Source organism: Danio aesculapii, chromosome 23, assembly GCF_903798145.1.
Source record: "Danio aesculapii chromosome 23, fDanAes4.1, whole genome shotgun sequence".
NCBI classification, from domain to species: domain Eukaryota; kingdom Metazoa; phylum Chordata; class Actinopteri; order Cypriniformes; family Danionidae; genus Danio; species Danio aesculapii.
The window spans coordinates 15,790,524-15,934,702 of record NC_079457.1 but is presented as its reverse complement, the minus strand read 5'-3'; the positions used below and the strand labels follow the sequence as shown (position 1 = coordinate 15,934,702).

At 35.4% G+C, this 144,179-nt stretch overlaps 6 protein-coding genes across 6 annotated transcripts in view; 3 read left to right on the top strand and 3 right to left on the bottom strand.

The window, feature by feature from the left end:
- Positions 1-24,869, bottom strand: part of rnf41 (ring finger protein 41) — a 25,074-nt gene extending 205 nt beyond the window's left edge. The window contains exons 1-7 of the mRNA XM_056449238.1: positions 24,719-24,869; positions 16,871-16,969; positions 10,636-10,751; positions 8,460-8,731; positions 8,090-8,225; positions 5,810-5,913; positions 1-2,401 (exon numbers count right to left, since the gene is read on the bottom strand). The exon at positions 1-2,401 is cut by the window's left edge and continues 205 nt beyond it. Coding sequence (XP_056305213.1) covers positions 2,047-2,401; positions 5,810-5,913; positions 8,090-8,225; positions 8,460-8,731; positions 10,636-10,725 — 957 coding nt within the window. The 5' untranslated portion in view covers positions 10,726-10,751; positions 16,871-16,969; positions 24,719-24,869 and the 3' untranslated portion in view covers positions 1-2,046. The remainder of the gene's footprint in view (positions 2,402-5,809; positions 5,914-8,089; positions 8,226-8,459; positions 8,732-10,635; positions 10,752-16,870; positions 16,970-24,718) is intronic.
- Positions 24,870-26,907: 2,038 nt separating this feature from the next.
- On the top strand, positions 26,908-41,073 carry slc39a5 (solute carrier family 39 member 5). Its single transcript, XM_056449236.1, has 12 exons — positions 26,908-26,981; positions 28,091-28,259; positions 28,615-28,838; positions 29,740-29,890; positions 31,508-31,685; positions 31,780-31,949; positions 36,207-36,326; positions 36,461-36,518; positions 36,640-36,786; positions 37,445-37,525; positions 37,623-37,813; positions 40,903-41,073. The coding sequence occupies exons 1-12, from the start codon at positions 26,962-26,964 to the stop codon at positions 41,065-41,067; spliced, it is 1,674 nt and encodes a 557-aa protein (XP_056305211.1). The 5' UTR covers positions 26,908-26,961; the 3' UTR covers positions 41,068-41,073.
- Positions 41,074-43,628: 2,555 nt separating this feature from the next.
- Positions 43,629-82,314, bottom strand: ankrd52a (ankyrin repeat domain 52a). Its single transcript, XM_056449788.1, has 28 exons — positions 82,149-82,314; positions 81,432-81,515; positions 81,176-81,254; positions 76,716-76,786; positions 76,398-76,598; positions 73,945-74,032; positions 73,674-73,816; positions 71,105-71,317; positions 70,903-70,981; positions 70,704-70,818; positions 69,256-69,338; positions 68,922-69,039; positions 68,647-68,715; positions 67,727-67,867; positions 67,573-67,635; positions 67,032-67,143; positions 66,877-66,948; positions 63,522-63,723; positions 63,345-63,432; positions 60,828-60,945; positions 60,527-60,746; positions 59,553-59,640; positions 57,841-57,927; positions 57,575-57,720; positions 55,832-55,914; positions 55,652-55,734; positions 55,467-55,558; positions 43,629-52,522 (listed from the first exon to the last, which is right to left on the bottom strand). The coding sequence occupies exons 1-28, from the start codon at positions 82,173-82,175 to the stop codon at positions 52,272-52,274; spliced, it is 3,216 nt and encodes a 1,071-aa protein (XP_056305763.1). The 5' UTR covers positions 82,176-82,314; the 3' UTR covers positions 43,629-52,271.
- A 2,111-nt stretch (positions 82,315-84,425) lies between these two features.
- On the top strand, positions 84,426-93,289 carry taf8 (TAF8 RNA polymerase II, TATA box binding protein (TBP)-associated factor). Its single transcript, XM_056449679.1, has 8 exons — positions 84,426-84,621; positions 86,215-86,374; positions 88,187-88,285; positions 88,406-88,468; positions 88,556-88,680; positions 90,119-90,266; positions 90,361-90,503; positions 92,520-93,289. Exons 1-8 carry the CDS (start codon positions 84,574-84,576, stop codon positions 92,658-92,660), a joined length of 927 nt encoding a protein of 308 aa, XP_056305654.1. The 5' UTR covers positions 84,426-84,573; the 3' UTR covers positions 92,661-93,289.
- si:ch211-66i15.4 (uncharacterized protein LOC560315 homolog) lies at positions 93,205-96,236 on the bottom strand (the record flags this gene model as incomplete). Its single annotated transcript, XM_056449602.1, has 6 exons — positions 93,205-93,329; positions 93,448-93,565; positions 94,538-94,665; positions 95,729-95,827; positions 95,935-96,071; positions 96,161-96,236. Coding segments are annotated over 6 exons (624 nt in total), but the record flags the coding sequence as incomplete, so codon positions are not given.
- Positions 96,237-97,410: 1,174 nt separating this feature from the next.
- On the top strand, positions 97,411-113,413 carry si:ch211-66i15.5 (L-rhamnose-binding lectin CSL1). Its single transcript, XM_056449601.1, has 17 exons — positions 97,411-97,520; positions 97,601-97,624; positions 97,947-98,003; positions 98,153-98,288; positions 99,084-99,193; positions 99,317-99,361; positions 100,926-101,046; positions 101,300-101,397; positions 104,136-104,198; positions 105,487-105,510; positions 105,906-105,962; positions 106,054-106,189; positions 106,280-106,389; positions 108,763-108,807; positions 110,116-110,236; positions 111,467-111,576; positions 113,298-113,413. The coding sequence occupies exons 1-16, from the start codon at positions 97,490-97,492 to the stop codon at positions 111,570-111,572; spliced, it is 1,284 nt and encodes a 427-aa protein (XP_056305576.1). The 5' UTR covers positions 97,411-97,489; the 3' UTR covers positions 111,573-111,576; positions 113,298-113,413.
- The last annotated feature ends 30,766 nt before the right edge of the window (positions 113,414-144,179 follow it).

Sequence of the window (144,179 nt, the reverse complement as noted above, 5' to 3'; positions counted from 1 at the left end):
CAATAAGAGATGATGCAGCGAGCATGAACGAAAAAACAAAAGCCTTATTTCATGAATGGCATTTCCTAGCAGAAAGTGATCCCATCCGTCAACACCCGAGAAGTGAAAAACCACTGTGCCTCGTCTTTGTGAGATGATGTGCGGAGAAGCCGTGTGACACATTATAGAGCGATCATGCAGTCGAGTGTCGAATGAAGTGTGATAAGGCAAAGTTCACAGACATCTCTCCTTAGTTCACATAGACCTGGCTGAATATTGCAGAGTAAAACATTCTGGGTCCTTAAGTTTTTCAGCTCTTATTAAGCAACATTTGCAGAAAAAGCTACTGTAAACAACGCACTTAGCATTCAGGTCTATGTAACACTGAAGCAGAAGACACACACACGCACAAAAGCTCTGAAGATACATTTTAAAAATCGCAGAACTTACATTTTCGGTGTTCGCGAACATCATCATCAACAACGAAACGAAAAAGCAAGCACGATGTGCATACAACACAATAAAACACTTTGGTTGCAGAGACAACTGTCGTACAACACAAAACAAACCGATTCTGAAATCAACTATGTACAACGAAAGAATGTGAAATACGCAAAATAAAAACTCTTAAACCACTTATCCAGGAATCAATTGCACAATATACACAAACATACAACCGTCCCATCTCTCTTTATTTAGTCACTTTGAAAATGTGTGTCACGTGATGGATGTTAACCACAGCAAACAGGTCCAGATATGGTCGAGACATTGTGTGTTTTAACGTCGAACATTTTTCATATTCGATTCATTTATGGTTTTGATAAATCTTGAAAATAAGCTTCGAGTTCACACTAAAACTAAATATTATGGTTCAATTGATAGCCAGTAGAAAATAATACAAAATAATAATAATAATAAAAACATTATTTCTGGAGAAATATTACATTGAAATTAGAGGGTTTCTAGTTGCACATAGTCGATTGGAAACTTTTCAGACCATTTAAAAAAAGTCACTATTATTTCTGATCGATAATAGTGGGATAGCTTGTAATTTTAGCAGAAAAGTAAAAAAAATATTTTATAAAAAATTGATTTTGGAGGGAAAAAAAGCAAAAGAAATGAATTTTGTAGTTGCACATAGTGGAATAAAAGGGATCTTAAAAAATATTAAGATTCTAATCAATATTAGTGTGAAAGCCAGTGATACCAGAATAAAAAAATAAAATGTTTTGGAAGAAAAAAAACGGAATAAATGGTTCTGACCAATAATAAAAATAAAAGCCAGCGATCCCAGCAGACTACAATAAAATAACACAAATAAATAAAAACATTTCTGGAGAAATAAACTTGATTTGAAACAAACTAAACAATAGTTAACTGATTTCCATCAAAGAGATTTCTTTCTTTCAAACATCTTCACCAAACGAGATGTATGACATCATCTTGCTTTTCCAATCACCACACAGTGCAAACACCGAGCAGATGTTTCATCTAGCATACTTTAATTATAGCTCTCTTTAAAAATGAAATGAAAAAAACAACGAGATCCATGGCAGCTAAAACACTCTACACTAAACAGCAAACCGAGATGAAGACAGCAAAAAGGTCCACTACTCTATTAGAACAAGAACAGATAGTATATTTGTCTATATTTCTTTATCATCTGTATTTACAAGAATCTTAACTGCTCTTTTATGCCGTCCAAAGCTGCGAATAACGTCTACTTGCTCTCAAGAGGGAAATAAACATTAAAGGGGAAATTAGAGATCACTTCAAATCCTTCTGATCGCTAAAGTTAAAACGTGTACCATCGTCCCTGATAATGCTTCAAGTTGTTTTTTTAGGGTCCACTTTTTGAAAAATGTCCTTTTAAGGCAAAGAGAATGGGAATGCTGGAAGTCCTCAAATAAGCAGAGAGCGTGTCTTTCTTTCTTAAAATTTGAGGTAACGACTGTCGAAGAGGTCTTGATATTTTTAGTGGAATAAATTGATCTTTTTTTTTAGAAGGGGGGAATCGTTCAGTCTCTGTAAACCCCTTGTTATTATTGGCACCCACCTATGTACAGACTACAAGATCTCCTCCACGCCATGAGCGAAGATCATAACCAAACCTGGCTCCAGAATCATATCCTCCCCCATGTGCTGGTTCTCGCAGGCCATCACCACCACCGCTTGTTTCCCCGGGATGCGTTTGGCTACATAGTTTTCATAGTAACGGCGGTTCATCTGCCGCGTCTCCAGCGTGGCCAAACCTTGAGGCCAGTTCCGCTCGTGGGCATTTTCGATGAGGTCATTGACGATGGACAGCGGACATCCACTGTCGATTAGCGAGCGCTTGATGACTGCCTGCAGGACGGCATCAGGTGTGGAGATCATTCCTCCCCAGCGGGTCACGCGTGCGGGCTGGAGAGAATTCACCCACCTGTGGGTCAAACAGTAGAGTCAGATTAACTCATGAACCCCTAGTGCTGGGGAACACCCATACACAATCTCTCATTCACACGCAACACTACAGTCAATTTAGTTTATCCAATTCACCTTAACTGTATGTCTTTAGTTTGAACCGTGGTGGTCCAGTCTGTTTATTTGCTTAAGTAAATATATAGTTGAAATCAGAATTATTATCCCCCCTTTGAATTATTTTTTCTTTTTTTAAATATTTCCCAAATGATGTTTAACAGAGCAAGGAAATTTTCACAGTATGTCTGATAATATTTTTTCTTCTGGGGAAAGTCTTATTTGTTTTATTTCAGCTAGAATGAAAGCAGTTTTTAATTTTTTAAAAATCATTTTAAGGTAATTATTAGCCCCTTTAAGCTATTTTTTTCGATAGTCTACAGAACAAACCATCCTTATACAATAACATGTCTAATTACCCTAACCTGCCTAGTTAACCTAATTAACATAGTTAAGCCTTTAAATGTCACTTGAAGCTGTATAGAAGTGTCTTAAAAATATCTAGTCAAATATTATTTACTGTCATCATGGCAAAGATAAAATAAATCAGTTATTAGAGATGAGTTATTAAAACTAATACAGTTAAAAATGTGCTAAAAAAATCTCTCCGTTAAACTGAAATTGGGGGGAAAAATAAACGGGGGGATAATACTTCTGACTTCAACTGTATATTTGTTCTGTTTTTATATTAATTTCAGTCATTTTATTGACTAATATTTAAATACCTCCCCCTGCATCCCACGCCTTCGTATGCTTATCACATATATCGGACTATCTCCACATTCCGTTCTTATCCCCTGTTGCAATGTTATGTCTATGTGTTTATGTGCCTAGGGCTTTTTTTCTCCCTGATCTCACACTGTCCTACTTTAAGAACAGTCAAGTGCAAAATTCTATCTACTCCCTTTTCCGCAATGTATCTTATTTCCTATTTCCTATGCTACCTCTCGTCTGACCTGTCTTCCTCTTAAATGTGTGATGTTTGTGTATGGTCAGAGGGGTGCAATTTCGCTGCATGTAAAAGTGTATGTGACAAATAAAGGCTTTCTTTATCATCATCATCATCATGTTTGTATGATTTATTTACAATACAGTTTGTAAAGTACCATTTTCTGTTATTTAGTACAGTGTTTCTCAACCACGTTCCTGGAGGACCACCAACACTGCATGTATTGGATATCTCCTTTGTCACACCCATTACAGGTCTTTCAGTCTGTGCTAATAAGCTGATGATCTAAATCAGGTGTGTTTGGTTAAGGACACATGGATATGCGCAAAGCTGGTGGTCCTCCAGGATGGTGGTTAAGAAACACTGCTTTAGTAGATACATTATATGAGAGACTTGTTTTGCTGACCAAACAAATTGATTCATTCATTAATTTTCCTTTGGCTTAGTCCTTTATTTATCAGGGGTTGCCACAGCAGAATGAACCGCCAACTTATCCAGCATATGTTTTACACAGCGGATGCCCTTCCAGCTGCAACCCAGTACTGGGAAACACCCATACACTCTTACATGCACACCTATACACTATGGACAATTTAGCTTACCCAATTCACCTATACCGCATGTCTTTGGACTGTGGGGGAAAGCGGAGCATTGAGTCTATTTATTTACTTATGTAAATGTGTGTAAATATATATTTGTTCCATATTTATAATAATTTCAGTAATTTTATTGATTAATATTCTGATGTTTGTATGATTTATGTACAATACATTTTAAAGTAACATTTTCTGTATTTTAGTACAGTATTTCTCAACCACATTCCTGGAGGACCACCAACACTGCATGTTTTGAAGGTCTCCTTTGTCTGTCACACCCATTACAGGTCTTTCAGTCTCTTCTAATGAGCTAATGATTGAATCAGGTGTGTTTGGTTAAGGAGATATGGAATATGTGCAGAGCTGGTGGTCCTTCAGGAACGTGGTTGAGACACTGTTTTAGTAGATATACGAGACAAACAAATGGATCTAATTGTATTTGCATGGTAAACAAACTAAATGATTTTTTTTAGTTACTATATTCACAAAATGCTTGTGCACAAGTTCTGAACAGAAATAGCAATTCATGTCTGCAGAGTCTGTTTGGCCGTGCTTATAAGCCAAATACTTAAACGTCTTCAGGTCTAACAAAGCAAATTAATTGCTCTGTGCAACAAACTGAATGTTGTTTATAACTTTATTACCTGCTATTCAAAGACTAGGCAAACGATTCTGACCAAATACACTAAAGTAGGCTTTATTTGTTGACTTTTTATCAAAAACTCTGTATCAGTTCATGTGTGATTTCACAGGAGTGAATAGATCAATATGCAGAGTAGTACTTCAACACAATTGACAATACAGTAAGCTGACTCTTTTATTGCCACTGAAAGATCAAAGATAATGCGTAGAAATACTGAATTGTGATTATGTGTGTGTGTGTTGGGGGGGGGGGTCATTTGTGATACGCAACATAAAAATGTAATTATCAAATGATTAAATATGGAGTTATCCGTTTTAAAAATAAACTCTTATATTTGCTCATATTTATATTTGCTCCATCTCTCACGCTCACATTGACAAACTTAATGAAAGGTTCAACAATCTGCAGAAATCTGCTGAGTTTTCAGCGGGCGCATATTCCATGTGGGCCTACTCATAAGTTATTTATGTGCTCATTGTGTACATAGTAAACTGATGTTTTTATCCACAGCAGAATACAACCAACTTATAAATACTAATACAATTCATTATAGGGCAATATTTGCACAGTAAAATCGATTTCCAGGGAAATGTTTTCCCTTTATATAGGCAAATTTTTAATTACCTCATGTCAAACACAATCAGTCAGAATTTTATAAACTGTTACAAAAAATATTTAAGACTACATGCAACTTAAATTATAATTGACAAAAAAAAGATCTAATTTCAAGATAGGGCTGCAATATTATAACAAACTATGTATTATTGTTGACTAGTGCTCTTGAAATTTTAATAATGATTATTAAAGTCAATTAAAAGATAACAAAGCATCTGGAAAAACAGCATACCATGAGCAAGACAGTCTGGAAACAAACAAAACATCCAAACCTAGTCTAGTAAGTCTAGTCCAATGTCCATGTAAAAACTCCTGTTATGATCACTGAAGTTACAAAATTAAATGTTTAAATTGTTTCAGAACATTTTTGTTTGTAATGACAAGTCACAAGAAAGGTGACTTATACAAAAAAAACCGTGGACAGGTTGAGCAAGCTTACATTTTTACATTTCACTGTAATTACTGGAATTGTTTAGTTGCATTAAGCTTTTATTAATAATCTAAAATGGCCTTTCTTTTTTCTAAATACAGAACAGAACAGAACAGAACAGAACAGAAGAGAAGACTTACTCCAGGATCTCATTGTACTCTATGCTCTCCTCCAGGTTCTGTAAATTTGGGTTAGCGCTGCGTATTGCTCGCATGTACGCTTTCAGGAGCTGGATGTCACGTTTCTGAAAAACAGACATCAAAGCATGGTGTGTGCGTGCCAGGTTTCTCACTCTTTCATGAACAGCAGATTTAAGGACTTTTTAAAGCACCATCATTTTCAAAGAAGCACCTTTTTAGCTCCCCTAGCATATGTAGCACCATGAAAGTCCTTACTGTACTTAACATTTCACTTACACTTAATATTTACATTAAAAGTCAGAGTAATGATTCAGAGTAATGTTCTGAATGTGTCATTTTCAAAAATGTAATTTTCAAAGAACTAGTCAGACTTTACGATAAGGTTTTATTAGTTCATGTATTTACTGCATGAACTAAGTGTGAACAATACATGTACATCATTTACTAATCAAAGGTCAATATTTACTAATGCATTATTAACATCTAAAGTCATGTTTGTTAACATTAGTTAATGCACCATAAGCTAACAAGTACCAACAATGAACAACGAATGTATTTTCATTAAAGAATGTTAATGATCATAAACAAATACTATTATAAATGCATAGGTCATTGTTTGTTCATATCAGTAAAAGCATTAACAAGCATTAACTAACATTAACTAATACAATCTTATTGTAAAGTGTTACCAAAGAACTGCTAGTATTGAAATGTGGTCTCTGAAATATTAATAAAATGTGTATTATGTCATATTTCTTGTACAAAATTTGAATTTAAGATTTTTAAATGAAGCATTGATGTGTTTTTTAGTTCTGTTTTTGACAGAAGCACAATACAACTGCTGAAATAACACCCTAAATTAATTTAATTTAAAATTGAATTCAAGCACTTTCGAGGACCTATGTTTCTTTAATGGCCCGTTTCCACTCAGTGGTACAGTACGCTTTTATGGTCGTTTCCACTGTCAAAAGATATCAAAAAGCGAACCGTACCATACCACTTTTTGGGTAGCCTTTTGAAAGGGTACCTAGCACGACAAGGGTACCAATAGGCAGAGTTAGAAGCGGAGCTGAACGCTATTGGTTTACAGAGAAGCATCACTGGCGCGTACACAAGCCAGGACAATGAAAACATAGGAACCACCATTTTAATATAATAATTTATACATATAATAACAAGCCATGGTCGACCTGAGCTCAAACAAACCTTGTCGTCGTCTTGATGAACATCCACAAAGCCAAGAAGAACAAGAATCTGCCGTGTCCTGTTTTTGTTTTACAAGGCTGCCTAAAAGTGCGAGTGGTTTCACTTTCTCCAGAGAGCTGGCATGCACTCACCGCATGTATACATTTGAAATAACGAATTTCTTGAGCTGATGATAATAACGTGCGCATGATTATTGGCGTACTTCTGACATCCGATCCTTTCAGAAACGGACAAACGCGAGAGTGAAGCGCGAAAAAACAAAGGAGAACCCAAAAAAACAAAAACAAAGGAGCAAATGATGTTTTCAGCAACCTAAAACATGAACAAACTGCCATGTTTAACTATTATCATCACCTTTTGGACTATTATCAACTCTGAATGACGGAATTACTCTCTAACAGAGGCTACATGTGCTGCTGAAGATTGAAGATAAAGAAGAGAGGTTTGCTCTGACTGTGGGCTATATTTTGTGTTGTTTTTGAACCCAAATAAGGACTAAATGTATGCTGTGTGTAGTTTTTCTATAAGTGGTAACTATCAGAGACTCTAAGGGTCTGTATGTGTTCATACATGTTGCATTTATTCATTTATTTTCTATAATTGCAGACGTTAATCATTGATCTGCAGTTATAATCAAATCCTGTTCATAGAAAAGTTAGTAATGAACATTTCTACACAAGTATTTATGTGTGTAAAGCATCTGTTTTGTGAGAAGTGCTTCTTATATGATATGTAAACAACCTGTACAGCTTTACTTTGACATTTCCTTGAGCAGGAATGACATCTATTGAAACTTTCTGTGGTACACCACGCCCACCAAACTGGTACCCTTTTGGCAGTGGAAACGCAAGCCTAATAAAGGTGACCCGTACCGACCTGTACAGTAATGTACCACTCAGTGGAAACAGCCATAAGTACTTTCTAGGCCTTGAATCCACATGTTTGAAATTCAAGTACTTTAAAGACATGTGAGAACTCTAATGTTTGCTGAACAGAAGTGAGGATCCTAGATAAATGCCATGACAGTGACACTCAGGCAGCTTTGTGATAAGGTATAAAACACAAAGGTCAGACCTGTTCTGCAAGTTGGTGCTTGTGCTCCGCTGCAGTTTTCTCCAGATCTGCAATTTTGGTCTGCTGTTGCTGCACCACACTGCGAAGGTGCTTAATACAGTTATGATTGGGCATCTCATCTTTGGGCATTTCTAGCCTGCAGAGCAATAAAAGAAAAAAAGTAGGTGTGATTAATATGTCAAACAAACCCTAAAGACAATTATCTGCCATTGACACATTAAAAAAACTGTGAACAGAGCTGAAACCCCCCACTCTGGTGCAGCACATTTTGGCATAGAAAACGATTCAAAAGCAACACATTCTTCTCCTAAAGATCGCTGTGCGTTAGTAAGTGAGAACACAAAGATGAAGATAGTGGTTCATGACCTACCCGCAGCCTTCCTCACACGTGACGGGCCGTTTGGGGTTGTGCTCGCAGTCTTTGAGGTGCGACTGTAGCTGGTCGAGGCGAAGGGTGGCCGTGCAGCCGAAGCCGGCGTTATCACACGAGATCTGCAGCTTGGAGAGCATGTTGCGCATGATGCGGGGGACGGGGCGAAGGTGTGCGAGAGTCACCACGGTGCGGTCCACAGGGCAGATCTGCTGCTGCGCAAACCACTGCGTGATGCAGGCGTTACAGAAGGCATGCTCACAGTGCGGGGCCTGAGACAACACACAACACACAGATTGATCAGGATGTAACTGGAACTCAGTGTGCATTGACTTTTGCAGCCAACTGATGTGCCTTTTTTAGACACTTTAGCTGTGTAAACGTATTCATATTACATATACAGCTGAAGTCCCTTATTATTAGCCCCTATGTATATTTTTTCCCCCAATTTCTGTTTAACGGAAAGATTTTTTTCAACACATTTAATAACTCATTAATTAATGTAACTCGTTAATAACACAATCATAGCCGATTTTTTAAATCTTTGCGATGATGACAGCACATAATAATTACTAGATATTTTTCAAGACACTAGAAATCAGCTTAAAGTGCAATTTAAAGGCTTTACTAGGTTAATTGGATTAATTAGGTAAATCCTTGTATAACAGTGGTTTGTTCTGTAAACAATTATATATATATATATATATATATATATATATATATATATATATATATATATATATATATATATATATATTAATATTGCTTGGGGGCTAATAATATTGACCTTAAAATGGCTTTAAAAAAATTCTAAACTGCTTTTATTGTAGCCAAAATAAAACAAAGACTTTCTCCAGAAGAAAAATATTATCAGACATACTGTGAAAATTTCCTTGCTCTGTTAAACATCATTTGTGAAATCTTTAAAAAAAAAAAAGTCTGTATATAAAAAACTGTATATGCATGCATTACTATTATTATTACTACTAAAAATAGCAAGAACAATAATAAGCTAATCAGTGATAAAGGCATTCCACCATTTACTTTATTATCAGGGAAATTATAAGACAAACAACTCCGATAAACCACATATTGTTGTACTCCACATATTGGAGTTTATTAGCTCCACTGAATCAATGAAAGCAATTAAATCTTCTGTTTATTCAGCAACCACTACAGGGATTTCCTGGGTTTGTTCTTTAGGATGTGTTTGGAGTTTGCCTGCAAGAGCGCCCTTTGAGATTTTGGAGTTTTACTACTGATCACAGAACTGTGCATCCCTGACAAGATGTGCATGACATTCGCAGCTTTTGCTAGACTGTGATTTTATTTTGATTAATTTCATTTGATTTTTATTGTCGTAATGTATAAACATTGTTATGACATAAAAATATATACTATATAAAACACACACAGACTTAAAGTTGAAATCCAAATTATTAATCGGAATTCTTTTCTTTTTTAAATATTTCCCAAATGATGTTTAACAGAGCAAGGAAATTTTTACAGTATGTCTGATAATATTTTTTCTTCTGGGGAAAGTCTTATTTGTTTTATTTCAGTTAGAATAAAAGCAGTTTTCATTTTTTAAAAAAACATTTTAAGGTCAAAATTAATAGCTCCTTTAAGCTATATTTTTTTCAATAGTCTACAGAACAAACCATCGTTATACAATAACTTGCCTAATTACCCTAACCTGCCTAGTTAACCTAATTAACCTAGTTAAGTTTTTAAATGTCATTTTAAGATGTATAGAAGTGTTTTGAAAGATATCTAGTCAAATATTATGTGCTGTCATCATGGCAAAGATAAAAGAAATCAGTTATTAGAAATGAGTTCATCGGAAGTGCTTGACCCAGGGTACTGAAAAATTAAAAGTCCTTCCACATACTTCTGCATATACCCTATTGCCTCTTATTACGAAATTCATCCAAATAGCTTTTTAAATATACAATGTGTGTGAACAAAAGTATCTATCTGGTATAGCCCACATTTGGCCACTTCCCCACCACCAGCTGGTTTTACAGAAAGACAACTCCCTTGTGAAACTCATTTGCTCAATGGTCTCAGAGAAACGATACACGATAACCACAAACCCATAATGTCACGACAGAGGTCGAGCCTCTGACACTCTTCTCAAGGTGTTCTAAGATGTTGAATGAAAATAAGCGCAGACCTGCACTGGCTCCTCCAGCACCCCGCTGCAGATGGGACATAACAGATCCTCGTCCACCTCTCCTTGGAACCTGGTGACGTCGTACCCCATGGCACATTACCAGAACCCTTTGATATCTGAAATGAAACAAGCAAGAGGAGTGTGTCATGAGAACGATACGCTCAGCTGCCCACCAGATCCCCTGCCGCAGAAATGCATGAGAAGAACTGGATGTACAACAAAATGAAATTGAAAACTTCTAGCCTTTGTGGGCTATTTTTCAGCCAACACCAAAAATAGCACAAGAACTGCAACAAAGTGGGCCTTAAAAACATTAAATCCAAAGCAGCATCATTTATTATTTAATAGAAATGTAAAGATTTAAGGCAAGACCATGCAGGCAAGAATACAGTTGTTTTCTTGCACCTGTCATTCATCTCACTTTATCAATTTGGGTCTGTAGATTTCAATTGCAATGTATATTTTAAAAGGTGGTTTTCACAAAATGAGTTTTTATTTCTCCTGCACTGAAACATAAATCTACACATCAGTATTATTTACATAAACCAGTCTGTTTTATTTGTACCTATATTCTGAAGATTCCTACAGAGATATGTTCATACATCATGTGCCCAAATATATACACACTTAAGGCTGGGCAATAAAAACAGTATCAGTATTTATTGACCGAACAACATTTTCAATAACGATTAAAAAAAAAAGTTTGTTATGAAGTTTAGGTATGAAGTGATATAATTTTATTCAAATGTGGCTGCTTAGCGTGTGCCTTGGAAGGAACGCCAATAAGCTTAGGGTGTGAGTTTGTCATTTCCAATGCAGTCATGCGACTTGCAGTGAAAATAGGGAGCGATGCACACATGGTGTGCGCATTTTCCAGGCGCACCTAGTTAATGTACTAGAACTACTAGACTAGCGTACTAGTAGCCTAGTAGAACTTACCAATCTGCTTCACACTTTATGTGGAACATACACATTTCAGTAATAATGGCAGACTAATTACCACAGACATAGTGCATCCAAACAATGCAGTGCTTTTTACTTTGCTCTATAAACTTCTAGCGAAGCTGCAGCAATGGTCTGTCCATTTGTCATCCTCTGAGAAAACGGTTGATGGTCGCCTAGTTGCATGGAGGGGAGCACGAGCGCAGAGCACAAAGCCCATTGAAAATGGCCAAGGAAACTACACGCTCACACTTTTTTTTACATGCGAGTTTTGGGTTTCCACTTCAGGTCAGAATAACAACACATGCAAATATGAGTGCTGTACAGCAGCAGTGAGGAGATGATAAATAAAAAAAGATGTGAGGATGTCTCCAGAGTGGCTTTTTGATTTCTTTTCTTGTGCATCCCAACCACCAGCACCCCGTCAGAAAGTTTAGTTTAGCATAGGGAGTTATGTAGTCATCCAACTTTACTATTTTTAATGTTGTATTATGTATTTGAATAATGATGGTTAGTCCATTTACTTAAAAACTCATATTTGATTATTATAATTAGTTTTCTTTACAGAGTTTGGGGTTTGTTCTTTGATTATTCTGTATTTACACTTTACCATTGCACACACTTTTTATTTATCAAGTTTAAGAGTCTCTTTAACACTTTTGTTTATTTTATTATGAAGAGATCACATATTTTGGATTACATTTTTTTTTTGTTTTTGACTATAAAAACTATTTGCCTTAGTAATGTTGGTAAATTAATATAAAATGGTTAAAGAAAATCCTATTATTTCTAAATAAACTGGTTAAAATATTCAATAATTACCGATACCGATAATATCCTGATAATTTTTGCTGTATCTCTCAGCCCTAATACACACAATACTGTTTTCCAACCAAAAAATGTGAATAAGCATGTTTTTTATGACTGTTTTTCTGAATTTCTTTGCAAAGATAAAAAGACCCAACCAAGCCAAAATCACTCTTACAACACTGATTCTAATGTAAAATCTTTACATTGCTTTATTAAATGTTCAAATATTCATATTTTGCTCAATATGCAAACAAAATAGTGCATGTTTAATTAAACAATGCCTAATTTGCATAAAATATAAAACAGTTGTAATTTGTACGGTGATGACTAGTAGTTATTTTGTATTTAGTATCTTGCTCCTAACATATCTCCTAACATATCTCCTGGGTTAAACATAAAATAAATGTGATATCAGATTTACCACAGGACATAACTTCCATAAATGTTCTGTTGAGGGATAAATGTGAAAAATTGTAATAAAAAAAGTTTCGCAGATTTCCCTAGCTTTGTATAGCAACTTAATTAAATAAAACCAAACAGTTTAATATGGATCTATTCCAAAACTAGACTCTAATTATTTTTTCTACAAAATTTTTAAAGGTGGTTTTCACAAAGTGAGGTGTTTTTTCCTACTGCACTGAGACATACATTTCAGTAGTATTTACATCAAGCAACCATAATCTGTTTTATTCTTATCAATATTCTGAAGGTTTCTACAGAGAGATATGTTCAAACATCATGCGTCTGACTATATACAGACACAAAATACTTTTTTACACAAAAAAATGTGAAGATGCATATTTTCTTTCGGCTGTTTTGGCTATTTTCTGAATTGTTAAAATGACATAGCCAAGCCAAAGTCACTGTAAAAAAAAATAAAAGCAAAATCAAAAAAGAATTTTAAACCTCACTTCATTGAATGTCAAAAATGTATGCAAAATAGTGCATATTTAATTAAATAATTCCTAATTTGCATACCTAAAAATGTAGAGCAATTGTAATACAAAAAATGTTTGCATTTGTTTTTATGGTGATGACTAGTTATTTTGTATTTAGTATCTTGCTTTAAAACGAATGAGGAACAACTAACATATCTCCTGGGTTAAACATAAAATAAATGTGGTATCAGATTTACCACAGGAGATAACTTCCATAAATGTTCTGTTGAGGGATAAATGTGAAACTTTTAATGAAAAAAGTTTTGTGATTTTCATTTTAGCCATAATCGTGCAGCCCGACTGTCCAATATGGAGCTATTCCAAAACCATACTCTAATTACTTACAAAATTACAGCTGACCACACAGAAAGACACTTAATAGTCATTACTTCATCAACTAGCTAATTAAATGAATCCTTTTAACAGTATCTTAAGTTTGTGAAGGATACTAATGATGCAAAATGGCAAAAAAAAAATGTGTGGAGACATGCCAATAGCGCTTTCTGATGTAGGTTTCGGGACAAATATCACAGAACCCCTTCGAAGCACTAAAAGTAAACTGATAGAGGTTTAATGAGCATGGCATTTTGAGCTGAACATGGAAGCACTCAAAGTCCTGCTACAATACAGATGTAACACGATCATACTTCCTGTACAAAGGTGACCTTCTTTTTGTTCTTTGAAGAGACGCTAGGTCTGCGCAGCTCTTTCAAATGAAAAAATGCAATGGCTGCGTGTTTGTGTGTGTGCTGGTATGAGATTACTAATGTGCCGTCAAGAAATATGGGTCCACTGTGGAGTGTGGCGGCGCACTCAGTACTGCTGCATAATGGGAAATCATTTTAAGAGGCCTAGAGATTGCATTAAGATAAAGGATGGAAATTTCATCTCTTTTCTGACTTTGTTTTTTAAAACAGCAAAATGGAAGGTAACGATTAATCAGTGAGACATAGCAGTCTCCTAAACTGATGTAACACAGTAAAAACAAAAGGGTTTAAAATTCTACCCAAAAATTGTACTTTATGTCTGTTTTTACAGTGCCTCTACTACACTAGTAAGTATAGTATAGTAGTGGTGTAACGGATCACAAATCTCACAGTTCAGATCACGTTATGGTTTAAGCCACGGATCAGACCATTTTTCGAATTAGCCAAAAAGAGGAGGGGACAAATGTAATTTGCTTTCCATTTATTAAAAAAAAAACAGTACTACAAGATACTTTTGGTTTCATAAAGTAAAATGAAGAAATAATCAGCTGAATAAAAATAAATAGTAAAATATTCAGTACTGTGAAAAATTCACTGTCACTACTACTGTTGCTGACAACGCTAAATGTATAAATCTAACATTATAATTTCTACAACCAATAAATGATTTAGTTATTCGCTCATAAAACTTCATGTTTCATTGCTAGATTATACAGTGGCATATTTTTGATGGCTGGTTGTCGCCACCTACTGGTTAAATGACATAATTGCTGCCTACAACTTTCATTTTTGAGCACATGATGGTGATTTCAATCTTTACCATAAACATTAGTGGTTTTATCTAAATTATAAACTGTTATCCCAGCACTGCTGTGTTATTTGACTGTTTGTAACTTAACTTTGTAACATAACTTACTCAAGAATAGACTGAATTGCTTTCTTGATTTGCCTTTCAAACGCAGATTTGAATGCAGCGCTTCGAAGGATTAATGAAAATATGCAAATCACCATCATTTATAATTTATGTTGCGTGGGTGTTGAGATCCCGATCTTTTAATGATTAATCGTGCAGTATACACTGAATGCATTAATGCAGGCTAAACAAGTAGTCACAGAAAACATCTTTAATAACCTAGAAACCCACCACATCCCGAATATCCTACCACAACTTCTTCCATCATCTTTATATTTCACAGGAAAGCCTAAATGCTTTCATACATGTTATTTGATAGACACGAGAGGCAATCTCACATGGAATCTTTACATTCCATTATTTGTCTTGCACTTTGGTGTTAAAACTTTAGGCTTTTCACGTTCTCAACCATTACACACTGCAGAAATAATCATATTTTAATAGAGGAGGTAAAAACGTAGAATAGAGGTTGATATTTCCAAGCGGAGTATCTGAAATAAACTTAAATTGAGGATATATATATACGGTTGTGTGCGACCGTTTTACACTTATGTCTTTTGCAGCACTGCGTTTTTAGACGCTGTCGTGTGAAGATAAAAAGATTAAAAATTTCACCCACAGCAGCGCTTATTTGTCATACTGTCAGTTCCAGAGCAGTGGACCAATCAGAAGTACTCGGAGGTGGGACTAGTGTTGCGCACTTCTGTTTATGGAGTTGCTATTTGGCATGACAACAGCAACATGGCAGAACCACTCCTGAACGTTGCGTTTTGCTTTTCAGACCCCTCAGTTGTTGCACTGCTGTGACTTTTCAGTCTAACAGTGACTGCACATCTGGACTGACTGTATTCATCATGGTACTGTGTGAAAGGAACTGCAAGATTAAATCTGTTTATTTTAAATGATGTAATTCCTTAATGCTTAACATACCGATATAGATTATTAATATCCATTACTTTAAATAGGAATTTATAAAAAAAATTTTATTGTTATAAGTTTGGGTTATCTGGACTTTCAATAATAAAAGAAACCTTTTATGATTCATTAAAAAAGTTAAAGATTATCCACAGTCTTATAGGTTTGGAATGGCATTAATGACTTATGGACATTTTTTTTAAATGCCGGGGAAAAGCTTTTCAATTTTTGTTGTCAAGTAAAAGTAGCCAAAGGTAAGTAAATGATGACAGATTTGTGGTTAAACTATCCCTTTAATTGAGTAATTTAATTTAGTATTTGTTAGAGCCATTTCTTTCTTCTATTATTATGTTTGGCCTGAAAAGATTAATTGGATGATTTGGCTATTATAAAGTTTACGTTTGATAATTATCGTATATTATTCAGGTTTGAGTATTTGCTTTTTGTATATTATTCATGTTTGATTATTTGCTTTATTGGGCAAATAATGAGAAGAGAAAACAATTTTTTTAGAATGTGAGTTCGTATGTAGGGACTTGTGCTAGTGATTAGCATTGAAGCAATATCACTGATTTGACGGCACAAGCTGTGATAAAATTAAACGATAAAAAAGGTTTCACAACCGATTCAAGCATCATTGTTTGTCCTTACTGAGAAAGGAACTCAGAGCTAAATGCCGCAACAGTATTACATTTTTATTTATGTGTGTTTCCAGTGCCAGATGGATCAACTCACCCCTAAACTACAAAATAAAACAAATACCATTCAAGAGAATAAAACATAAAAGTAAGCTATTGTTAGAAAGAATAATTTTCTATAGTGGATTGGATTTTATGCTGTAGATCAAAAACTCTTTACACCCATCCATACATGTAGAACAACATCTGTGCTAAAACAAACTAAAGAGAACAAAAGCTACACTGTACAAAATGATGTTCAGAGCAATGCACCGTGGTATTAATAGAGTACAAGTCAATTTTCTGTCAATAATTCAGGTAAAACATTCATACCTCACTAAAGCACAGCCCTCATGATCCCTGTACAACGAGACGTCCTCATGTGTCAGGTGGACACGGCGATCTTCCTACAGCGCAAGACCGACCATCCCCCTTAAGAAAGAGAGCAAAAACAAGACAATCATTACAATGCAATCAATACACTGCTATTTATTTCAAAGCAATTTAATTAAGTCCAAAAATGTCTGTTTGAAACATTTCCTTGCAGCTTCAGACCACTTTGGCATATTTACTGTCAGTTAGTCAAGAGGTTTTGTATAGTGCGGACGTCATCATTTAAGCTTATGGAGATGCTTTTTCCTTCCACTTTGTCTCTTGAGTGAAAATCCAAACCCATTAATGCCTTGATGCACTGCAATCGAATTAAGAGCAGCTCATTTAAGAGGGTGATGACGTAAAAGCACAACAAGCAAATACATACACACCTAATGACAGAGCTGGATGGTGTGATGCAATGTATTTGGGTGGCCATTAGTAGGCGATGCTATGAAAAGCGATTAACAATTAATGACTCAAAAGAGACTCATCCAATTAGAAATTAGAATTGCAAGTCAAAGAAATTTCACAGACTCGGGGTGTGTTCTGAACTGGAAAACTAAAATTATACATTTTATCCTGTACTGATTCATTTAGAATTTACACTATTGTTTTTATGGATGAACCTAAAGCTAAAAAAAATTGTTTTCACAAATTACATACTTTGACATATTTTATTACAGACACATGCAAAATAATGCTGTGTATGGACAAGGGTTGCTGCGATACCATTAATTAATTTTACAATAGTATACCAGCTGAAGTATCCCGATACATATTTCGATACTGTAATTCATAACTCAAATTATAAAGAAAATTGTCAGAAATACTATAGTTTATATGTTATAATAGGCCTATTTGAAGTTAATCCATAATTACATTATTATTGAAAAAAAGTGTTATTTGCACATCACTCCAACTAAAATTATTATATTTTTAAATATTTTGTAGACAACAATGAAATCTGTCACAAAAAGAGCATTTTTCCAACACAATTAGGCTATATGAAGTAGTCAAAAATTGTTTCAATGTTTCCTGTATCTATTTTGGGTTTTTCCATCTACTCAGTTTTATCAGGTAACAATCCAAAGTAATCAAAAATTTTACTTTGAGTCGTTCTTTTTAGGAGATTTTTGTGGTTTTTGTAGCTACTAAATTATATTGACAGGAACAGAAATAAACAGATTCAGATGTGCGTTCGAAACGTCAGAAAACATGCAACCTTAAAGGGCTCCAGAGACTATTAGAATAAAATGGTCTATTGTTGCACAAAAAGTGAGCATTTTAGTGACTTTCCCACATGCATTATTTATTGTAGATAGACCTTTAATGACGATACTACCGTTTATAAACTACAGCAGCACCACTAGTATTTTGGAGTCACAATGTCGCGATAATACCATAGTACCAGTAAACCGTGCAACCCTAGTATGGGCTGAATGCTTAAATGTGAGTAAATGTGATGGTATTTTTATTAGTAGAGAACTTATGAATAGCTAATAACTCTATAAAGCAGTAAAAGTGCTTAGGATTCATGTCACACAGAAGGACTTGAATTGTAATGGGCAACAACATGATTTGCAACTTTGAAGAGAAAAAAGTAATTGGACTCTTTGGGTTGTACTCCTAAAACTGGTGGCCAAATTCTTAAAAAAAAAAAAAAAACAAAGCCACAAAACGTCACTGGCCAACATTACAGAATGGCTAGTTTTGTTTGTTTAAAACCTAAGCCGCCCAACCTCATTGAAACAATTAACACTAAATAACAGTTACTACTAATAACACCAAAGTTCATATTTGCGTTCTTTTAGGGCTGGGTTGATAGACAATATCAAACTGAATCGCAAGTTGATGTCGATAACGATGGTAAGCTCTGGACATTTTTACTCGATATTGATCCTAAGAGCCAATCACACAGCAGCAATATGCGACAACTAAGTCTGTGACGCTAGCTGATTTTTTAAGGCAAGAAATCAAGCTGTATGATGGTTAACAGAATATATATATACACAGACATAGGCCTATATATTAGGGATTTTAACGTTTACTCAATCAATTGATTGTCGATAACCCTTTCAATAGATAGACCTTATCAATGACCGATTAGGCATGGACATTTAAAAGAAAAGTTATGCTTTGCACTGTGACGCGTCCACGACTTTACACATTAAAATATTAGTAATCAAGCGTGTGTAGTTCACATTACCTTATGGAGTCACTCTCTTGATATTGGGGATGCATAAAACCCTGTTATGCGCAGATCTCTGTTGTATCCACTGGTGCTGCTACCCGTTAATAGATCTCAGTTATATCCGCTGGTGCAGCGGGTCAGGTAATCAAAAAGTATGCTAAATGATGTTTAATTATGGGTGGGTCATGGGTGGATACGATCAATCATTGGTTATGCAAACTTTTAACTTTGTCTAAAATATTTAAATGTTCAAACTTTTTAATTAAACGCCAGATCTATGAATGGTTTTGTCATCTACAGTAAAAACAGTTTAACATAGGCTACTCTTTTGTTTTTGATCATACAGTTAACAAAAATACATTATTCGAAACTGAATATTTCACTTTAATTTTATTTATATATTGTTCAATAAAGAATATAATTATTGAGATTGTGTTTTTGCCATATCGCCCAGCCCTACTTTCTTTTACTTATGTCAAATAGCATTTAAATAGCACCAAAGAGAGACCCTGAAATCGGTGTTCAGGTTCAGTCCAGTAATGCTGGTCATATAGGTAACTTTAGAGTACCCATCGCCTTTTACTTGCATCTTGTGACTAGGGATGCATTTACACTGCATGGTTCAAGTGACTCAATTCCGATTCTTTTCTCCCATGTGGCACAGATCGGACATAGCCCATGTACGTGTATGCAAAAAAAAAAATCACGTGAATTTCAATTTACTCAAATCAGATTCAGCCCTTGTTCATATGTGGAAATTTATCTGATATGAATCGGATGTATGCAGTGTAAGCAGGTAGAGCTGATTTTCACCTGTCAATGCGAGTCGCATGTCATTAAAAACCGTAGCAAATGACGTCAAGTCTGACGCTTTTCAGAACAGACTTCAGCAGAGTCCCAAACCTTAAATCTCATACATGAGGACTAAAAAAGCTTTTATATTGTCATGTAGCACAAGTATTTGAGCATGTTAACGAGAGCAAGAGAGCACAATATACGCCACGTAACCAAAAACTAATATAAAACTGTTACATACATCACGTGTATAAATCACGCCATGGAGATCACATTAAAACGGCTAAAAATAAAGCCTAAGAATATGGTCAAATGAGAACTTTTCTGTCATAAACTATAGTAAAACAACTTGTCAAAAAGAATTATAAAAAAAATAAAACCCTGTGAAAATATCAAATACAGGGATGGAGAAAAGAGTGTTTTTTTATTATTAGCTGTCAGTCAGCGCATGCTATATATTTATATGTATTTTTTTTCCTGCGCCTTTGCCGTTTGTTGTGTAAATGCAGACAATCGAATACGAGTCACTTTTAAAAGATGATGTTAGCCGGTCATCCAAAAAAACGGATAGTCACAAAATCAGAATTGACCATCAAGACCTGCAGTGTTAATGCAGTCATTTTGTGTTGTTTATGGTTTATTTTAATGTGTTTGGTCTGTGCTGCATACATATTTCAGTCGAACCACGCCATGTTTGTTTGAAGCAGACTGACTCAAATTTCTTCAGTAAAAATCTAAATTCTGTTATTAATTCCCCACTCTCATGTCTTTCCCAACCCCTGAGACCTTCATTTATCTTCGACACATGTTAATGAAAATGCGAGAGCTCTCTTATCGTCCAGTGACAGCAAAGGTCCTAAAACGTTTTAAGTCCCGAAAAAGAACCAAAATCATTGTCAAAATGTTCCATGTGACTTCAGTGGTTCAACTGTAATCATACAAAGCTCTAAAAACACTTTTGTACCCCCCCCCCCCCCCCCCTCTTAAAAAAACAACATTGTAAATACAACAGCAGAAAACACACCTTGATCTGACACAGAAGACACTGGTGAACAGTTGTTTTTACAGTTTTGGTGGTGCACAAAAGTGTTCTTGCAGCTTCATATGATTACAGTTGAAGCACTAAAGTCACAGTGAATGTTTTGACAATGTTTTTGATTCTTTTTCTTCGAATGTCTCATGACCATTTCGGTATATAGAGGTTGAGAGAGCTAAAATATATTAATTTGAACAAAGGTCTCAGGGGACTGGACTGAGGGTGAGTAATTAACAACAGAATTTTCATTTTTGGGTGATTAACCATTTAATCAAATGAGCTGCAAAGTAATTCGGTTATGTAGTTAATTATTTTTAATCAAACCTGCCAAATGTGAAAACACCATAAAATGAGCCATAAAAAAAGAGCAAATCATCATACAGGCTTCTGTCTGCACAGCACATCCCTAGAAACTGCTCAGCAACACCCTTGTATCCAATCATTACACTCTAGCATTATGGCAATGAGTTTTTCACTCAGTGTTTTTAGACACCCATCACTTTTCCACAGCCTACTGAAACAAAGCAGATGTTGTCAGCAAGGATTAGACATATTTGATGGATCCGTGTTAAAACAACTTTAATCTAGAAGCCCTGCATTTTGCTTTGGATTCTGATAAGACATAAAACAGCAAAACCCAAAAAGCACACAGATCAATTCTCATTATTTGTGAAAAGACAAAAGCAAAGCAAAAAATTGGCTGTGTTTTGTAGTCGCAGCATCTCTGCCTATTCATAACAGTTCTGAGGGGTGGTGTTGTGTCCCGGTAGGCTGGTGGTGACCTAATTTTAGCTTGTCTAAGCAGACAGAGGGGGAGAGCGTGGGTGGTTCAGAACGTTCTCCCCTCAACCCCCATTTCTGCAATGGCGTTCCTCGCTTTTATTCAATAAACATCTAGCCGACTGGCACGCATGCATGATAGTAAAAAAAAGCATTTATGAGCGAACCGCTGTATAACATGTTTACCTTTAAAGAGGTGTTAATTGTCTGATATTTGATGACAGACTTGAGTCTGACAAACCCCGAAACCAAAAGTATGAAACCTTTGAATGTCATCACGAGAGTCACAGTCATCACTATAGGGCACAATGAGTATTTATAAATGAATTTATTTATATATATTTTTTAAATAATTAATTCAAGCATTCATTCATTTTCTTTTCGGCTTAGTCCCTTTATTAATCAGTGGACGCCACAGTGGAATCAACCTCCAACTTATCCAGCATATGCTTTACGCAGCGGATGCCCTTCCAGCTGCAACCCATCACTGTGAAACTTTTTAAATAATATATATTTAATAAATTATTATAAGGACTTACATTTTTATTCTTGATCTTATTTCTTAATCATCTATTATGATTTCTTTCTTTGTTGCTTTTATTTCATTTTACAATAGATGCTTTAAAAATAAACTTGACCTGCCTATAATATCTAACGCACAGAAACAAATAGAGAGATAACTTTAAAAGTTATTATCAGTTCTTTGGATTTATCATTATTAATAGTTGAGTGTTTGAATTTAAATGTTAGTTTGATGTTTATTTTACAACATACTAGCAACTGGTGATGTACATTTTATGAGTTTAACAAGTAATTGCTTTAAATGACATTAGGTCAATATAAAATACTCCATGTTATTAAAACTCATTGTTCATATATATTTTAGATATTAAGCCACTATTATGATTTATCATTTCCATGTGTTTTTGATGCCTGAAATTGTATAATGATTTTAAAAGCATTCATGTATAAGAAATTGAACAATTCTACGATTCATTTTATTGAATTGTTTTTATTTTTATCATTCAGTTACTGTACTTAAAGACTCGGGAAACGATAACCACTTTTTCAATGGTATCTTTTTCTTGATTGCAATTATAGATTGTTATGCATGAAAATACAACACATGCAAATACAGAAATGCATCGCAAATAGTGCAGTCCACAGCGAAAATGTTTTATAGATTATTTATTTGATTTAGGGATGCAACAATTAACTGATTTCACTCTTAACCACGCTTTAATTCGTCATGGTTAATTAATCGTTAAGGTTTCTCAACGCCGCGTTTCTGCACGCAACAAAACTGCAGCAACTAAACATAGTTATGCCAACTCTGCGCTAGTTTAAAGTTTGTACACGAGGCGAATACCCATATTATTTTCAGTGTGTAATTATTACTTATGTTTAAATGCCAAAACCTTTCTCACTTATTTATAAGTCCAAAGAGAAATGGAATATTGTTTGTTTTTATTATTATTATTATTATGTGCTGCATTATTTGGTTACCGGGCATCAATAAATAACACTTTAAAACATAAGGAGTTGTCATGCGATTTTCTAAACTAGTAGTGTTTTGAAATTAACGAATGCATAATAATCGTGATAACCATGATTATTTTTCAGACTATAATCGTACAACCAAAATCTATAATCATTGCACCCATAATTCGATTTTATGGAGATGCAAATAGTAAACATTAATTCATCAATCTCTGACTAAACGCGTGCATGAAAATACAATACATGCAAATACAGAAATGCACTGCAAATAGGACAGACAGCAACGAAAACATGTAGGGGAACCCCAAAATGTTTATAGATTGTCTATTAGATTTTATGGAGATGCAAATAGTAAACTATAATTCATCAATCTCTGACTAAACATGTGCATCAAAATACTCACAACACATGCAAATACAGAAAAGCAAATAGCACAGACAGACCACAACAAAAATGTGTCGGGGGACCCCTAAAATTATATAGATTGTTTATTAGATTTTGGGAGATGCACTTCCACTGCAGAATCGTCCTAATCAAACTAACATCATAAATTCTATCCAAATAGACAAAGTCATCTGGTGAAATTGTATTCACATCGTAACTTATAATATATATATATATATATATATATATATATATATATATATATATATATATATATATCGCAATGTTACATTTTCCTATAGTCCGAATATATGTATCAAAATCTGTCTGTAAACACGATCCTGTTCTGACTTACTAAGCATAACAAGGGGACTGAGGGGTTAATGTTAAATGGACAGGCGAAGCCATTTAAACCAGAGATGCATATTGATCATTAATATCTGTCTGAACATTACAGTCATGCATGAATATAATACGTCATCATGTTGGAGTCAGACTGACGGGCTAACTGTACTTCTGCCAATATTCATACACATATACAGTAATGAGCCAGACCGCTGCAAACATCTGTACAACTATTAAAGCTCCTGGCGATGAAAATGAGCGTCTACGCGTCTGCCAACCTGAAACACGTTTGCTGATGTGTTTGAGCGACTGAATGAGGAGCTTAGCATTAGCCAACTCGCTAACACTATCACACAAAAACAGGCAGCATCACAATTACAACCACATGACTTACTTCGTATATTCAGGTATTTTTACATGCTAATAAACGGATGTCTCCGAGTGTAATTTGTTCGGTATAAAATTACATTTAAAGCTTATGCGCTGCTGCTAAGGAGCTAGCGTGGCTAACTAGCATGAAATCCAACTAGCTGACGCATGCCGAAAGAGCAGCCTTCGTCAAAACATTGCACCATACATCCTTAAATATCAAATTACAAGTTCCATCCATTTCTAAAACCTCATATAAATCTCATTTATATACTGCACCGGTCAATTAACGCCTTGTCGCGTTCATGTTTCGTGACTGTATTTGCTTTCAGTTTGTGCTACTATCCGGTATTTTACAAATCAACACACAAAAACGCTTTAAAAATCTCTCCGCAGGCTGTAATACCTTTTCCTGTAGATCGCAGGATTCCCCCCGAAGCTTAATGTGATTTCTGGATTTGGATGCTGTGGTGTTTGCAGGGATCTGACTGAGAGATGGCTGATTTCTCTTCCTGAGCCGAGCGGATGAAGTCTGACTGAATCTGCTGCTGCGCCTACAGGACACACTGTGTGTGGAGGAGCAATTATGCCAGATTTAGGCTACACATTACATATATACTAATCCCAAAGCTCATATTGCATTCTTCAAGAGTTATAAGTTGAAATTTGAGTCTGTCTGTCTGTCTCTGTCTGTCTGTCTGTCTGACTGTCTGTCTGTCTGTCTGTCTGTCTGTCTGTCTGTCTATCTATCTATCTATCTATCTATCTATCTATCCATCCATCCATCCATCCATCCATCCATCCATCCATCCATCCATCCATCCATCCATCCATCCATCCATCTCAGGCCTGTCATCAGCCTGGTGAAAGGGTGGTTCTTTTTTCCAAAAAGTGGACCTTTTTGCAATTATACGCCTTATTTTTTGTAATTAATTATGAAATTAATACTGCATTTTAGTGAGAATTTAAGCACTTTTCTGAATTAGCATGTCGGATGGTCATCATGACCACACTTTTTGACAATTTTAGACAAAACAGTATTCAAATCCATTTAAATATGGTCCACTTTTGGTGCTTCAAGAATAAGGTCCAAGAAGGTTTTTTTCCATTTAAAAACAATATAGTTGCAAAAGAAAATTTCTCTTACGTCAGATTGTGTTTTCTTGCACAACTGGATGTTGGACTCATAAAAAATATTTGTTAGCACTGGCCAAGCTGATTAGTAGAAGTGACACCAAAGTGACAGCCAACAGAGGATTCTGCTTAGTCTTCAAGCCTTTTTCGATGGATTATTTTCACCACAATAGAACTTCACCAGTCAAAATAGGACAAATGAGGTCATGTATAGGACAAATTCTGGACCTTTATCAGTGGCTACGGGCCTGCATCCATCCATCCATCTCTCTATCCATCTCTCCATCCATCCATCCATCCATCCATCCATCCATCCATCCATCCATCCATCTATCTATCTATCCGTCTGTCTATCTGTCTGTCTGTCTGTCTGTCTGTCCATTCAATATAAACAGATGAACTTAATATTAAAGCTATTTGTTATGGAATTATATGTTTTAAAACTCCCCACATAGAAATATGACATATATATATTAATATATTCATGACATATGTACAACTTTATATTCACTTATAGGCCTGTAAAATGTCATATATGCAACATACAGTGTATTCCAAAATATTAAAAACATTGCATTTTCTTAAATAATTTTTTTCAATGTTCGGAATTACAAATATGTACAGATATGGGGTAGATAAAGTAGATGAATCATCTATTGAATTGCATCACAATCATAACAATATTGCTGAAGACCTATTGGAATCCACGTGGACACAAGATTCTCATAAAAATCAGTCAAGTTTGGTGAAGGAAAAATCATGGTTTGGGGTTACATTCAGTATGGGGACGTGCGAGAGATCTGCAGTGGATGGCAACGGAGATGAATCCAAAGAATCTTGATGAACTCTGGGAGTCCTGCAACGCTTGCTTTGCCATTCCAGATAACTTTTTTTAATAAGTTATTTGAGTCATTGCAGAGATGTATGGATGCAGTCGTCCAAGCTCATGGGAGTCACACACAATATTAACTCTTTTTTCACTGCACCATGACTTTATATTCTATACTGTACAAAGTGACAAGACTTTTGTCTCAGCAAAGTCAGACCTTACTGTCCTATTTAAATAATTAAAAATCAAGGCATGATCATATTTTATTTAGATAAAATAAGCTTAATCTAGAAGCCTTTGCCTTTCATATAAGTCACTTCTGATACCAAATGATCAACTAGAAGTCAAGTTATTATTTGTTGTTCCTAAATATGAACTTGTATCATATATGTCATTTGCATATATATCCATGTATCAGATTTCATCATAGGTCTGCTTTTGAGTATTCAATATTTGACAGGATGGGAGTGAGAATGTGCTGCATTTACATCACATAGTCATGAGGTAAACCAAGCTGATCAATGCCATTCCGTCCCGTGATTCCCGATAGGCTGAAAAAAGCTCCCCGCTTGTCAATCATTAACCTCGGCTTCATTAAAACAATGCGCCATCTCTCATGCTTAAACACTAGGATACTACGAGGATACTGAAGATCATGTAACAGGCTTAAAAGACTGCAAAAAATCATGGGTGGACAGACAGTCTGGTAATGAGTTTATCAGTTAAAGCATTATTGTTTTACTGTGTGTTTAATAGACTTTGCATGGTATTGTTTTGCAATGTGCTTCCTGCAAGCTTTGGATTTGAGTGTCTTATAATGCTAAATGTAATCTTTAAACTTATATTTTTAAATAAATACCCAAAGAAAAACTGTATTTCTTAAATGTTATCCTTAATGTTTCCTATACAATTTTCTAAGCAATATGATGCAATATACTGAGCTTTGATGGTAGACTCTGGTGCCTGGTGTTATCTGAGGACAGTGTGAGATTTTTTCTAAGATGTCAAAAAGAAATATGTGACCCTGGACAACAAAAGTCTCATGTTGCACATGTATATATTTTTTTATCAATAACCAAAATTACATTGTATGTCAAAATTCTATTTTTTTGTTTATGCCAAAAGTCATTGTTCCATTAAGATATTTTGTAAATTTGTACTTTAAATATATCAAAACTAAACTAAATTTAGTAATTGGCATTGCTAAGCACTTCATTAGACTCATTTAACGGCAAATTTCCCAATATTTCGATTTTTTAAACCCTCAAATTCGAGATAGTTTTATCTCAGCCAAATATTGTCCTATTCTAAAAAAGTTTACATCAATATGAATGTTATTTGTTATTTATTTAGCATATAAATCTCAAAAAGTTGACACTTATGACTGGTTCTGTGGTCCAGGGTCACATGTGAGGAGTCTTCATGAAATCCTACCACCCACTTACATAATATTATATATAATTTGAACAAATTTTAAATATTATAATAATAATAAAAACCTGTTATACTGATCTCATCCCACATGCTAAAATGAGTAATATTTCTGGTAACACTTTATTTTGATGGTCCATTTGAGTATTAGTAGACTGTCTGCTTAATATATGTTGATACTGCTCCTTCAACAGATGTTTAACTGACTATAAGAAACTTTGCAAGTACATGTCAACTTACACTACCGTAGCCCTAACCCCAACCTCACAGTCTACTTATAATCTAATGAGAATTAGTTGGTATGTAGATGCAGTGTAACTTAAATTCAACAAACGGACCATCAAAATAAAGTGTGACCATATTATTGTTATTTTTTCCCCTTAGGATGACTTTAAGCTTCAAGCTTCTGCTCTACTACTGTATGATATCTGTGTTAATGCCAGCCACCCTCATACTGGCTACACGTGCCCGGGTCGACAAGTTCAGAAAGTTTAATGAGAGTACACAAGTCAAATCTACACAGGAACACTTTGAGGAAGCATTTGAAGAGCAGGTATGATTATGTCAGAAACCTAGACTTAAGGTAATCAATGTTTGTTTGAGAAACCACAGCAGCCATTTTCTTTAACTCCAACACGTCTGGTAAAGTAGATTAACTACATTCCTTGAGGGGATATTACAAAGAGATCAAGTGGTTTTTGGCTTGGGGTTGACGCTGAGTTCAAAAATCTTATCAACTATTCTGATTCAATCAATCAAATTGAGCTAAGTTAGAGCTGCAGTTTCAGTGTCTGTGTTGGGATGGATTTATAGTTGCAGACTGTTTATGAAACTAATTCACTATGCTAAAACAGCCACGAGGACTTTAAATGTTAATAAAACATAGTTCTAATTTTTCTTCTCTCAAGGGGTACTACTTGCAACGTCTGTTCCTTCAGTATGGAGACAATGGGACTTTAACATATGAGGGTCTACAGAAGCTGCTTGGCAGTTTGGGTTTGGGTGAAGTCAGTATTCTGGAGATTCGACATGGTGAAGCAAAACATTCTTCTCAGCCTATATCCCATTCCCACTCACATGAAGACCATCATCATCCTCAAGAGACCACAAACTCACCTCCACTCAGAGAAAGGTATATTGACTAAAGCAATAGTGTCACTTTGGCTGAAGCCTATAAAGATAACTTTATGAATATCCCACATGATATATGGTAATATATGCAAATTAGATAAATGACATGCAAGTTCATATTTGGATTTTACATACATTTTATATAAAACATATATACAACATATTTCCCAGTACTGGGTAATGGCTAGAAGGGCATCCACTGCGTAAAACATATGCTGGAATAGTTGGTGGTTCATTCCACTGTGGTGAGTAAGCCAAAGGAAAATGTGTGAATAAATATACAACATTTTAAAATATATGAATATTTTAAATTCTTCAATATGTATCTTTACATTATACATATTTTTTCAACCACTGGAATTAAAAATATATACACATATTTTCTTCGATATAAAAATTCATTATAATATTAAGAAGATTATGTTTCCATGAAGAGGTTTGTAAACTTTCTTCTTTAAATATATCAAAACTTAATAATATGTAATATTAATAGTAATATGCATCGCTAATCACTTCATTTAGACAGTTTTAAAGACGTTTACTCAATATTTTAACTTTTATGAACCATCATATTCCAGATATTCAAATAGTGGTATCTTGACCTAATATTATCCTACCCTAAGACACCATACATTAGCAGAAAGCTTACTCTCAAATACTGTTAAATGTCAATTGTTCCAAAAATAAACCTTTATTACTGGTGCTATTATGCCTATTTTGAAATATATGTTGCATCTACGACACATATTCGATATATTTAATATTCAAATATGAACCTTTATGTCATACATGTAATTTGCATATAATTACATGTTTTATATTTCTACTTTGGTATGTAAAGAGTTTTTATTCCCACTAACATACTGTAGATATAATCTTGATGATTTTTCATGCATATTCAGTTCTAGACCAAACATTAAATCAGAGCTCGGTGGATCTCCGGCAGAATTGGGTCGCTCAGACTATTTTCTACACCCTGGTCTAAGAAACAAACAGGAGGAAAGTGTGTCACTGCTATCTGACCACCCGACAGAGAAACACCTTCATGGCAATGTGAGTATCTACTTCCACTGAAGTGTTACAAATGGACAAAGTCTGCTATTGAATCCTCTTTACTATCATTTGACCAAAGGTCTGTTGATATCCTGAGGTGCGCAGACAGTAAAATTCAATGCATTTCCCTTTCCTGTTCAGTGTGAGAAACAATGAGAGTTTATGATGAGAGATCATCATGTGAGAGAAGAGGAGTCAGCTGTATAGAATTGAACACTGGTCTCATATTTTATAGGGCCATACAGCTGTGATATTGGCAAACTCAGCAGGCAATGCTGGTATTGTGCCAAATCCTTCTGGTTAAACTAGTCAAGATGCCACCAGTATACAAGTATATTATACTGCATGCTAACATCAAAAACATATGTGCAATGTGAAAATACATGCAGAAGGTTGACCAGCTTCGAAGACTGTTTTTACCTGTTACAGTATTCAGATGGCAGACAGACGCCACATTGTGTTGCCAACTGTAATTAAAACAAGTGAAAGAAGAAGAATTGTTTGGAGACATGGGTCGTCAGTGTTATTTATGAATCTGCTGCAGTGAAGGTTTTATTTCCATTTTCCTGCAATGAGAGCACTGATGCATGTGGGCCCACATTTGATTGCGGATTACAGTGGTCTGCTAACATGGGACAAAAATATGTTTGCAAGGAACATTTTTTACCTGAGAGCTTTTCACATCTGGAAATGGTGAAATCCGGATTTGCAACTTGTCTCCTTTTGGAAAAAAAAAAAAAAAAAAAAAATCGGTTCCAGTTCACGTTGATTGTCCTGCCTATGATTTAGTTACTGAGTTTGCAACACATTAATATCACTACAATATTATGGCCTGATATATCCGCTGTAAATGCTGCTCTCTAAATATAAACATGCAAACACCTTAATCAAACTATTTTCGTCGTATAGGATTTTTGCTGCATTTTGCGACAGGATAGTCTATACACACACGGCTGTTTGATGCGTCTCTGCATCTACAGAGAAACGATGAGGATTTTTTTTTGACGTGCAGTATCAAAAATTCCATTAAACTACACTCTTCCAGCAGTTCCTCGTATCCAATATCTCGTTTGTCACGGAAGAAATGTGGATAGCGTGGCAATTATGCAATGATGTTAGTCGTATTATGAGGTATAACATGTAAAATGGGATCATGAAAGGAACATTCAAAAAGCAACTCATGTAAACACCTTAATCATATTACTGTTTTATTCAGATTAAGGCAAATAATTGGATGATTGATTAAATGTAGTCACTGTTTATCTCCCCTGAGTGTTGCCGCTGTAAAATCAGCTTGTGCATGCACTGAAACTCCCCTTTTCATGCAAACCCTTCCCTCTTTCGCCACTCACCACTCCCATCTAAACAAAGCTTGACTCACCCACTTTTTTTCAAACGAGAGACACCCTCCTGAAACAGGGGGTTTTTGTGGCCCTTAAAAGCAGAGTGACTTCCAGCATCCCTGAAACACTGATATCAGAGTAATAAACACTGGCAGCTATCCAAAAATATCTCCCAGCTAAATGCCACATTTTGTCCAATCAGAATCAAGTATGCCAGAATTTAAGCCTTGTAATGTTGAATCTGAACCTTACATTTCTTATTACCTCATGGCAGTGTCTAAATGTGACCCAGCTCCTCTGGAACTTCGGGCTTGGCCAGGCTTCCCATATCACTCCAGCCCACTTCACCTTCCTGTGCCCTGCCCTCCTGTACCAGATCGAGAGTGGAGTGTGTCTGCGGCACACAGAAGATCATTCACAGACCAGCAAAACCAGCGAGGGCTTCCTCATAGGTGTGTGTGTGTGTGTGTGTGTGTGTGTGTATAAACAGTGTTATCAGAATCAATTGATCACAGCACAGGTTAAAACAAGGTCACTGTGTCTCAGCTCTAGGATGGGCATCATTGGCACTCCTGGTCATCAGCCTGCCCTCTCTGGTCGCTCTGGGACTGGCACCGCTGCTTCAGCCTTCTGTGCTTCAAGTGTTTCTCTGCCCGATGGCTGGCATGGCAGTGGGCACGCTCTGTGGAGATGCCCTCCTGCACCTCATGCCTCATGTAAGTTACAAAATACAAATGTAAATGCATTCAGCTAGGTAGATCATTGAATTCTTCAAAGATGCTATTAAAAGAAACACTCCAATTTTTGGGAAATAGAGTTAAACAACTAAGTTTCACCATTTTTTTATTTTAGTTATTATTATTATTATTATTATTATTATTAACAAAGCATGCAAGCTGAATTAACAATATAATGACTCCACACAATTCCCCATAAGGACAATGTGAAAAAAGAGTTTTTGAAATTGTTGTAAATTTATTCAAAATAAAAACCTGAAAAGTCACATGTACGTAAGTATTCACAGCCTTTGCCGTGAAGCTCTAAACTGAGCTCAGGTATATTCTGTTTCCACTGATCATTCTTGAGATGTTTCAGCAGCTTATTGGAGTTCACCTGTGGTAAATTCAGTTGATTAGACATGATTTGAAAAGTCATACAGCTGTCTATATAAGGTCTCAGGGTTGACAGTGCATGTCAAAGCACAAACCAAGCATGAAGACAAAGGAATTGACTGTAGACCTCCGAGACAGGATTGTCTCGAGGCACAAGACTGGGGAAGGTTACAGAAAAATTCCTACTGCTGCTTCTATGAGCACAGTGGCCTCCATCATCCATAAGTGGAAGATGTTTGGAACCACCAGGACTAGAGCTGGCCGGCCATCTAAGCTGAGTGATCGAGGGAGAAGGGCCTTAGTCAGGGAGGTGATCCATAACCCATTGGTCACTCTATCTAAGCTCCAGCGTTCTTCTGTGTAGAGAGGAGAAACTTACAGAAGGACAACTATCTGTGCAGCAATCCACCAATCAGGCCTGTGTGGTACAGTAGCCAGACAGAAGCCACTCCATGCCTGGAATTTGCCAAAAGGCATCTGAAGGACTCTCAGACCATAAGAAACAAAATTCTCTGGTCTGATGAGACTAAGATTGAACTCTTTGAAGTGAATGCCAGGTGTTACATTTGCACAAAACCAGGCACCGCTCATCACCAAGCTAATACCATCCCTACAGTGAAGCATGGTGGTGGCAGCATCATGCTGTGGGGATGTTTTTCAGCAGCAGGAACTGGAAGACTAGTCAAATATCAATGGAGTGGCTTCACAACAACTAGGTAAATGTCCTTGAGTGGCCCTGCCAGAGTCCAGACCTAAATCCTATTGAACATCTCTGGAGAGATCTAAAAATGGCTGTACACAGTCGCTTCTGTTTGAGAGCTTGGGAGGTACTGCAAGGAGGAATGGGCAAAAATTCCCAAAGATAGGTGTGCCAAGCTTGTGGCATCATATTCAAAAAGACTTGAGGCTGTAATTGCTGCCAAAGGTGCATCAACAAAGTATTGAGCAAAGGCTGTGAATACTTATGTACATGTGATTTTTCAGTGTTTTTATTTTTAATAAATTTGCAACAATAAAAAAATGTTTTTTCACCTTGTCATTATGGGGTATTGTGTGTAGAATTTTGAGGAAATAAATTAATTTAATCCACTTTGGAATAAGGCTGTAACATAAAAAAAGTGGAAAAAGTGAAGCGCTATGAAAACTTTCCGGATGCACTGTACAATGAATTGAAGTTTACAGAAAAACAAAAGTACGTTATCAAGAATGAGAGATCAATAGAATACCATTATACAAAATAAGACAATCATTCTGGGTCCTGATTATTGCTTTGTGCAATAAACATGGAGACTTTGTCAGCAACTGTAGTCCAGATCTTTAATGTACATATTTGTACCAAGTTCCCTCGAGCCTTGGACAATTCCAGCATTATAATGTCCTGAAGTTCTACCAACCACTTGCATGTGTCCAAAATATGTGGAGGAAGCCAATGTTTTGCTAATAGTTTTTTTTTTTTTTTTTTTTGGAGAAGTTAAGCCAGCCAGACAAACAGATTTTTGTAGCTAAAAATTCAATGTAGAATAATCACACAGTAATAAAATGGAAGGAATATCGGTACAGGATATTCAATAATTTTAGATAGCAACCCGGTACGACTTGGCCAGTGGGAGGGAGAGACAGAGGCTGGTGCAGGAGGAAGTGCGTGCTTTAATTGAGGAGGAGAACCAGCAGAGCAGTGGCCATGCAGGATGGCTGAAGTGGGTGCAGGCGATGGAGTGGAATGTCATCTGGAAGGACATGGATCAGGTTCTTGATCCAAGGGGTCTACGTCATTCTTCCCAGCCTATCTAACCTGTACATATGGGGCACAGTAGAGACGCCCGCATGCCCATTGTGTTTCAAGCCAGGGACACTAGAACACATCTTGAGCGGTTGCTACAAGGCACTAGGCGAGGGTTGGTATCAATGGAGACACGATCAGGTCCTTAAATCCATTGCTGAGGCAATCAGCAAGGGGATCAAGAACAGCCGATACCGCCAAGCCACAGCCAAATCCATTCAGTTCATCAAGGAAGGACAAAGGCCAGAGAGAACATCAAAGAGCTGCCCTGCTGGATTGGTCTCCACGGCCCGAGACTGGTTGATGTCAGTTGATCTAGAGAGGCAACTGAAGATTCCACCACACATCACCCAGTCCACATTGAGACCTGATATAATCTTGGTCTCTGAGGCCACAAGACAATAAATCCTGCTTGAGCTAACTGGGCCCTGGGAGGAAAGGATGGAGGAGGCTCAGGAGAGAAAGAAGCGAAAATACCAAGAGCTAGTGGAGCAGTGTCGAACAAATGGATGGAGGACCAGGTGTATGCCAGTGGAAGTAGGAAGTAGGGGATTTGGCGCCTGTTATTCCCAGTGTACCATAGGTCTTGCTCAGGGTGTAGCCATAAGTAACAATGTTGAGGCTGCGGAGAAAGCATCCAGATGGCTCTGGTTGAAGAGGGGGAACGGTGGGGGCAGTAGTATGCCACTTGGACACAGGCCGGGGTCTGATCAGCCTCAGTCGGGTCAACAACACTGATGATGTGTCCAAGGTTGTGCATCAGAAGATGTTTCTGTAACTAGATAACTAGATAACACACACCTCATTCCAAAATTTTTGATCTCCAGGTCTGGTCACTTTTAGCTTAGCTTAGCATAAATCATTGAATGGGATTAGGCAATTAGCATTGTACTCAAAAATGACCAAAGAGTTTTGATAATTGTCAGTTTAAGCTTGTTTCTTCTGTAGTTATACTCGATATAGCTAGGAATGGGTGGCTTGGTGGCGCAGTGGTTAGCACAGTCACCTCACAGCAAGAAGGTTGCTGGTTTGAGCCCCAGCTGGGCCACCAAGCCCAGGTCCACTCCTTTGTGTGGAGTTTGCATGTTCTCCAAGTACTCCAATTTCCCCCACAGTCCAAAGACATGCAGTACAAGTGAATTGAATAAACTAAATTGGACGTAGTGTATGTTTGTGAATGGGTGTTTCCAGGTGCTGGGTTGCAGGTACTTTGCTTTTGTACTGTGGCTGCAGCAGGTGCAATGATATTATGCAGCACCTGAAAATAGTCCACGGCTAGGTAACTTTCAACATAACCATCAGCTTTCAGTGAGCATGTCCAGGTCACGCTGCATATTATGTTGTGCCTCTTTGTTAATTTTTGAGCGCTATGCTAATGGTCTAATCTGTATCAATGATTTATGCTAAGATAAGATAAAAGTCCACACGCCAGACACATACATTGGCTGAATGGATTCAAAAATGGTTTACTCGAAAATAATTTTTAACTCTAAGGGAGTTTTATAGTTTTTGAACTGTAAAATGAGCCTATTTCTAAAATATAGTGGAGTGTCCCTTTAATGATTTTTAAAATTCTAAAATTATTTAGTGTATATTTTTATATTAAATAAAATAAAATAATATATCTATAAATAGGAATAATATGGCAGATGACTGTTTAATTATTAGTAAATATAATGGCGTCATACTTTAAGTGTGCATTTTACTTAAATGAATTAATTAGCGCTGTATCTGTGTGAGTGTTTGTATGAAGAAGGAACTGGGACAATAAAAATACAATTTTTGTGAACACCTGATTTTTTTTGTCTTATTGCTTGGAAAAAAAATGTCAGTTAACATTTTTTGATTTATGGGTGGTCAAATAGATTATTTGACCATGATCTCTGTTCTGCTTTGTTATGGAAAATGTAACTGCAATTGACATTTTAGTTATTTGAAACAATATATTGTATAAGAAAAATAAATATCTATAAATCAATTGAATGATACATCAAATAAATATAAAAAGTATAATCTTATAATAAATAAAATATATAGGTTTTAGTTGAGGTGCTATAGATGTGAGTTGTTTGTGATTTCAGGCCATCTTCAGTCAACACACTGATCACAGGAATGCTGTTTTCAAAGGTCTCAGTGTTCTGGGAGGACTTTACCTTCTCTTCATCTTTGAGAGTCTTCTGGGACTTAAGCAGCATTTCAAGGTGAGCTTCAGCCAGTGCAAAACATCATGTTTTTACTCAATTATTATGACCTGACGACTTAAATAGAACCTTTAGTTTGACAAAATAGTAATTTAATTTTATGTATATATATATATTTTCCACTTTTTAACCAGAATGTAAAGAAAAGAAAGCATGATGCTGAGTCTGGAAGGGAGCTGGATGCACTGCAGGGTTTGTTAATTTTCAGACATAAACACACGCACACACACACACACACACGCACACACACACACACACACACACACGTATGAATTAAAATGCAAATTGTAAAGTCACCTGCACTCTGTCATAGGAACCTCATCAGCCAATCAGAACGAGAGTTCAGGGCATGGCCATTCTCATGGACAGGTTGAACCAGGGCAGACGGGCATCAGAAGCATGGCATGGATGGTGGTGATGGGTGATGGCATACATAACCTGACAGATGGACTTGCCATTGGTATACAAACAATTACTCATAGAAGGCAACATGAATCTGTATTGTGACTTAAACAAGAATCAGAAAGCTGCCTGCTTTGAAAATGGCTGCATAAGTGAGATGTGTTGCTAGATATATTTTTCTTTACAGGTAAATTTTGTAGAAATTACACTAATATGCCAATACCTAAATAAGCACTGCAGTATTTCAGAAAAAAATGGGGGCTGTTTATTCAACACTGTTTTCAGCTACAAATGGAAAACATTGTATGCAGTTTGACTATTTATTTTTATGAATGTGGTGTTTTGGGTCTTAAAGCATTAAAAAAAGTGTGTGGGCTAAATGTCTAAATATGTCTATTTTAGATCATTGTTAAATAAAATAAAAAATATTTATTCAAATATTCAAATATTTTCTTGGCAACTTGCTGAATTAACTTAAGATTATGCTACATGTCATATATTTTTAATTTAATATATGTAATAATTTATTTAATAGATTTAGTGCATCTTAATTTTAGTAAATATAATAACCCTATAATTTTGATAAATTAAACCTTTATATTATAAAGTTGAAATTGGCTATCTATGAAATTGCCTATAAGTAGTCTAGCAAAAGTAGTCAATATTGAAAATACATTAGTCCTGATGAAGTTGTAAATGCTGTTGTTGTCCTCTAGGTGTCGCATTTTCTCAGAGTTTGACCGGCGGCTTTAGCACCGCGATCGCCGTTTTCTGTCACGAGCTTCCTCATGAACTAGGTTTGACCGAGTCCTTTACAGTTTAGATGTGCATTATGAATCATCAGTGGTTTATATATGTATATTTATATATATATGTGTGTGTGTGTGTGTGCAGGTGATCTGGCAGTATTGTTGTCTGCGGGCTGGCCTGTGCGCAGGCTGCTGGTGTTCAGCGGGCTCTCTGCTCTGCTGGGTTTTGTGGGTGTTTTGACCGGATCTGTGCTGGGGAGCCGCTGGGCTTCACACTCACCCTGGATCCTCACACTCACTGCCGGCGTCTTCCTATATGTGGCTCTTGCTGACATGGTAATCATCTGACTGTTTAAAACATCATATCAACTACAAAGTCAAGGTTACTGGAGTGTTAACAATATCATCTAGTTAAAAAAGTCTACTCTAAATTTCATTTTGAGTTTGTTTACTTAGTTTCTGTCATTATATATTGGCAATTTTAGCAGTTGGAGTAAAATTGATTCAAAGAAATAGTTCAGCCAAAAAACCAAACAAGCTCACAGACACACAAAAACTCTGCCATCATTTACTTGCCCTATACTTTCAAACCTTTATGAGTTTGAATTCTGTTGAACAAAAGAAGGTATTTTGAAGAAATGTTGGAATGGTGTAACCACTGACTTCTATAGTATTTGTTGAAATAGGTTTCCAAAAATCTTACAGGTTTCCAAAAAATTTCAATTTTTTTATTGAACAGAATAAAGAAACTCATAAAAAAAAACCCACCTTTGGAACCACTTGACGGGCGGTAAATAGTTAGTTTTTTTTAGTTTTTTTTTTAGGTGAATTATTCATTTTAAAAGATATAATTAAAGAAACTGAGAAAAAAGTACACTGTAAGAAGCAATTAGTTGACGTTAAATAAAAGACTAAACTCCTTGCCTTAAAATGATTAAGTAAATGAACTCGAGGGTTTCTTGAACCTTAATACTCAAATAGACTTAATTGAACATGCATTATACACATAGACATCCCAAATTAACTTAAGCGTTTATACACACGAAAATGCACTGAACATAAAACAATTGAGTTGTTCCCCAAATAACCTTAAGAGTTGTGTTGTTTTATTTTAAATAAGTAGTTTGAACAAACAACAAGTCATTTTTGAGTGTGTACACAACTCCTTAACCTTTCTGATTCTGACAAATTTTTGGATGGATGGACACTATATGCAGTGTATAACCGCAGTTTAACTATGTTCTTTTGTGCATAATAAGTCAACAGAAGTTAAAATAAAATACTTACATTTTTTAAGTAAAATCAACTTCAATGTCGTTTTTAAGGCAATGGGTTTACTCAATATTTTAAGTAATCACTTACATTGAAATAAAATTACAAACTAGCTATTTAAAATAAACTAAAACAAAAATTATTGCGATTTTGTTTTGGGACAACTTATTTTTTTATGTTCAGACCACTTAGATTTGTAAAAACAAGTAGGTTAAATTAATCCATTTGTGTTGGAACAATGTGAAAATATCTGCTTTCACAGGGAGCATATTATATTTTTTAATAGTAAAATGTACTCCAATATTTTCTTTGTGTGTTATTTTTTAGAATAGTTTAGATCATGGGTCTCAAACTCAATTCCTGGATGGCCACAGCTCTGCACAGTTTTGCTCCAACCCTAATCAAACACAGCTGATCTAGTTGTGTCTAGTAATCTTGAACACCTTGATTAGTTGGATCAGCTGTGTTTGATAGAGCTGGAGAAAAGCTGTGCAGAGCTGCGGCCCTCCGGGAATTGAGATTGAGACCTATCTTTTAGATGCTATTTTAGTTTTAGGTTTAATTTATTATATTATCATTATAGAAATTGTATTGTTTTATTTCGTCAGTCTTATTACTAATTTGTTTGGTTTTAAATTGGTCTATTTAGTTTATGATTATTTTAGGACACTGTTAAATTAAAACAGTAAAATATTTACTTTGCAACTAGCTGAAAGAAAATACATTTAAGTTTTGTCGTTGAACATTGCTATTTATGGCATATATGTTAGGCTAGGGGAGCGCGGGGCACAAAGTAACGCGGGGTAAAATGTAGCACAGAGTTTTAAGGTATTTGCTCAGGGTTAACCATGGCATGCTTCCGAGGTTTTCACTACAGTATCAGCAGACGTCTTGCCAATTATTAAAAAATTCGGGGAAATTTGGATGAGAATCCATTTTTGCAGCATAAAATATTTTTTATTATAGTCGATTTTATTTTTATATTTTAAAGAAATCTGTGAAAGTATGTACAGTATGTAAAATCTTGTGTTGTTGCGATTACCGTCTTCTAGGCTAAAAGATGGAACCATTTTGAAAGGTGTAAAAAAACACGTTGACTGCTAGTCAGTTTTGAGGAAAACAGGACACAGCGGGGTTAGTGGTAACAAGGTGTTACAATTAAGCCACACACTGTTGGACACCAAATAAATTAACAAAATAAGTTTTGAATTTTGAGTGTATGGTTTAATTATTTTTTAATAAAATGTTTTTTAATAGAAAATATTTTTTAATAGACAATTTTTTTATTGCTATGGTAAAATAATGGATAAAAATGCTAATAAATCCAAATGTGTTTATCCAACAGTAAACTGGATTTAAATTAATTGTGTAAAATCTGCCTTTTTAAGCATGTGTTACAACTAACCCTCTGTCTGTTACAACTTGCCCCACAGGTGGGGTAAATAGTAACATTTATACTCCTGACATTTTTGGCAATACTGCGCAGAAACCATAGGTCCGGTGATCATACAACCAGTGCTCATTTGTAGGAGAGGTTTGGGTGTTGTTGGTAAAAAAACAAATGGTTTGTCTAACCCAGGCATGGGCAAACTTGATCCTCGAGGGCCGGTGTCCCTGCAGAGTTTTGCTCCAACACTAATCAAACACACCTGAACACCCTAATTAGTGTCTTTAAGATCACTAGAAAGCTACAAGCAGGTGTGTTTGATTAGGGTTGGAGCAAAACTATGCAGAGACACCGACCCTCCAGGATCGAGTTTGCCCATCCCTGGTCTAACCCCATTACTATGTTCATTATTTGGCCCAAACCAAAAATTGTTACTTTGTGCCCCGCTCTCCCCTATAGTTATGGTAACTAGTAACCTTAACTTTTTCTAGTTTGATAGTAATGCAACAATGTGCACCTTTTATAATGCTGCTGAGAAGCAATAATTATTGTGAAAATTTGAATTGAATCTAAATGAGCTAAATCATTAAAATACACTTTCTATAAATAAAATGGTTTGAAAACTATCTAGAAGCTGTAAATAACAGGGTTATTAAGTATAACTAACTACCAGATCAAAAAATCGTTTCCTTCGAGTTTAGTTAATGCTTAAGAATTCGCTCCATCTTCTCAATATTAATTAGCGAGTGTGTATTACTTTGAGCAGATGCCGGAGATGCTGCACGGAGTCTGTGGATCAGTGAGTCCGCTGAAGCGCTTCCTCCTGCAGGCTCTTGGTCTGCTGACAGGGGGCGCCATCATGCTGTGCATCGCCCTCTTCGAGGATCACATCGCTGTTAGTCTGGGAGAAAGCAGTCTGGGAGAAAACTAACAATATGATGAAGAGCATCTAAATCAAAGACACAAGCATTATCGAGTACCTCATCCATTATATCAACTACTGTGTAGATGTGGATATTCTGAAGTTCCCCAGATGATGGATTTGCTATTGAAACTGCAACAGAAGATTTATGGGTAGTCATTATATTTGAACATCCACTTCCTAAAGCATTTTTTCTCAATTTTATATAGAAGAAAAAAAAAAATAGATGACATCTGCAGTTTATTCCTTTGGCCTATAAGGTGAATGATGTGTTGTCAGTATGTCTTTCATTTATCATATAAATGTTTCTCAACTTAAACATTAGCTTATTTATGATGTGTTGAAGACGGTTGTTAAATGATAACATCTCCAATGTTTACATTTGTACAATTAATATATAATGCCCTTCCCTTGTTTGTTTGTAGAATGTGTCTATAAATGTATTTTATAGTATCAAAAATACCATAATTAGCCATTCAGCTATTCTAAATCAAAACTTTGTACAGTAAAAAAATACAGAAAAATACTTTCCTGGCTTTTCCTATTTGATTTTATTTGCACATAGAGCATTTCTTTAAATAACACATCAAAATATGAATGATGAAATATTTATTTTGGGGCAGCACGGTGGCGCAGTGAGTAGCACAATCGCCTCACAGCAAGGTCGCTGGTTAGAGCCCCGTCTGGGTCAGTTGGCATTTCTGTGTGGAGTTTGCATGTTCTCCCAGTGTTTGCGTGGGGTTCCTCCACAATCCAAAGACATGTGGTATAGGTGAATTTAATATGCTAAACTGGCCGTAGTGTATTTGAGGGTGTGCAAGAGTGTGTGGGTTTTTCCCAGTGTTGAATGAAAATATGTATTTTTATATACATTTATTAAAGTTAAGGGACTAAGCCGAAAAGAAAATGAGTGAATGAATAAAGTCACATCTCAAGCTTATAGCAGTCGAATCGGTAAAATTGGTCGAATCTTGTGTGCTGTTGGGATGTTTTCATCCACTCTGGGGTGATTTTGTGTCTTAATTTGGCCATAACTTTTGCTGTTTAAGCTAGCAGAATGATTTTTTTTTAGGGACAAATCTTACCTTGACACATATTTTGAGAAAATGCTTTGAAAAAAAAACCCCAAAACAACAACCCCTCATAGATACACTCTGGGCAAATTTACTTTTGTTATGTTCTGAATGAAAACATCCACTAAATTAAACCGCTTTTAAAATACATCAGATAAATATATATATTTTTAATTTGTTTCGCATAAATCTGTTAATCAACCTCAGTCCTGATCAAAACTACTAAATTGCTAAGAAAATTACAGGATTTGAACCAAATTCATAAAGGATGTCACTGATTTGGTGAACAAAACACAAAATGACTCATTTATAATATAAAAAGTAATTGTGCACTGGATTTCAAGTTTTTTTTTTAATTGAAGTCTTGGACATGTGAAACAACATTGCCTTTGATGCATTGTTTCTGATTGATTTTCATCTTTTCCCCCTACTTTTTATATTGAAAATATGTCATTTTGTGTTTTTGTGTTTTTTTCTTTACCAAATCAGTGACATTTATAATTTATGGCAACTAAAGAGTTCAAATCCTGTAATTTTTCTAAACAATTTAGTAGTTTTGTTCGAGACTGAGGTTGATTAACAGATTTAACAGATTAACAGACTTGTGGTTCCATCCCTAAGAGGGAAGAAATCACTTTCCCGAACTCTCGCATTCAATCTGCCCAGTTGGTGGAATGAACTCCCTAACTACATCAGAACGGCAGAGTCACTTGCTGTCTTCAAGAAACAACTAAAAACTCAACTATTTAGTTTCCACTTTCCTTCCTAATCTTAACTGCCTCTCTGGCTATACCACTAACTGTACTCTCTCAAAAAAACAAAAAACAAAAAAAAAAATTACTAATGCTTTGCTTCTTAGACTTTACACACCTGAAACCTGCCTATAGCACTTATTCACTGTTGCTCTTATAGTTGTGTAAACTGCTTCCTTGTCCTCATTTGTCTGCTAAATGACTAAATGTAAATTTAAATTTATGAAAAAAATAATAATAATAATATTTGATGCATTTTTAGTGGATGGTTTCATCCCGAACATAACAAAAGGGTAGGAAATTTGAACAGTGCACAAGTGTTAAATTTAAAGTTTAAAGAATTGAAATGAAAGAATAATCCTTAAATAGTCTTAGTTTCATCAAGTAAATCTTGTTTTTTATATGCATGACAAATATTTTAGTACATCATTACATTCTTCTGAAAATACTGAACAGCATCTTCCAATTCACATCCAATGTAATGCTCTGTTAGATTAGATACTCATGACAAGAAATGTTTGTTACATTAACTTAATTTAGAAAGTTAATCAGATTTCAACCTTATTATTTTAAGTTATTCATGTTTGTTTGTAGTCATCTGAAGCGGATGAAAAACGGCCATTTAATGATTACATGACACAACCAGTTTTTAGTTTACATTTAGTACAAGGTGCCATTATGTTTGGTAGCGCTCAGAGAAAGCCAAAAAGACACACAACAACAACAACAACAACAACAACTAGTATATGTAGCAATAGCATTTTATTTCAACATTACCAATTCTAAGCCACGATACTGAATGACAAGACCTACTGGCTGCAGCAGTTCATGAACCTGACTAACAAAAACATATGGGATTTTTATTTAGTTTTTGTAGCTTTTTTTTTGTCTTTAAAGTCAGAGAGACCAATTCGTTTTTAATAAGCTCAAATTAAAAATGATTATGTTCTTCCTTACTTAAATACACGTACAGAGTTTCACATCTGTTAGTAACAAGTAACCATTCACAAGCTCATACTATGAATTAACAAGGCAAAGTGCTTTCAGGATTGCATTGTCACATAAGGAAATGAATGGCTTGAGGTCTTTTCGTGGGGTTGAAAGGGTGAGGGTTCTCCTTCCTCGGGTCTAGGAGGGGGAGAGGTCACGGGGGGACCGTCCTGACTGATTCAGGCAGAATCCACCGAATTCGCCCCCCAGGTCCAAAATGGATATGTACAGAGGTACAAAGTTGGCAGGGTGGTGGATAGCTAACGCACATTAGCCAGTGGCCGGCGTAGTGTATTCGGAAGGGCGTAAGGCTAGGGAACTCAACAGACCCCATATATACACACGTTTTAGTACAGAATGAAGGTGCATAAACTCAAAACCAAACCGACCCCCTTTCAAACCCCCACCACCAGTAGAAAATTGAGTTGTTGCTTCAGTACCAAAGTCATACAACCATCCACGCACTCTACTGAACTCGACCAGATGCACGTACATACCATGAAGAGCTGTAAACTTGAGTTCAGAGCGCTCACAGTGAACATTTAGAAGTGAACGTGAAAGAGACAAAGGGAAAAGGAGAGTACAAATGTAAATGCCAGCTAGTATAGGCTGATATTTTGTCCCTGTTTTGTCAACAACAACAAAAAAAAAAAAGACCAAAAGAAGCGATAGAGGCAAGACACATATGACATCATTTGAAATCTAATTGGAGAAAGTTGGAGAAATGGAAAACAACGCGCGCACACACACACACAAAATATCATAATACAGTCTGGCTTCACATTCCAGTGGTAGTCTGTTGTGTATACACTCACAAATATCATGTTACACACAGACCGACACACAGTCAAGTATGCTAACTGCTGTCTTATATCACCGATTGTTGGTTATAAGTTATATATATATATATTTATCTGTTCCATATACATATAGATTTCCATTTGTCAACAACTGGTGGAGATTTCAATGCATCAAGCTGTAACAGAGGTAGGATAATGCTACTTAAAATGCCTCACGTTTTTCGCTAATTCTAAACCATTGTGTGGGGTATGGGACAGGCTAAAAAAAAGCGGCGTTTCTAGCGCAAGCAAGTGCTGATCTTATTGGTTGATGTATGGGATCGGTGTGATGTGGTAGACCCTGCAATGGTCCCAGGCTTCTGCTGGTGATGGTATATCTCCTACACTTCAACTTAAAGACAGGATAAGAATATTTGCAGATATGTCGATGAGGTATACAGGGTTGATATGACCCCTGCTTGTCGCAATCAGACGCATAACACACACACACTGGGTGCTGTCCTACACGATTGTGGCCATTTCCATCGTCGAAACGAGCAACGCTGGAGTAAATAGTGCAGATTTGTGGCTTTTTTTTTTTCTTTTTTTTTTTAAACAAACCAGGGTCACATTTCCTTCATCGTGATGAGTCAAATACTTGGCATGCTTGGAAGCAGTGACCGTAACCCTGTTTTATCAGAAACTAATGCAACCGTTTGGTTCTGCGTTTCGCCAATGGAAACAGTCACCGTGTAGTATTTATTTATTCATTTCTTTTTTTGTAACAGCAATCTTTTGGAAAGTCTTAAAGACGGTGGGTCCTAGTGAAACTGGATTCAAACGAAGAACACAGGAAGTCTGTTCGATTAAAGCCAGTCGCTTCGAAATGGCCAAATCCTGCACGCATCCAATTCACATTCAGTTTGACTGAAATAAGGCTCTCTCAGCACTGAAATCTCTTTATGTTGGTTTCAGTTACAAGAAGAGGGTGTTAACCTAAGGTGCCACAGATTACATAGCCAGGCCAAAAGCAGCCAGAGCCAACAAATCTTTAGAAATATACAATTGTCTCTTGATACTTGTATTGCTTGTTCTTGAGTGAAAATCAAGTGGCCATCTCAAACAGAGACAAACATTGGTCCTACGTTGTGAATTACTTTATTCGGTGTGCTCCCTGTGATATCAAATATGAAATCATTGATTGCTTGAGGCCAAAATCATGGACCTTAAAAGATTACGATGACTTCTGGTATTGGCTGCCAACTTTTGTACAATGAAATTCTAAAGGAATGTTTCATTATGTTTTACAAAAGACATTAAACAACGATTACTGGGATCTGGATGACGAATAATTCCAAAAAAAGAAATTGGAAACGATCTTTGGTACCGCATAACATATGGCCCAAAGTTCAAATGCTGTGTGGGGAGAAATAAAACCCTGCATATATATTTAACTGACGACATTCAAGATACCGTTTCCAAATCATCTACTCTCGCATCTCTAATCTGAAAATCACTTGAAATCTATGCGATTGCTTTTGGTATCAAATCAATTGATTCGAGGTAAATGAACGGCCCCCCCCCCACACACATATACACAAATGCTTAACATGCCACAAAAGCAGACACGGACTTTAAAGTGGCGCTGAAGAAGGTACACAGAAAACGGCACTCTCTGACCTATCGAACAAACAGAAATGCCATCTTTCCAGTGAGCAAAGTATCGATAAGGCTTTGACACCTATCACAGTTTCCACCAAGTCCATTGTACATTCTACAAGAAAGTGCCACTTATGGAGGCAAAGCAGGAAGGAGTTCAAATTTGTACAATCCAAAAAGAAAGTGAAATTACATACCCTGCTTAAAAAAAACAAACAAAAAACAAAAAAATGATGACAACAATGACAGAAAAAAAAAGATGGATGACATAAGAGGGCATTTTCCTCCATTAAGGATACTATGGCGCACAAAAAAAAAAGTTTATTGCACTTCAGTCCATTTCAGGTGGATACTTTGACGTCAATACAACATACAGAAAAGGAGTCATGCCAACATTCTACAAGACACTGGGTTACAACTAATCTCCAATGCATTACCACACGAAAACGACACGGCACACGTCTACTTCACTAAAGAGTTCACACTTTGTAAAAACTAAACACGTTTTTATTCCATACAGGTCACTAGCTAGAACCGATCAAATGTTTTTTTTTTTTTGAAGGTTATGTTATTTATCAGCGGTGTTGCGACAAATTTTAAATCGCGGCTCAAAACGACAAACCACGTAGATGGTGGCTATTTCGGAAAACGTACAACAGTTGTTCATTCATAAGGCTCACTAAAGGTGTTAATGGAAGACCATACCCTGTGGCATGTACTTGATAACAAAAGGCACAATCCCACATATACTCATCACAAAGTGTAGTACTTTAAAGAGATGATGAAGAGATGCTTACAGACTCCAAAGAAATAGCAGCATGCCACGCAAAGCAGTCATGTTTTCTCTCAACCCAAGCCAACAAGCAAGTAAGGTCGGTGTTAAGATTTACAGATGAACTTCTGAAGGTCCGTGATCGATCGGTCGGTCAATGGGCCATCTCTGATGGCACTATGCAACTCCGTGAGATAAAAAGAAAGAAAACTCCTGCATAGCTTTTACAATTTTTTTTTTTTAAATATGAAAATGTATTTTAAAGGGATCCCTATGTGCCCTGTCAGATCAGCCATTCAGTCAGGCTCCGGTGGTCTTCTAACTAGCCTTATGAAAACAAGCTGCTGGCGAGAACAACAAAAAGCAGCTTTTTTTTTTCTTTGTGATTAGATCATTCGCTTACAGATTTACAATTTGAACTATTAGCGCTTACCAAGTGAAAACATGAAGTAACACTAAGCCAAGGTGAAGGACATCATCTAAGTTCAAGAGCACCCCTTTGAAAATGCTGACGTTTTCCATTTTAAGGCCTCGAACGTGACCTTGGGATTCCAGTTGCATGGTGCATGCGGAACTAAAAGCCCCCCAAATGTCATGTACCAGTATATGGAGCACGATAGATTTTAAGGACAGCTAGTTGATGAGGTAAGACTGCCACGTCTAGGCAATTCAAACCACACGTTTTGAAGAATTACATACAGCACATCTTGTGCTCTTACCTTGTTAGAAAGATTTGCATTAACATCACATACATTATTACTCACTAAATGTTTCAATCAATAGACAGAAAAATGGGGATAAAATATACCGTCTATAAAAGAATTCATCATTGGATGATTATATTTACTTTTTTTTCCTCCAATGTATTTCCAAATCTTATCAAGTGTTTCAAAACTGATTTTAAATTATTTAAGTAATGATCAGTTTGGACACTTCATTTAAAACTTCTAAATCCAACATTATCTAGCTATTTTCCCTCAAAGATTTTCTTTTGTTATTGTACTGTCAAATTTGATCCTCTCCAAATATTTGACACACACGTATTAAACAAAAAGACACTCAATTTTATCTATGCTCTAGTGCAAAAACGTCTAAATTCCATGAAAAATGATTATTTTGAGGCCGGAAGCCATAATGGTACATCTTTCAGCAAAACAACCTATAGAACAGTGTGCTTCTTTTGAATCTCACCCAAATGAGATCCCAGGTTAACGACAAAATCTCTCAAGTGCTGCGACTGCTGAACTATACCGTTTCCTCTTAAGGCAAAAAGTTGGGAGATAGGTTAAATGAAACGGGTGTTTTGAGTATTGCCTTAAATGGATGTGTCTTCAAGTAGTAGGGACGCCGAGGTCCGCTGAGGTAAATCAGACATTCTATCAGCCATTAATACCTTTGCGAAAAGAAAACAAAATTATATATCAATACAAAAATGCAAGGATGGACATACAATAAGGACACTGAATTAGCTACAATTAATCTGCTTTCCAACAAAATGGTTACAATTATTAGACGACTCTAGTTTCCAACTGCCTGCAAGTAACTGCAACCATTATAGCTTGGTCAACAGGCAATGAAAGCTGGCCCTTCATAGCAAAGTTGCGTAAAAAACAAAACAAAAACAAGAGCTCTTTAAAACTGCACAATTTGTTGATCCAGAATAAAAGGAGAAAAGCTAGGTAAACGCATCATTTTGGTTCAAATTTGCCCTTCGTTTTTATTAATGAAATTAAGGCGTTTCATAATTCCACTGTGTAGAAATAAACCACAAATTATCAATGGTATGATCGAGTACAATGGAATATTCATAAAATATTAGATTAGAAAGAGCCGTTGACAAGATGATTCAATCCGGCTTTTTAATTGATGAGGGCAAATGCTAAATCACAGCTTAGCCATGAAAGCTTTCACTTCAACAGATGGAGATGAACTCCACCAAGGGCTAACCAGCCCTTCATTATAGCTTAGTTATGAATAAACTGGCAATTTGAGACAGTCTGATTGTGAACGTACTGGCATTATACAATAATCAGCACACCAAATGAGGATCTCCAAAAATATATGTAATGGGCACGATAGCTTATGTTAGCTTGCAATTTTTGTCTTTTTTTATTTTTTGGTAATGGTCTTGACGCACACTCAAAAACTGAACCCAAGGAATCACTCACTCACATTTTACAAACGTATCAAAATGAGAAAGGAAAATGAAGTTATGGCACTAAATGATTTATTTTCGGGAGGAAACTCCCCTTATCAGTTATTTTCTACCCTAAAAAAGAAGTCTTGCCACTTTGTGACCAGTTCCCTTATTGTTCACACACAGAACACCAAAGTCTATTAAAAGTTCTAAAAGGGTTCAGTTCCAAAGTTGTCAAGTGAATTATTTAATTGCTATCTACTGCATACAAGATTTTTACCAACATCGAAACAAGCTGCTACCATCACGGCGTACATTCGACGACGAAACAATTTTAGTGCAATGCCAATAAGACGATTAGAAATTTGAGGAATTAAAACAAGTACGTTTTAGTTTGTTTTGGCTGGATAAGAATTATCGCTAATAAATAGAAAAAAAGAGCTCCAAAATACAATCGAAAGCAGCAGTTTTCTTGCACCAAATGAAATGTACTAAATCACAGGCTCAATGGGCACTTGTTTTCCGACTCAACTACATGTGGTATGACTGGCTAGACTAAAATTGATAAATAACCATTTTTTTGTACTACAACTACAAGCAGTATAACTGACAGTGCAAATAACTTCAAGCTCATCATCAACTTGCACTTCATTATCGTACCCTGTGCTGTCTACACACACGCGTTACCTCTCCTACACCAAACCGCAGCAAAAGTCATTGTACTTGATGAGGTAAATAAGCTTGAACTAAACTCCCACATCTTGCCCATTTCTCAGGCAAAAACACTGCGGTATAATTCCACTAATCTAATTTGCAGACATGCATGTTTGTACTCTTGCAAGTAGAGGTCAGATATTAGCCCATTTACAGCTTGTGACAGATGCAAAAGCGCATTTTTTTATTTTGTTTTATTCATTTTTTTTTTGTTCCTTAACAAGCAAGTGCTTTAAATCAGGCCTGCGTGGAGCGGAGAAACTCGTTTAAGCAGCCAAAACTTGTCATTATCATGACGAAGAGGTCATAAATCAGTATAAATACGCTCTCCACACAGCCTTTAAACATCTAACGTTACCATTTTGTTTGTCTACGCAACTTCATTCACCAATAAAACATCAGGTAATGTTACAATACTTCGAAGCTACTCTACATCACTAAGCGCCTGATATAATGTAATGAAAAATAACTGAGAACCACACATTTCATGCCTGAATATGCATCAGTTTGTAGATGTCTTGAATTTAAGGGGGTATAGATTTATACAGCTGTCTAATTCGGGGGGAAAATGTAATTTTAAAAAATTATTGGCAAAATTAAAAGCCCTTTCAACTGATTGTCTCATTACTGACTGAGCATATATTGCCTGTTTGTTGTGTACAAACAAAAAAAAGGGATGTTTCAAACACTCACTCACATGTTCTTATTTTGTGTTTAGGTGCAAAAACCTAATGGAAGCACAATCTTAACTTTAATTAATCTACCTTTGGCAATAAGGAAGCATTTTGTAAAGAGCAAGGGTGAATATTATTATTTTTTGGATATCTATTAGTTCCTAATAAATGGTATTTAGAAATCGTTCAACTTTGGTCATACGCATGACTGCTCCCCAACAACATAAACAAACATAAAAAAACACCCGATCAGCTTCAACACTTCAAGTCAACCTATACACTCCCCCAGAGTCTAAAACAACCCAAGTGGGTTCTGATATAAGAATCACATGTTCATCAGAAATTAGTTCATAACGGATTATAGTGAAATACTCAACCCAAGTTTCTCTGGTCAAAGCACCATTTTGATGACTCAGAGGGAGCGCATATTGTGTTGTTGAACTGATCGGATCCTAGATAGACAAAACTAAATTCAGTAGGCACCGTGAAAGCAACTCCACGCTAAATATTAGAAACTTCAACTAACAAAGCAGGAGATTTAAATGAAGATATACGATGATCCAAAAAAAATAAAAAATTCAAAAATAAATTAAAGCGAAAGTCCTAAGGAGCAAGTACTGTGTATGACGATTGCATCTGTGATGACGTTTGTGCTTTCTATACTTCCTTAGTGTAATATCATCATAATGTTTTAAAACACCCCCAAATAATGACACTTATACTCCTCTTTCTTCTGCCCACCTACAAACAGTGATCAGGACTACCTAATACCTTCATTGTAAACCTAATTTCAATTTAACCACCTCAAAGCCCATCCGAACGCGATCCCTTTTCTCTCTAACAGTAAACAAACATTATATATAATCAGACCTCTCGAATCCAGGAGGTCATTGGTCTTTTGGCTTAAGGTAGTATGGTTTCCCTTCTGTCAAAAAGATTCTGTTAGGTTGTTTGTTTAGTTTTTTTTCCTGATCTGTGCTAAATCAGATTGCACCTCACATAAAAACCTCGAAACGCATGAATCAAGTATGGGATGAAAAACTTGGACTGCTGCGCAAAAGTGGATGTCACACATACACAAACGCGCGCACACATTCGTACACACTTTCACTCAACCACACACACAAACAAGACCACTATCAAATACATGGTCCCGCAAATTCATGCAAATCTAGTGTAACCCGTTTAAATTGTTCCTCAGGGCAGGCTGTAAATTCCTATGCAAGGCCACAGCGTCACGCAAATAGGAGGCATGATATGAAAACCCATCTATTATCACTGTTACCATGAAGACACACAGCTGCATAACTCTAACATGAGTCCATTCAAGCGAAATGGAGAAAGAAAGAAAAGGACTGACTCGCCAGTGATGGATACTGGTTCGAATAGATGGCTTAGATTCAGATTTTTAGACTTATTAGACTTGTATTGAATGGACAGTATCTAAGATGAGGGGGTGGAACGGGAAAGTAGGGGAAAATAAATACAAAATAAATAGCTAAACTCGTCCTCTCATGTTCGCTCTCTATGGAGACGTTAAGAAAAGCTTCGATACTGGCACAGGAGGGATGTGTGGCTGTAATTGCATATAGGTTTATCTAGGTGTGTAGAGAGGACCAAACCAAGCGACCACGCGATTTTTTTTTTAGCGAGTAAGAACGCCTCACTCGGTCAAGCAGCCATCCAAGCCGATGGTAGCACCATGGCGATCTTTGCCGTAACCATGGCGAAGGCCTCCATTGGGCAGAGGGGGGCAGGCGGCGGTGATGCCACAGTGCTTGAGCAGGTTGAGGCTGGGCGAAGAGGGCGAGGATGAAGAGGCTGTGGAGGAGGAAGGCTTCATGGTTGACAGAATGAGAGCTAGGCAGTCAGCAACAGCTTTATTGGATGCACAGGCCAGGGCTGGCGTATGACCTGCAACATTAGAGGAAAACAAAACAAAGAGATAGGATTTGTGAAGCAGGTATTATCAATTGGGGCTTTTGCACCAGGTAGTTATAAGAACTCTGTTATAGGAACTATCCACCAGGGCAATGTTCTCCCAAACCATATTCTTTGTTGCATGCTCACAATCATTAAAGGGGTGGTCCACTACGATATCATATTTGAAACTTTAGCTGATGTGTAATGTAGCTGTGTGAACATAAACAACATCTCTGAATGTAATATGCTCAAAGTTCAATGCAAAGGGAGACTCACAGAGTTAGCTTAGCAAAACCTACAGTGAACGAAGTTTGGGGACTACAAAAAAATACATCCGGGATAGTGCGATCACAATAGGTTCAGGTTACATGCATTCACCACGCGCACACACCCTGCGCAGCGAAGAGGCATGGCCAGAGGCGCTGTAATGTTATAGCAGAGAAAGCTAAAATGCTGTCCAAACGCTGCTATTTCCACAGAGCTTATTCTGTTTCTGTATTTGGGCTTCCAAAGGACACGACACAAAGAGAGAAGTGTTAACAGTTTAATTTGAATTATGTTCCAGAGAATTATAAAAAATTTATAGCTAGCATTTGACAAAGGAGAACTTCCAGAATCTCTCCCAGTTCAGTGCTGGATTCGGTTAAAACTCCTCAAACTGACAAAGCAGTGGATTGTGAGCCACAACCTGAAAGTATTTTTATTTGTTAAAAAAATTATTACAGGCACAGTTTCTAGCGTTAACGGTATGTTGTAGCAAGGACGTAAACAAAGATGCAAACAATGGAAAAAGCTGTTTGGCACTGTTAATTATTTAGCTACAGATTCATATTTATAAGGCAAAGTGCTGTAAACACCCAAAATCTTCAGCAGCGTGTTCAGTCTCTCTCCAAGCGTCCGCTTTCAGTGTCTCTGCACAAACTGATTCGGCTAACAGCTACTGTTTACACAGCGCAAGAAGTGTGCTTGTAGGGGCGTGATGTGGTGATTTACAGCACATTATGTTAGCTGACCAATCAGAGCCTCTTGAGGACGGACCTTTCAGAGGAACTAGGAAATATGACAGTCGTTTTCATGTTAGCTGAGTAGCTATATATAATCAAAGGTATATGGAAAAAAAACTGTGTGGTTTTCTACAAATGAAGCATGAGCACACATTGCTTTGCATCTTATAAATACAACCAAGCCTTAAAAATACACACTAGAGGGGTGTGGACCACCCTTTTAAAAACTCCAAATTACTGCAGTAAACTGGAGGATGAGGGAAGCTGTATTGTCATTTTGCGTTGTGTGATAGAGAATGAAAGCTTTTTCTTTTAGTGTTCTGCATATACTTTTAATTTTTTGAGGGGAACTAAAATACTTGTTTACTAAAATAGAATTGTTAAAGCAGAGCAGTAGTTGGAAAAGCAAACCAGCAAAAAAAGACTTATGCCTATAGTGTGCTGTATACAAAACATTTTTTACTAAAAATAGTGTTCTTTCATTGAAATGTGGAATTTGTTTGACATTTAATAGACCTCTATAAATGTTCATGTATTTGGTCAATTATGTATTTTTTATCTTAATATATACAGTTTCTGAACATATAGGATACATGCAAGAAATTATTTTAAATTATTATTATTCATTAATTTTCTTTTCAGCTTAGTCCCTTTATGAAGCGGCAACTTATCCACCATATGTTTTACGCAGCGGATGCCCTTCCACCCGCAACCCATCACTGGGAAACACCCATAAACTATGGACAATTTAGCTTAACAAATTCACCTATAGCGCATGTCTTTGGACTTTTGCGGTAAACCCGAGCACCCAGAGGAAACCAACGCCAACATGAGCATAACATGCAACTCCACACAGAAATGCCAACTGACCCAGCTGAGACTCGAACCAGCGACCTTCTTGCTGCGAGGCAACATCGTTACCCAATGCGCTACTGTGCAGGCCATTATTATAAATTCCTAATTATAAATTATTTGTTTGACATTATCATCTGGGTTTCCCGGTACTGGGTTGCGGCTGGAAGGGCATCCACTGTGTAAAACATTTGCCAGAATAGTTGGTGGTTCTTTCCGCTGTGGCGACCCCTGATAAATAAGGGACTAAGCTAAAGGAAAACGAAATTAATTTAAAACGAATCTAGTTAAATCATAACATGTAAACTGGTGAGGGTGATGCAAGTAAGATTAAGGTTAGTTCACCTAAAATTATAATTCTGTTAACTTTTCATCCTCTTCTTAAATCGGAATTTAAATTAAGATATTTTAGATCAAATTCAAGTCCCTCAACCTGCATAGGTAGCAACAGTCTCAGGATGTCCAGAAAAGGAACAGTCAAAACATTTCATGTGACTTCAGTGATTCAACTGTAAGCATTTGAAGCTAACAAACTGTAAACACAACTCGGCTTTATCTTGTCTACCGCGCCAGATTGGGTGTTGACTACAGGCATTATGACATACTGCTATTAGAATCAGCAGCGCAACACACAACACACACCCTGATCTGATAAGGAAGATATTGGCAAACTGATTTGATTACAGTTGAACCACTGAAGTCACATGAAATGTTTTGTCAAAGTATTTGGGTCCTTTACTAAACCTCATATTCTACTACTGTCTATGGAGGATGAGAGAGCTCCTGGATTTCATCTAAATTTGTGTTCCAAGGATAAACAAAGATCTCAGGACATTGGAACAACATGAGGATAAGAAATTAACAGAATTTTTATTTTTGGGTGAACTAACACTAATTACATATCCCAAAAAATAAAAAAAATAAAAAATAAATAAATAAATAAAAATAAATCACAAAATTAGTTTGTTTTAGCCCTGGATATTAGTCCCTGTTGTCATTACTACCATAAACAACGGACACAAACTTTATCTATAAATTAATTAGCAATTTTTTAGGCAAAGCAGAAAAGCCTGTCCTACCTTCTTCATCCACTGCCAGCACGGTGGCACCACGATTCAGCAAAGCCTGAACCACAGTGGCCAAACCATTCCTGGCGGCAATGTGAAGGGGCCTGAAATACAGGAACAATTAAAGTTACAATGCTTTCAAAAGGTTTGTCCACAGAAGCTAATAGTTGTATTAGCAAACTGAGACAGAAACTCACATCTGAAGCATACTGTTGGTTGCATTAATGAGGATAGGGTTGTGGATCTCCTTCAAGATCAGCATGGCACACATTTCATGAGCCTTCAAATGAAAACAGAGTTAGCAATATGGACAACGTCTGGGAAATAGAATCAAGAGACAGTGAGATTTGAGTTTAAATAAAGTGCTGTGTTTGTACCTTGCTGCAGGCCAGGTGCAGGGCAGTGTTCTTATTCACATCCAGGAGGGACAGATCAGCTTTGGCTCTGTGCAGCAGCAGGGCTATAAAAATGGAAACACCACAAAAACCTAGTATTAAACTGTTAAGGATTCAGATATTTACAATGTCTAATTGTTTCTTTGTTTGTTCATTTGTTTATTTATTGCCACACCAGCAACTGGCTATTTCATGGCAAGATTAATAAAGGTATAAAACATATTTCATAATAACAACAACTTCATAAAACAACAGACGATACATAAAAAACCAAACAATTTTACATTGAAATATAAAATACTTATGTGATTTCTCAATCTGAGATATGATAAATAACTCAACAGTCAACTTTATCAATTTAAATGAGTGTAGTTAACTCAAAATTGACTGAAAGTTAATTGAGTTCAAAACTCTTTTCAAATGAGTACAGTGTTGAAGGTAATGAGTTAATTCAATATCTCATTACTTCAACTTAAATGGAGTAAGTTCACAGTACTCATATAGATTAGCTTAACTCAAATGGTTTGTAGAAATCGGTTTCCTCAAATGGTTTGAGTTGCCTTAACTTATTGGATTTTACAGTACTCAGTTGGTTTCATTTATTGGGTTTTACGGTGCTCAAATTGCTTCTTTTAATCAAATGGATTAAGTTCATTAGGATTAGTTTTTGAACTTAAATGATTGGTTGCAATCGGTTTCCTCAAATGGTTTGAGTTACCTTAAATATTTAGGTTTTACAGTGTACCCCCTAGGGCTGTGCGATTAATCGAAATTGAATCGCAATCGTGATTTGAAATGTTACGTTTAGCTATATTAGCTAAATATATGCATTACGTAATTTTCCCCACCCAGAGCAAATGTGTGATTGCCGTCTTACTAGCCATTTGAGTGTGCTCACTTTCGTTCTGCCCAATCACAATTGCGCAACCAAACTATGCGGAACACCCACAATAAAACAGGAAAGTGCAGGGAAAGTGAGATAATGGCATCTGCTGCTTCAGAAGCATTAATAGACTATTATAAAAAAAAAACAGCATGTCAGTAATATTGAAATATTTTGGTTTCAAAGTCAGACACCGAACAAAAACTGCTCATTTGTAAAAGCTGTCGCTGAATTTATGCTACAGCACGAGGAAATACAACAACCAGCACCTAAAAAGCCCAACAAGCAGCTATATGAGGAGTGTCTTGCTAAAAAGTTAACTGAAAGCATTGCCAGTGACACTAAATCTAATAGCAAGCAACAGCAAAGTACAGTTTCAGAGCCGTTTTCAGCTGTTACACTATATAAAAAAAACCCATCACAAAGGCACCAGGAGATAATTAAAGTAGTGTTTAATTTCTGAATGTTTATAAACAAATTTGAATAAAAGTTGGAGTTTAATATCTTTTTAGTTCTTTTTTTGACTAACAATCACTGCATTTTAGCAGTAAGAAGCAACGATACAGAATATTGAGCTGAAGCTTGACTACAAAATTAAATCACAAACTAAATCAAAATCGCAATATCTGTTGGAAAAAAAATATTAATAAAAAAATGAAGACTGCCAAATTAAGACTTAAAGTCACCCACAGTGGATGAAAACATCCCCAACAGCACACAAGGGTTAACTAACATCGTTTAAACCAACATCCATTAAAGTGCTTTCAGTACAGACATCTAATAGTCTGCTGTTGAGATCTGAGAGATTCAGTCTTTTTCATGGCACATGATGCAACTCTTACCCACGGCACCACTTTGGCCATAGTCGGCAGCCACCATCAGTGCAGAACGGCCTGAGTGGTCCACGGCATCGATGTCTGCTCCTTGCCGCAGAACCAGCTGCAGCCCAGCCACGTCCTCCGCAACTGCGGCCGCGTGAAGTGGGGTCCTAGAGGAAAGATGTTTATGCACTTTCATAGGAGATTATTTAACGAATGCTTTTCAATGTGTAAACATGTGACAGCAGCTACTACACAGCAACTGTATTACAATAAAAGCTTGAACCAACCTTCCTTTGGCATCCCTGATGTTTACCAGCGAATTACAAACACTGGATTCCAACAGCAGCTCTGCAGAACCACTATGGCCATTAATGCTGCAATGGGATGACAAGACAGTTATTATGAAACACATGGTTTAAGTTTAACCTTAATGCTCAGTGCATATCATAACTTCATAGGTTTACTACACAAAAGACAATATTTGTGACTGACAAAATAAATATAACAACAAAACTCAAAAGTATATTTCTACAAAAATATTTTCCTAGCACATTTTCCTTGGTTTTTAATTGTGTTAAAGTCTCACTATTTATTTTGAACAAAAATACGATGAGAACAGAATTATTCTATGTTCACATCAGACGCGGCACGTGTGCATAAATAGACAGGTGAACATGTCATGGTATCCGCTACATTCATTCTTCTATGGCGGGGTGCCACACTAAAATTCATCCTGCCATGGTCACATTACAGCTTCTTATTCAAAACATTGTCCTTTTTTTTAAATAGCGGGTTATAATCGCACCAAAACTTATTAAAAAGTAAGTGAATTTTAACCGCACAAACTTTTCCTTAACTATAGTAGTGTTGCGCGTTATTTGTTTAACCTTCTAAGGTGACATGCTGACTGACTGACTGACACACACACGACGTAGCTTTCAGTTAGGATGAACACAGTTTCCATAATTATACTTTATAGATAAAGGTCTATGGTTCTGCCTACAACAAACAAAGACTTTATCTTGCTGGAGTTTACAGGCGTTTCACTTTACTTCAGGACTCATCAAGCCGTTCTGTAGGTCTATTGGAGACACTCATAAATATTCCTAGCGAATCAAGTAAATGTTGGAGACATTCTCGTTACATAAACGCACTAAATCACACTTCAGTAGCGTTTATTTGAGAATGCAAAAGAAAATCTGCACTTGAGCAGCGTATATTTGAAGTGGCACGCAAGAAGTTTTGTGCACGAACAGAGGAAATCTGCGTGCAAGCAAAGAGATTTGCATGGTCGTATTACATATATGCGATCTCGACTTGTAAGACTGCGCTCACAACAATTGTTTTTGAATTAACACCATAAGTAGTTGGTAGATCTGTGTAAAAAGCCTGCTGCCACAGCTGGAAAAAATCCTAGAGGAAACAATGCATTTTGAGTTCACTCGCTTCATTTGAGCGTCAAATTCACTTCACAATAGATGCAGATTCGCATCAAGCGACTGTTATCCCAGCGACTGTAGCTTCGTTGCTAAATGACTTTCAGAGGTGCACTCAGCTTTGCGAGTTCAACAACTCCTCCAGAAACTGTACCTGGATGATGGAAGCTTTCAGTGGTTGCTCAGACTGAGCCCAGGCCATTTTGATGAGCTGTTGTCTAGTGTCGGCAATAGGATTTCGCCCCGGGACACCAACAACAGGCACTATTTCATAAGCACACCCGAATGAGCGCAAGCTCCTGATTGGTTAACGCGGTTCGAATGTCTGCTGAAGTTCAGATTTTCCAACTCGAGCAATTTGCATGATTCGTTAAACGTGAAATGCGCAAAATGCTCAACTTGCGTAGCGTCATTCGCAAGAATCATGTCGCAGGATGTCTAGCTATTCGCGTCTTTGCATTGTATTAACATGTAAATCACTCATGCTTGACAATTTCTCATCTTGTTCAAAACAAAGAAACTCTAATTTGAAGTAAAAAAAACTACAACTCTTGAATACTCACAGAGCACAGTGCAGTGGGGTGAAGGGGTTTCCCTCCTGGATACTACATGGTTTAAGTTCAAGTAAAACTTCCAAACAGTCTTCATGACCTGTTTCACAAAACATTGCGAATCAATAAAGGTCTCATCAGACTTTAAGAAATTACACAAGGCTAAGCACTAAGGATTTTTGTCTAATTGCCCAGTCAAAACATTTAAAAAAAAAAAAAAACATTGTTATTGTAATGAAGATAATTAAACCATATTGGTAAATAAAGTTATAAATAGAGTTTTGTTAAAACTTTTATTGAAATGGATTGTTGGTGATTGGATGGATGTTAGCCCGATTGGGTAGCTTTACATAAACAGAGGAAAATTAAGGTCTGTTAAAAATCACTTAAGACCTACAACACAATATTTCAGTGAATTCAAGACCTAAAATTTTAGTTTTTGAAATTTAAAGACATTTTAAGACCCCGCAGATACCCTGTAACAAAATAAAGTAGGGCTGAACAATATCGTTTGAGCGTCGATATCGCAATGTGTGTATCTGCAATAGTCACATTGCAGTTTATTATTATTTATTAAAGATTTTAAAAAGATAAGATAATTTTATGATAAAAACAAAGATATTATTAAATACATTTATATTTTTAAATATTTATATATAATCAATGATTACAACGTCATTTTACATTTGATTGTTAAATTTCTCTACTTGAATACTGTTAGACTCCCTGAAAACTCTAAAGCCTTATTTATTGATTTTGCATGTAATTTATTCAGATCTTATAAATATATAAAAAAAGACTTCCCCTCAGTCGATCTAAATGAATGCAATCTTTCAAAATAGAGTTATTAAAATAATCTGGTGAAGTGTTATTTATATCGCAATGAATGTTGTGGTAAAACAAAATATCGCAATGTCAGATTTTTCTAATATCGTGCAATCCAATTATGAAGGTGCTACTGAGGCTGAAAGGGTGGAGAGTGGTACCGTGATAGGCTGCCCAGTGAGCGGGTGTGTAGCCGTGGCGGTCAGTGAGTGGGTCTTGGGGTTGGGAGTGATCAGCAGCAGAAAGAAGGTTGGAGAGGATGTCGGCATGACCGCAAGAGGCAGCCAGATGGAGCGCGCTTCGCCCCTGGAAATCTCTGCTAAGGACTGAGACGTTGTGGGACAGCAGGGCGGTTAAACAGTCCTCTCGACCCATCACCGCCTGCTGAGACGCAGCTGGTTAGTGACACTTCACATGACGAGACCAAAAATGCTCAAATGACCGACAGTTTCAGGGTCTCACCCCTCTGTGTAAGGCTGTTCTTCCTCTCCTGTCTTTCATGTCAGGACAAGCTCCTCTCTCCAGCAGCAGATGCACACAGTCAGTGTGTCCCCCCAGCACCGCCAGCATTAGTGGAGTTCTGACAGGAGAAAAGGGGAAATGGATAAACAATAAGCTAAAAATGCATTTTTTCACAGTTTAAAAGGCTTTTGGGATTTAAAAAAAAAAAATGGAGAATTCTAGTTAAAAAAAAAATAAATAAAAAAATTGTTTAATCATAATGGTTTGCACTGTCAATGACTTTTGACACTTGCTAATTGTCATGCAATAAACTAACAAAATTTTACTTGTTTTTTCTGCAAACACATGTAAAAATATTCAGTAAAGTATATAAATAGTATTTAACTACATGATTTACAAATCTCGATTTAAATATCTATTTCGAAAGTAGATTTTTGGAACAAAGACAACCCAAATGTAGTATGATTTCATTTATTTCTAATCATTATTATTTTAATGATATTATGGGGGAAAATAATTGCTAAAATAGTTGCTAAGTGAGCCAATAAAATCCTCATATCATACAAACATCCTTTTTGTTTAGTCTGTACTTCTCAACATCAAAAGCCAGCCGGTGCATCAATACACAGTCTTTGTTTTTGTTTACTTCACAAAGTTCTAAGAGCTGATGTGCATTTTTAGATTTTTTTCAGACACATCAAGATAAGTGCAGAAAGGTCACTCTGACACATTCAGACACTTTACAGGGCTCGCAAAATTCAGTAGTTCAGCATCCCAGGGCTATTGTATTTTGAGTCGGGCTACTAACATCCATCTACACGCTGCCCAGTGGGCCAGTGGGAGGAAAATTATATTTCAATGCCTTTTACATTCTCTCACAAAGTGGATAATTATGGATGTGCTGTGCTGCTGATATGGCAGCAATAAATCCACTTGTTGATAAAGGAGAAAAGCCACAATATTATCAACTAAACCTCAAATAAAGCAGTGTTTCCGTCAGTTTAATCGCTTGTTCTGTACTGAAATGCGCGATATTGAAGCACACAAAAACCCGTCACTCACTCAGAGATCGTGCTGACATAAGTTTCACATACAGAAATAGCCCGAGATAAGTTTTAAATGTAATGCGTCTCCATGAAAAGTACTTGCAGAACAGACGCACGTGCTTAAGAAAGATAGAATACACGTTATAAGTTAATAAGGATAAGTTAATGTTATCTGTCTACTTTTCACGGATATTCAACAGGATCAGTAAACAATTGACAGACAGCTTGTAAAAAGAAATGTTTATTTTTTTTGACATGCACTTAAAGGAATAGTTATGGGGCAGTTACCCAAAAATGAAAATAAACCCACTATTTACTCCTTTCCCTTGTTTCAAACCTGTTTGAGTTCTTATTCTTTCTGTTAAACACAGGTAAAGATAGTTTGAAGAAAATGTTTTATGTTTAAAAAAGAAAGAAACACTGAAACGAGTAAACTACTCTGTAACATATTTAAATGTCTTTATAGATGCAAAAATTAACCAGAAACAATGTTCACTTTTTTTTTGGTTGATTTAAAAAAAAAAATTACACAAAAACTTTAAAAAGTTAAATTTTTGGTTAATTCAAAAATGAATATATAACCCATAACAAATGCAATTATATCTTTTTTCTTTAGTAATTTTATGTTTTTTTTTTATGTATTTTCTGTTTGGGCTACTTAAGTTTATATTCAGGCTACCAAAACTGAAGGGCCATCCCAAAGGACTACCAGGAATTTAGAAATTTTGCGAGCCCTGCTTTAATTTGCTGTTGAACTCCATATAAATGTTGTTGTCCTCCTTTTTTGCACAGGCCTAAGGTAATGGTGCCAACTGATGATCAGTAAAACAGTAAAAATTACAAATTTGACCTCTTTCCAACAGGGAAAACCACCAACAATCAAAAATGCATGATTATATAGTGTCATGGTTTGCAATCAAAATATGTGGTTATAATGGAAGTCAATAGGGCAAAAACAGTCACCAACAGTAAATTATGGAGAAAAAATAAATCTTCTGCTGCACAAAAACTAACAACGCATCAAAGGCAATGTTGTTACTAATCATTCACACGTCCAAGACTGTAGATCCAGTCCACAATTACCTTTTATATTATATATTTTTATATCATATATTTTATATTGTCATTTTATGTATTTTTCACCAAATCAGTGACATCACTTATGAATTTGGCAATTAAAGAGTTAAATTCCTGTAATTTGTAAAAACATTTATTAGTTTTGATCAGGACTGAGGTAGAATAACAGATTTATGCAGAAAAAATTATATATACATCTGATGCCTTTTTTACAGAAGTTTAATTCAGTGGATGTTTTCATCCCTAATATAACTAAATGGTAGTATAGTACATTTAAACAGTGCACATTGGTTAAAACGGAATTGCATGTATTAATAAAATGTTACTTGCATGTGAACAAACAAAACATTAGAAATAAAACCACACTGTAAATGAGCCATAAGCTGATACGTACTGCCCCTCCGCATCTGTAACATTAACCAGGTCGGCTCCCCCTTCACTACACAACAGCAACCGCAGACATTCAGAGTGGCCGTTGGCAGCTGTCAACAAAAAGCACAGCGATCCGTCAAAAACTCCATATACAAAGACACACCTCACAAGCCCAATCACACATACACACTCAGTGTACCTGCAACATGAAGAGGGCCCCATTTGCTGCGGTGCTCTGCAAGGAGGCAGGAAGCTGATTGGCTGAGCAGGAGCTCAACGCAGCGGCTGTGTCCTCTTTGGGAAGCCAAATACAGCACAGAGCGGCCCACCGGGTCACACACATCCACACACACTCCAGACTCTATTAACACCGTCACACACTCCCAGTGACCCGACTCCACCTGACAGAAAAAAAAGAGCATTACAGTGATTATTAGCTGCTCTAAACTCCTGCTGATTTATGCTGTGAATAAGATGCTGAAGAGTCACATTAATCAAACCTTTTCTCTCAATGATGTGTTTGTATTTTTGGATGTGGCGGTCTGTGATTTTGACAGATTGCACTGAGGGTTGGCCCACAGTGGTTTTGTTTTTAGTAATATTCTTACCGTACGTTCACATCGAAAGCGGCGAGAGCGTCAAAGTAGCCGGAAGTCATTCATTTTCAATGAGAGCCAGCGGCAATAAGCGGCGAGGAGCAGCGCGGCGTGTCTTCACCGGTGTGAGTGTCGAAGAGAGTTGAAATCATGTCAACAGTATGGTAAAGAGCTATGACGTGGTTCAGCGGCAAGCAATCAGAATGAAGAAGTCCACCGCTTGAGAGAAGTTCAGAGAACACAAACCTGTGAACTTTGGTTCCAACCAAGGGTTTGATTATTGCGGTCCCCAGTTTTTTAATTATTTACAATGTTTTCTTACAGGAACATGCATTAAATAAGTTACTGATGTGCTTTAGTGTTGTAACGTTATATATTTATCTTTAAAAAAGCAGGAATCTCATGCGACAGTACAAAACAGTGTTGCTGCTTCAGAATATTTCAGACATATGGACACATATTGGATAATTAAGAGGAGCAAAGCCACACCACATGCAACTTGATCTACCATTGTTAAATCAATTTAAGAAGTGCGCAACATTTTCATGCTAGAAAGCAGGTTTTATGTAGGAATGTAACTGATATGCTGCAACGGCCCCTTTAAATACGAGATCAATGTAGTGAATTTTGACGCTCTCGCCGCCGGAGCTAAAGGCAGACAGCGTTGTCGCCAGAGCGGCCTGAGCGACCTTGGATGCTCTCACCGCTTTTGGTGTGTACGCACAGTTATACTGATTACAAAAATAGTCGAGTCGGATAATGTTCAATAATGCAAAACTAAACCTAAAGCCACTGTCAAGGGCTACACAGTAAACCTGAAAAGACATAACCTTTCTGAATAGTTCGCTTTTACCAAAAGTGACATGCCAGCTCTGCTTCAGTCTCAGGCTAGGACACTTTTGAATTGCATGTGTATATGAGCAATATCACACGAGTAGCAGTGCGATGCGGCTGTATATCGGCACTGGTGGCGGGCGTGCGTTGTTGGAGGTGCATCTTAGTGACGATATACAGCCGTTTATACAACAGGTCGACAGCATAATCATGTATATAAAAAAGAAAATCAAACACAGAGTCTCTCAAAACCCTTTTGTAAGAGGAACTACTTTCTTCCGCCATTCCTTCGCATCTGCAGCTGACATCAGAACAGCAGAAACCATTACTAATTCACTAACATAACTTTAGAGCTAGTAATTGAATGATTCTCTAGCATAATGTCTAAGGTGATGACAAAACAGGTGATTTTTGCTGACATTTTAAGATTATAAGGCTGAACGGCATGAAATGCCATCAGTCTACAGAGATTTCCCAGTATTGCTCTGTTGCAATCAGGAGATCACAATATTACTATGGTATAAATACAGCAAGCACTACCACATACAAAAGAGAGAGAGAGAGAGATTGACTTAGAAAGTCATTTACCAGTTTAATACTGATTTGACCAGCTGTAGTTTGAAATTACGTCGTTTTCTCTTAGGGCTTATTATGCTGTCTCTGTCGCCATCTTGTGGCTTAACCTCGTCAACCGTCTTTGCTCAAAGACAGGCTAATGGCCACTGACGCGCTGTCTCTAAAAAATTATAAATATTTTAAAAGGCACTATCCTTACAAATAAACTGCATAGTTGCAATCTAAACAACTACATTCTCAGTTAAAAAAGGCTCAAAACTACATTGTGTTGTCCAACAGCAGCAGTATTTGTCAAACTGCAGTGTCCTCTGCTTGTCGCTGTATGTGGGCGGAGTAATACACAAGGGTGAAGAGGCTGGACGAGTGTTGTTTATTTGCAGAATATCGAACCGCGATCAGTCATTCAGATTCAAGAACTAGACAGAACTATTGTACAAACATTAATATATACATGATGAAAAAGTTAGTAGTTAGGCTTAAACTGCTTCTCAATAAAGAATATTATTCCAGCCCATGTCTAAAAGGGAACAATTTATTTTTTCATCAAACACAGCCTCAATTATTGACTCTTACAGAGAGCAACTATAAAGGGTAACTAAATTAAGAAGTTATTATATTTTCAGTTATTATTATTTGATCAGTCTGCAATGCTATAAATTAAACATTTTGTATGCATCTATGTCTACAATCTAAAACAGAAGCAGGTCATACAGATACAAGACAGTCATCATTCAAACTTGCACTTTTTTGGTCTCAGTCTCTGTGAAATTTATAATTGTTGATGCGGCTATTTCTTTGGTTTTTGAATTATGCATTTATGATGCTCTGTTTTTCAAGCTGCTGCTATTTTGACATGAATTTACACTCTTGAAAAGATTTAATGGGCCAAAGACATTTACGCATTCTAATTTAAATGAATGCAATTTAAATCTTTTTCATAACAGTAAAATAATTAACAAGCATGGTTTATAAGCTAGGAAAACTGACTGAAATGACCATCTCTGAAGTGTTTTGTTCAGATTTTAATCTTACTGTATTTCGCAATATCGTTTTGCTCATATCTGAAAGTTAAAGCACAGATGTTGTGTTTTTAGCTCTCTCTGCTAGTACTTTATGAGCTGTCGAAGATGAAGAGTGACACTCTTCTCTTCATAAATGAATGCATAATCGATTCTATGCTGCAAAATATGCTTCTCTTACTTGCATTTGTCTTCTTTTATGGAAAAACTTAATTTTGGCATATTATTTCTTAAAACAAGACAATATTTTTGCATGTCTAGAAAATGCTTCTTGATTTAGGATTGTTTTGATATTTAGACTAGAAACAAGACTCAAAAAAAATCTAAGAAAAGTCTTTTTTGCAGCATATAGAGTACTCCTCCTGTAAGCACGTAAATAATAATGAAAATGTAAATGACAACAAACTTTATAAACTGTCCTATCACTTTAAAACAAACCATAAAATAGATTAAAGTAACAATAGATGGATCATTTTTACAATCAGCTCCAAGTAACGACAATGAGAAAATCAAGATGTTCTGGACATACCGCCAAGTGTAGTGGGCTGATGGACCCATTGCTCTCTTTGTCTCCTAGTGTGTTGAAGCACATCTCCAAAAGCTGCAGAATCAAGAGCAAAATGTGATGAGTGCATCAAGTGCTTTGTGATAACTATTTATTTATATATTTTTAAATAATCTCACCAGCTCCAGGTTTTGCTTGTTTCCGTGGGCCGCAGCATAATGCACAGCACTGTACCCTTTAGTGTTGCACAAACATGGATCAGCACCATTGTCCAACAAATGCTCCACACACCTACAAATATTCAAACACAAAGATTCAAAGCATGAAATAACCTATAATAACAACAATAATAAAGTTGTTCTTATGCTAACAAAGGCTATGCTTAACAAAAACAGGAAATACTTTACAATTCTTTAATGAACAGAAAGAACAAAATACCTTTCATTTGAAACTGGAAGTGTTCATATGCAAAATTAAATTAAACTTTTCTGAATACAAGTATTTACAGTATTGAAAAAAGATGTTACTGATCCCAAAAATTGTGTATAAGAGTTGTAATGTTAATGTAAATGACATCATCAAAATTCTGTCATCATTTACTCTCCATAATATCATTTCAAACCCATAAGTCCATCTAAAAATATTCTAATTTGTGTTTTACAGAAGACAAACTAAATTTTAAGCGTGTCTGGAAACAATTTGGTGGTGTTGTGGACTTACAGAAAGGATTCCTTCTCCCCATCCTCTTGGTTCTGATGAGTGCTGGCATGGGGTCTGTCCGTTCTGAGAAACACATCAGAGATCAGTAATGCTGATGCGCCATTATATTTAATAGATGCAAGAAGATTTGTGGAGCAATGTAAGCAGATTTCACCTGCAGAATGCAGTTGATGCAGCAGAGTAGTGTAGAGGTGTACAGCCGGAGCGGTCCCGCTCATTGACCTCCGCCCCTGCTCCAACCAGAACCACCACACACTGATACCTGCCATTAGCAGCCGCATAGTGCAAAGGAGTCCTGGTAGAGAGACAAAGACATCCAAACAATCAGCATACAGGTGAATCTTAAAAATATCATGACAAAAAGATAAGAATTTATGCATTACATTAGAAACACCTTGAAATTTGACTCCAAAATGTTCAACCAATTGTGACAAAACATTTATATAAACTTACATAACATATAGAATATAAAAAAAGTTTATACACACCTTTGAGTCAAAGGTTAAAATGTAAAATTATGTAAACCTTTAAAACAAAACCTCCATAATTAATTTTAGTCTTCCTAAGAGTTTTAAATGATAAACAGAACTCATTTTAGCTTTCCTGTAGATTTATTCTTTGATCTGCCATTGCAAGTATGCTTGAGCATGAATTCTGTAAAGGCAATTGCTGATCATTGTTTATAGGTGATAAAAAGCTAAATGTAATCTGTTCATCATAAAAAGTGCTGATAAATCTACAAAACACTTGGGTTAACCTACCTCTGCATATGGATTTATTTTTTGTAATTTATGCGAGTTACATATCTTGTGTATTTTACAGTTTTTGATTTTAGTTTTAGCAACAACAAAAAAAAAATGGTTCAATCAGTACTTGATGCAAGAAATGATTTCAACATGCAGATTCATATATGCTCATAGCAATTTTTCTAGTCCAAACTTTTTTTTTTTATTATGCAAAGAGATACACAAATGACAAGAAATCACATACAAATGGAAAACAGAACAGTACCAGAAAAAAATAGCAAACTTTGTTTTTTGAGTTTCATTTGAACGAAAACAAGGAGATTTGTACCTTCCGAACTTGTCCTTCTTATTCATGTCAGCTCCACTGCTTAAGAGCAGGTTGAGACATTCAATATTTCTGAAAAGAGAAAATTTAAGAGGCATAAATAAATCTTTTAAACATCCTTTTCAATCATTTTTAGATGCAGGCTGTCGAGTCGCATCAACATAATGACCTTGGTTGGCATTTGGGCGCATAAAGCATTTGTTATTGGGGACACCTGACATAAAGTGGGCCAGTGGCGTTTTTTAAATAGCCCATTCTAAGTAGAGCCGCAGTCTCACCCTCCAGAGGCAGCAGCGTGTAGACAGGTCCTCCCAAAGTTGTCTGGGGTGTTGATGTCAAATCCGGCCGAGAGCACGTGTTCCTTACTCATTGACAACACAATGCTATAGAGCTGACCTGCAAACACACACATTCATTTTAGCTGGAAACAAATCAGTCATGTGTGAAGCTGTTCATGGAAACTACCCATCAGTTTAATATAACTCTAAATAGTATACATGAAACACTGTGTAAATACAGTTGTACATATAAATTACAGTTGCAAAATGGTATTTAATATAGTCAAGACACAAAATCAATGGTCATTGTATAGGAAAGAAGAAGTGTGTGTACCTGAGGAAAGTAGCTTACGACAACAGTCAGAGGACCCGTAGAGCACAGCTAAGTGTAGAGGGAACATCCCATGAATCCCTTGTCTATAGGAAGAGGACGAACATATAAATTATTTATACATGCAATTGAAGCAGATTACATGCAAACTTGCCAGAGATAAGATCTAATTTCTTTGTAAATGCAAATTTCTGAACATGTGTATGCAAAGACAGGAAAGTTACAGCACTTTTAAATATATTATGAGCAGGAATAATAGAAATGTAAAACAAACACACTGAAATATACATCATGAGGTCTGTTATTAAACTAATTTTTACTATAATTTCACATACACACCCAGTATTGATATAAAATATCTCTAAATTTGTTAGAGTACTAAAATAATAATTTAAAATAAATAAATTTAATACAAATAAAACTAATAAATCTTAAAAACAAATAAATCAAATAAAAACTTGAAATGAACAAGGAAAATTATAAACAAATATAAAAAAAAACATTAATAAAAAGTAATATAATACAGTAGAAATGTATAGAAATACTGGTTTATAAAGCTTATAAATGCTTCTCTAAGAAAATTATGAATTTTATAACATGCAAAAAAAAAATATATATATATATATAGAAAAATTAGGAGCTTTCACACCAGGTATTTCTAGGAACTAAACAAAACAAACCCTACCATGAAGTATGAGTTAAACCAGTTTCCCAATAAGCAGTTCATTGAGAAACAATTGTTGCTAGATCCTGCGGTTCAAACACGCCAAAAGAAAATAAAAAAATAAAAAAAGTATTTCTTTGAATAGTTCTAAGAACTATTAAAAAAAAGTTCCACTGGTGAAAAAGCCCCTTTTAGGATATGACAATAACCCTTCTCACTACAAACAACAAAAATAGCAAGAACATTTCAATAATAAACATACAATTAAAAATCAACAAACAAATGAATACATAAACTAAATCAGTTTTGTAGCACTAATACATGATAAAAATTGTAAAATTTTTCCTGGTGTAACTTTGCTAAAAATGTCTTTAAGAGAGTTTATTTTCTAAAAAAAAAACTCTTCTGGAATCATTAAAACCAGGACAGTCCAGTAGAATATATTTTACTGTAAGAGGAATTGTGCAGTACAAACATCGAGTAGGGTTTTTACCTTTGAGCAAAAAAACATGGGTTATTCTTGTATGTCCAATACGACATCTAGTAAAATCACTTGATCAAATGTAGTCTTAAAACTCTGTTTAAGATTTCAGGTTATATTTTATACAATGTATTATTTTTCAATGCATCCCACTCCTCTTGCCACATGTTTAAAATGTAAACATTGATAAAAGGTCTCATCTCTGAAGGAGGAGTTTGGCATTTGTTCACAACTTGTTCCAAAGCTTACAAACACACAAAAAAGCAAACAAACAAATCATGTTCTACAAATGCATGTATTTTTTACCTGGCTGTATCAGCACCGTTTGTCATTAAGGTGCTAATAAGCAGCTCATGGCCGTACTTAGCAGCAACATGAAGAGGAGTATTGCCATATCTGTCCACACAGTCTATCTCCCCACCTGAGGAGACAACAGCAGGAGTCAGAGTTAGTTATAGATCATAAAAACAATTGAAAATCATCTGGAAATAGAAAAAAAACAAACCATTTTGAATGAGGATCTGAGAGCGAGTGAAACGTCCATGAATGGCTGCCATGTGCAAAGGGCTTTTCCCTTCTTTACTCTGCAGAAAAAAAAACATGCAAGCCAAATATATTCATAGCTGATTATTCATATTATTGCTTTAAACTAGAAAGCCTGTGATCATTATATATATATAAAAAAGTCAACTAAACTCCATATTTACCTGCATGTTGACATCAGCACCGTTGTTGACCAGCAGCTCCAGGCAAAGAGCCCCATTGGTGGACACGGCAGCAAGGTGCAGGGGGGTGTAGCCACGGTGGTTGGGCTGGTTGACATTGGCCCCACGGTTGACCAACTCGTTGGCTACGGCCTCCTGTCCCGTGTAACAGGCCACATGGAGAGCAGTGTTTCCAAAGGCATTAGGCTCATCGATCTGAGAAAGACAATAATACATGCTGTAAATAAAATATCCTGTAAACCAATTATCTTCTCCAGGAAAAAAAGCCCCAAAATACTAATGACATCTTGCTCTGCTCTGTTTTTGCAAGTCGCTATGAAGCAGCATAGGTTAATTGAAACGTATCCTTTTAACTGACAAGCTGTTCAAACAATCAAAGTATACATGCAGTGCTTCCCACACAAAGACTTTACTTGGGCTGTTTTTTTGTATCCGCCCAATTCAACCAAACATCCCCGATCGATTAAGTAGTGGAAAATCTTCTCTCATTTACCCGTTGCGTTCCGTGTGCGTGAGACCTGTCAACACTCCCAGACAGTCTCACATGCACTTCAGACCCACTGAGACGCGCCTTTTTGGGACTGGTTAGGGTTTCTAAATCTCCTAAAATGTCCGGGATTTAACTTTTGCTTTTGCTTTCTAAACCTTGTATGCGTTTTTGCATTACCTTTTTACCGTTTTGCATTACTTTCGCTTGGCTTTGCAGCTGACTGCGCACGAACTGTCACTAGAGCGAGAGAAACATTTAATAGTTAATTTTTTTTAAAACTTCACTATATACTGAAAGAGGACGAAATGACTGGTCTAAACTGGCTTCAAAATAGATGTGCACCATTAGTAATGGTAAATCAATGCATTTGCCTTATTAAAATAATTTACAGGTTTTAATCTTGTAATGATGATCATTTTTAGAAATATTGTTTGTTTTTATGCCCTTTTCTGTCATTCGTTTCTCATTTACTGATTATTCTATTAATTTGACGATGTTAATATATTAAATACTATTTGATATACATTTCTAAAATGCTTTGGAGCAATTCCAGCATTATGGATGTGACATTTGCAGTAAAACTCAAAATATAAATTTACATAGAAAGTATGTTAACATTATATTGAAACATCTTTTTATATTTTCCAGAACAACTGACCACAGAGTTATGGCATCAGAAAAATATCAATCTGTAAACATGTTTTGTCATTTAAATGAGGAAAACAAACATGTGTTATGGATGTGACCAAAACAATCTGCGAGTTTACAGTGAACTAAATTTGCAAAAATTCTGTGAATTAAACTGCACAACCCAAAACAAATAATGCTAATCAAAAGGATAAGAGTTGAATAACGATAGAGCAAAAATGATTAATTTTATTTAATATTTTTGCATTTATGAAAAAAAAAAAAAATTGTCGCCATGGATCTGACATCTCTCCGTTATGGACGTGACAGAAAGTAAAGATATGTATATGTATTTAGAAATTGCCACTTGTGTGACTTTAGTAAATCAAATAATAATAAAAAAAATAATAATAATAAAAAAAAAAACGCAGAAACTTTTTCCGTATTTTTTAATGGCAAAGTTGACATTTGCATGGAATTGCTCTTTGGCATTCACGTTTGCTTTGAACTTGAAAAAAGAGAGAGAAGCAGATATAACCTGTCAGTGGGTGCACATGGCTCTTGAATAGCATAAGAGTACAAGAAAAAGTCTGATTTCTGTCTTTTTTTATTTTTTTACTTTAACCCATTGAAAGAAACAATGTATAACAGTCTCATAACAAATAAAATTATTTGTTAAAAATTGAATTATGTTTTGTTTGTTGCATATAGTCAACTATTTATGTGATGTGGGCAAATGGTGTGTTTCAAGCCGGCTACCACCGCAAGTATATTTCCAACCTGTGGGAAGCACTGACATATTATAAATTATAATATCCATCGTTAAGAAACTGCAGTATTTTGGCATGGTACAAGTTTTATTTGTATATTTTCCTTTGAAACTCTACTGTTTTCATTAAGTCAATTTTTTTCCAATATTTTTCCCTCTTCATTTTAATAGATTGGTTTATTTATTGATTGATTAATGATTTATATTGGATTTTAAGTGTTTAGAAAGATGTTGGTCTTCCTGTCTATTAATTTAAATATACCCAATACGAATCTGTAATAGGAACAAGATACTTAAAGGGGTAATTCATTCAAAAATGATAATTACCTCATCATTTATAGTCCCTCATGTGGTTTTAAACCTTTATAAATTTCTTTACTCTGTTGAACACAAAAGAAGATATTTTGAAGAATGCTGATTGCTGGACCCACAGACTTCCATAGTCTTTTTGTTTTCCTATTATGAAATTCAATGTGCATTCTTCAAAATATCTTCTTTTGTAACTCAAATAGGTTTTGAACAACCAAACAGTGAGTAAATGACCAAGTAATTTTCATTTTTTGGGGGGGGGGGAACTATCCCTTTAATCTTTGGCTAAATAAACAATAGGTTTTACTTGTCCACTTGACAAGCGGAAAAGCTTAATGTCAAGGCCTGGTGCTGACCTCGGCTCCATTGCGTAACAGGTATTTGACCACATCGACGTGGCCACTGGCAGCAGCAGCGTGAAGAGGGGTGTATCCTCGCTTATCCTTACAGCTCTTATCTGAGCCCTGAGACACCAGCAACTTAACCACCTCCAGATGTCCTGAGAGAAACAAACAGGTTTACATTACTACAACTTCCAGCAATTACCACAAAGTAGCTAAAGATGATCAAACGATCTAATGCAAGGGAAGTAGCTATTTAGCTACAGAAAACATGGAAAGCACGTACCAAGGTAAGCTGCCCAATGAATGGGCTGCCTGTCCTTCTTGTCACTGGCACTCAGATTGGCTCCCTTGTTCAGCAGCAATTTAACCATCTAGTTGGCAGCAAAAGCACAAAGTCACATTGTATGGATTTATCAGGACCATCTGGACATTAGAGGCAACCATAAGAAACTAATAATAACCAAACAAGTGAAGCCACAATTTTAACCTTTAAATACAAACACACTAGAGAAGTCAAAGGTCATTTTTGCAGTACTAAACAGTAAATAAAAGCACTAAAAACTAAATACTGATGACTGATTGTTAATATTGAATAAATAAATGGAAATATCTATATAATGCAGTAACCGTTTTCATATTGTTTCCACAAACTATTTAAAAAGTTTGTAAATCTTGACCATTATATTTAAATTATATTAAGTGTATATTTAATAACTATAAAAATGTACATACATACAAATAATTCAAACCAAGGATTTTCATTAATATTATTATAAACAGTATATGCGATTCTCAAACGTTAAATATAATAAATATTTAGTCATTTTGTCAAAACAAATTGACAGCAAAGGCAGTATTTACTGTGACGTCATTAGATAGCATTACAGTTAACATTATGGCATTAATATATTGCTATAAACTAAAATGTGTCGTTACATGCATTCAGATGAGCAGATTAGAAGAATGTGCTTGCAGCTAAATTATAAAATTTTCAATTATTGTAACTGTGCATATGTAAATCTCAAATAATTTATAATATCAAATTGTTGCTACTCTTAAGCTTGAAAGAATTAATTTTGCTGGGGCAGATGCACTTATAAGGCTTGAAAAAAATCTGGGGTCTCTTCCTGGGGTCTTGTCTTTTAAGAGCACGGCACTTATGATTCATAGAGAATTTTACTCTTACGCCTGTTTCACACCGCAACCGAGAGCAGAGGATGTTTTTTCAGCATCCATGTTAACAAGTTAGAGCTTTCATACTGCACACAGAAGCAGCGTGCCAGCTCGGAGCGTGAGCAGCACTAAAGCAGATAGTTTCAGAGCTGTGTCTATTTTTGCTGCACTGCTCACACTCAATTAAAGTGACAGTGCATTGATAAGGACCAAATACACATTGAATGACAGTAAAAAGCAGCAATTTTACCCAATAAATGAATCTATAAGATCCACTGATTTTTATATAGTCAATCAAATGAACTTAAACGATTAAAAACGGCAACAAATATTTATTTGGGCTTGAACTACAAAACAATTTTAGCATTAGTTTTGCTTAAGTTGCACACTAGTTTGAGCATGTATAAATATCATTATAACTATATTGTATAAATATTATTATGAAGTATAGGCCTACGTCATCCTGAGAATCTAAAACAAAATTACATGATTTCACAGGCGATTGTCTTCTGACCGAGTGCACCTTAAAAGACATGAATGACACTCCTCAGAGAGCTTGAGAAGCATGCAGTTCTTTAGGATCTATAGAATTTGTAAAATAAATACTTGGAGGATAAGAAAACAGCATAGGAGGAAGTTGCTGCCGTCCTTGGTGCAGTTGAAAAGTTTTTTTAAAAAAAGTGTATTTATTTATTTAGATAGATAGATAGATAGACAGACAGACAGATCTGTGCAAAGGCTGTCGATTCACTGCGCGCCGTGATGCAGCTGGTATGAAAGGCAAATGCCTGTGTGCTGCTTCTGCTCTATATGCACTGCGCATGCGCTGCTCGCATTTGCGGGGTGAAACAGGCATTACTTTTCCAGTCCATTTTCAATGTCTTGAGGTTGATCAAGTAAAACTTGATGGTGAATATTATTTACTCTATATGATGCATGTTTGGATGGGCTGGTGTTTTTATTATTATTATTATTATTATTTTCTGTCTTGTTTAATTAATGAATTTATTTAAATAGTTTTTTTGTATTTGTTATTTGTATAAATAAATATTATAGATTGCATTTTTTTTCCTGTTTTGTGCTTATTAAAAACTTATGAATGAAATATTTCATAAAAATTAATATCTCAATCTGAAATAAATGAAAACAAATTAAAATATTCAATTAAATTATATTGCATTATTTTTGTTCTATTTATGATACGTTTTAAATTAAAAAAAATAATTGTTTTGATTGTGCCTGAATTCACAATTATATTGACAAATAGTCTAGACATTAATAATTGTGACCTGTCTAAAAAACTAATTTACATGTAAAAAACTAATTTATTATAAAGTAACTATAACTGAAAATAGGTAGTCAACCACATTTCCAAAGAAATCTAAAAATCTACATGAAAATATCAACAAAGGGACATGTCAACATGAAGGTATAAGTATCTGCTCTAATAGCAGTTTGCACTTTCGAGTGTGCAGAGTGCAGAAATAAAGATGTTGAGGGCTGAAGTGGCCCACCCTGCCTTTTAATTCACCCGAGTGCATTAGATGACTAATTCCACCCTACCTCCTGGTATCCACTTTGAGCAGCATGATGCAGTGGAGCTCTGCCCGTGCGGTCGGCCATATTCAGGCTGCTCACATGGGGCAGCAGGGTCTCGACGCAACGCGTGGCTCGGTTCGCTGCTGCAATGTGCAGTGGTGTCTGCCAGTACTTATCCCGTGCCGTCACGTCAGCTCCCTTTCTCAGCAGCAGCCCCACAGCCCTCTGGGTAAAAGAAAAACACAATGCATGAATCATATTAAAATGCTAAACAATGGCATGAGTAAGCCGTTGCTCAGATTGAGCCTCCACTCAGGCGTATAAATCACATGGGCTGCTCACCTCGTTTCTGGAAGCAGCTGCTCTGTGCAATGGTGTTAGCCACACGTGGTCCTTTGCATTGACATTCGCACCTATCCAGTGAGGTTACATAAAGGAGAAAAAAAATTATTATGTGCAAATAATAAGTCTTTCTACACTGTAAATGCATTCATGGATGAATGGCATTGTTAGGCATGACAAGAAGCAGACATGACAATGCTCATAATAAAGGAAAGTCTCTTATGCCTCAATATGACAGTTATATTTGTATTTTATATCATAATTAGACCTTGTATAAACAATGAGTTTCTAATCACTGTAATATGTTCTTTAATATCAATTTACTACAGAAATAGTCATTTAAGCTTGTTTCACAAAGCTACAATTGTGACCAGTCTGACATTCAACACATCAAGCTAAACCTTCTGCCCCATATGCAGAATGCAGATCTACCAAGTATACTAAAGGCACAATCAAGGAGACCAATTTTGCTTCATGAGATATATATATATATATATATATATATATATATATATATATATATATATATATATATATATATATATATATATATATATATATATATATATATATATATATATATATATATATATATATATATATATAAGATATATATATATATATATATATATATATATATATATATATATATATATATATATATATATATATATATATATATATGCGTGTGCAATATATTTCAGTGTCCCCAGAATGTACAGTTACAGCTCAAATTATGCAACAGATCGTTTAATTATTATGTCATGCTGCAAAAAAAATGACCAAAAAAATGTGCATCTCTTTAAATGCAAATTAACCATTTCCAGAAGAGGGTGGGGCCTTTACAGGTTATCTCTCAGATATTCTCGAGACAAGACATTTATTTGGTTTTACCCTGTCTACTGCACTCATGTGACGTTGCTGTTAATAATCATTATGAAAGTTTATTATCTGCCAACGTTTTAAAGCCTTGTCAGTTTAAATAAATGTTAGGGACCTGTTAGGGACCATTAACATGGTAAATTTGATTGTCTACTCATTTCAAAGCACTTGTGGTGTCTGTCTTTGCTAAGCAACCATCATCTGTGCTCTCCTATGAAATTTCAGCAACAGACGAACCAAATCAAAACAGAGCTTCCGCAATCAAGCGCCAATGGTTCTGCATTTGTCTGAGGTATTTAGGTACGGTTTACACTAACATGTTTTTATTTATTTATTTTATTTAAGTTTTATTACAGGTATGCCTGGTGTCCACTACTCTGGTATCTTCGACCTGCAAAAACAGAGCATTCTGAAAAAGCTAAAAACCCAGTTATAATTTGGAAATGCTGGTGTTCTCTTTCAGTATCAATGGATCAAAATGCAGACTTTTGAAAACGGAGACATTCAAAATCCCTCGCTGTTCAAAAATCATTCAATTGGTCTTCTGGGTAGGGTTGCACCAGCTGTTCGTAAGCTCTTTCTTAAACTGGAACGTAAAGTCCTCATAAGGGGCTTAGTAACTACTAGCTAGTTTGTAACTAAATTTGTTCACAGTTCGGTTGCACCACATGTTCTCAGGGTAAACGGTAGTTAGTAGGTCGTAAGTTCTACGTAAAGTCATGCGTCGTTGCATTGAATGACGTAATATCTAATAAAAAGCATTTAAATCATTAAATTGCTTTAAAATTCTGCAACTTATGCGTCTATATATAACTCTCCTATGAAAATGAAATGCCAAATTACATTTTTTTTTAGTACATTAAATTACAGTGAGTCACTAATAACAGACGACGCACACACCTGCATCGTGAGGTGTGAATGCACGCGAAATACACATGAAGTTATCAAAACATACTTCCTTTATTATATCCTACATATGAAAGAGAGAAGAGCAGGAAGAAAAACTCAGTGATTAATAAATTCTCATTTTAATAACAATTAACACAAAACATTCCTTGAAAGAAAATTAAACTCTTTTACAAACCGAAACAAATGCAAGATTAGATGGATATGAAGGCTGTTAGATCATTTTTCATTATCATTGTTAACTCCTCAATGTAAACTAATCTCGCTGTCATGTCTTTTCTACAGTTATACATGGGGGGAGGCTGCCATAAATATCTAGATGGAACGTAGCGTTACGTTACTTGTCTAGACTAGAAGCGTTTTCATTCTAAACAACACAACTGAAAAGTGTATACAGGCATACAAGGGGTCAAGCTGATTTTTTTTGGTTTGCCAGTGTGATTGAGGCATTCAGAAAAGTTGACATGCTTTTAATCACACTGTAGGTCAGTGTTTCTCAACCACGTTCTTGGAGGACCCCCAACATTGCATGTTTTGGATGCCTCCTTTGTCTGTCACAACCATTACAGGTCTTTTAGTCTCTGCTAATGAGCTGATGATCTGAATCATACGTGCTTGTTTAAAGATGTTTTGATATGTGTTTGGTTAAAGAGACATAGAAAATGTGCAAAGCTGGTGGTCCTCCAGGAACTTGGTTAAGAAATACTGGTGTAGGTGACCTGGATAATGGGCACATCACACTATATGAAGTTCAGGAGGAGCCTAATTATTCAAAAGTGTCTGTCAATCACATGCGTATACAAGTAGCAGCCACAGCACTGTTCCAATTGAATTTTTGTTCTGGCATCCCTCCACCTTGTTTTCACCTAATACAAATATAGGAATGGCCCATGTGTTATAAAATTGGAAAATTTTGCATTAAGTTATTGCCCTATTTAAAAGGCACCTTTTCAGAACTGTGTAGACTCTGACATGATCTGCTTCCGTTAAATCAACAATTAATGAACTGAATGAATCTTTGAGATTCCTTGACAAAGTCCTCTCAGTTTTTCTCAATAACCCAACAAAGTTTTATACCCTACAGTTTTTTTTAAAACATCAACCAAAAATTCTTGTTCTGAATATTCCTGAAAGACTTCATGGTATACAATTGTTAACAGTATGACATTTTAGATTGTGTCTTGCACATAGGTTGTTTTCAGTCACGTGGTTCTGGTGGCGCACGAAATTCAGATGGAGAGCAGAAAGTAAAAAATTGAATGGGAGACATAGGAAAGTCCGTATTTTTGCAATTTATACCTTATCTCAAAGGAGATATAAACAAAAGATAACTACATTTGCTGGGCTTCAGTTTTCTATGCTATAATTATACACCATCACAACGCACCATAGTTTACACCAATGTTACAGTATTTATTACAGTTTACTATGCTGCAGTATTCTGTAGCATTCATTAACAAAGTTGTACACATTATACACCTGACTATGTGGTTCAAAAACATTGCTTATTATAAATACAGGGTTTTTTTTTTCTTCGTCATGCAGATACCAGACATCATAAAATAACAGAAGCATACAAAAGTGTGGACGCATTGTCTACATGATCATTTATTTATTTATTTTTGCAAGGGGGAAAAGTGCTCCACAATAATAACAGTCTAGTTGTCGCAAGAGTTGTATTTCTTTTTTGTTCTGTTGATGAATTTACTATCAACAAACATTCACCGGTGCTGCACATCTCAATGTTAACGTTAGGGTTGCTTATTCCACCAAAACGCCAGTGAAGACTTGGATTATTACAAAACAAGATGGAGATTTTATTACAGTGATTACATGGCAGGGTACGTTACTTATATTCTCTTGGATCTTGTGTAAGTGTGTGGTGGTGTTTGTATCTGATTTTTATACAACACATTAACATATTTATACACATAGCTAGGCCTGTATATAATCTTTATTGGTGCTGTCAAACGAATTATCACATTGAAAAACGTTTGTACACATGGATGTATTGAATAAATGTTTATTACACGTCACCTTTTCTTCTGTTTTTCAATCAGTTTTTTGAACTTTCCCCCCCTTTATGAGCAAAAACATTTGGAAGTCTATAAAAGCTGTTTGGCATTTCTTATTTTGGCCGATTTAAACAACAGAAACATTTAGACGTTCTGATAGCGATTCCCATGTAGAAGGACACTTCCTGCCCTGCATCTGAATTTCGTGCATCACCATTTGTTTGTTTTATTAAACAAGGCACATGATAGAGAAAGGTAGGGGCAACAGCAAATTAATACAGCATCAAACTTTTACTGTTATAATGCATGAAGTCACAGTGCTGCTATTCACCCTGAAACAAGCAGCACTGCAGACTACATACCTAAATTTCAACCTTTGATTTAATAATCACAACTTAACAAGAGACAGTTTACGCAGTTAATCACATTTAAATTAATTAATTATTATCTTGTCATCAATTCTCAAACCCTTGCTCTGGAAACCTACTTAAAGACTGCATTTGGGCAACTGGGTGTGACAAACCACTACATGTCACAATTTGTAAACCAAAGCAATGCTTGAACGTTACATTGACCGGCATTCGAGACCAGCTCTACCTGTTTTATAAAAACAAAAACATAACTGCAGGTAACATTAGTGGCTGTTGAACCTCATACCTGCACTGATGAGAAGATCCATTATATGTACATCCCCCAGCCAGGCAGCAGCATGAAGAGGTGTGCGGCGCTCTTGGTCCTACACACACAGAAAATTGAGGAAAACAGATTTTTTTTTTAGGCTTTCTTTCCACACCGACATTTTTAAAGGCCCACACACCCCATATGTACAGTCATCTGTCCATTCGTAGTGATTGCTATGCAAATGACACACATTATTCATGCGCACACGAACACAAAGCATTCACCAACATACCAGTGCATTGACTTCATCTTTCTTGTGCAAAAATAACTTCACTTCATCTGCATTTCGGTTAAATATGGCCTGGACCAGAGGCGGCTGGAGGAGGAAAAAAGGGTGGATGTTATAATACTGTTATGAAACATGACAACATATGTAAAGCTTTTGATTGAACAACAGCTGTTAAACTTGAAGTGTCCATTTTAACATGCATAACTGCGCGATTACAAACAAACATGATGATTATTGGGGATTGTCATTAACTAGCTGCAAAAACAACACACATTGCTAACGCATCTACGTTGATAAAATAAATATGCGTTCAATGTTGTTATACAAAGCCAGTTCTTAAGAAAAAAGCAATGATATTCGAAACATATTAATATATGTGTGCATTTTAAAAAGATAAACACACAATTTTTGTTTTCCAATGCGGCTGGCTGACACCCAGCTCATTAGGCTAGCAAGCTGGCTAACGTCTGGGCGTGATAAAAAGCCTGGTTTTGCATTTAAACGCCTTTTTGATATCCCTACCATCAATAAACTGTATAAAAACATATTTTCACCACAAATGCATTACAAAAAGCATGTATTGGTGCGAGGAATTGTGTGGAAAATTGGATAATCCACCGTCAGGCAGCTAGCTAACATGTCAGGCTCTGCATAGAAGCGCAAACAGCGAACACCAAACTGCTTGATTTACGCCATTCGTGGGATTTTACCATGGCTCACCTGGTCTGAAATGTTGAGTACCCCCATCTCCCTGCGTCAGTCGGGCCGAAAGTCCCTCATCAGTAAGGAATTGAGGCTGGGAAACCAAGACGACAATCTTGTGTTGCGATTATAGACGTGATGAGTGAGTCTTTAGCTGGTGAGGCAGTTGAAAATAGCGACACCAGCGTGATGGCCGCCCGCTGAAACGACTTTCAAAATAAATGCCCGTCAACTAAACCTTGCTGTGGAAAACACAATTTGCAAATGTCAAGGCGCCCAAACACACCCCTCCCTCTTTCTCTCTCACACACACAATTATAAAAATAACAACAGTTTTTCTGTTTAAAAAAAACTTTAAAATGTAATATATTCAGTCATATTATCATACAGAAGTACAGATAGAGCTGTTTTTACAGACAAAAAACATAAAATCAGCTGCTATTAACACCTCAGAATTACGTATTATTGTTATATTTGTTTAGTTTATTTATTTTCCTAAATCTAAAATATTAATATACCTGTAGAAATGTTTCACATTTTTCACAACCCACACCTACACAACTTTATCTACACCTGTTTTTATTTCCTACATCTAAAACAATCGCTGCAATAAAATGAAATATTATTTGAATTACTATTATGATTTTTAATCTTAAGAAAGTAGAACAGCACACTATTTATTTACATAAAGAAATATACATTTACTACAGAAATATTGTCATTTGAGTTTGCTTCACAAAGATACATTTTGATTGTCTGACATTCAACACATTAAGCTAAACCTTCTGCCCCATATGCTGAATGCAGATCTACCGAGTATACTAAAGGAGACCAATTTTGCTTCATAATATATAGATGCAATATATTTTAGTGTCTCCAAAATGTGCAGTTACGGTTCAATATATGCTACAGATCATTTATTCATTTTGTCATGCTGCAAAAAAAGAAAAAAAAAAGTGCATCTCTTTAAATGCAAATAAGCTATTTCCAGAAGAGGGTGGGGCCATTGATTGGTTTGATCATGTCTACTGCACTCATGTGACACTGCGGTTCATTGTCATGAACGTTTTAAAGCCTTGTTGGTTGTCAGTCTCGCTTCGTCCACTCTTTTCAAAGAACTTGTGGTGTCTGCCATTGCTAAGCAACCATCATCTGTGCTCTCCAAGGAATTTTTATTTATTTATTTATTTATTTATTTATTTATTTATTTATTTATTTATTTATAATTTTTTAAACAGGAAAAGATTCAAAGATAATAGGGCCTGATAATGAATGCTGTTTTTATCTATCAACACATGAGAACAGTACAATCAGTCACCAAACATACAAAATAAAGAGAAACCGGCTACTATATCAGTGGCTACAGCGATAGTTGACCATCAGATGACGAGTATGGGATTTTTAAAAAAAGTCTCAAGTGTTGGTATTGTTTTTAGATGTTGTGGGATCTCATTCCAGGCTTTTGTGAATACATAAAAGAGAGATTTCTGTCCATAACGGTTTTTAAAAGCCGGTATCGGCAAACAGCTATTTGTTGCAGATCTGGTGGAACGATCAGTCCTTGTGTTAAGTTTTGGTACCAAAGCACAAAGGGCTGCTGAGGAAGCACTATTTAAAATTTGATAGTACAGTTTAATCCGTGTTCATAATGTAATTTTGAAATGATAAAGCATTAGAGAGTGATAGAGCAAAGCAGTGATGTGTATATCCGGAAAGTCCATTTTGCATCTTATAGGCCCTATTGTACAGTCTAACTATTGGCTCCAAGATATTATTTACTGTGGGTGACCAAACGAGAGGCAAACAGTATAAAAAGGTGGACAAGATTATCAATTTCTGAGGTGCTTGTAACTACTCCCACAATTCAAGTATTATAATCAAATTAGGATTAAAACTGATTTACCTAGCTTTTGCAACTCATTTTTCAGGTCAGGAATTATAAATTAAATCTTCTTCTGTCTCAGTTTATTGTTTGCTCAAGAATCATGTAGAAAGCAAAGATGTGAACACTTTGTTAACTAAAAGACTGACATTTCTGTAAGGTGTTCGACATTTAACAAACAGCTAGTTCGTGTGTGATGCTTTTCTGTTTAAATCATTAAAAAATAAAGACAGCAGATTTAGAAGTCTTTAGAATAACTTAATAAAAAGTTTTAAGAGCATGCTACAATACCGTATTGACGATCACTTCAAAGATAACCAGTTTCTACTTTTGCTTTCATTTTTATGAGAAAGCTTTGCAACAGCTATTTCATTGTTTGACTTTTATTTTGGAATTGCACAGAAAACAACAACCTTCCGGTCGCCCTGTTGGAAATGTTGAGAGGGTTGCCATTTTCGCCCAATATAAAAACCCCAAATACAGTTTTTAGCAAATGCAGAACGCACAATGAGTTTATTTGCGAGTGCTAAACACCAGAGGAAAAACCACTAGAGTTCTAAAATGGCAGACTCGGTAATGATGGGGAGCGGATCTTTAAACTCCGGAAGCGTACGTTAAATATCTCCTTTCATTAACGTTACTCTTTCCTCCACCCTGCTAGCTTAGCCAAACAATACCAACTTTAGTTTGTTCAACAAAATAAGACCAAATTAAAGGCACATGTGTAATATGTTCTAAGTAGACACCGTATTGTATGTAAACACGTTGATCTTTTGTACTGTTATGCAAAATATATATAGGACTTATTGCAGTGAGCTATGTAATTGCGGATCAGTGTCGTCAAACAATGTTTTATAAAACTGGTAAACTTGTTTCTGCCAACAAACTTTACTGCAACCGTACTAACTCGATTTTCTTCCAGCAGGAGTTTTCTATGAAACAATGCTAATGTCACTCATAATGACAAGTCATTGTGCATGGAGAATTGGGTTGGCATACGATATTAACAGTAAACTAGATTATTCACAGGAATGGGCAGTTATACACTTACCATAATTTAATATCACACGATTAATGCAATCCACAGTGGGTTAATAATCTTAACCAGATTCTCAGATGCAAAAATGAATGCAATAGATTGCATTTTTGCCTCAATAAATATAAGTACAGCCTTACAAAATCCCTTTTGTAATCACGTTTTGTAAATGGTCCATCCATTTAAAAAAATTATTAACAAAGATTGAGGTAAAGTTGGTTTTATATTCGCACATCCAGACTTCTCCTTAATAATATAATTTCAGAAAAATATTGTTTGCAAATTATGAATAGGGAAATCACATTAGCAGCCAATGACTATCAAAGTGATAATGTTGTTTTGAAGTCATTACCTTGCTAAAATTTGACCCAATACTGTGTCATGCTATTATCGTTGGTCACGTAAATAAGCAAGATTGGTAAAATAAGAAGTCTTCTATTTGCTGAACAAATGGTAGATAAAGTTTAAAGCTTTTCATCTGATTCAGTCTGACTCAATTGAGTTGAATCAAGTGCTTTAAATCTTTATTTAGATGAAAATCCTTTAAATGAGCTAATAAATCCCTGATCGATCTTTTAACGTAGGTTGATCCCCTACACTTGCTTGCAATTTCAGACCGAATATTCAAAGTAGCATTGTAAACAATAAAGGGACTGTGTCACAAGTTGTCACTGAACGAATGTGTGAATATAAAACCAACTTTACCTCAAAGCAAAACTTAATGTCAAATACAATCCTCGATGTGAGTTATACCTAATTGTACATCTCAACAAAGCATTTGGACATTAACTTCTAAATGTTATTTCCAGTAAAGTAAATCTAACACAAAATCTTTTGTTTTTCATAAAAACAAAATGACATGACTAACTTTTCCATTATTTTATCAAAGTCTTATATATTACAAGTCATAACCACTAAATACAATTCCTCTTTCTTCAACACTAATCTTAGAATATACTTTGAAACCTTTTAAAAACTCAGAAGCTTATAGCATAGAAACCATACTAATTGTAAAACATTTTAAATAAATGCAGTTCATTTAACCCTAACCTAATCTCTTTTTATTGTATTTTCAAAGAAATGCCTTGCTGTTTTAAATGCAGATATATTTTAAAACTTCCTGGTCTGTAAAACCTTCTTATCATTTTCTATTTTATTATTTCCAGCGCTCGGGGAGCAGTAAGACCTGCACCAGTCCCACAGAGAACTATCAGCTGGCTCGGAGACGCACGCTGCAGGTGGTGGTCAGTGCTCTGCTGACCGAGTGTGGCTTTGATAGCGCTGAGAAAGCTGTTGTGGAGACGCTCACTGAGATGATGCAGAGCTGTGAGTCCTTCATTTACCTTAAACAGCTCATCTTGCATACCACTATCAGAAATCATCAACTTTTTTCCCACTTTTTACTATGGTGTGTGTATCTGTATGTAATTTAGGCATCTTCTAATTTAACCATAGTTTGGAAACCAGAATTGAGTTATACCTGAATAAAAAAGCTCACAAACGTTCCTTTTTCTAAGTATAAAAATAAAGTAATACAAGTAAATAAAAAAATATTACTTTACATTTAGAATGTGTCCTTTTAAAATAAATATTCTGAGCAAATAAATCATCTCTAAAACGCCACAGGATGTGATAATATTTTATATTCCATTTCTTTTGCAGTGCAGCCCCCAAAATTCAAATTCCTATAGATCACTTGTTTACTCATTTGTCAGCTAGGTTTTAATTTATTTATGGAATATAAATGGATAACTAAATGTATTTATTTGTTTAGTATGACCATTTATTCTTAAATATATCCTAATTAGTGCAGTATTTAATATGTTGTTTTATTTTTTTACATGTATATATATGTTACACAGAATAACATATGAGTTTTTTTTATAATAAAATAGACTCTATTATGAAAATCCTCTTTTGTAAGCTGTTTGGACAGAACTGTGTGTAGGTATAGTGTGTTCACTGTCATATAAGGGTGGTACAAAGACAATAAGCCTCTTTTAAAAAATTTCCTGACGTTAAAATAGGATTCAAATCCCTCCCATTTTGAGGCCCACCACAACGTGACGTAAAAGTGCGGTTTCTCCGCCTACTGAATTGATTGACAGCCGCGTATTAACATGTCTCTGTAGTAACGCGTATAATCATATCAACAAGACGGGACATGTGCAGACCAACTGTGATTAAAAGATCTGTTCAGCTCTCTGTGATCATCAATCATCATCAAATGTGATCAAGAATGAGTTTGATAAGTTTAAAATGTTTTTAAAAGAGTGCATGTTTGTAATAAAGACTGTAAAATCGCTATGTAATTCATCACCACATCCACTCGCCAGTACAGATATAAAAGAAGATGCTTCAATCCCCATTTGTGGACGTTAAATTAGGTTTATTTTCTACATTAACATAATGGATATCCATACAGCAGTGGATATTAATGTGTATCCTGTCACATTTGCAGTGCAAAACACACGTGCTGTGTGTGTGTGTGTGTGTGTGCTTGCGTGCGTGCGTGCATACTTTGTAACGACATTGTGTGTGACTCATCGTTGCAAAAAGGCTTGAATTAACTCCACAACAAATACATCAAATAATCATTGGGGAAGTTCTTACAGTAGTATTTCTCACAAACGTTATGAGATCTGCTTCCTTCATATCTGTCACTGTGCTGTTTATCTGACGCAGCAGGAGATGGAGACACACTCTGACAGGCATGCGGGAATGATGGGCGGGGAGAACTAGCGCATTTGCTTTAAAGGCACAGGCAACAAAAACAGCTACAAGATGTTCACAGCTGAATATTACAAACTTCTGAAAGGTATAATATATAATCTGATGGGTGTTTTGAGCTGAAACTTTACGGACACATTCTGGAGACACAAAAACTTCTCATAAATCTTGAAAAAGGGGTAAAATAGGTGCCCTTTAATTGCTTTAAACCTGTATTCTATTTACATAAAATTAATTATGTACATTTCTTTAGATCTAGACAGCAAGATGGTATATGCGTACTCATACACACATTTTAGTATTGTATTGTTTATTTGATAATTATACTACTGTTTTGTTATGTTTTAAAAAGAACACAAGTTTGTTTATGTACCTTTGATATTTAAGAGTCTCATTGACTTATGATAGATATAACAGAAGTTGGACGTTGTGCGAAGGCAAACTGTGAGCACACAGCCAGGAGCACCCCTACGCTGTCTGATGTGGTCATCACTCTCGTCGAAATGGGTTGGTTTTCTTTTATTGTTAGGACATATAAAAGATTTGACTTTTTTTTTATTTATATATGGTTGAGTCATGTTAATGAGATTTCTGCTAATCCTGAGGTTTACTTTTTCACAATCGCAGGTTTTAATGTGGATACTCTTCCAGTTTACGCCAAAAGATCTCAAAGGATGGTTATAACAGCACGTAGGTCTCTATTATAATAAATAAACATGTTATTTTATCTGCTTTAAATGTTCCTGTTTTAATGGGTAACACTTATGCATTTCACAGCTCCAATAACAAACGCTCCGGTGGTACCAAAATCTCTGACGGCTGGACAGAAACGCACTCACCCGGCTCACATCCCCAGTCATTTCCCAGATTTCCCAGATCCTCATACATACATCAGAACACCAGTGAGTCTTGCTTATATCACTCACCTGATACGGCTGTTGTGTAGTTTTCAGCTCAACAACTACTAACATTGTAGTTATAGCGCTTTAGAATATATGAAACTACTGATATATAAAACAGCTCGTTCACTACTGTTAGAATAAGTTCTAGTAGGATGAGAGAGAGGCTATGTCATTGCAAAACATATTATAAATATCACATTTCTATAATAACAAAAATATTATATCAGTAAAAAGACATCAACAGCATTATCATTATTACCTGCTAAGGAAACTCATTTCGAGTTATCATAACTCATATCCAAGATCTTGTCCTTTTGGTCATGGCCCAAAGCTCATGACCATAGGTGAGAGTCGGAACGTAGATTGACCGGTAAATCGAGAGCTTTGCCTTTTGGCTCAGCTCCTTCTTTACCACAACGGACCAATACATCGATCACCTGCACCAATCCGCCTGCCATTCTCACATTCCATCCTTCCCTTACTCGTGAACAAAACCCAAAGATACTTGAACTCCTCCACCTGGGGTAAGGACTTTCCTCCAACCTGGAGATGGCAAACCACCTTTTTCTGGTGGAGCACCATGGCCTCGGACTTGGAGGTGCTGATTCTCATCCCAGCCGTCTCACACTCGGTAGCAAACCGCCCCAGTGCATGCTGAAGGTCCATGTTCGATGAAGCCAACAGAACAACATCGTTTGTGAATAACAGAGATGAAATCCTGTGGTCTCCGAACCGGACCCCCTCCAGCCCAGAATTCTAAAATTCGGTCCATAAAAATTATGATCAGAGTTGGTGACAAAGGGCAGACCTGCCGGAGTCCAACATGTACTGGAAACAAGTCTGACTTATTGCTGGCAATGCGAACCAAACTCCCACTCTGTTCATACAGGGACGAGACAGCCCTTAACAGCGCCTCTGACCCCATACTCCCACAGCATCCTCCACAGAATGCCATGAGGTACACGGTCAAATGCTTTCTCCAAGTCCACAAAACACATGTGGACTGGTTGAGCATACTCCCATGAACCATTGAGCACCCTGGTGAGGGTATAGAGCTGGTCCAGTGTACCATGGCCTTGATGAAAACTGCATTGTTCCTCCTGAATCCTAGGTTCAAAAATCGGCCGGATCCTCCTCTCCAGTACGCTGGCATAGACTTTCCCAGGGAGGCTGAGGAGTGTGATCCCCTTTAGTTGGAGCACACCCTCTGGTCCCCCCTTCCTAAAAATAGAAACCACCACTCCAGTTGCCCAATAAATAATACATAAGGTAAAAAACAGCCCACTTTTGATTAAAAAAACTTGTACCATTTATGAAGGATTTACATTTACAAAAATGTTCCTTTAAAGTCTTTCCAGATAAAAAATCATTGACTAATAAGTGACCTCTAAAGTTTGGAAATTGTTGTCATTGGATGTTTCACGTTTTTGTGTTTTAGACCTTTCGAGAGCCTGTATCAGACTATCAGGTGGTGAGAGAGAAGGCAGCATCTCAGAGAAGAGATGTTGAACGAGCTCTCACACGCTTCATGGCCAAGACGGGAGAGACACAGAGTCTTTTTAAGGATGACATCAGTGCTTTCCCTTGTGAGTTTAATCATAGAATGCATGTACTGCGCTATTGCCTGCTTAGTGAAAGTGTATTCATATTGAATGTGTGTGTGTGTGTGTGTGTAATCAGTGATCGCTGCAAAACCAAGCCCCATCCCATACCTGAGTGCCCTGCTGCCCTCTGAACTGGAGCTACAGTCACTGGAGGAAACGGATTCTTCTGAGCAGGATGACCAGATGGACAATGATAACAACACCAGTCACATCATGCAGGCAAGATTTAAACCACCTTTCCTTGCCAACATTTTCCATGTGTGTGAATGTAACTAAAATATAGTAAAAACATTAATATTGTGATTTATTTTTGTTAATGATTTATTTCAATACCTGTTTTCTATTTTAATATATTGGAAAATATAATTTATTCATGATGGCAAAGCTGAATTTTCAAAAGACCTTAAATAATCCTTCAGAAATCATGTTAATGTGTTCGGTTATCAATAATTGTTCATGTTTCACAAAAAAGTTTACACTGAATAAAATGCTTTTCTTGCTTAGATATTTTTTGTCTTGTTTTCAGACTAAATATCTAAAAAAATCTTAAATCAAGAAGCATTTCTAGACAAGGAAAAACTATTGTCTTGTTTTCAGAAATAATATTCCAAAATTAAGTGAGTTTTTCCTTAAAACAAGCAAAATAATACGCCAATGGGGTAAGCAAAATAATCTTGTTTTTCAAAACAAGCATTAATAAGAAAAGCATGTTTTGCAGTATTTGATTTTAATATTTCTGTGGTAACTTATTTTTTATATATTTGAGGAATAAATAACTAAAGTACCATTTCAGGTTTTGTTGTAATATTAATATTCACTTGAATAAATTTTATGATTTCTGTTTATATATTTCTTTACACCATTTACTTAATTTCTGAAGGATCACTTGACAAAATACCCAAAATATTAGGTGCATTTGACTTGAACCGGCAATCAACGAGATTGGCTGAGCTGCAAACGAGGCTGTCAGGTTGGACACCCCGGGGCTTGTATTTTGTTGCATGATGACAAATCACATGGCGAGATTAATGATTTATTTATTTATTAATCCAATCACTTTAATCCAAAAAGATTGAACAAAAGGACATTCCCAAAATAAGTGAGTTACACTTTCAGTGGAAATTTTCTAAATGTATAAATTATTTTAGAACTATTTTATAGAATAATTATTTATCTCAATTTAAGAAACATTATGGGGGTGGCATGAACCAATGATGACTATTATATTACAAGTCTTTAAGACTTATTTGAGTTGATATTTGGTTATTCATTAAAACATATCATTTAAATCGTATATGGAGCTGTAAACAGTAAAGGGTATGTATGAAAATGGTCAAAAATAAACCCATGCAAACAATCTAGCCTTTCTAAACAAATTATTTAACAAAAACGATGATTTGGCGTACTGCAGTAAAACTTCTGAAGTCTTAATAAGCATGATATGTCATCGCAGCTCCTGCAGTCCCTCTTCAGATGCTGCACTGGCTAAATCAATCGTCTGATCTCATAGCGTTGTCGCGGTACTTGCCACTGATGCCATATGTGATGGTCACGTGATGTCGGCGCAGCGTTAAGCCGGACAAAATTTCTAACCAGCATGCACTGCTTTAAGACAGATTTCAATCGATCTGCGCAGCACTGCATGAAGTCGAACGCACCTATTCTCTAATTTCAGGAATATTGAATTTAGGTCATTTGAATTTTTATACTTCATAATAGTGTTTGTACTCAATTTTTTGTCAAACAAAAGCACTCCTAGTGAGCATAAGTGTCTTCTTTAGTATTAACTAATTATTATTACTAATGTGTATTTTTAATGTGTATTTTTCTATTTTTTCTTGTGAGATGATGTGTGAGATCATGTGTTCCGAAAGTGTATAAAAAGAGCAACATGCTGTGATGAATACTGTCTGATGAAGAGCCGGTGTGCTTGAAACGTTACACGCTTTGTGTTAGCCTTTTTAATTAAATAAATTGGTGTTTTTTGGAGCTTTGGTGTTGCCGCCTTTTTGAATATATTCTTCTTTAGTATTAAAAAAATAGATTTATTGAACAACAGGAAAGTTTATTGCTATAATTTGTTAGTGTATATAAAATAAATCGAGATAGATGTATATTTTGGTTCACAAAAACATTGTAAATGAATAATAGTAAAATAATCTAATAGAGTGTAATGTTTGTATGTCTATATACTGTACAAATTCATAATTTAATATATTTCCTTTCAATTTGTAGGACGATTCCGGTGCAGATAAGGAGAATGAAGTGCTGCCACCTGGTGGTGTTGTGCCTTCAGGCAAGGCAAATGAGGAAAACATGATTGACAACCCATATCTACGGCCAGTCAAAAAGCCCAAAGTGAGAAGGAAAAAATGAACTTAATAATAAATGAACTCTTCATCAGACATTTATGGTTATGACTTCTCAGCTCCTTGAAGTTAGTTACCATATGAAGAACCAGAGTCTTCAACTGCAATTCAGAAACATGCAGCGATCCATCATGTTACTGACATCTGATTCTTACTGAATGAAAAACTGTTCTGTACACGTCAATAATATTAGATGAAATTCACATCACTTACAGTTGATATATATATATTTTTGTTTTGATTAGACTTCCCTTGAAATGTCTTGTAGTTTCAACTGTTTTCAACCCATCAGAAATGTGACGTTTCTTTTGATTTGTGTTTGTTATTCATTTGTGTATGGGGTAATAAATGTCTTTCATTGTTTATTTTTAGCCATTGTTTCAAAAGGACAAGTTAAAAATTAAAATCAGAACATGGATGAATGTGTCCTGTTACTGAAAATATTGATTACATTTTATGTACCTGAAACATCTAATATAGGAACATGACACCTTCAAAATATGGTTTCCAGTCATATTCTAAAATGGAAACGAGAAACAAGCGGGTAAAACTTGTCTTTTAAAATTTTAATGTTTGTACACTTAATTCTTCTGGTAGTATTTTAGTATCATCAGTAAAACAAGTGTAGATATGCCACCCTGTTCCTCTGTTTCCTAAACTCTTTGTCATGGAAAAGCTGCATGAACACAAAATGTATGAAGATCCAGATGAAAGGAATTCATATCTCTTAAGGATATCAGTGATGTTGCATTCATACTTTTTATCATAAAAAAAAAGGTTGACCCTATCCGTACCTCTGTCCGCAGTGCTCTTCTCTCCAACATTGGCACTTTTGTCCAGTCTGGAGAGCTGAATTTCATAGGCCACGACACCTTCTTGCTTTGGATAGCATCATGTGCGTATGTCCCTGGACTGAACCAAAAAAGGCAAATACAGGGGAATTTACAAAGATTATACTGGAACCGCTTTATAATGATGGTCCCTTGTTATCTATTAGTAACTGCAACAAGACGTGATCTAGCAGAATTACACAATGTGGTGGATTTATGTTTGGATATGTACTGGTAGGAGAATGTTGTGCTTTTTACACTTTTGAATATACTTAAATCTGCAACCCATCAATAGGAAACACATACACACTTATTCACACACACATGCACTACGGACAATTTAGCCTACCCAATTGAACGCAGGAAGAACATGCAAACTCCACACAGAAACGCCAACTGACCCAGCCGAGGCTCGAACCAGCGACCTTCTTGCTGTGAGGCGACAGCACTACCTACTGCGCCACCGCGTCATTAAAAGCAGTGTTTAAATTTTAAAAAGCCATTTTAAGGTAATTTTTAGTCCCTTTTTTTCGATTGTATACAGAACAAACCATCATTATACAGTAACTTGCCTTATTACCCTAACCTGCCTAGTTAACTAACCTAGTTAAGCCTTTAAATGTCACTAAGCTGTATAGAAGTGTCTTGAATAATATCTAGTAAATCATTACTTACTGTCATCATGGCAAAGATAAAATAAATCAGTTATTAGAAATAAGTTATTAAAACTATTATGTTTAGAAATGTGTTGAAAGAATCTTTTCTCCGTTAAAATTGGGGAAAAAAATAAACGGGGACTAATTATTTAGTAGGGCTAATAATTCTGACTTCAACTGTATGTATAAATATATATATATATATATATATATATATATATATATATATATATATATATATATATATATATATATAGTCAAACCTGAAATTACCTGATTCTTTTTAAAATTATTTTAAGGCAAAATATGAGCTGTGCAACCTAAAAGATTGAAAACTGCTGAGAATAAAGACACATTTGATATTCAAAGATACAAAGATATTCGAATTGTAATCATACCCAGGGCTGATTTCTGCATCTTCAGGTCTGAATCTTACAGTGGTACTATTGAAGGGAGCTTTTCCAGGTGGACACACTTTAGGCTGAGTCCAGTCCAGCTGGTATTTCTGTGGTGAAGGGGTGGCTGCCTTTAAAAAAACAGGCAACACAGATTTTTAATTATTCAACTAGAAACAAAATAAATGGTTGTGTCTATGTGTAATCAGTGCATGCCATGTTCAACTGGTCTAGAAAGGCACAAATCAGATAGTTAAGTGTATTTTTACTTTAAGGAACATGTATATAATTTAAATAAAAAACGGCATAGAGGAGTACATATGTATGCAGATCTGAACAAGTTTTTCAATACGACACACCCTTGGAGCCTTTAACTGTAAAAAAAAAAAAACCTGTGGTGATTTATATTATACATAAAAAGTAAATAATCTTTTACAAGTGGGAATATGAGGGTGTCATGGTGGCGCAGTGGGTAGCACAATTGCCTCAATCAGTTGGCATTTCTGTGTGGAGTTTGCATGTTCTCCTGTGGGTTTCCTCTCCTGTAGGTGAATTGGGTAAGCTAAATTGTCCGTAGTGTTCCCAGTAATGGGTTGCAGCTGGAAGGGCATCTGCTTCGTAAAACATATGCTGGATAAATTGGGAGTTCATTCCGCTGTAACGACCCCAGATTAAAAAAGGGACTAAGCTGAAAAGAAAATGAATGAATGAAGTGGGAATATGTTGGTTTGTGTTTTAATATTTCTTAACTGGTTGGCAACCCTGCTGAAAAAAGTAGTAGAAACATCACAGAAGTTCTAATGGTTTTCACTACAAATATCAAATAAAAATGTCAAAAACATCAAGCGTTAAAAAAGATTTCATCTAGAAATCAGAGAACGGCACAAACATAACATTTCCATGCAAATTATGTTCGCCAACTAAAAAAAAAACAAAAAAATAAAATAAAAAAATCAAGATTCTATTTATGATTCTGCTGTAATAAATTATTAAAATTTTAAGTACCAATGTGTCCACTTTGGTGTGTGCATTTTCCCCCTCAATGTCTTACTGTCAATTATCCATTCCAAATTCTATTAAAGTTTTCATTAGCTGACCGTCTTGTAGTTTAAATGTATTACTTTTATTGTGCCAAAAATTATGTAGTGTTAATAGGCTATATATTTAATTGTGGCAAAAAATGATAAACTATACCTTTAAAGGCGGCAGGAATCGTGATGCAGTGCGGGCTGCCAACACATATCCCCTCTTACTCTCAGGTTTGTGTTGGAGTTCATAAAGAAGTGTGCCAACCTGCGAAGTTAAAAGAATCACACGCTCATTAACATTATTAAGAAAAATAATTATTATCGTTTTATCTTTTGGCATCACGTTTAAAATTATTATCCATTAATATTCACCGTGTGGTTGTCGTAACATCCGGGTCCTCCTTCAGCAGAGCCGTGCAGTGAGAGCATTTCATTTCCCATTCGGTCGGGCGCAAAGTGCGTTGGAAACATGAGACGCTTCTGGCAGCTGCCGAAAGCGACTCTTGGAACTTAAGTTGAGAGGAATTAATGGAGAAAATCATGTTTAATGGAAGATTGTGTGTTTTTTTGCTGGTAACGTAATAGTGAAATAAATTACCTGAGCCCCTTGTCGCCATAGCTTCCGGATGTTTACTGGTAAACATGGCAACCAGGTGGAAACGAATGCTGATGATTTATAGCATTTTTTTGTTTGTTTTTTCATGTAAAATTCATGGAAATTCATGGAGTGCCTCACAAGAGCTTATAAAATGTAACAATCCTATTTATAGTAGCCTACCATAAAAATATATAGTATAGCTACTATATTGTACCATTGCATTAATTACAAATCAGCAAAAATCGGTTTGGCTTGTAGTTGAGTGTATTTTCACTTTTTATTTCTAAAATGCATTTAATCTATGTTAGGCTATTTAAATGTAAAATGCATGAGTGTTTCTTTAATAAATAATGCTTGTAAAGAGAATTACAAATAAATAGCATGAATTGAAATTTGCCTTCCCACCCTTCAAATGTCCTGGCATTAATAAAGCAAAGCATTCAAAAAAGTTTGGTATTCAATTTGTTGAGCTGTTTTCTGATACAAAACAGTAATTATCTAAAGTATCAAAATCAAAACATTTCGATAAATAATTAGGCATGGTCAAAACTAAAGAGAAAACCAAAAGAAAAACATCCAAGATTTACTGATTTTTACTGGGTCATAAAACAGGTTTACCTAATGATAAAAATGGCCATCACAGACATATATAAGTATATGTATATGTATGGCCTCCATCATCCATAAGTGGAAGATGTTTGGAACCACCAGGACATTTCCTAGAGCTGGCCGGCTATCTAAGCTAAGTAATCAGGGGAGAAGGGCCTTAGTCAGGGAGGTGATCCATAACCCGATGGTCACTCTGTCTGAGCTTCAGCGTTCTTCTGTGGAGAGAGGAAAAGAAAAAAAATAAAAATAAAATAAAATCGGGGTATTGTGTGTAGAATTTTGAGGAAACAAATGAATTTAATCCATTTTGGAATAAGGCTGTAACATAAAAAATGTGGAAAAAGTCAAGTGCTATGAAAACTTTCCGGATGCACTGTATTTGTATATATCATAGTTTATTGTAGTTGATAATAGTATCACGAGTATCATTTTCAATTGGTTTATATGCATTGTATTATCCTTGGAACGTAATTAAAAGTGACACGTAGCATGTTATTGATGAACTGGAGTGAATTAACAGCTCTCTCTTTGAAATAATAAACTGAATTTCCTCATTGCTCATCTAAAGTAAACAAGAGTTTCCTTTCCAAAGAATTTCCTTATAACACTCATTCGTTATCAACAGTAAACAGATAATGATTTATAAAGTCTGTTATAAATACCATGCGCTCACATGTCTAGAAAGAATTCCAGAATTATCCCTCCATCCACACATTCAACATGTTGGTGCACAAGCTGAGCCTGATCATTTGTAAGTACTGCTTTACAACCAATTCATGTTTATTCATTTGAATTTTCTGTTTTAACTTGTTTCTGTTTGTTTGATTTCAGTGATGCTGTTGCTGTGTCACCATGGTGAGGCAACATATTCATTCATAATATCTCTTGAACTTAAAAGGACTTTCAAGTATACACTCAAAAAAAAAAAATGACATGTTCAAACTACTTATCTAAAATGAGTTGCAACAACACAACTCTTAAGTTTTTTTTGTTTGGGACAACCTAATCGTTTTATGTTCAATCCATTTAAATTTCTAAAAATGATTAAGTTAAACTTAATCGATTTGTGTTGGGACAACATGAAGGAATCGTGTAGAGCACTTTTTTTACAATGTAGCCTATAGATCAATGTTATTTTTATTACAAGTCATTTTACCCTCTTCTCACATACCTGCAGGTGTAGATGCAAAAAGAACAGTCATCTGTGAAGGAGGATCTGCACACCTCGGCTGTGGTAAGCAATGCATTCATTGAAGTAATATATTTTAGCTCTGTGTAAGCAATGGAAAATGATTAATAAATTTGGACTTTTTCTTTTGGTCAGAAAACAATCAATGAACTCCCCCAAATTGTGTATTTGTTTATTTCTTTTTAATATGTCAGATTTGGGATTCATAAAAGTCATTAAAGCCAACTTTGGACGGACGGATCGTACAACATGCATTAGTGGGAGACCCTCAAATCAGATCAGCAATGTACACTGCTTCAGACAGTCATCCCTCCATACAGTGTCAGCTCGGTATGAGATGGGGGGTGGGGGTGGGGGGGAAGGCTTGATTATCAGAAAGTTACATATTAAAAAAAAAAAAAATCTTAAAATCTAATCTTAAAAGGTTAGATCACCCAAAAGTTAAATGTGTTAATAATTACTCACCCTCATGTTGTTCTAATCCTGTAAAACTTTTATTCATCTTCAGAACACAAATTAAGCTATTTTAGATGAAATCCTGGAGCTCTCTGACCCTCCATAGACAGCAATGGCCACTAAATATTCAAGAGTTCAGAAAAAGAACGAAAACATCAAAATATTTCATGTGATTTTAGCGGTTTAACTGTATCAAGAACACTTTTCTGTGGCAAAAAAGCTGAAAACCTTTCTTCAGCCTCAGATAATGGTGTGTGTTTACTATGATGTAATACAACACGTGTTGTTTTGCTGATTAATGGCAATATGCCGTACCGCCCGTAGTAAATGCGCACCATGACAACCTGATGCGAGAGAGAAGATATAAGCGAACAGATGTAGTTACTGTTTTATGGTGCACAAAAGTGTTCATAGAGCTTCACATGATTAAAGTTAAACCACTGAAGTCACATGGAATGTTTTGACAATGTTTTTGGTTCCTTTTCTGGACTTTGAATGTCTCAGGACCATTGGTGGATGAGGAAGCTCTCAGATTTCATCTTGTGTACCAAAAATAAATGAATGTCTAAGGGGATTGGTATAATATGAGCGTGAGTAATTAATGACCAAACTTTTATTTCTTGATGAACTAACCCTTTAAGTACCTCTTCCCGTCTGTTTATATTTCAGGTGTGATGGAAGGAAAAGCTGTTCAGTTCCTGCAGTGAACTCTGTTTTCTCTGATCCTTGTTTTGGGACTTATAAATTCCTGGATATTACGTATGACTGCATCCCATCAAGTAAGCAGGTTGCTTTACATACAATTTCCATTGTAAATCTAGTTAAATCTACATTATCTACCTTTTTATATATCCAATAACAGTCAATATTACTAATCTCTGTTCTCCCCAAAATAATTCTAGAAAGAAGTATAACCTGTGAAAATACCCAAAGTGTAATTGTTTGTGGTAAGATTCTGTTTTTTATTTCTATGCTGTGACCATAGCAATATTGCTTTCTTTTTGTAATCCATGGGAGTCTTTTAACTTATGAACATGTCTGCATATAATTTTCCAGTACATTTTTAAAGAAAAAATATTCTCAAAAGCTATTCCAGTAAGTATTATTTACCTGATTAATAGCCCATTTATCTTATAACTACAGGAATTAAGTCACATATTGATGTCAATTAATTTTAATATTAATATAACTCACAGAGAGAGAAATGCAACTACATATTTGTACTATCCTTCAAAAGAAAAATAAAACATCTGCCCTGATCTTGGGTTAATATCTGATTTAATTATTAACCGGAAATGGGCCTGGTCAGTTTCATTTAAATATTTAATTCTATTTATACAGTTGAATATTTAATTTTTTTAACCGATATTAATGACTTGTGTTGCTTTTTTGCTTAAAAAAAAGAGAAAAAATTGTGAACTTGCTTATTCTGTCAGTACAAAGTTTTAAAATATATTTAATTATTATATAGATTTGAAATATATACCCTGAAAGATGCCATTTTCTGAAGCAAATGTTACAAAGGCTTAAAACTCATTATTAATGTTTTTACATTTTACATACAAACAAACAAAATTGGAACAATTCACCTCCCATATTTAATTTTATTAATGTAAAATCCTTGACATGCATAAGATACACAAATTACTCAGTACCTCATTACAGAGTAATTGTGTGTTTTACATTTCAATTAAAAACATTTACAGTGCTCAGCATATATGAGTACACCCCATTTCAAGAATTGAACATTTTTATCCATTTCTCTGTGACTATAGGTCATATATTTAGGTGCATTTGAACAAAACAGATTTATTAAACAGATATATTTATTAAAACAATGTTTAGTCACAGAACGTCTTTAAAAATAGGAAGATAATACATTTAAATTCATGCTAAATATTGGGGAAAAAATTACAAAATTTCAACAAAACTTTAGAAATGTTTTGTTTCTCTTGTATTTAGCTCATTGAATTTTTTATTTATTTACATTTTTTCCCTAACATATAAATTCGGGTGTACTAATTTTGGACCATTATCATGAGTTATTTTGTTAGATAAGCTCCAGATTTGGCTTCAGTACTGACTAATCTAATGTATATGCACAAATATAGTACTGTAAAGCATCCTAAAGGAAATATTAATTTGAATGAGAAATTTGTGAGGGGTGTACTCATATATGCTGAGCACTGTACATGTATTAATTCAGCAGATGCGTATAACAAAAAAATTGGTGGCTTATTTTGCTCCAGTGGAAATATTTTGAGCTAAAACTGTGATTCCTGTTGAATCACATTATAAAAGTTAACAAACATACACAGGCAAATTTAAAATGAATACAGTGGCTTCTGGTTATACACCGAGGTTTTAAAAGAAATGACCAGTCTGTGCAATTACCTTTAATCCACAGCCTCGCCACATGGTACTGGAATCTGAAACAGATTAATTAATGACTTTACACACTTAAAAGCAAACCAATGCTCATCATCATTGCCTGTTTTCATGTTTCTAAAGATTCTGGTGTTATATTGGTTCATTATGCCAACTATGGACGCCGAGATCTCTCAATCTGCCCTCATAAATTGGCAAAGACACCAAACTGCTTCTCTCCTCAGACCAGCAGCCTGCGCTCCAGGTACAGCAGAAAAACATTTACTCATAAAAGTCTCATAAACTTTTTTTACACTATTTTCTAAACAATAAAGAATCATAAAGAGCAATGCATATTTTGGCAGTCATTATCCTGTATATTGCACAGCTAATTTATCACATTAATCCAAACATAATAATAGCTATGTTAGACAAATATGTGCTGCTCTTAAATTAAAAAGACAAGCTATTTACCGTAAAAGAAAAGTATTCATCTTGTTGTTGTTTTACCTCATCAGATGCAATGGGAAGAAGTCCTGTTCTCTGAGTGCTTCGAATTCTCTCTACTCTGATCCATGTCCTGGTGTCAATAAGTATCTGGAAGTGACATACAGCTGTGCATAATTTAGCAATTTAACATGTTTTGTGTATCTTTTAATACGAATTGTTCTCTATAGATGTTTATAGCTGATACTCTTGGTTTGAGAATTGATTAAATGTTTATCTTGTCTGTTCCCTGTGTAGTTCTGTAATAAAGGACTTTTATTTTGAATAGTTTTACTTCATTTCCTGTGTTAAGTTGCTGGGTTTAATTGCACATTTTACAGTAGTACCGGCTATGTTGTTATGTTAAACTTGATAAACTCTTAAAAATAGTGCAACAAAATTGATTTTAGCAAGAAGCACAGTGGCAGGCCCTCAAATACTTCATGTTAACTAATCTGATATAATACAGTGAAACCATCCCACAAACTACGGCTATAGAGGTTAAAACGTTTTGTTGTTTAAAGCTGTCAGTTGCATTAAAATTGGAGACTGAATTAAAAATTGAAGAAATGTTAAAACACTCAAACACAAAACCATAAAGTTTGAAGACAGTACCCTGAAACAGCGAATAGAAAAACAGCAGAACAGACTTGTTCAATGATAAATGTGTGAATACAATATGATGAATGTATGGTTTCCATTACTAAATCCAACACATAAAATGCTTCTCTAAGCTGTCTAATGAGTCAATCATTTAGCACAACTTGTTTTCACAACATGTAGTCAATCAAGACTTTGTTAAAACACATTTTCCATTCCTTTTGAAGAATTTCAACAAGTTCTAAAAGCTCTACCAAAAGTAAAAGCTGGGTAAAACCTATTAAGTGTAAAAAAGTCACTTTAGGAGTAAATGATTTTAGAAAATATGTCATCTTTTTGTATTAATAATTTAATTTGTGTTTTTCAAACCTCTTTATTTTCTGTATTATTCATCAAAAAAACACACGCACGCACGCACACACACACACACACACACACACACATCAATATAGTACGGTAAACACAATATTTTTTATTCAAAGATCAACTCAATTATAGTTTCATCTGTGATTTTTCCCCCAATCCTTGATTTTTTTTAAACAAGTTCACTTGCAGTACAAATAAAAAACAGTGTGCACCTAACGTTTAGTGTTAAACTCACCGTACACTTAAAAGTATACCTCAATATACTAAAATGTGGGCCAATTTAGTCCATACTACAAATAGATGTTAGTTTATTACTAGATGAAGTATACAGTATACTTCTAAAAATGAACTAAAATAATACTTCTTTTACTTCCGCACTTAAGTAAAAGATAAACATAACTTTAGTAATGTGTTATAGGCCATACGTAGGTATATATAAAACTGCAATAGTAGCTTATTCTTTGTCATACACCTTTGTTTTGTGAGCTGTTCAATCATATACACACACAAAAATAAATGCTGGATTCCACACAATGGATTTGTGTTGGTCATCATGACGGAATTAAGTGCACTTATTAGTTTTTACAAATTTAAGTGGATTGAGCATAAAACAATTAGGTCATATCATTTAGGAACTGTGTTGTTTCAGCTTATTTTTAAAGAAGTCATTTTAAATAACATTATTTAAGTTTACTAATGACTTGTTTGCTGTGGCTGATGATGGGAAACTCACAGGTCCTATTTTTCTTGATTTGTCCAAAGCTTTTGAATAAGTTGATCGATATTTACTTTTAGACAAGCTTCGTGCTACTGGTCTATCTGTAAATGCAATTATGTGTTTTAACGAATATTTGCATAACAGAAAACAATGTGTAGTATTAAAAGGGTTTAACTTAGATTCAAGAAAGAGGTGTTCCACAGGGTTTAATATTAGGACCACTTCATTTCTCTATTTATGTTAATAATTTACCATTCATTTTCAATAAGTGAAGTGTTCTCCTTAATGCTGATGATATCTTACAAATTCAGTTGTCCCTTCAGTATAATGTTAATCTCTTATTAAAGTCTTACATTATGATTTTTGGTTCCAGACATAAACTTAAATCAAAAAGTTACTCCTATTCTGTATTACAGTATGTAATGACGGTATTTCTTTGAGTAAAGTTGATACAATTTAAGTGTGGCTTGATTCTGAACTTTCCTTTATATCACATATTTATCATATTGTGAGTAAAGTCAACCTTGGAATTAGTACCTTAGATCTGTCTAAGCATTGTTTTTCATTTAGTGTTCGCAAGAAACTTGCTCTTCAACTTATTTCCAATTTTTGATTATTGTGATATTATTTATCAGACTGCATTGAAATGAGATCTTGCTTCTTATAAATATATAAGGAGTATATATATTATATATAAATATATGTAAATATGTAATAAAAATTTTATACATTTCAATTTATATTTAAATGTATTCATTTTAAGTATCCTTATTATTTACAACAGCATTTTATATTTTTTCCTTAAATTATCAAGACATTCTGTTCAGACTTATTTTTTGTTCCTTGTTTTAAAAAAATCTATTGGTAAAAGAGCTTTTATGTTTAAGGGTCCAAAAGATTGGAATAATTTACCTGCTAACATTCATTCCATTGCATCAACGCATTTTAAATATCAGCAATCAAAGATCACAAAACTAAATCGGTACAGTAAATATGACAAAGTCCAGCGTGCTGATAATTGTAGCACCTCAACAGGTCAACAAACATATTTTCTTAAGAAACCATAAAATCACACGAGTTGCACGTTTTTGATTTGGAGCCAAACAGACTTTGACATCAAGCTTGACACACATCAGTGACAATAAACTGTTCATTTTTATTCCCGAGCTAAAATTGATAAATAGTGAGGTTACTTCCTCATTTCAAACATATCACCATGCTGCTGCAAAAAATACACTGGATCTCCTGTAAGTCTGTTTATTTAGTTAAGTTTTATTTATTGAAGTATGCATTTCATTTAAAAAAGCTTCATTTAAAATCACTTCATAGGTTTGTTAATTTTAAATAAAAAGAGAAAACCTTTAAAATTTCTCAGTTTGAGTAGATTTTACAGGGAAATACAATTTTTTGCCATTTTCATGAATTTGACTACACTGTTAACAATTGTTTTAAATGACACAATAATTAACAGTAATATGAACTGTTTTACTTTATGACAGTTATGCAGAATGTTACTGTATTGTAAAGTTGGAAAAACAGTAGGAATACAGAAAAAACAGAAATACAGTAAAAGAAAAAGAGCTTAAAACTTGGCCAATCATGGGAAATATGGTAGTTTACAGTAAATAGAAAGTAGCAAATACAGTAAATACTGAGCTTTAAACTTGGCCAATCACGGGAAACTTGCTAATTTACAGTAAATAGAAAGTAGTAAATACAGTAAATACTGAGTTTAAAACTTAGCCAATCATGGGAAATACAGTAATTTACAGTAAATAGAAAGTAGTAAATACAGTAAATATTGAGCTTAAACTTAAACTTAGCCAATCATGGGAAATACAGTAATTTACAGTAATTAGAAAGTAGTAAATACAGTAAATACTGAGCTTAAAACTTAGCCAATCATGGGAAATACAGTAACTTACAGTAAATAGAAAGTAGTAAATACAGTAAATATTGAGCTTAAACTTAAACTTAGCCAATCATGGAAAATACAGTAATTTACAGTAAATAGAAAGTAGTAAATACTGAGCTTAAAACTTAGCCAATCATGGGAAATATTGTAATTTACAGTAAATAGAAAGTAGTAAATACTGAGCTTACAACTTAGCCAATCATGGGAAATACTGTAATTTACAGTAAATAGAAAGTAGTAAATACAGTAAATACTGTAAAAATGTAAAAATACAGTTTTACAGTATAATGAACAATGATTACTATTATTTATTATTATTGTTATTATTATTATTATTATTATTATTATTATTGTATGAAAATATATCACAGGTACTAAAATACTGTAAATTTAACAGTAAAGATAAACAATGCTGCAAATACATGTACAGCAAGTGTAGCAACTACAGCAAACAGTATTTTTGCTGTAGATTTGATTTACAGTAAATTGCTGGCAAACTAAGTTACTGTAAATTTTACAGGAAATTGTTAACAGTATATAGCAATTTGTGTGTGAAAATTATTTCTATTATTTTCCATGTAGATGTTTTAAACTAAATATTTTATTTTGGATTTTTTCAGTGATTATTTTACTGTGCCGACAAGGTAAGGCTTTAATGAGCTGTTTTACCTATATAATAATACAATACAATCTTAAAAATATAGCACAAAATGACCTTTTAAAGCGATTGTTCACCCAAAAATGAAAATTATCTCATTATTTTTATTTTGAGCTTCTTTCCTCTGTTGAACACAAAAGAAGATATTTTGAAAAATGCTGGAACCCATTGACTTGCATAGAAAATAAAATGACTATGTCAGCGGGTGCCAGATACCAGCATTTTTTGAAATATCTTCTTTTGTGTTCAACAAAATTAAAAAACTCTAATAGGTTTTGAACAAGTAAAGCGTGAGTAAATGACAGAAGTTTCATTTTTGGGTGAACTGTCCCTTTAAATAAGTTACTTACAATACATAATAAACAGCTTTTCTTTCTCCAGGCATTGAAATGAAACGATATTTTACCTGTGAAGGAGGCTCTGTTCAACTGGGCTGTGGTAAGCAATTCATCTACATTCATACACAGTGTGCTAAAACTTTAAAATCATTCATTTGATAAGTTTTGTTCTGAATGATACTGTATGTCAGATTGGGGATACATAAAGGTGGTCACAGCTAACTATGGGCGAACCGACCGCACAACATGCTCCTCTGGAAGATCGGCTCGAGAGCTTTCAAACGTCCACTGCTTCCATGAAACATCAGTCCAGATGATGGCCAACCGGTAATCACTTCTGCAAGAGCAAAAGAAACTACAGAACAATATCATAAGTAATATCTTACATCATATTTTGTCAAACTGATTCGATCATAGATGTGACGGAAGAAAGAGCTGCTCTGTTCCTGCAGCTGACTCGGTTTTCTCTGACCCCTGTGCTGGGACTTATAAATATCTGGATGTGTCCTACTTGTGTCTTCCAGTCAGTAAGTAGATATTTCAATATATTCTTTCACTCAGTTAGAAGTTGAGGAATATGGTAAACAAAACTTTAATATAGTTTCATATAAGTGATTTATTAAGATGTAGGTTATTCCTGTGACAACAAGGTTACATTTTGGGCATCATTACTCTAGGATTACGTGTCACATTTTCCTTCAATAATTATTAAATATATATATGAATATATTTATTCATTCATTCATTTTCTTTTCGGCTCAGGGGAATAAACCACCAACTTATCCAGCATATGTTTTACACTGCAGATGCCATTCCAGCTGCAACCCAACACCAGTAAATTACCTGTAAATTATATGTATATATATGTATAATTATTAAATATATATGATTAATACCACACAAGTAGCAGTGTGATGTGGCTGTATATCGGCACTGGTTATATACATATACATATGTATATACAGCCACATTGCACAGCTAAGAGTGTGATATTGCGTTTAATTAACAGTTCTACGGCATAATCGAGTATATAAAAAAAGAAAAATCAAACACGGAGAGTCTAAAAACCCTTTTGTAAGGGGAACTACTTTCTTTCGCCATTCATTCACATCTGACGTCAGAACAGCAGAAATTATTGCTCATTCACTAACGTCACTTTAGAGCTAGTATTTGAATGATTCTCTAGCATAATGTCTAAAGTGATGACAAAACAGGTGATTTTGCTGTTACTGGCAAAGTATCGCATGGCCATCAGCCAATCAGATTCAAGAACCAGACAGGACTGTTGTATAAATAAATATACAGTTGACGTCAGAATTATTCGCCCCCCTTTGAATTTATTTTTATTTTTTAAATATTTCCCAAATGACGTTCAACAGAGCAATGAAGTTTTCACAGTATGTCTGATAATATTTTTTCTTCTGGAGAAAGTCTTATTTGTTTTACTTCAGCTAGAATAAAGCCAGATTTAATTTTTTTAAGGTAATTATTAGCCCCTTTAAGCTATATCTTTTTCTGATAGTCTACAGAACAAACCATCCTTATACAATAACTTGCCTAATTACCCTATCCTGCCTTGTTAACCTAATTAACCTAGTTAAGTCTTTAAATGTCACTTTAAGAAGTGTCTTGAAAAATATCTCGTCAAATATTAAGTACTGTCATCATGGCAAAGATAAAAGAAATCAGTGATTAGAAATTAGTTATTAAAACTAGTATGTTTAGAAATATGTTGAAAAAAATTAAACATAAATTGGGGAAAATATAAATCAGGGGGGCTAATAATTCTGACTTATATATATATATATATAAAATTAATGTTGACAACACTTCTGCTATATTTGTATGGAAACCCATATGTTTTTTTTTTCCAAGATTCTCTGATTAAAAAGAAGCATATCTTGCTGAATGATTGATGTTTACATAAAAAATAATAATAAATAAATGTATTATTTAGTTATTTATCTACTTATTTAAAATGTCCTATTGAGATACAATATCTCTTCTACCAGAGTCCTGGACAAGGCAGGCAGCATAGGACAGAGTTAAAAAAATTAAATAAAAAATACATAGACACACACAAAAATAGTATAAACCATAATCAATTATTAAAACGTGCACTGTAAATAAAATACAAATCAAAACCTGGAATTTGTGATTATTTAAATCCCATTCAATTAAGGATGATAATGATCTAATGGCTGAAATAATAAAAAACAGCTATTAAAATAAGTGCACAGTTTCAGTCGAATTACTTTTTTGAAAGTAAAAATGACAGCAAATCAGAATTCATCTTGTTTTTTTTAAGACCTTGAGCATTTTAAGTGGCAGACTATAACAACTGCATAATGTCATATAAAGAGTATAATTATGTATAAGTAGTAAGAGTTGGGGGCGGCACGATGGCTCAGTGGATAGCACTGTCGCCTCACAGCAAGAAGGTTGCTAGTATGAGTCCCTGGGCCAGTTGGCGTTTCTCTGTGGAGTTTGCATGTTCTCCCCGTGATCACGTAGGTTTCCTCCTGGGTGCTATGGTTTCCTTCACAGTTCAAAGATATGCGGTATAGGTGAATTGGGTAAACTAAATTGGCCATAGTATATGAGTATGTGTGTGAATGTGACAGGGTATGCGTGTTTCCCATTACTGGGTTGTGGCTGGAAGGGCATCCGCTGCGTAAAACATATGCTGGAATATTCAGCGGTTCATTCCGCTGTGGCAACCTCTGATAAATCAGAGACTAAGCCAATAGAAAATGAATGAATAGTAAAGGTTGGGTTCCAGAATATAGTTTATTCATTATTATTATTATTATTATTGTTATCTTATTTTTGGTCGTTTTATCGTTATCTTATTCATTATTACTGACTAATACTCTTTTAACTGTCTGACCTAATTCTAGGAAGAAGTGTCACCTGTGAAGGAAGCCAAGGTCTCATTGACTGTGGTAAGATTATTATTTTTTAAAAATATTTATAAGGTAAATAGGTGAAATAAATAAATAGATAAATAAAAGGACATTTTTATATAGGTAATATAAGGTAACAACAACAACAACAACAACAACAACAACAACAACTACAACTACTACTACTACTACAACAACTAATAATAATAATACTATTACTACTACTACTAATAATAATAATAAATGCTGGAACCCATTGACTTGCATTGAAAAAACCCTATTGACCCAATGCAAGTCAATAGATGCCAACTATACCAGCATACCAAAGAAAAGAACTCTAATAAGGTTTTAAACAAGTAAAGATTAAGTAAACGACAGAATTCAAATTTTTGGGTGAATTGTCCCTTTAAATAAGCTATAATATTATAATATAAAACAAAAATAAATACTACTACTTATAATAACAACATGGCATAGCAATCAGCTGTAATAATTGTGCCTGCTTCCCACTATTTTGTGCTGTTGCTAACTGAAACAGGTTGTTTGCTAAAAGTTTTGCTGAAAAAGTTACATTGGATAAAGGCATAGGTGTCAAACTCAATTTCTTGGAGGGTCGCAACTCTGCAGTTTTACTCCAACTCTAATCAAACACATCTTATCCTACTAATGAAGGTGTTCCTGACTCTTTTGAACAGATTAAAAAACAAGACTCAAGCTGCGGTCACACTAGAGATTGAGCATGCGACATTCTGTACTATGGTGCTACAAAAAGGGGTGAGATTAAACAAGATCATTTGACATTTAAAAAAATAATAAATAAAAAAAAAATAAATAAATAAATCGAGCGATTGGTCCATATTTTACATTTCTGTCCAGAGACGTCATGTTTTGATCCTCGATTGGTGTCACGCAGTCAAGTGATGCGGTTTCACAGGTCAGAGTTCACCAAGCTTGAACTCTGCAACGCAGCGAACTGCGAAAGTTGTCGCACAAACTTGCGTTTCCGGTCTGACGTATTCACGTGCATATGAATTGAAAGTCTATGGAGAGAAAAGTCCAGTGTGACCGCAGCTTAAGGTCCTATGCTAATGAGGGAGAAATCGTAACTAATGGGCAGGATTTTTCCCCCTCTGAAGACATGTACAAAGACAGAACATCAATCAAAGTGTTTCTGCAGACTGTTTTTATCAAGTGTGATTATAAAAAATAAAGTTAATACATTTTTACCATTAGAAGCTGGGTATATTCACAGATACCCCACATTCCCACCCCTTATAGAAGTGACTTTTGCATAATAGGTCTTCTTTAAAGCTAACGTGCATCAATTCACTGTGTATGTATTTAAAGGTAATGCTGTGATTTGGATTCACCATGCTAATTATGGACGCCGGGATCTAGTAACCTGCCCTCACAAATTAGCAACTTCATCAGACTGTTACTGTCCTCAGACCAGCAGCCTGCGCTCCAGGTACAGCAGAAAAACACCATCTACAGCAGGCATGTCCAAGCTCGGTCCTGGAGGGCCGGTGTCCTGCAAAGTTTAGTTTCAACCCCAATCAGACACACCTGGGCTAGCTAATCAAGCTCTTACTGGGCTTTCTACAAACATCCTTGCAGGTGTTTTGGGGCAAGTTGGAGCTAAAATCTGCAGGACACCGGCCCTCCAGGACCGAGTTTGGACACCCCTGATCTACAGTCACAGAGAACAAACAGAAACTTTCACTTACATTGGAAGTCAGAATTATTAAACCCCCCTTGATTTTTTTTTTTTTTTTTATATCTCCCAAATGATGTTTAACAGAGCAAGGAAATTTTCACAGCATGTCTGATAATATTTTTTCTTCTGGAGAAAGTCTTATTTGTTTTATTTTGGCTAGAATAAAAGCAGTTTTTAATTTTTTAAAAACCATTTTAAGGACAAAAGTTTTAGCCCCTTTGAGTTATATCTTTTTTTCAATAGTCTACAGAACAAACCATCGTTACACAATAACTTGCCTAATTACCCTAACCTGCCTAGTTAACCTAATTAACCTAGTTAAGCCTTTAAATGACACTTTAAGCTGTATAGAAGTGTCTTGAAAAATATATAGTCTAATATTATTTACTGTCATCATGGCAAAGATAAAAGAAATCAGTTATTAGAAATCAGTTATTTAAACTGTTGTGTTTAGAAATGTGTTGAGAAAATGTTCTCTCCGTTAAACAGAAATTGGGGAAAAAAATAAACAGGGGGCTAATAATTCTGACTTCAACTGTATATTCAAGTTTATTTTGTATAGCACTTTATTGTTTCAAAGCAGCTTTACAAAAGGTGCAGATTATTATAATATTACAATCAAATTAGTTACCATAACCTTAATTAATTAACAAGTAACTAATAGCTTTAAAGAGTTAAAGTTATTATAGATTACCTGCAGTTAAATAGTATACATGTGATGTTTATGTTTACATGTTCAATGTAGTGTGAACATTATGCAAATATTATTACAATATGCAAAAGAATTACATGCATAAACAAGATCTGTCAATCATTCTGCAAATGATTAAACAGCTACTTTAAAATATACACAATAAAAAGAAAAGTCTGCAGAGTCATGAAACGTCAGATGTGTTGACAATTACAAACATTTATGACACAAATAATAAATCATATTTTTAAAATCTGTATTAAATTTAGTTTTTTTTTCCCCCTCATCAGCTGCAATGGAAAGAAGACTTGCCATTTAAATGCCTCAAATTCTGTCTTCACCAATCAATGCCCGGATGTGCATAAATACTTAGAAGTGACCTACAGCTGCGTATAATACTGTAAGTATCCTGACACATCTATTCTAGATCCTTTACATGGCATTTAAATGAAAACAGACTCTATAAAAGAGGCAAATATATAATAATAACAACATATAGTCGCTGACAAACGTGATTATCATTGCTGTAGTTACAGTTATTGTTACAGTACAGTTTTATTAAAAAACATATGGATTCATATTTGATATTAACCATTAACATATTGAAACAAAATGCAAAGTAATATAATTTAAAATAACATATAATACAATTTCCATATGGAATGCAGGTATTGTTACAGCTTAGGTTTATGTAATGCGTGCTACTATTGATGTATAAAATGTAAAGTGTACATCTTTTAGTTCATTATCCAGTAACAATTGGGATTTTCTTTTTTGGGACAACTTAATTGTTTTATGTTTGAGCCACCTGAATTTGTGAACTTCATCGATTATTGTTAGGCAACGTGAATGGATTGTGTCAAACCCTGCATTTTTCAGTAAACAGTGTCTGAACCAAGCGGCAACCTCCCGCTCTCCCTCGGGAGGCCAATACGGAAGTAACTGAAACTGCAATTCATCAAAATTCCGCTAGTCCTGGCTCCATAATAGAGCAAAGTGCAATTGAGCCCACTGTTAGAATGGCCAACTTTACAGCAGAAAAAAAGGTGTTTACAGCCTGGTACAAAGAACGATTTTGGTTCATATAGCTATTATTACCCTCCATGACAACTGTGAGGGGGGTGAATTTTTTTATAACTCCTCCATTTCCTTTATTTTAGGTTATATTAAGTTTGCATAATTAAGGGCGTGGCCACTTGAGTGACAGCTAGGTCTCGCTGGTCGCCGTCACTTCACCTCAGCTGAATCCGGCAGATTAGCCACTGATCTCGGCATATTCATCGTATTTTTGTGTTGTTTTATGTGGCTTTACACAGTCAGCTGCCTTTTGGACTTATTTCTTACAATTATCACATGATATGGGATGCTGTGTGCATTTAATTGTGCTCACAAACCGTTCACGTGGCCTCCGTTTCCCATGTGAGTAAAGTTATATACTTGTATACTATCTCTATAAATGTATTTGTTTTATTTAAGATCATTTATCATTCATATTTTTCTTTAGACCCGTAAAGCACTCCAGAATCTGTCAGATTGATTAGTTGTAGGCTCTAGAACAGTCATCTGAAGCGTTGTCATACAGTGTTGTGCTGGATTTCATCAATAGTATTGCATTTACTAACACACACTATATCTGAAGTGTTTGGAAGTAATTCGCGTTTTCCTCCTGTAGAAAAACGTCATAAGAGCAATGTTTAGTGGCTCAATGTATTACTACAATGTTTTTGAAAGTCTAATCACTTTACTGATATAGTGTACAGCCAAGCACATGTGGTCAGAACACAAACGAGTCGCAGTTAATAAAGTATTAAGCGTTTCTCCCAAAGTAAAGTCTGTCTGACAGGTCTAAGCAAAGTGCCAGCAGGTGTCTGTAGCTCCGCCCACTCTCCGCCTCTTTGCCCTTGTTTGGTATCCCGCCGTGGTTGCGATGACGCGCGAACAAAATGGCGACGGTTGGCCGCGCCTACTTGTGGCTTCTTTTGCGCTCTTCAGAAACCTATGGGTGACGTCACGGATACTACGTCCATATAATTTACAGTCTATGGTCTGAACACAAACACTATATACACACGCATGACATCTAGCGGCTCTTTATGGTATTGTAATCATTGCTGTTCACAGGAGAGATGGCTACACATTTCACACAACTGGAAGGCGTGGGAATTCAACGTTTGAAACGATCAAAGGAGAATCTGTTTTGAAAGGAATTGTTGTGTTCATCTGTAAAGTTTGTAAAAATAACTGTATTCATATTATTGTACAATAAAATATCCACTTTTTGTATTATGCTACCGATTCATTTAAATAATTATATACCCAGAATAAGATTATTAATCGTCATAATGATTTCAAAATCTGTATAAGATCTGTATTCAGATCAAGGGTCTTTATTTTTCTGAAACAATGAAAACTGTAATTTACCATTGTATTTTACCATGTTACTGCTGAATTACTGAGAAACTCTAAATTATTAGCACTCCTATGAAAATTTATTTCTTTATGTAATGTTTAACAGAGCAAGGACATTTTCAAAGTATTTCCTATTATATTTTTCTTCTGCCCAAAGTCCTGTTTCCTATTTGTCCTATTTCTTTTAGTTTAAATACAAAGATTTAAAAAATAGTCAAAACTGCTAAGGTCATTATTATTTGCCCTCTTAAAAAAATCATTATCTTTTTGAATGGCTACAGAACAAACCAGTTATAAGAATTTAGTTATTAATTTAAATAAATTGGGAAACTGAATTTTAATTTGAATAATTAATTCAATGAAATTAGAAGAACATGTATTTTTAGATTTCCAATAATTAACATATAGAAATGAATGGAATTTTTATCAAATCCTATGGTTTTAACTCACTGATGTTCAAAAACAGCCCCCAATTTATTTATTTATACAAAACCACAGGGATTTTATTATTCATTCATTTTTCTTTGGCTTAGTCCTTTAATTAATCAGGGGTCGCCACAGCGGAGTGAACCACCAACTTATCCAGCATATGTTTTACGCAGCGGATGCCCTTCCAGCTGCAACCCATCCCTGGAAAACATCCATACACACTCATCCACTACAGACAATTTAGCCTACCCAATTCACCTATATTACATGTCTTTGGACTTGTGGGGGAAACTGGAGCACCCGGAGGAAAGATTTTACGATTCAGAAAGTTATTTTTACTTGTATACATTTTCACTTTCAAAGAAAAAGTTAATTAATGTATTAATTAATACACTTCAGTGCTAAAAATACTCAATTTACTAATAGACTGAACGTATTTCACACAGGAATAAAATACAGATAATTCAATTAAAGACGTTTCTATTTGCAATCATATCACAGGCCATAATTACAGTCAAAAAGAATTGATTATATGTGTTATAAGTGTCATGAGTGTTATTAGGTACACCTGTCCAACTGCTCATTAACGCAAATTTCTAATCAGCCTATCACGTGGTAGCAACTCAATGCATAAAATGCAAGACGATCTGCTGCAGTTCAAACTGAGCATCAGAATGGGGAAGAAATTAAAGGTGATTAGGGTTAGGGTTAGATGGCAGACAGGCTGGTCTGAGTATTTCAGAAACTGCTGATCTACTAGGATTTTCACGCACAACCATCTCTAGGGTTTACAGAGAATGGTCTGAAAAAGAGAAAATATCCAGTGAGCGGCAGTTCTGTGGACGCAAATGCCTTGTTGATGCCAGAGGTCAGAGGAGAATGTCTCAATTCCTTCTGCGACATTTGGCATCAACATCATGAAAGCATGGATCCATCCTGCCTTGTATCAACGGCTCAGGCTGGTGGTGGTGGTGTAATGGTGTGGGGGATATTTTCTTTGCACACTTTGGCCCCATTATTACCAATTAAGCATCATGTCAACGCCAACCTGGTACTAGTAAGGTGTACCTAATAAAGTGGCCGGTGAGTGCATGTATCTATTATAGGTCAAAACAGATCCAAAGCAGAGTGTTGAACATTTTATGTAATAATAACAACATTTTTTTAAAATCTCCATCGTCGTCATCAGTCCTTCATTGTAACCGATTTCAAATGGTGCTAGAAACCCCAAAAGACTCTGAACACCAAAAGAAATCGGTCAACCTTGGGTAGAGGACACAGGTCTTGAAGTCAAAAGAGAGACAAAAGTTTTTACAGAGTGTAAAATGCAGTAAAAAAGTGCTGCATTTCTCACCCCAAGAACACTGATTTCAAATGGTGCTAGATTCATTTGATCAGCACTCTAAAACACCACTTGAAACCAGCTTCCAGGAGGAGACGAAATGATGGCCAAATCCGACAAATACAATATACAACTGACAGAGGTTTTCCACTGCGTTGAAAAAATAGATGTTGAAAGAAACTTTTTCTACTTCTCCTCTAGTACAGTACACAGCCGGCAGTTGCAGCTTGTGGATTTAGCAGAGCTGTCAGAGAATCTGGTACCTGGAAACCAAAAGAACTGAATGCAAAGAGATTTTTCTGAGCTGTAAATGCCATGTGACGAATCCCTCTGAAGCTGCGAGAAAATTACATCCTGACAATGCTGACAAGAACAAGCCCTTACTTATAACAGCAGATATTAACAGCAGCAGTGAGGCACAATTTCAGGACGTTTGATGCTTTATTTATGATTTAAAATGAAGAGTGTTTAATAAAATAATGTCAATAACAGTCATATTTATAAAAAAATCTTTAACATTTGACAATATAATGACATTTTAAATCATTTTAACTATGTTTTTTATGCCTGAATAATAGGTGAGGCAAAATATCAGGACATTTGACGCTTTTACGTGCCTTGTAAAATAGTAACATTTATTTATGATGTAAAATGAAGAGTGTGTAATAAAACGATATTCAACAGTCATATATATAATAGATTTGATAATATTTAATGCAATACATTTAAATTTTAATTCTGTTTTTAATGTCTTCGTAATCTTTGAGGCAAAATACCAGGATGTTTTATGGCTTTATGTGCCTTGTAAAAATAATAACATTCTTTATAATATAAAATGAATAGTTTAGAATATAATAATGTCAATATCAGTCATATTTATAATAGATTTGATAACATTTATCAATATAATGGCATTTTAAATCATTTAAATTATGTTTTAAATGTCTATTAAAATAGTAATAATTTTTAGTAATAATAGTAAAGATTTTAAGACAAAAAAGTAATATTTTACGATATTTTTAATATGTTTATTAGTTTTTATTTTGATTGTAAAAATGTTATTCTGTCATATTCGTAATAAATTCAGGAACATTTACCAAAATAAAATTAAAAATAAAATTATATTTTAAATAAATAGTAGTACTCAAGATAGGAATTAAAAGTAACATTTCATGATATTTATAATATGTTAAATAATTTTATTATGTTTTGATTGTTTATGAAGCAACATTAATTATTAATATTGTTAGTTATTAATATATATATATATATATATATATATATATATATATATATATATATATATATATATATATATATATATATATATATATATATATATATATATATTTGAATAATTCTTGCCATAAATAAACTAATCTGTAGTATAAACTTAATTCATAATAATCTCATTGTAATATTATTATTAATAATATTTAATATTTTACAGTTTATATGTAATAATATTTAGGGACTATAACAAGATGCAAAACACAATATTTATCATAACTGGGCAACAAAGGATATATATATGTATAATGTATATATATATATTATCACATTTCTATTAAATTTAATAAAATTTAACATGCATATTGATTTTGTTATTTGTTTTACAATTATTCATGTTTAGAAAATATTAATAGTTCATATTTATTATAAATGCAATATTTAGGTACTGGGCTTCATAAACAAAATGCAATACATTATTTACATTAATACATTATTTATCAGTAAGTAAATCATTTAATAACTATTTATGATGTATTTATGCACATTATATATTAATGTAATATAATTTACTACACATTAATATTTGTAATAATTTTACAACGTTTTAAATTTGTACTAAATGTTCATAGTAAATAATAACTGTCAATTTTACAAATTTAAAAATATTTAAAATTAAATATTAATAATTGTAATAATATTTAAATGAGATGCAAGATTTTAATGCAACAAAATAAACAATGTCAGTCATATTCAGTGCTTAATATTAATGTAACACTAACATTTTCATTTAAATATGTATTGATGTTTAGTATAAGCTGTTAACAGATCTATAATATATGCAATCTAATCTAATCTAATCTAATATTCCAATTTTCATACAAAATATTATTGATATATATTATTTCTGTATAGCTCTTAATATAACAGTGTAGTTTTAAAAATATGCCATTAGCCAGCATAAGCTAATGTTAATCAACCACAAATTCATTACATTAATATCTATAATATACTCTATTCCGAGCTTTTATTAAATAACAGCAACTCAAAGTCTCAAAGTCTTTGTTGACATATTCACACCTCAAACCACCAAGAAAATAACAAGAGAGAGAAGAAAAGCTCACACCTCCAATTCTACCCAGACTTTCTTCACAGAAGATGATCAAGATGAGTCTGCAAAAACAATGACAGAAAACACAGACAGATCCTTTAACAGGAACATTAAATGCGCAGTAGAAAACATTACATAACATCAAGCAGTATCATCTGAAGGAATATCGATCTGAGGACAAAAGATTATGTGGTTTCAGAAGCATTAGATACGGCTCTCGTAACAAGTGACATAACAGCAGTGAATAAATTATACATGAAACAATGCTGATTTGCAATCTGACTAAGCATATTTGGCATGGATCAACTGTGAACAGCCTGTTTGTGGGCTTTAAGTGGAAAATTGCTGAAATTCAGAAAATACGTATAGTTTTAATCGAAGCTATAAGAGACCTCCATAGATACATACAATCAAAACTGTAATTGTCTACTATACTCGAGTATGTACTACATTTGAATTTGAATTCCCTACACAACCATTAAAAAAGTCTGTTCTATACAGTATGAATGTGAATAGTCATTATCACGTGATCTACTCACATTAGTTGTGTTGTTTCACTCCCATTCATGAATTCTCTCGCATGGCAACATATAGTGTCCATTGGATGCACACTTCGGAATCTCACCTGAAGTAAGTAGGTCATCTGGGTACTTCTTGTCTACTGTTTTCGAATAATACCACTGTATCCCAAATTGTACACTATATCCACTATGCACTTACACACTCAACAGCACACTACCTGACAAAAGTCTTGTCGTCGATCCTAGTTATAAGAGCAACAAATAATAACTTGACTTGAAAAGTGGCAGAAGGTCGATTTTTTTGATGAATCATCTGCATCCCAATCATCACAAATACTGAAGACCTATTGGAACCCACATGGACCCAATATTCTCACAGAAATCAGTCAAGTTTGATGAAGGAAAACTCATGGTTTGGGGTTACATTCAGTATGGCGGCGTGCGAGAGATTTGCAGAGTGGATGGCAACATCAACAGCCTGAGGTATCAAGAAATTTGTGCTGCCCATTACATTATAAACCACAGAAGAGGGATAATTCTTCAACAGGATAGCACTCCTTCTTATATTTCAGCCTCCACATCAAAGTTCCTAATAGCAAAGGTTGTCAAGGTGCTCCTGTATTGGCCAGCCCAATTACCAGACATGAACATTATTGAGCATATCTGGGGTAAGATGAAAAAGGAGGCATTGAAGATTAATCCAAAGAATCTTGATGAACTCTTGCAAGGAGTCCTGCAAGGACAACAACTCTGGGAGTTGTTTCTTTGCCATTCCAGATGACTTTATTAGTAAGTTATTTGAGTCATTGCAGAGATGTATGGATGCAGTCGTCCAAGCTCATGGGAGTCATACACAATATTAACTCTTTTTCCACTGCACCATGACTTTATATTCTATACTGTACATTATTTCTGTTAAGTGACAAGACTTTTGTCTAAGCAAAGTTAGATCTTACTGTCCCAATTAAATAATTAAAAATCAAGGCATGATCATATTTTATTTTGGTAAAATCTAGAGGCCTTTTGCCTTTCATAAATCAACCTTTCATATAAGCCACTTATGATACCAAATGATCAACTAGAAGGCAAGTTATTTTTTGTTGTTCCTAAAACCTGGATAGGCGACAAGACTATTGTCAGGTAGTGTAGTATATGAATTTAGCGTTGTCCTTACTGGAACCATTTCACTGATGACGTTTGATAGTTTCCAAATTAGTGAAGTAAATGACCAAAGATAGTACCTACCATGAGTATAACTGCATTCACCTTCGGGAGGAGGCATAATCACTCATGTAAGAGACCTTTGCTTTCACAGTCCAAAATAAATAATCCAACCTCATTGCCTGATAGCTTCACCCATTTCACTAAGTGAACAAAGTGTCCAACATTACACACTTACTTTTAACGGTTCAATAAGAACGTCATCTGGGTATTTAAAGTGCCCTTGTTTTTATAGAATAAAACTAATATTTCAGTGTGAATGCGCCAATTATACAATTTATACTACAAAATGGCACAGAATAGTGCATAAGTATGGGATTGGGTACGCACCTAATAAATTCTGACCTACTACTCTGTTTTTACATACTGTATAGTATGGAAGTATAGTATTCAGACGCAACATGAGATAGTTATATATCACCATTTTTACATTGATAAAATTACAAAACCCAATAGTGATCTAAAACTTCTCCACAGCGCGGTGTAGGTACATACATTTAATTAGTGCACAATTCTGACTGGCTAATGAAGGTGTGAACCATGCGTACACAGTGCAATTTTCACCAGCAACAGGTCAGCATGTCTGACCAAAGCTCAATGCATTCAAGGCAAAATGCCACTTTGGCTTTTACGAATGATAGAAAGAACCTAAAAAAGCTGGCTTCAAACCTGAATAAGAGGTACTCACTAGACCTGTGGCATACATGAATGAAGCTTCTCTATAAAAGAAAACTGTAGGTTGTTGCTGTATGTTTTGCAGCGTCTAAAGTAAAGTGAACACAGGAAATGGAGAAATGTGGAAGGGAGATTCCTGACACCAGAGCTGGGCAAGGGTGTGGCAGCCGGCAGGTACTGCCCTGTCAACTGAGGCTTTGCCAGGGATTTTTGTTGTTTACATATCTGCGTCTTCAAGAGCCAAACCCTCTAGCAAATAATCATCCAACTCGCTTCAGATATGACTCAACTCCTGCTTCCTCTTAAATCTGAAGTCTTTCAAAAGTGTTAGTTCATACAAACGGATAACAAGCAATTGATGAGGGACTGAAAATGTTTTCTGCCTTCATTAGTTTGCTCAGCGACAGTTCTATGTTTGTTAAGAGTCATATGGCGGAGCTAAAACATGCCCCAGGAGCTCAGTAACTCTTATCTGACTGATAGGACAGAGCTCGTGGGAGTTTCCCCTGGCCGAGAGGAGAGCAGCGTGGAGACAGTTGCTGTTTAGAGGTATCTGGTTGCTCCTCTCACTTTCTCCTGCCTGTTTGTTTGTCTTTGCCCTGTTGTGCAATATTTATGAAACACTTAAAGGGGACAGCTTTGTTTTTCTGGGAAGAAGAAATAAGGGAAAAGAAGAAAAGGAAATGGAAACAAATATAAAATAAAGAAAATGAAGAAAAAGAAAAGAAAATAGAATGAATTCAGTAAACAAATGAAAATAAATAAAAGAAAGAAAAAAAAGAAAAGGAAGTAAAATGAATTCAGCAAACGAAACAAACTATATTGTTAGCACTATATAATAATTACAAACAAATAAGCTCACTAAAATATTAAATTACAAAAACGAAAAATATCCAAATATGGGTTTACTATAACAAAGACTCTAGAATACACAAGACATGTCACTCGTAGTTTTGAATGAGGAAAAGTGTAACTCAGACCAGACGTGGGCTTTTACGACAGTTTGATAGTCAACAAACACACTGGAATCTCAGTCAATACTTGTTTCACAGGCATAAGAATTATATCCAAATAAATCTGGGCTTTTAAATGAACCAAGTGCACCTGAGAACAAAAGTTTTTTGGTTTTGTAATCTGTATGAAACGAACGTGAGGTACAGTGCGTCCTGTCAAACGCACATCACATGACAGCAACTACTCAAATGCCCACCAACTTGTAAACAAAGAGTCGCTTTCATTTCTGGAGATTCGCCATCGAGATAAAGTTGTGAATTACTTCAGAATGCCAGCACAATCAGACGATCATGATCTAAAGGCATGATAATATGTAGAACGGCCATAAATGAGGTTGGTGATCTTCCTTTCAAGTGCAACCTGAAAATATGCAGATTTAGTTTGATTCGAACGTTTAGAAACTAAATTTATGAGATGATTGCTGTCTAAGTTTATTGGTGATTCCAAATATCTAATGTACTCGTAAGCTTAGCACAGTTTTGGAGAATTTGATGTTTCACCATTCAGAGCATACAGCTCGAGAGGCGTTTCAAATATGGCCGCCGAGTAAAAATGACTTGCCTTAAAGGAACTTTGGCTATAAACTTCGAGCCTCAGCTGGGTCAGCTGGCGTTTCTGTGTGGAGTTTGCATGTTCTCCCTGTGTTCGCGTGGGTTTCCTCCGGGTGCTCCGGTTTCCCCCACAGTCCAAAGACATGTGGTACAAGTAAATTGAGTAGGCTAAATTGTCCATAGTGTATGTGTGTGTGAATAAGTGTGTATGTGTTTCCTAGTGATGGGTTGCAGCTGGAAGGGCATCCGCTGCATAAAACAAATGCTGGATAAGTTGGTGGTTCATTCCGCTGTGGCGACCCCAGATTAATAAAGGGACTAATCCGAAAAGAAAATGAATGAATGAGTAATTAACTAAAAATACCTATGACCCTGGACATAGGTATAAAATAAGTGTAAAATTTTGGATTTATGAAATCATTTGAAAACAGAATGAATAAGATAATATGATAAGAAAATACATGGTCAAGATACAGCTATTTCAAAATCTTGAATCTGAGGATTCAAAAAATAAAACACAGAGAAAAATGGAAAATGGGAAAATCGCCTTTAGAATTGTTCAAATTAAGTTCTTGCCATTGCATACAACTAATCAAAAAATACGTTTTTATATACTTACAGGAAGACATTCCTAAATGTCTTCATGGAAGATGACCTTTACTTAACATTCAAAAGATTTCTAGTATAAAAGAAAAATCAATTTTGACCAATACAATGCATTTTTGGCTTTTTCCACAAACATACCCATACAACATATTACTGGATTTGTGGTCCAGGGCTCTATTCTTCATACATGGATTACTCAATTAGTTGGATTTGGTTATTGACAATTTGACACGATCCAGGATCTTTTCGTTCTTTAAACTCATCGAAGAGTTGTTTCATAGCAACAGTTCTGGTAGCTCAAACCTACTCGGGAGCAGGTTTATTTCATATAAACAGGATTAGATCAGGTCTTTTTAAGCAAAGGTAATACTTAATATAATGTAATACCTTTATTCATATGAACAAAATGATTATGCAATCTGCTTTCCGAAATAAGTACAAAGACTGTCACAGGTGGTTCTCCCCAAGGGGTTCAAAGATAACATTTATTATTATGGACGTTTTAGACACAATCGCATACTATTTTAGGTACCAGCTTAAGTACAATTTGTGTATCATAATAAACATGCACAATATTCAACTTTGTTTTTTTTTTTTAAGGAATAATCATTTATGCAGTCATGTACATGTTTTGACAGCTAATATGATGGTGATTTGATGCTTTGCAAAAGTTGCAGACACCTTTACCAATATCAAAATGCTTTTTTGATGCAAAATTAATTTAAACAGCAGTTAGTTCACTGATTAAGAAACTTGAACAGGCCTAGGCTACTTTAATAAAAAAAAAAAACCTGCTCTAAATGTAAAGCTAAATAAATTGCTAAATATTCTTGACACATGAAAGTGTAAAGCCTGCAGCCCACAACAGGTGTGGAAAGTTATTGCGTATCATATTTAACAAACCGTTTACTATGAATTTTTTGCAGTTTTGCTTGCATGGATAATTGAATATTATTCAGATAATGCCATTACGCTGCTGTGTCCTTCAAAACACACGCAGCAATCTCAGATCAGTTCATCCAGACATTTTAATCTGATTCATGAACTTGTTTGAAGAACCAAATTAGCCAGAGATCAGTTATCAAAATGAAAAGATCTAGGATCTGTCAAATCATAATAGATCATTTAAGCGAGGTACATAGAACGGACCCCAGGTTACATGGAAAAGTAAAAGAAATACTATTGAATTCATTGTCTATAACAATGTCAATATGCATTTAAAAGTAAACTAATGGATCGAAACAAACGTAGCTTTTAATTTCGCTTATGCATTCACTTGGTCCTTCTTCATCAATAAAAACCTAACCAAAACAAAACAAAACAACAGCCTATTACAATATATAAAAAAATGAAAAGAAATGCCAACACCAGCATCGATTTCATCAACACCAGGCAAAACATCATGGAAAAACAACAAGTTAGAATCTGCGTCACAGCCCGATCCACTGCCCAGACGGCCGTGGGTTAACTCCATCATGTGGTGAGCTTCATCCATAAAAAACGCCCCTCCCACGTGATAGGAAGGATGAGGTAGACAAGGATGCAATCCCCTCCGGCCCTCTGGTGCCACCAACGTTTGCCAGAGCTCCGGTCTGTGGCGTCTAATGCAGCATTAACAGCTGCAGTGCAGGCCTCTGCCTCACTCACTTCCACACACACACACATATATATACGCACACTCGGACATAACCTGAGGACAGCACTGCTTGATACGCAACAGGTTTCAGGACGTGACCACCACACATAATACGACAAACTTGCTATGGCGAGACAATGTTTTGACATCATCTTCGAAAATATGAAGCTCGTGCTGAGCTGGCAGTGAAAGAAGAACGGATCAAATCAGGACATGACAACCATTTCCTTTTTCAATCATTTGATATAGCAAAATAGCATGTGCTTAGAGATTAAAAATGAACTCAGAAATGAAAATGTACTCACCGTCCTCCTGTATTGAGTTTCTTTTAGGATGCATATAAAACGTAACCAGTGATAACCACAGTTTTTAATTTCCTACTATGGAAGTCAAGGTTATCAAAATTCCTCAAAATATCTTCTTTTGTGTTCAACACATAAGGTTTGAAATCACTTGAGGTTGAGTAAATGTTCATTTTTGGGTGAAGAATCCCTTTAACTAAAATATATACATGATCATGCTGAACAAATGGGTTAAAATCTGTATAACATCTGCTTAAGTAAACAAGCAAAAGTAACCCACTTTAGCTTTTAAAGGAATAGTGGACCCAAAACGGAACATCTGACGTCGCAAATCTGCATGGTGTTGTTTTTTTCTGGGGAACACAAAAGAAGATATTTTGAAAAATGTTGTGAAGCAAGACGTTCAGCTTCCCATTCACCTTATTTTCTAGTTTTGATTAGAGGACAGAAGTGTATTCTATGATAAACTATCCTTTGAAACTGATTTTCAGAAAAATGCTGTGATCAAAACAAAATTGGACCCCATTGACTTACATTATACTGAGAAAAACAAACATTCTTCAAAATATCTTCATTTGTGTTTTACAGAAGAAAAAATAATGACGCAGGAGGTTTGAAGTGACAAAAATCACTACAGATAACATGACTATTCACATCATCCCATAGAGAGCTTCTACCAAGTAACAGCTTCCCCAAACAACAACACTAACGTAACAGAGTACGCACAAAAAAATGATAACATTACCTTACAGCCAATCAGATTAATCCCTCCAGCTGCTTTCAGGGCTAATCCAATGGGATATGGAGGTGCGAAAAAGTCGGAAGCACCAAGCAGTGCCTGATAGGAGCAGAGCTCTGCCAGTCATCTCTCTGATGCGGCTGCATTAGGAAGTCTAGCGCATGTGAACTGGACGCCTGCCAGTGCACAGTCACCAAGAGAGCAAGGTAAACAATTTCTCTCTCTCTCTCTCTTTCTCTCTCTCCACCATTCTAGTTCTTTCCCCGGTTCCCTCCCATGACATTTAGAAAGCTTTTCATCATTGTTACCCTCCTCAGGACACAATTTAACCCCCGAATTGAAGGTGAGACGGTCAGAGAGAGCCAGTGGTGTAAACAGTCAAGAAAGTACAGCAAATCTGACTGCGTCACCACTTGTTTCTCATAACTCTGCAGAAAACAAACACTGTTGATAGAAGTGCGACATCTGCCCTCATTCCAACCAAACTGAGCCCAAGCACCTGCTCTTCTTATCAATATCTGGGATAGAAAATGCCATAATATCCTGAATCGACTGATCGGAGGTTATATATCACTTACCTGTTATGAGGAGGCAGACGTGTTGCGTATATATCAGTATAAGTGTCAAACGTAAATATGCGTATTGCGATAACGTTACAGACACTCTGGCTTGTATTTCCCCCCAACTATTCTTACATCCCTCGAAATCTCTATTTGTTTAGTTATCGCTTTTGTATAGTTTTTTCGTCCGCCACACGCCCAGCAAACGTCGACACACACCGAACCTCTGCGCACACAAACCCAAAGAAACTCTATCACGTTCTCAGCATCCATGTTGGAGCTGCGATTGTGGAGAAACGGACCAAAAAAACGTGAAATCAGAGAGAGTGGAAGTGGGTAGAGAAGAAGAGGATGAGGATGAAAGGCGGACGAGCAGACGAAAGGGCTGGGAGACACTCACAGGTAGGAGAAAAGCACACATGTCCGAATCCTCTCCTCCTAGCTGCTGTTTTCCTCTCGACGTGAAAAAGTGACGTAGCAACTAATCCAAAATCTCTCTCTATTTCTCTCTCTCCTCCCTCCCTTACTCTCTCTCTCTCCACCAGACCTCCACCCTCTCCTGCTCGCTCTATTTTCATCTTGTTGCAACAGCAGAATCGCTGCTGTTTTTTCTTTCTTTCAGACAGACACATGTCTACATAAATAGATGGCTAATAGATGCATACAAACACCCTTATTGTGATCGGCCAGACAGATAGTTGCCGCAGTCTCCTTCTGTCTCTCGCTCATTGTGACGCAGCACTTAATTCTTGGGTCTTTTGCGCTCTGTGTTATGAGCACACAAACCCAGCGTCTCCAAACATCCCCATAACGAGTGGGAAAGTGTGAGACGGAGAGGCAGAGACACTTTGATTACAGTTGGCTTCTGTTTTTCCTGGTGTCCTCCTCTAGCCTTCAGACCTGCTCTTTTTCTCTCCATCTGAGAGACGTGCTGGTGAACTGAGATGACGGAGCCGCTGTGATCACCTGACAGCCTGCGGCTTTTAAAGGCACATCGCAGGGCTCTGCTTCAGTTATGTAACAACTGGGCTGTTTTGTTTCTCGTGTTTTTAATCTCGGGCTGATTTGTTCGGCCTGTTTAAAATACCCAGGCTGCCTGAGAATGGCTAAATCAGATAATATGGGCAGGGACGGAAAGAATCTCGAAGTCTGTGAATGTTACAAATGACACGTCTTATACGGTAACATCATTCCGTCGCTTGGACGGTTGAGCGAGATGGATGTGCAGTCATGGGAAGGCACAATAGATGCTCAAATACTTCCTCTTCCTGTTTTGAGATTACATATCTGTAACCATGGAGACAGACAGCAGAACAAACATGGATTATGTCATCATATTCAAAACTGAAGTGAGGAAAAAAACAGGAGGGTAAACCTTCAAGGGGTAAACATTAATCACATCCAAAAATATGATCGATATTTAAATAAAATTATAAATTTACAAATGAATCGTTAATATAGATTCTACAAAATAAAACAGAATTTATTGATTAAAATTAGTAAATTAAATTTATTAAAACAATAATATAAAAATAAATAAATTATATATATAAATAAATTATATATATAAATAAATTATATATATAAATAAATTATATATATATATATATATATATAAATATATATATATATATATATATATATATATATATATATATATATATATATATATATATATAAAGTAAAATAGAAGTAAATAAAATACATAAAATAAAAATAGGCATAAATAAATAAATAATAAATAATTAATATATGTCTACATTATATTTCTTTATTTTTGTTTTTTTTCACAAAATGTGTTAATACTTAATCTATTCTAATCTATTCTAAAACCCCATCAAAAAAGCATCTGAAAATAAAATATAAATATAATTTAATCAAAAATGAGAAATAGAATTAGAATATGATTACAATATTATAGTTTAATAAGCCAAATAAAATGTAACACATCAAAACTAAATACTACTACTACTACCACCAATCAGGAAATTTAATCAAAGGACATTTGAACATCACACTCCTTTTAAAACTCCTTTTAATATGGAAAATATTCCTTCTATCGCATGCCGTTGCTTTTATTTAGAACACGATTTAAATCAGCCTTTGTTGGTGTTAATCTGGCAACCTGCTCTTGCATGTGTATCGAACCGGGAGTTAAATAACTAGTTCAATCACTGGGTGTCAAACTTGCATTCTGCACCTTCAAAAGTGAAGGCTGACTTATACTTCTGCCTTGAGTGATCAGCGTGACCCACGGCGCAAGACTTGTGGTAAGTCATGCATTTATACTTCTGCATGCTGTTTGTGTTGCTCTGAAATAACACTTCCAATACATTTTTTTTGTTTCTCTGTGTTGAGTTCTTCGTGGGTGTTTAGTTTTTTCTGAACGCTACCTTAATGTACAAGTAGCTAAAACTGGCTCATTCAGCGGTGGAAACACACAACAACATTTTCCATCTGGAGCTATACTCACAGGACTCCACACTTGTAAACAATCTCTCTATCGTGCTCATCACGATGCTCATCACTGTGCTACCAAGCTGACCAATTACAGAGCTAGCGCAATGCACCACTGAGACATGTAGTTTGAGAAGTGCGTGTCAGCCACGGAGCGGCCTATGCGACCACGCGAAAGTTGCGCCGGACCAGTGCGTGCACTTGACGCAGAAGTATAAACCAGTCTTTATACAATTTGAACTAATTAATGAACAAATCTGGTCACAAAACTTGATTTTTTCCATTTTTGAAGCACTAATAAAGGTGTCAGCCAATTAGATTGCCTCTTGCAAACACCCTAGCATAGATGCTAGCCAATCATTTTAAAGTGAAACAGGACATAAGTGAAAAATCAAGGCATAAACTGCACATGTAATTGCTGTAGTGCAACAAAATTGGCAACTATTTTGTATTACACACTAGCTAGTTTGTGTTGTGATGTCCAATGTACTGATGTTAATATTATAGGATCTTGACACTTGCATGTATTGTGTTGTATCCTTTTTCATTTTGTTCAAATATGAAAATTAATTATAAATTGAATTAAATTGCAAATGCTTTTTAAATAAATCATTAGAATGACAAAGCGCAAATAATATAAATAAATTAAATAAATTAATAAAATAAAAATATCAAAAATAACTTAATTTACCATAATAAATAGGCCAATAAGACAAAAATATTTAATGAATCTCTTAATTAAAAAAAACAAACACACACACACACAGAAGAAGTGCTCCACTAAAAATCCCATCAAAGAGCCAACACACGAAACCACACAGCAGGAGCTGGCTAAAATTGCTCCACACACAGAGCAGCCTGACACACTTAAACACAGACCACATTTCCCAGCATGCTCCTCCCCATGACATCTCAATCTAAGTGTGGAAGTGAGGCAGGTCAGCTGGCAGGAGCTCGGCAGCCTGCAGTCTAAAACCTGCCACCATCCAACGATAATCCTCATCCCTGCTCCACTCTATATGTTAGATTGAAAGATCAACACAGTATTACTTCCTGCATTATGAAAAACCTTATCCCGAATTACCTTTAATAACTTTTGTCTCTGACTAATCAAATATCTTCTTCTCGCCTTAGGAAGCGCTCTATGTCTCTCTAATGGATTTTTGAGTCACCTTTCATTGCATTACAACTTGGCAATGGAACAATGTCAACTGTTTATTGATTAAGAACGTACTAAGTATGCAAGAAGATACAGATCTGTGGAAAATACACTCTACGGTGAACCAGAATCAAGCTGGTTGTTTGGTGTGGATGCATATGATGAGTTGTTTTCTGAATGCAAATAAAACCTAGTCACATTTCACAGTGCATTTCTCTACCCAAGCTGCGTTTCCGTCTATTTGTGTCCGGGTATATCAGGACAGCTATTATGTAAGATTGCAGTTATGAGGGCATCTGTTAAGCTGACGACTGCTAAAACTTCTTCAACATTTATCAATTTGATGTACACCACTGTGAATAACATGAAGCAATACATGCAGAGATTTGCAGCATTAGTTCATCCACTTAATAACAGCGGAGTCAGTGAAATGGTTGATAGCTTTGCTAACTTGCCGACTGAGACCTACATTGTTCCAGCTAAATAAGTCAATGAATTAAATTAAATATAGTAAAATAACAGATGGTCAAACTGATTAATACATTACTAACATCTGATTAAAATATGAAATTAGTATAATATAAAATATGGACTCAGCAGAACAGCTTATCGAGACCTACATGTTATATATAATTACTAGCGAAAATTATAATTCAAGAACAAATTGGGGATTACAAATAAGAAGGCCACATACACACTGTAAGTTTCAGGAGAGATAACTGCACTTCAATTTAACCATAATATAACTTTCAGGTGTATTAATACTAATATTACAGCACTACCTTCAATTGGTCATGCAATTTGAACAAACTAACGAACAAATCTTGCCACAAAACAATTTTTTTCCACTTTTGAAGCACCGATGAAGCAGTCAGCTAATTAGATTGCCTCATGCAAACACCCTAGTGTAGACACTAACTTATCATTTTAATGTGAAACCGGACAATAGAGGAACATCAAGACATAACTATGACTACACATGTAATTTCTCGTGTATTATAAAACATATCCTCTTTTATGAGTAGGTGGTGACACGTTTTTCCTCAATAAATGGTAACAAGTCTTTTATTTAAATCAGTGGTCCTCAACCACCGGGCCGCAGATCGATACCGGTCTGTGAATCAATTGGTACTGGGTTGGACAAAAAATCATTAATTATTTCTTTTTTATTTATTATTTGACTCTAAAAAATCTTTTATTTTGAAAAGTCCTTTATTTTGAAAAATGACCGTATTCTCTTGCTAACATCTCGGTCACTTAAGTGCCCAAATTTAACGCACAAGCTAGAAATATGGGTAAGAAACAGACGTCTTTGGACGTTTCTTTGCGAAGGGGAAAAGGCTCAGTGAAGACTCCATTCCATTAGTTAATAAATCAGGTAAATCCACCATGTCTGTGCAAGAAGATCAACTGCTGAAGATCACAAATCATGGCGGCCTTTTAGGGGCCGTTCGCATGTCGCTTCTTTTCTAGAGTTCAGGCAAGTTCGTTATTTCCAATGGAGATGCGCACAAGTGGCGTGAGGCACTCGCGCCTTCCAGACGCATCCAGTTGAATAAATGACGTGAGTGTACCGCAAGTCACGTGACAAGGACTGATCAAGAATGATCAGCTTCATACTTTGAATGGAATATACACATTTCAGTAGACTAATTATCACAGACAAACACAGCACACCCAAATACTGCAGTGATTAGTAATTTTCTCCATAAATAAAATTTGTATCAGAGTGACAGCAATGTTTTGTCAGCTTGTCATCCTCTGAGAAAACAGTTCATGGTCGCTTAGCAAACTACGACAAAACCACCCACGGTAAAATTGTCAAGTGTTGACCGATCCGTGGTGATAAAAAGGTTGCGGGCCACTGATTTAAATAATAAATTTTGTTTATATGACTTTAATATTTTTACATAGATTTAAGCAATTAACATTCTGTCAAAGCTTCTAATTCTAAAAATGATGTTATATTTTTATATTATAGCATCATTCTAAAAATGATGTTATATTATTCTATTGTCTTTTTAAAATTCTTGATTCTGATTGGCTGTAAGGTGTGCAAGAAAGTCGTTTAATGCACAGCTAGTTTCAGTCAGTTTGTGCACAGTTAAACAAATGTTCTGCCCTCAAACATTAGTAGTAACTATAGTAACTCAAAGACTGCTGCAGCTTCTGTGTAATTTCAAGAACACTGCTGGAGTCACCAGAGGGCCAATGAAAACTAATTTGAACTAACTCGCAAATAATATGCTGAAACTATTTGCAAAAAAGTACAAAAACACATTTTACTATGATCTATTAAATATGCCCTTGTCATTTACACACACACACACACACACACACACGCACACACACACACACACACACACACACACACACACACACACACACACACACACACACACACACACAAACACACAAACACACACACAGATACACACTAAATCTACTTCGCGTCGGATTGTTCATTGCTTTCACGTTGTTCATTTAAAATCCTTTAAAGGACTGCAATACGTTGATGATCCCTTCCATATTTTGTTAAGCCATTTAATGTTTTTTCTTTACAATAATTTCTAATCTTATCTATTAGAAAATGTTCAAATAAATATATATATATAATTAATTTAATAATATAATCAAGATAATATACAAGAGTTGTTAAGTTGATTTGCTATTTGGAGCATTGGGATCTCTAGATGAAGCCTTGTTTTGACTGTAGCTAAATCGCCCTCACATTAGACTCACACTGCCAATAATAGTAACAATAAAAAAAATTATTCAGAACATTTTATTATGACAAGGAAAGGTATCTCTCAAATGGCCTGAGTCTAAAGAGAACTAGCAAATTATATGAACTTGCTTCTGCTCTGTGCGCTATTGAACAATACTGAAGGTGGAGTCACATATACCAACACAGGCTCATTGGGAAAAAGTGCCCTGGTGTAAATTTTTTGCGAATCGAGAAATATTCACTCGCAGGTACATATGGCTGCATTTTATGTGTAAAACGAACGCTACGGGGCAGTACCGCTGACTGCTTACCTTCATATGGACGGTTTTTCTGGTGAGACTTGTTTGCGGGGTAGCTTGCCGAGAAAGACGCCAGACTTGGGATGCAGAGTGGGACCGGGGTTTGAGTCCGGTGAAGGACGGTTCCAGAAACCAGGTAAAATAAAACCCCAAAATAAGCAGCGTGAGATTGCTGTAGAAGCACAAGGCCGTGATAGCTTTTCTCATTTAGTTTGCTTTTGAAAACACTATCAGTTGGGTTTAGGGATGGGGGCGAGTATGTCAGTTGATATCACACTGATATATGCTCTACGATAAACCGACCAGCTTCTCTCACGGACGTGCACGAGAAAGACGTTGAGATGGAAAAAAACATACACAGCGGCCTCTGGTGGATTTACGAAAAATCTAACGTATGACAAAATGTGCCCGAGTAATGTATTAGAGATTGTCAAAAAAATGTACACGGCGCCCTCTAGTGGATTTGTGAAAACAAAAACTGCAAGACAACGTAGTCTATGGTAGGGCTGCACGATACTGGAATTCGGTACCAATCGATAGTGAAATTTTAAAAATGTCCATTTCCCGCTAACATTTGAGCACTATTGAGCACGTTCTTATACAGCGCTGATTTTTCATTGTGTTCACGTGATCAGCGGTGAGTTCAGTGAACTGATGACCTTCACGGCCAATCACAGACATTTCTGTTAAGCACATGAACACAACGGCAAATCAGCGTTGTTTAAGAATGTGCTCAGTAGCGCTCAAATGTCAGTGGTATATTGGATGTTTTTCAGACTTCAGTATTGATTGGTACCGAATTCCAGTATCGTGACAACACTAGTCCAGGGGTGCATATTTGTCCCTTCTCAAAAATGTATTCCTGGGCACATATTTTCAATGAGCCTGGGTTGGCATCAACAGTTCTGCAAAATATCGTATGTGAAATATTGCCATTTTAATAGAAATTTGCACATTTAAGATAATTGTGGGAGGCTAAAAAGCTATCTATGCAGATTTTGCTCATTTTCAAGTTGGTCTGATGAATTTAACACCTGAATTGACTGCACCTTTATGATGAGTCGAAATGCATTCAGTCTGACTCTGAAAAGAGAAAATGCTTGTCAATGAAAACACTGGAAATACCAAAATGAGGTGCAATCTGTTTGATAATCAGTTTTACATAACATTAGTACTAGTACATTTCTACTAGTTCACATTCTAAAATATAGAATATTCAATCCAATAGGCATGTAATCATACAAAAAAAGATGGTTCAGTACAGTATGTACCTTGAATATGAACACTCTCAGAAATAAAGGTACAGGAGCTGTTACTGGGGCAGTACCTTTTCAAAAGATACATATTTGTACCCAAAGAGTACACAATAATACCTCAAAGGTGCATATTAGTACCCAAATGTACCTAAAAAGTACCTTTGAGGTACCATTATGGACCCTTCAGCTACAAATATGTACCTTTTGAAAAGATACTGCCCCGGAGACAGCTCTGGTACCTTTACTGATGAGAGTGCAGAGAAGGTTTAGTACATTTTTGACAGAAATATATATACAGTATATATTTTTCTGGATTAATCTTTAAATAATTTCCGTTATATGTACAATATACTTAGGGATTAAAACATCTTATAAAGGAGCTGAGATACCAAATGACATGCCTGAGGTAAATGTCATGCCACATTACATTTGAGAGATTACAGTATATGAAACATGAGATAATCAATCATGTTTATTTCATTCTTTTACTAGCTCTAAAAGAGGAAAGAATTATCATGTAAAAAATGCAGCAATCTGTCACATCAGTAAGAATATCCTTATGAAATGATCTGACTTAGAAAGATGAGCCTTTGTTTATCAAAAGTATCAAAACACAAAGCTTCTTGCGAGAGATGACTTATAAATTACAGTTTTATTCAAGCATCAACTGAAACAATATCGAGTTCTATACTGAGCTGTAAAAACCTACACCTGTATCACAGTGAAACTTTCAAATTAATTCCCATATGCGCTTAAAACAACACTGTATTTGTTCAATACACATGCATACTAATCCAGAAACTCTGTACCGACTTTACGATTACACATGTTTGGTGCTAAATTTACTTCACCTCTAACATTTACCCCAAGCTTACCCCAATGACTCAACAATTACAATATAAAGTAGTTTAATCTCACACAGGATTGTCCGCCCACATCAAACAAAGGCACTTATATAACACAACTCTTTAGGTACAAGACAGGCCATTTGATCTCTTTATCAATGCGACATGAAATTCAACACGTCTCCTTTACCATTTCACACAGGATATGCAGCATGCTAACTTGTATCCTTCCTGTCTGCTATTAATGCAGTCGTCATTAGCAATAGCGGCATGCAGCAGGTGGGTTAATTTTAGCAGCAGTATCCTTACGTAGTACTGCACTTCCTGTAGGATTAATCTCGAACAGTAAGATGGACTGGCCGACTGACTACATGCACTGACCCTGAATGACGCACTTCTTAATACAGCTGCCAAAGTGCCTGCTCGTATAAAACCTTAGCAGAGATGAGGAATGACATGAAGCTCTGCCATGATATATGAGGCTATAATATATGCCGGATGCAAACTCCTATTTAAATTTGGTGGAGGGAAACCTTGTTCAGCATGTTTGATTCAGATGGATAAATTTGCAGATGAATGCCAGATGCCACACCCAAGAAGTTATTATACGTCTTTTTCTTGCAAATCTATACAATAATAACGGTTTTCTAATATGTATGAACACATACCTTGAAAGTGCTGCAGTCACTCTTCATGAAGGATCCCCTGAAATAAAAAAAAACAAAACAAATGTAAATACAAGAGAAATCTGTGTATATATTGTATAATGCACATGAGATTTGAATATCCTCAAGGAATCTATGGCAAGTAGAAACACTCCTGAGACATGTTTGAGTTTGTCTGACGAATTATCATCCATAAATAATTCATAATCCAATCTTATTACATTCTACCATTGAATCACTTCCTGTAATCACTTAAAGCCAGATGTATTAGCAAATATTACGACTATTCAACAATTTAGAGTCATGACTTATTATTGTGTGTTGTTATAACACTTAGTAATTGAAATAATTTTGGTATCATTTTATTTTAATGGTCCCTTTAACGCATTTTGTTGAATTTAAGTTACATTGCATCTACAAGCCAACTAATTCTGATTAGATTATAAGTCGACTTAGGTTGGGGTTCGTGTAAGTTGACATGTACTTGCAAATAGGGTTGTCGCGATAGCATTAATTCACGTTACGATACTATACCAGCTGAAGTATCGTGATACCAAGTACCATAACTCAAGACTATGAAATAAAGAAAATTGTGAGAAATACTATATTTTATTTGTTATAATAGGCCTACTTGAATTTAATTCATAATTATCTTATTATTGAAAAAACGTATTTGGACATCACTTCATCTAAAATGCATTAGTTATCTGGTATCAGATATCTGACCAACAATAAATAAATTAAAATAAAGATATAAATTATACCGAATGAAATTAGTTACAAAAAGAGCATTTCTCCAACAAAATTTGGCTATATTAGTTGGTCAAAAATAGTTTCAATGTTTCCTGTTTTTCGTCTATTGTTTTTTTTTTTTTTTTTTTTAAGTCTTATCAAGTAAGAATCCAAATTAATTCACTTTGTGAGTCCTTTTTAGATGTGGTTGTGGTTTTTGTAGCTACTAAATCATATTGACAAGAACAGAAATGAACTGATTCAGATGTGCGTTCAAACTGAAGCGTCAGAGAATGTGCAATAGGCTAAAGGTGTGAATGCTGCAGTTTGGCAACTCTAAAGAGTTCCACAGACTAATAAAATATAACGGTCTATTGTTGCACTAACGCTTTTGCATTTTAGCAATTTTTCCACATGCAACTTTATGTATTGTAGATAGACTGTTAATGACGATACTACCATTTACAAACTACAGTGAAATCGTCAGTATTTTGGAGCGATAGTATCGCGATACTACCATAGTAGGGCTAAACCGTGCAACCCTACTTTAAAAGTGTCTTATAGTCAGTTAAATGTCTGTTGAAGGAGCAGTATCAACAGATATTAGGCAGATGGTCTACTAATACTCAAATAAGAATTAATTGCATGCAGTTGCAATGCAACTTTTAGTCAACAAAATGTGCAATAGGGACCATCAAAATAAAGTCTTACCATAATTTTTAGTGATTTTAATAATTTTTCATTTAAGCTTATGCTTAAGATACATGGACAGTTAAAGGCCGTTTAATGAAAAACATTATATGTTGATTTCAGTAACTAATAATAATCTGCGCACAGAATTTCACAGATTTCCGCAGATTTTTAGCCCATCACTAATTCTGTTTATTTGCTGTACTTGTGTAAATGTTCGTTCATTCATTTTCTTTTCGGCTTAGTCCCTTTAATAATCTGGGGTCGACACAGCGGAATGAACCGCCAACATTTCCAGCATATGTTTTTTATGCAGCGCATGCCCTTCCAGCTGCAACCCATCACTAGGAAATTGTGTAAATGATGTTTCATCCGTTTTTAAAATAAATTTCCGTAATATTATTGACTAATATGAAATGTTCATATGATTTATTTACAGTTTGTAAAGTAATATTTTCTGTCTTTTCGTAGATATATTATATGAGAGACCTGTTTTGTTTACCAGATAAGTGTATCTAATTGGATTTGCATTGTAAACATTAAATAAAAGTTAAAACTTTTTTTTCACTGTTATCCTGATGAAAGCAGCTCTCTGCTGAAACGAATAGTTTTTAAAAAAAAGATTAGCCATGTGAATAAAGGCTTTTTAATATGTTTTCCACATCTTTCGAGTGCCTTGGACTGATTTTTGCTGTTTGTTCTGATGAATTCCTTACCCAAAGAGCACAGACACGTTATTTGAGTTACCCCAGAGCACTTTTTGTTTGACTGTGTATTTTTTTTTTTACTTTATATATTAAGATTTTAGTTCTGATACTCCCAAAATCATTCCACATGAATCCACAGATTATTATTATTTTATTTTATTTTTAATTCTGTTCAGAAATAGCAAAAAATGTTCGCAGATTATGTCTGGCCCTACCAATAACCAAGCAATATTTAGTTTAGTGTGTATTTGTGCTAGAACCATGAAGGTTAATGACAGCTCTAGATCTCTCGAACCAAAATCCTCTCAATAATCAGTCCAGATTCGAAGATAATGTTTTCTAGTAAGTGATTTACTGTGAACCATAAATAAATATTAAATGAATAAAACTGATCAGCAAATGTTGGAGTAAAAATAAATATAAAAAATATTGTATTTATTTTACATTTATTTTACAATAATTACCTATTTTAATTAAAACTATTAATAAAACATAATACAGGTCAACATGACATTTAATAAATAAATAACCGAATGAATGAATGAATAAAATCACACCGAGGTAAACAACTGCTTGAAATGTCGTAGTCGAAAAAGGCGCCATCCAGTGGCCAATTACTACACATGGCAGCTTTGTTTACAACAAAAATTAAAAGGTGCGCACTTCACTAATAACCCCAATATCTTGGAAATAAGAGGCTGATAGTGGTTTTAAACCTTATATGTTTATCTCACGCACAGCAAAGATCCAGATATTAATATAAGGAGCACAGAATCAATATGTTACATAAACCCAGTCATGTAATGTAATGAATAGGCATTATCAGCCAAGCCTCTCATGCAAATCTGAGGTTATTTGTAAGTCAGGACAGCAAAAAATATTTGAATAATCGACTGATTTCTGTCTGGAAACTTTGTTTTAATTAGTGGGGGGAAAAAAACAAGCGAGCTCACCTGTTAGATGCTATTCTGACTGTCTGGCCGTGATGAAAACACATTACATAGGTCAGGGCAAAGCACACTGGGTTGTAAATAAGAACTGCGTAACATCCTCTCTTTGCCCCGCCAAGTAGGCTAGGCCATCCAAACACACGCATACGCACGCACACCTTTGTCGCAGCACAAAACCCTCCTCCTACCCGCAAACCCCACCTCGACTTGCGTTTTCTAAGAATCACCTGTATATGTACAATGATGAATACTTCCAAGAAAACTAGTCAGTGCATTCATGGAGCATCTTAATAGACATGATCACTGACAACATTCTTATAACTCAGAATTAGAATATTAGCATATAGTGGCTCAAAATCATCTACATCTCGACATATTTATTATTGATTTAAGACGAAGTCCATCAACCTGCCACATCATAAAACAGCCTGTCTGTTATTTACAGCAGGGAATTCAGAATAACGCAACGCCCAGTGTGAAGGACTTCGCAAGTTTACTGGGTAGAAACACTCCACTAACCTGAACCAAGCTGTAGCTGAGTTTTTCAATCTTTTAGCGACATCAAACGATGGATGATATTGGCTCGAACTCTAATTTTCAATTGTAAAGCGTCTTGTTGCCGAGCACAGAATTTTCCACAGCGCCACAAGCGAGGCCCCGCCCACCTCACACACCCCCGTTTTCTGATTGGCTGTCCGTCCAGAAAGCAGAATGTCGTCAGCAGAATCACATGCTTTTGACGCATGTTTACAAACACTCGAGCGAATCACATGTCGCAGAGACGTATTGACATGTTTCACGAATGGTGGGTAATTGGGATTTTTTTAAACACAGGCATTTTCCCATTTATCTCTGTGCAGCATTTCGGCGTGAATCGTGCCGCTTCACTAGTTTGAATGTCCCGTCATCGAATGAGATCACACTGTGCCTCCTGCGGGAAAAAGGCGTTTCCACTCTGATTGTGAAAGTACTGGCTGCAGACATGCCGAGGTTTACTCTTTCTCATCTAAACTAATTTTGATGTTTTGTTTTTGTTGTTATCTAACAGGAAATACACAAAATAGAGAAGTAGCACAAATAGTGCTACTTAAAGCTACAAAGGAACTGTTTGTGCTCAGAGAAATAAGAGCTAGAGTAAGAAGGAGATTTATTTCCCATGTTCATTCATTCATTCATTCATTCATTCATTCATTCTCATTATAGTCCTACAAATACTAATCAGTCACCCACATATGTGTATCTGTGTGTAGCTTATATATAGTTTGTCAAAATAATTAGCCCCTCTGAGAAATTTTTGTTCTCTTTAAAATATTTCCCAAGCGATGTTTAACAGACCAAGAACATTTTCAGTTTTTCCTATGATATATATTTTTTCTTCTGGAGAAATTCTCATTTGTTTTAGTTTGGCTGGAATTAAAGCAGTTTTCAATGAAAATAAATATTTTAAGTTAATGTTACTAGTCCCCTTAAGTATTTTATTTTTCAGATTATCATTATCTATAAAACAAACCACTGTTGTCCAAAATATTATCTCTTTTAAACAATACATAGAAAACGTTTTTTAAAAGAATTAAAATTTCACAGGAGGGCTAATAACTTTGACTTCTACTGTGTCTATATATATGTATATACATACATACATACACACGCACACGCACACGCACACGCACACACACACACACATACATATATATATGAATGAATCACAATTAATTGCATCCAAATTAAGGTTTGATTTGATACAATATATATATATATGTGTGTATGTGACACACACATACATAGAAACAAAACTATACAAAATAATTTAGTTACATAGATATTTAAGATATTTCTATGGCTAAATACATAGATATTTATAATCTGTATTATATATATATTAGTCCCTTTATTAGGTCGCCACGGCGGAATGAATCGCCAACCAATCCAGCAGACACAGCAGATGCCCTTCCAGCCTCAACCCAACACTGGAAAATACCCATACACTCTCATTCACAAACATACATTACGGCCAATTTAGCTTATTTAACTTACCTGTAGTGCATGTCTTTGGACTGTGGAGGGAAACGGGAGAACCCAGAGGAAACCCACACAAACACAGGGAGAACATGCAAACTCCACACAGAAATGCCAACTGACTCAGCCAGGTGTGTATATATATATATATATATATATATATATATATATATTTTTTTTTTTATCTCTTTTTAAAATATTTCCCAAATTATGTTTAACAAAGCAACTGCATTTTCACAGTATGTCCGATAATATTTTTTCTTCTGGAGAAAGTCTTATTTGTTTTATTTCGGCTAGAATAAAAGCAGTTTTTAATTTTTTAATAGTCTACAATAGTCTATAGAACAAACCATCATTACACAATAACTTGCCTAATTACCCTAACCTGCCTAGTTAACCTAATTAACCTAGTTAAATCTTTAAATGTCACTTTAGGCTGTAGAGAAGTGTCTTAAAAATATTTAGTCTAATATTATGTACTGTCATCATGGCAAAGATAAAATAAATCAGTTATTAGAAATGAGTTATTAAAACTATTATGATTAGAAATGTGTTGAAAAAATGTTCTCTCCGTTAAACAGAAATTGGGGAAAAAATAAACAGGGGGGCTAATAATTTAGGGGGGGTTTATATATACTATATGTTATTTGATGTTAAAATTAGAATATGTATACATTAAAGGTATAGTCCTTTACAAACCTTCAACATGCATGGGCCTACTTAAACTTTTAATAAAATAAAATAAAGAGTTTTAAAAATAAAGCTAAAATATTATTTAATAATATTATTAAAACACTGATTTAATAAATAAAAATAAAGTTTTACTGTCTTACCATCTGCACCCTCTTAAAGTTGAACGTCAAATATGGTTGTTTCTATGGCTATGTATAGTCATTGTTATTACAGCAGGGGGCGACATTTGTCTATGGGTCAAATGGCTCACTTAGCATTCTTAATCCATGATGCAAGTGTTATGATTTTACACTATGCCTGCTTGCATTCATTCCTGGTTCAATACCCAGCACAAAATAAACTTTAGGCTATAGTGGTCCAAGTTACTGTTATTTTTCTGTTTTTAATAACTTTTTATGCTTATAGAGCAGATTAATAAAAAATGCTACAGATAAAATTGTGATGACTGTGCTAAGACTGCTTAACTGCAATGCACAAACACCCTATGCATAATAACTCTACAGCCAATATCCAGAGAAACACACAGCTGTATGATTACAATAGACTGGAATGTTCAGAGTTGAGCTGATATGACGCTTGCATTGGGAGCATTGTCGTGGAGGACAGGAAATGAAATTGCTTAAGCGCACAGTGCATCACTGGTGGAAAGAACGAGACATGCTTTCCAGATTCTGCATGGTCTCCATCAGACTCTGTGGCCTTGAAAAGAAAACTGATGACTCCCCTGTGAGGAGTGTTAACGCAAAACAATAATAGTATTCATTTTATTTTCATCTGCTGTCCTGATGGTTCTTGTATAAGTTTTTTTAAACTCTTTTGGCACTTTCGAATATACAAAATGTTTTAAGCTGGGAGAAATTAACATATAAGTCAATGTGAGGTTTAAAGCAAAGATTTTGTCTGTCTGTACCTAGATTATAAAAACCATGGAAAGCCACATAATCTGCAATAGTTTTAATGATTATAATGTGTATTGTAATTGATTTTAATACATTTACATTTAGTCATTTAGCAGACGCTTTTATCTAAAGCGACTTACAAATGAGGACAAGGAAGCAATTTACACAACTATAAGAGCAACAGTGAATAAGTGCTATAGGCAAGTTTCAGGTGTGTAAAGTCTAAAAAGCAAAGCATTAGTAATGTAATTTTTTTTTTTTGAGAGAGAGAGTACAGTTAGTGGTATAGCCAGAGAGACAGTTACAGATTAGGAGGGAAAGTGGACACTAAACAGTTGAGTTTTTAGTCGTTTCTTGAAGACAGCAAGTGACTCTGCCGTTCTGATGCAGTTAGGGAGTTCATTCCACCAACTGGGCAGATTGAATGCAAGAGTTCGGGAAAGTGATTTCTTCCCTCTTAGGGATGGAACCACGAGGCGACGTTCATTCACAGAATGCAAGTTTCTGGAGTGCACATAAATCTGCAGAAGTGAGAGCAGATAAGAAAAAGCAAAGCCAGAGGTCGGCAGCCAGTGCAAACGGGTGAGTAGCGGAGTGACATGTGCTCTTTTTGGTTCATCAAAGACCACTCGTGCTGCTGCATTCTGAAGCAGCTGAAGAGGTTTGATAGAGTTAGCTGGAAGCCCGGCTAGCAGAGAGTTGCAATAATCCAGTTTGGAGAGAACAAGAGCTTGAACAATGAGTTGAGCTGCATGTTCAGATAGGAAGGGTCGGACCTTTCTGATGTTGTAGAGTGCGAATCTGCAAGATCGAGCAGTTCTAGAAATGTGGTCAGAAAAGATTAGTTGGTCATCAATCGTTACTCCAAGGCTTTTTACCATTTTGGATGCAGTAATGGTTGCCCCATCCATCTGGATTGAAAAGTTATGGTGTAGAGTCGGGTTGGCAGAAACTTATATAAACATTATTGTCTCTACCTCTAGTAATCTAGTAATTAATTACTGCCAGCTAGCTCTCTGCAACTCTCACATGGTCGCCCACTAAAACTAAGCAGGGCTGCGCCTGGTCAGCACCTGGAAGTGAGACGACATGGGTAAGCTAGGTTGCTGCCGGAAGTGGTGTTAGTGAGGCTGGCAGGGGGCGCTCAACCTGTGATCTGTGTGGGTCCTAATGCCCAAGTATAGTGAAGGGGACTCTATACTGCTCAGTGAGCGCAGTCTTTCAGATAAGACAATAAACCGAGGTCCTGACTCTCTGTGGTCATGAAAAATCCCAGGCATCCTGGCCAAATTTGCCCACTGGCCTCTGTCCATCATGGTCTCCTAACCTTCCCCATATCATAATTGGCTTCATCACCCTGTCTCCTCTCCACCAATCAGCTAATGTGTGGTAGGCGGTCTGGTGCAATATGGCTGCTGTTGTGTCATCCAGGTGGATACTACACACTTGTGGTAGATGAGGTGATTCCTCCCAATGTGTAAAGTGCTTTGAGTGTCAAGAAAAAAGATGTATAAATGTTAGGAATTATTATTATTAATTATTAATTTTAATATGTTGTGAAACTTTCTAGACACTTTTCAAGTTTTAATGGTTAACAGTTAATGGTTGAAATATTTGTATTGGTCGGTTTGTATTGGTTGTATTGGCGGCATGCTGTAAGGACCAGCATAAAGCTGAGTGAGGGAAAAAGAGGACCAACAAGAAGACAAGAGACAAAATAGTAGGCAAAGAGCAAAGACAGGGCCTTCAAAAGCAGCAACAGGCTTCACATGTAGGAAATAGATCCTGCGGCTCCCGTATTGGACTGTTTAGCCACAGCAGGCACTGCAACTCCACCACACAGACTGACCTGGGTGCAAACTCCATTGTCTCTAGAGACAGAAGGATGCCTATGATTTGTATTGGTATTTGAAATGGAAACCATTAGAAATTCTGTGATGAATTCTGTAGTTGTTTTTTGTAGGATATATTACAGTACATAAATAATAAAAAAGTTCAAGTTTGATATTTTAAAGGTTGATAGTTTAGTTTCAAGTTTGATTGTCATATCTTGTAATTACTGTAGATATTGATTTAGCATGATCTAGCTAGCATGTGGCGTGCGTAATTTTGCAATGTTTCTAACATACCTTTACATTTTTCTCTAATATGCTTTAGCATGTTGCCAGTGTGATTTGACGCGTTACAAGCAGGGGCGGACGTAGTGATTTTGGGGCCCTAAGCAATTCCAGGTATGCGGCCCTAGCATTAAAACTCAAACCACTCTCTTTCTTGATATTTCTTTTCTTCTGTAGATTTGTTTCGTTTGTTGTTGTGAATAAACTGCATGTTAAAATATATTTTAGGTGGAAGCTTTATCTTAAAATTAAATACATTAAATTCACAAATAAAGAACCAGTTCACAAACTAACTACATGTACAGCCATATTTATGATTAGATTTTAATATTTGCACGTGCAGTACAGAAGGAATGTTCCACTATTCATGGGGGCCCCTGGTTTTCTATAGACGTATTAACATTAAAATCGTGATAGTTATAGACAGATTTTATAGCAGATGAT

Excerpts from the sequence above, each read along its gene's own strand:
- slc39a5 (XM_056449236.1), top strand. The coding sequence starts at position 26,962 with ATGGGTGGACAGACAGTCTG. Across the intron at positions 26,982-28,090 it reads ATGGGTGGACAGACAGTCTG|GATGACTTTAAGCTTCAAGC; the intron begins GTAATGAGTTTA and ends TTTTCCCCTTAG. Across the intron at positions 28,260-28,614 it reads AGGAAGCATTTGAAGAGCAG|GGGTACTACTTGCAACGTCT; the intron begins GTATGATTATGT and ends TCTTCTCTCAAG.
- ankrd52a (XM_056449788.1), bottom strand. The coding sequence starts at position 82,175 with ATGGGGGTACTCAACATTTCAGACCAG. Across the intron at positions 81,516-82,148 it reads TACTCAACATTTCAGACCAG|CCGCCTCTGGTCCAGGCCAT; the intron begins GTGAGCCATGGT and ends TTCCTCCTCCAG. Across the intron at positions 55,735-55,831 it reads TGCACCTGGCCTGCAGCAAG|GCTCATGAAATGTGTGCCAT; the intron begins GTACAAACACAG and ends TTTCATTTGAAG.
- taf8 (XM_056449679.1), top strand. The coding sequence starts at position 84,574 with ATGGCAGACTCGGTAATGATGGGGAGCGGATCTTTAAACTCCGGAAGC. Across the intron at positions 88,286-88,405 it reads CATCACTCTCGTCGAAATGG|GTTTTAATGTGGATACTCTT; the intron begins GTTGGTTTTCTT and ends TCACAATCGCAG. Across the intron at positions 88,681-90,118 it reads ATACATACATCAGAACACCA|ACCTTTCGAGAGCCTGTATC; the intron begins GTGAGTCTTGCT and ends TTTGTGTTTTAG.
- si:ch211-66i15.5 (XM_056449601.1), top strand. The coding sequence starts at position 97,490 with ATGTTGGTGCACAAGCTGAGCCTGATCATTT. Across the intron at positions 101,398-104,135 it reads TCTGGAAGTGACATACAGCT|TGAGGTTACTTCCTCATTTC; the intron begins GTGCATAATTTA and ends ATTGATAAATAG. Across the intron at positions 110,237-111,466 it reads ACCAGCAGCCTGCGCTCCAG|CTGCAATGGAAAGAAGACTT; the intron begins GTACAGCAGAAA and ends CCCCCTCATCAG.